At 30.6% G+C, this 142,252-nt stretch overlaps 17 protein-coding genes, 2 long non-coding RNA genes and 1 pseudogene across 27 annotated transcripts; 8 read left to right on the top strand and 12 right to left on the bottom strand.

Moving 5' to 3' along the window:
- Positions 1-11,944: 11,944 nt before the first annotated feature.
- On the top strand, positions 11,945-18,394 carry LOC107929914 (auxin response factor 19). The gene is made up of 13 exons (XM_016861448.2): positions 11,945-12,640; positions 13,288-13,400; positions 13,479-13,574; positions 13,848-13,904; positions 14,007-14,162; positions 14,269-14,353; positions 14,433-14,523; positions 14,610-14,774; positions 14,901-15,096; positions 15,200-15,338; positions 15,434-17,286; positions 17,511-17,701; positions 17,794-18,394. The coding sequence occupies exons 1-13, from the start codon at positions 12,598-12,600 to the stop codon at positions 17,972-17,974; spliced, it is 3,366 nt and encodes a 1,121-aa protein (XP_016716937.2). The 5' UTR covers positions 11,945-12,597; the 3' UTR covers positions 17,975-18,394.
- Positions 18,395-18,441: 47 nt separating this feature from the next.
- Positions 18,442-20,416, bottom strand: LOC107929915 (20 kDa chaperonin, chloroplastic). Its single transcript, XM_041117124.1, has 6 exons — positions 20,195-20,416; positions 19,902-20,089; positions 19,243-19,422; positions 19,010-19,165; positions 18,838-18,915; positions 18,442-18,748 (listed from the first exon to the last, which is right to left on the bottom strand). The coding sequence occupies exons 2-6, from the start codon at positions 20,085-20,087 to the stop codon at positions 18,575-18,577; spliced, it is 774 nt and encodes a 257-aa protein (XP_040973058.1). The 5' UTR covers positions 20,088-20,089; positions 20,195-20,416; the 3' UTR covers positions 18,442-18,574.
- A 4,071-nt stretch (positions 20,417-24,487) lies between these two features.
- On the bottom strand, positions 24,488-25,540 carry LOC107929878 (ethylene-responsive transcription factor ERF017). Its single transcript, XM_016861412.2, has one exon. The coding sequence runs from the start codon at positions 25,374-25,376 to the stop codon at positions 24,678-24,680; it is 699 nt and encodes a 232-aa protein (XP_016716901.1). The 5' UTR covers positions 25,377-25,540; the 3' UTR covers positions 24,488-24,677.
- A 4,426-nt stretch (positions 25,541-29,966) lies between these two features.
- Positions 29,967-31,416, bottom strand: LOC121231958 (uncharacterized). Its single transcript, XR_005930189.1, has 3 exons — positions 31,065-31,416; positions 30,865-30,972; positions 29,967-30,740 (listed from the first exon to the last, which is right to left on the bottom strand). It is a non-coding gene; the product is annotated as an uncharacterized lncRNA (long non-coding RNA).
- An 838-nt stretch (positions 31,417-32,254) lies between these two features.
- On the bottom strand, positions 32,255-33,805 carry LOC121231957 (uncharacterized). 2 transcript variants are annotated; one of them, XR_005930187.1, is made up of 4 exons: positions 33,665-33,805; positions 33,159-33,246; positions 32,738-32,825; positions 32,255-32,646 (listed from the first exon to the last, which is right to left on the bottom strand). It is a non-coding gene; the product is annotated as an uncharacterized lncRNA (long non-coding RNA). The 2 variants fall into 2 exon arrangements; XR_005930188.1 differs by having other exon boundaries at positions 32,738-32,822.
- A 2,934-nt stretch (positions 33,806-36,739) lies between these two features.
- Positions 36,740-37,875, top strand: LOC107929936 (FCS-Like Zinc finger 13). Its single transcript, XM_016861482.2, has 2 exons — positions 36,740-37,411; positions 37,512-37,875. Exons 1-2 carry the CDS (start codon positions 36,894-36,896, stop codon positions 37,672-37,674), a joined length of 681 nt encoding a protein of 226 aa, XP_016716971.2. The 5' UTR covers positions 36,740-36,893; the 3' UTR covers positions 37,675-37,875.
- Positions 37,876-38,288: 413 nt separating this feature from the next.
- LOC107929935 (oligouridylate-binding protein 1) lies at positions 38,289-41,991 on the bottom strand. Its single transcript, XM_016861481.2, has 12 exons — positions 41,714-41,991; positions 41,303-41,364; positions 41,051-41,153; positions 40,880-40,956; positions 40,721-40,782; positions 40,542-40,629; positions 40,315-40,390; positions 40,198-40,228; positions 40,005-40,109; positions 39,653-39,738; positions 39,195-39,368; positions 38,289-38,747 (listed from the first exon to the last, which is right to left on the bottom strand). Exons 1-12 carry the CDS (start codon positions 41,798-41,800, stop codon positions 38,508-38,510), a joined length of 1,191 nt encoding a protein of 396 aa, XP_016716970.1. The 5' UTR covers positions 41,801-41,991; the 3' UTR covers positions 38,289-38,507.
- A 900-nt stretch (positions 41,992-42,891) lies between these two features.
- LOC107929948 (probable polygalacturonase) lies at positions 42,892-48,845 on the bottom strand. Its single transcript, XM_016861499.2, has 5 exons — positions 48,125-48,845; positions 44,799-44,919; positions 44,033-44,281; positions 43,791-43,944; positions 42,892-43,602 (listed from the first exon to the last, which is right to left on the bottom strand). Exons 1-5 carry the CDS (start codon positions 48,542-48,544, stop codon positions 43,077-43,079), a joined length of 1,470 nt encoding a protein of 489 aa, XP_016716988.1. The 5' UTR covers positions 48,545-48,845; the 3' UTR covers positions 42,892-43,076.
- A 4,514-nt stretch (positions 48,846-53,359) lies between these two features.
- LOC107929879 (photosystem I chlorophyll a/b-binding protein 6, chloroplastic) lies at positions 53,360-55,988 on the top strand. Its single transcript, XM_016861413.2, has 5 exons — positions 53,360-53,549; positions 53,631-53,795; positions 53,884-53,921; positions 55,143-55,657; positions 55,804-55,988. The coding sequence occupies exons 1-5, from the start codon at positions 53,500-53,502 to the stop codon at positions 55,819-55,821; spliced, it is 786 nt and encodes a 261-aa protein (XP_016716902.1). The 5' UTR covers positions 53,360-53,499; the 3' UTR covers positions 55,822-55,988.
- A 1,940-nt stretch (positions 55,989-57,928) lies between these two features.
- Positions 57,929-60,909, top strand: LOC107929902 (pollen receptor-like kinase 3). Its single transcript, XM_041117123.1, has 2 exons — positions 57,929-59,273; positions 60,317-60,909. Exons 1-2 carry the CDS (start codon positions 57,929-57,931, stop codon positions 60,883-60,885), a joined length of 1,914 nt encoding a protein of 637 aa, XP_040973057.1. The 3' UTR covers positions 60,886-60,909.
- Positions 60,910-62,440: 1,531 nt separating this feature from the next.
- LOC107929976 (actin-like) lies at positions 62,441-63,912 on the top strand (annotated as a pseudogene).
- An 86-nt stretch (positions 63,913-63,998) lies between these two features.
- Positions 63,999-66,936, bottom strand: LOC107929975 (sm-like protein LSM1B). The gene is made up of 5 exons (XM_016861534.2): positions 66,524-66,936; positions 65,479-65,547; positions 65,268-65,383; positions 65,098-65,160; positions 63,999-64,523 (listed from the first exon to the last, which is right to left on the bottom strand). Exons 1-5 carry the CDS (start codon positions 66,582-66,584, stop codon positions 64,446-64,448), a joined length of 387 nt encoding a protein of 128 aa, XP_016717023.1. The 5' UTR covers positions 66,585-66,936; the 3' UTR covers positions 63,999-64,445.
- A 2,124-nt stretch (positions 66,937-69,060) lies between these two features.
- LOC107929945 (inter alpha-trypsin inhibitor, heavy chain 4) lies at positions 69,061-74,033 on the bottom strand. Its single transcript, XM_016861495.2, has 13 exons — positions 73,385-74,033; positions 71,967-72,119; positions 71,675-71,887; positions 71,516-71,605; positions 71,312-71,428; positions 70,971-71,240; positions 70,740-70,896; positions 70,582-70,659; positions 70,399-70,499; positions 70,089-70,259; positions 69,912-69,986; positions 69,730-69,837; positions 69,061-69,654 (listed from the first exon to the last, which is right to left on the bottom strand). Exons 1-13 carry the CDS (start codon positions 73,778-73,780, stop codon positions 69,313-69,315), a joined length of 2,271 nt encoding a protein of 756 aa, XP_016716984.2. The 5' UTR covers positions 73,781-74,033; the 3' UTR covers positions 69,061-69,312.
- A 3,931-nt stretch (positions 74,034-77,964) lies between these two features.
- Positions 77,965-83,319, bottom strand: LOC107929940 (protein trichome birefringence-like 16). Of its 5 annotated transcripts, none has more exons than XM_041117121.1 (7): positions 83,247-83,265; positions 81,637-81,794; positions 81,239-81,248; positions 80,997-81,163; positions 80,379-80,528; positions 79,557-79,752; positions 77,965-79,276 (listed from the first exon to the last, which is right to left on the bottom strand). In XM_041117121.1, exons 2-7 carry the CDS (start codon positions 81,791-81,793, stop codon positions 78,448-78,450), a joined length of 1,509 nt encoding a protein of 502 aa, XP_040973055.1. In that variant the 5' UTR covers position 81,794; positions 83,247-83,265; the 3' UTR covers positions 77,965-78,447. The 5 variants fall into 5 exon arrangements, with proteins under 5 accessions (XP_040973055.1, XP_040973054.1, XP_040973056.1 ...); XM_041117120.1 differs by having other exon boundaries at positions 83,115-83,248; XM_041117122.1 differs by lacking the exon at positions 81,239-81,248 and having other exon boundaries at positions 80,997-81,167; positions 83,247-83,319.
- Positions 83,320-86,262: 2,943 nt separating this feature from the next.
- Positions 86,263-93,155, top strand: LOC107929843 (methylthioribose-1-phosphate isomerase). Of its 4 annotated transcripts, XR_005930186.1 has the most exons (11): positions 86,263-86,518; positions 86,609-86,664; positions 86,776-86,934; positions 87,293-87,392; positions 87,888-88,030; positions 88,144-88,249; positions 88,325-88,463; positions 88,545-88,796; positions 88,893-88,994; positions 89,651-89,713; positions 92,848-93,155. XR_005930186.1 is itself a non-coding variant. In XM_016861364.2 (9 exons), exons 3-9 carry the CDS (start codon positions 86,792-86,794, stop codon positions 88,904-88,906), a joined length of 897 nt encoding a protein of 298 aa, XP_016716853.1. In that variant the 5' UTR covers positions 86,263-86,518; positions 86,609-86,664; positions 86,776-86,791; the 3' UTR covers positions 88,907-89,149. The 4 variants fall into 4 exon arrangements, 2 of the variants coding, with proteins under 2 accessions (XP_016716853.1, XP_016716851.1); XM_016861364.2 differs by lacking the exons at positions 89,651-89,713; positions 92,848-93,155 and having other exon boundaries at positions 88,893-89,149; XM_016861362.2 differs by lacking the exons at positions 89,651-89,713; positions 92,848-93,155 and having other exon boundaries at positions 88,545-88,813; positions 88,893-89,149.
- Positions 93,156-97,262: 4,107 nt separating this feature from the next.
- On the top strand, positions 97,263-99,494 carry LOC107929973 (guanine nucleotide-binding protein subunit gamma 3). The gene is made up of 6 exons (XM_041117119.1): positions 97,263-97,323; positions 97,551-97,708; positions 98,355-98,407; positions 98,494-98,538; positions 98,641-98,685; positions 99,106-99,494. The coding sequence occupies exons 2-6, from the start codon at positions 97,571-97,573 to the stop codon at positions 99,464-99,466; spliced, it is 642 nt and encodes a 213-aa protein (XP_040973053.1). The 5' UTR covers positions 97,263-97,323; positions 97,551-97,570; the 3' UTR covers positions 99,467-99,494.
- A 531-nt stretch (positions 99,495-100,025) lies between these two features.
- Positions 100,026-102,258, bottom strand: LOC107929974 (RING-box protein 1a). The gene is made up of 5 exons (XM_016861532.2): positions 101,975-102,258; positions 101,836-101,886; positions 101,677-101,736; positions 100,381-100,452; positions 100,026-100,285 (listed from the first exon to the last, which is right to left on the bottom strand). Exons 1-5 carry the CDS (start codon positions 102,108-102,110, stop codon positions 100,248-100,250), a joined length of 357 nt encoding a protein of 118 aa, XP_016717021.1. The 5' UTR covers positions 102,111-102,258; the 3' UTR covers positions 100,026-100,247.
- A 6,344-nt stretch (positions 102,259-108,602) lies between these two features.
- LOC107929956 (uncharacterized) lies at positions 108,603-110,917 on the top strand. The gene is made up of 2 exons (XM_016861506.2): positions 108,603-109,142; positions 110,193-110,917. Exons 1-2 carry the CDS (start codon positions 108,736-108,738, stop codon positions 110,629-110,631), a joined length of 846 nt encoding a protein of 281 aa, XP_016716995.1. The 5' UTR covers positions 108,603-108,735; the 3' UTR covers positions 110,632-110,917.
- A 464-nt stretch (positions 110,918-111,381) lies between these two features.
- LOC107929957 (auxin-binding protein ABP19a) lies at positions 111,382-112,574 on the bottom strand. Its single transcript, XM_016861508.2, has one exon. It carries the CDS (start codon positions 112,352-112,354, stop codon positions 111,617-111,619), a length of 738 nt encoding a protein of 245 aa, XP_016716997.1. The 5' UTR covers positions 112,355-112,574; the 3' UTR covers positions 111,382-111,616.
- Positions 112,575-116,065: 3,491 nt separating this feature from the next.
- On the bottom strand, positions 116,066-126,124 carry LOC107929933 (protein CTR9 homolog). Its single transcript, XM_016861479.2, has 24 exons — positions 125,823-126,124; positions 125,521-125,587; positions 125,208-125,402; positions 124,832-124,932; positions 124,455-124,508; positions 124,237-124,353; positions 124,053-124,116; positions 123,727-123,941; positions 123,342-123,426; positions 122,926-123,026; positions 122,733-122,825; positions 122,453-122,521; positions 122,252-122,344; positions 121,792-122,058; positions 121,090-121,170; positions 120,840-120,998; positions 120,497-120,592; positions 119,399-119,500; positions 119,212-119,319; positions 118,901-119,125; positions 117,971-118,237; positions 117,796-117,867; positions 117,076-117,396; positions 116,066-116,412 (listed from the first exon to the last, which is right to left on the bottom strand). Exons 1-24 carry the CDS (start codon positions 125,961-125,963, stop codon positions 116,215-116,217), a joined length of 3,291 nt encoding a protein of 1,096 aa, XP_016716968.2. The 5' UTR covers positions 125,964-126,124; the 3' UTR covers positions 116,066-116,214.
- Between the last annotated feature and the right edge of the window lie 16,128 nt (positions 126,125-142,252).

Raw genomic sequence — 142,252 nt, 5'->3', positions numbered from 1 at the left:
AAAGTCAACAATTAAAAACCCGAACGATATCAAATACTCGTTTAAATTACAATTGACGTTGCATCTCACCCGACTAACAAACTATATATATAAATAAATAAACTTGGTTGCGTGAAGTAGCTAGCTAGTAGCAATAATAAATCCAATTTGGATGCAATGGTGAATATACACATACATATATGAACCCCAGCATTAGTGTACTGTCATAGTATTAATTAAAGGGGGGGGGGCAAGAATACAAAAATCATAAAGTAGTGTGTATCCCCACCATTTCTGTAGGACATTATTTTATAAATTGATCAATATATATGTATGTATGTATATATGTAGCACTTTTGGATGCTGAATTTGAGCAGTGTAGGGACCATGACCACGACTCATGTTTAATGGTGGGTGAGGATCCATCCAAGAGATGTATGTACATGTCATGTCATTGTCTTTAGATATACTAACATCTTCATGCATATATATATAAATTACCATTATTCCAATCATAATATATAGGTAACCTTCTTTATTAGTTCATTAAATTAAATCTTTTATTTTCGGAATTTGATATGGCAAATATATTATTATGTGTTTAATATTATGTCAGTTTATTATTTTCATATATTACATACAAGAAAATTCAGTTAGTGGATTAATAATAGTTATTTGTATTAAGACTGAAATTTTAAATTTTGAGAAATATAGATTTCAATAATGATCCAATTGGAGAATATAGATTAAATACAAGACAAGTGATTTGAATTTAACCAAATAGATTTAACTGTTACTATTTGGGCTAGAACTAAAATTGACCTGTTCAAAAAATACAGGGACAAAGTATTGATCAAATTAAATACAGGAACTAAATATATAATTTTAACAAAGTACAAGGATTAATAGCAGAATTTAACCTAATATATATTGTTACAAAACATCATAAATTTTCATTGCCGGGGAATATTAATGTTAATCCCATGATTAGTCTTTTAATGAAAAAGACAAACCCTAAACGAGATTATTAATTGCTTCTTTCTCTCTCTTTTATTAGGGACATATTACCTAAATTCACTCTTGTATATAATTTATTTTATTAAAATTAAAAGTTATATTACGCGTATGTGTGTAAAAATTATTTTTTAAAATATAAGAGCATATTTAAAAATAATATATAATAAATAATTAAATGTATGGTTTGAAATTAATTAATAATAGCATGTATAATATGTACAAAATTAAAATGAAAAAATTAGATTAGATTTTAAGTAAAAATAAATTTAAACATATAAATATATCAAATTAATAATATTAGATGCATTACGAATTATGACGATGTCATCAATCTTGAGCTGGTATTGAGTTAACTTATAACACTAACTTAGTCAATAACTTTTTCAATATATACAATTGACAGAAGTAATAACAAAGTGTGTACAATAAAATTAAAATAATTAAAATATTTTCAAATAAAATTTTAATTGAGTATTAAAATTAAAATTATATCGATACAGATGTCATGGGTTAATCCCACCAATATGCATTTTTTAAAAAACAAAAATACTAAATTACCCTATAATATAATTCATTTTAAAAACGAAAAGGTATTTTCGTAATTTTTCTCATTACAGAAAAATTACTAGTGAATTTCTTTATTAATTAATCTTATTTTGGTATTATATCATTAATTACTTCATGATCACAACATGGACCATCCAAATCATTTTGTTTTCTTAGATCATAGTATGTTATGAAAAATATTGTGAGGAATAATTACCCGGTAGGTGCTTGTACTATTGGATCCAAACTTATTTAGTTATTTTCAAAATAAGAGGAATAATTTAATCAATGTAATATTTGAAGATAGAGAAAAGAAAAAAAGTTAATTATTTTTATTAATAAACTATAAACTAAGTAAGAATTTAGTTCCTAAGAGAATTTAATATTTTCAAATTATTGTGAAAATTATAAAATAATTAAAATTCCAAATTTTTTGAAAAAGAAGTTACAAGTTAAATTTTTTTAAATTTTTTTTCAATATTTGGGAAATATTTATTAATTATTAATTTATATTTTTTTAGAATATTAAATATAATCTTTATCAATCGAGAATGAACATATATTGATATTTTTCACAACCGTGTTTATCTTTAATTATTCGTTTTTAAATAATATACAAATTAACCTATTTCATATAATTTTGAAAGGGACTAAATTGCTCATCGCCTATAATTTTTTAACGAAAATACTTATTTTGACTCCCCTTCTAATACTATAGTGACTAAGTTACTTTATTTATTCCAAATAATAATAATTTTTTATTTACCTCCAAAATATAAAAAGAAAAATTATTCACTTACTATTTAAAAAATTAATGATATAGTATGGAATCTTGGTTTCATAATTTTCCTACCTAATTTTCATGCTTAATGATGATCATCTATGAATATTGTAATAAAAAAATCTTGTACTTTTGTCATCAATGAACCTCATCTGGTGATCAGTTGGAAAATTAATGGCAGACACTTTATCACTTGTGTGTGCATCCACCAATATTTTTCCAAACATTTTTAGTTCTAAGAAACAAAAACATCTCTTGTCCCAAAATAACAATTTCGAATATATCGCATGTTTAATGTTTTTACGCAAGAAATTAACATAGCTTAAAATATGTAATTGGTTCTTGTACTTCGATGAAATTTGAGATTTGGTCCCTATAATACTTAAAAACTTTAAAAATTAAGTCTTCATACTTCTTTTAATTTAAAATTCTCAATCCAATCATTAACTTTATTAATATTTTTTTGGATCAAAATTTATCGGCTTGGCATTTTAATTAAGGTTGTCCTCATATAACATTGTAGATGATTGATAGAAAACATACATGTTAAGTTGATAAATTCTGAGAAAAACAACTACAATTTTCAAATTTAAAAAAGTAAGAGAATTGGATTTTTTTTAACTTTTAAAGTACAAAGACTAAATCTTAAATTCTATAGAAATACAGGGACTGATGGCAGATTTTAACTAAAAGAATATTGTATGACTATGGCATATAGTTATGTCTTGTCTCCTTTACTTGGTCCCCTTAGTGTTGCAATTCTCTTTGAAAAATTACTTCCCGTGCTCAAATTCTCAATTGAAAAAAAAAATTCTTGGGCTAATTTGATTCTTTGTCCCCCTATAAAATCACTTTTTTTATCTGAGTTTATCGAAATATTTTTTTTATTTGAATAATTTCATTATAAGTTTTGATCATATTTATTTTTTTTAACATAATGATACCTATAGCTCCTCCTCAACTCGCAAATAGGAGGATAATGCGCTTTAGCGTACTCAAACCCACGTCCTCCTACATTAACAGTAATGTTCATACCAATCGAATTAAGACTCAATCGATAGTTTCTCAAAATATTTAGATACTGAACATATTAATATTCAACACTAACCTAAATTTTAGGCAACATAAAAAAGATCTAAAGGTGATTAAACATATAATAATTAATGAGGCTTCTAATTTGAATGATAAAAAAAAGGTAATCTCATAAACACCGATGGTGAAAGTTCATAATAGATAGTGTCCGAGAAATGCATGCCATGGTCTCCATTTTAGGGAGCCAACAATGGTGGCTATTGGGGCCTCACTCATTTAAGAGTGCCACACTGTTTTGACACTTTTAGTTAGATTAATAATCCGTTTGATGAACTGTTGGAGTTTTATTTGTTTTAAATTAAATTAAAATAAATAAGTTTTTCATTAAATGATTCAAAATATAAATAAAATATGTTTAATTCGATTATGTTTACGATCAACCTCATTTATGAAACGTTTAAAGTTGATTTAGAGTCGGTTTATTGTTCAATTATTATTAATTAATATTATTATTATTTTTAAATATAATGAATACTAGTTCTATGACACACCCACATCGTGAGTGAAAAAAAAAATTATTTAAAAAATATTTATAAAAATCTTATATTAAAATCAAATGAGACTTTGATTGAAACGGTCGAGTTAAAAATTTAAAATTCATATGTCTCATGTTCAAATCTTATTAAAGTATTATTTTATTGAAAATATAAAGAAAAAAGTACCATTATATTAATATATTTTACTTTGTAAAATCAATGGTATTTTAATAATTTTCGAGTTAACTTAGTGTTCAGTGGATTTGTAACACCAAAACAATCTTATTATGGTAATATTTTACCAGAAAATGTAAAGAAAATAATACCTTTGTATTCTTCGTAAAAGTGAGGGTATTTTAATCATTTTCAAATTGATAACACTAACTCATTTACGAACTTAATATAAGCATAGATAATGATATATATTTATTTTGGAATAATATTTGGTACACTTTGGAACTTTTAAACTCTATAAGCAATGTTAAGGGGTTGATAAGTGTCCTATAAAAGTATAGTAAAAGTTTAAAAAGAATATATATTTAAATAAAAAAAACACATGATATTCGTGAACCAAATACTGACCCATTTGTTCATGAACAACTATTTAAATATTCGTCAACCGGACATAAACCCATATAATTTAAATAAACGAATACAATTTTAAAATTATTAACAATACAAACCAAACATCAACAAACATCCAGTACTTGAAGTTGAGATAAATTACAAACCCTAAACCCTAATGCTAAGTAACTATATAAGCTTTAATGGCGAGCAACAATAGCTAGCTCGATCCTCCATGCAAGTAAGTAAACTTGACAGGTCCAGGACCTGTGGAGGTGCATGGCTAAGAAAGCGAAATAACAGATGATATGTTGACCTCATAACCAACATGTCTGTGTGATAATAGTTACAATTATATGTATTTTTTGGCTTAGATTTGTCAGTTCATGATTCAATATGAGGCTATAATATCTCACTTATATATAGAGAGATATATAGGTGCCGTACATGGAGAGGTGAAGGGGGTGTGCAGTGGGCAACCGGAGAATCCATAGCCACTCATTTAGGGATTCTGATATGTTGAAAAACGGGGGAAAAAATAGAAACCAGACCAGACCAGAACCCCACGGTTTGGTCGGATATTTGGAGCTGGTTGGCCCGACAAAAGCTGCACCCACTTCACATGGCTTTGAGGGGGTTACATGTGTGCCACATTGATTCCATGGTTAATTTCCATGTGCATCATATTACCAACATACATATATATAATTGGTCTTGATCTTTCTAGTTTCTACTTTGTTATTCAATTTAATCAAATAAATATATGGATATATTTTCTCCGTATATTATTTTTTTAAACAATTTTATTATAAATTCTAATATATTTGATCATTTTGACACAATACTTAAAGTTACTCATGGCCCTCTCCAACTTATAAATAGAAGGATAATACGCTTCAGCACATTCGAATCCACATCCTTCTGCATTGGCAACAATGTCTATACCAATCGAGTTAACGCTCAATCGACAAATAAAGTGAATATTAAAACACCGATTTTTCTCTATTTATAAATTTTTTTTTGTTTAAAGTCTTTTGATATTTGATAATTACGTTAAGTCCCAATTAAATTTAAAATTAAATTGAGTTATATTTTTAAACCACATAACTCGAATCTATAATCCTACTTAAAAGAAGATAGAGATATTTCTTGGATGCATATATAGATATACATAAACATAGAAAGCACATTTAGGTTAAAAGCCAAGTTGAATATGATTCTACCCTTTAACTTTAAGCAAGAGCTGCGAAAGGAATCCAAGTGAAGGTGATGTCCCCAATGTTCCCCCAGAATTCAAGTCTTACAAGGATTAATCTACTATCATAGAATTATATGATTATATATATAAGTTGATAAACTAATATTTTTAAACAAATTTGTGGTTGGAGTTAATGATTTTTTTAATATTAAATTTTCATTCATAGAATAAATCAACCTATTCGATATATCTATTATGTTGATTTAAAAATATATAAATTAATATTTATTAAATAATATAATTTTTTATATAAAATAAATAATTAAATTTTTTACTTTACATTAAATTTCAATGATTAAATTATTAAAATGTAAATTATACAAAAATATAAGAAATTAGAAAGTAACTTCAGAAAATTTATGAAACAAAAGAGTCAAACTTGTTGATATCAAAGACTAGGTAATAATGAAAATCATTATGGCAATTTGATGCTTCCAATTAACGAAGTGCCTAAAATATGAACAAATATTATAATATCGCCAATTTTTCATTGTTCGCACTTTACTTGCATGGCAAATTGACACATACTTAGTAATACTGGTAGTGATAAAGATATTGTCTATTCGTACTTATTCTCAAATTTCAACGTTTGAAAGTTTGAAATTTTAATCCTACCTGTTAAATCTATTAAAGGTGTGTCTCGGAATATAATTATTATTAAAATAGTAAGTATATTTTTTTGTAATTACAATTAATTCTATTCGTGTTTCTACTAAGTGTTTGCCTTTCATAATGTGATTACATTATAATTTTTTTATGTTTATATTATAAATTATAATTACATAGCTACGTAATTTTAAATTCTGAAAAAAACATTAATTATCATAAAAATTATTTTAAAAAAATACTTGGGAAAAATGCTTTAAACAAGTTACAAAACATAAAATTGAATCACTATAAGTAATATGTTAGTACAAGAAAATATTCGACAATACAATTGCTAATAAAAACTAACAATAAAAATAAATATCCGATACAATTTTATTTAATTTACTCTAGCACTGCATATTTGTCGAATTATCGATTGATCATTCTATAAATATATGTACTTAATAATAAATACTATGAAATTTAGTTAAAATTTGTATAAATAATTTACAATAAATATTATGTAATTTAGTTAAACATTTAGTAGGTCAAAATGTATGAGATATTATCTCTCATAAAAAAAATTCAAATGAATTGAACTAAATTAGTAAAATAACATGTGCTCGCACAATTATCCCAATTCTCACCCCTTAAAAACTGGGTAATTGAATTTGATTGGGATGCTCAAATTACATTATTGAATTCAAGAAGACTAATGAAGTACAATGACTATCAAAACAAGCCACACATGTATAATTACAAATAATTACACAAAATCCAATTATCCCTAACTAAAATGGCGTGGCTTTTGCGGGTGTTTCACTATTTTGTGGAAATATTCAACTAATATAACATTACACATATGATAATATGTTTGCTTTACGAGATTTTGGAGGTAGAAATTTTAAAAGGTTGTCGTCTAGATCAATATTAAAATTTCAAAATTTGAAATCACATGTCTAAAAATTATTAAACTAAAATACATGAACTAACTCTGTAACTTGTGTATAGTATAAGGACTAATCGAAAAATTTTACCAACAAGTTTAATGTCTAGATTAAATGTAAAAGCACCTCGGTTGTTGCGTTGAAAATTAAACAAGTCCTCCAACAATTAAAGTTAATTATTTATTTTTGTTCCAACCTCATCAATTATTTATTATTATAATTTCGACTACAAACACTTAATTATGCAAAAAACTTAACTTTAATTGATGTATTTATAATGATATAATGATGTCCCTAGAAAGAATCATCAAGGCTGTGACATGTGAAAATCTCCTCTTTTTGCGGGCCCTTCCACTATTTGCAAGAAAAAATTATTATAATATATATCCCACCATTTAAGGATAATCACATTATAGCACATCAACTAATTAAATTGTAACTCGCTTGGTATGATTATTATTATAACAATCAGAAAATTGTAAAGTTGAATGTGCTTGAACATCTATTATGTTTCGATTTATGAGTTTGAGATATTGTTAGTACTAAAAATCGTATAAAAAAATTAAAAACTTTAGTATCTTTATATAAATATATAAAATTAAAAAAAACCAAAAACACTCTTATAACAACATAATTTACTTAGTAAAAAATAAATTTTTAATTATTTTTTAATTAATTTGGTATTCAATTGATTCGTGAGATCAACTCAATCAGGGTTTTAAATGTAGTACAGATATACGATACATCATATATTGTGGATGAACCAAATGACGCTATATATATATTGACCAATCTCATTATAGTTTACGATCATATATGCTATTTTTGACACGATACCGATAACTACTTATAGCCACTCTCCAACCCATAAATAGAAAAATTGTACACTTCAACACACTTTAACCCACGTCCTCTTGCATTGACGATAATATTCATGCCAATCGAGTTAAGACTCAACCAACTATATATAAAATTTTAAATGAATATGCATTTAATTTCATTTTGGATTATATATTATCAGTCTCATTCCGTGACAGTATATAAAATTATGTATCAAATATAATTTTTTTATATAAATGTTTTTAAATTAATTTTATTAGAGAAATATTTTATTTTTCCTCCCCATTATTAGTGGTTTCTCTCTGTTGCTTTTGGGGTTTAAATTTTATAAATTGATGAGTTATTTCAAAGTTAGTTGGTTCTCCAACTTTTTCAACTTTACTCTTCAATTTCTTCCAGTTTTGGTATTTTTTTAAGTGAATAAAAAATTCTCTTTTCTGTAACTTTACTTCTCAATTTTATTGACCAAACTTATCTATTTAGTTAAGCAATATTATTAGTTTAACAATAATCACTTATAATTTGAAATGAAATGTTAGCTATTGTTCATAAATACAAATTCAAGTTTATATATTTTAATAAAATACAACAAATATTTTTCCACTAACAATAATGCGTACATAAAACATGTTAGAGCTATCTAAAGACAAAAAATAAAAGGGTCTGGGCAAAAATATAAATTCGAAAAATAGGTTTGAAAAATAATAAAACCTGTTTAGAAAATGGATCAGGCATTGGGTAAGATTTTCTTGGTATGGGCCCAACTCGACCCAAATTTGCGATAAAAAAATTTGTTTTTTCCCTTGTTTTGCTACTATTTTGTTTTTAATGTTTAAATATTGCGTAACACTTGTTTTATTGTTAATTTTGCTACTATTTTAGAACTATTTGCTTGCTAAGTTGTATTTATCTCACTGTTACTTAAGTATAAAAACTTTTTTAATTTTTTGAGAAATATTTATTTTAATATTTTTAGTGTATTTGGTGTAATATATTTTATTAAATTTTTTATATAAAAAATAAAAATTGAAAATTTAATATAAGCGGGCCAAACTCAAATTTTAGCATTTTATTTGGACCGGGCTTGAGTAAAAAAATAGGCCTATTAATCAAGCCTAAAATTTTGTCATGCCCCGAACCGACCCATCAGCAACTCTAAAACATGCATGCCATATATGTTATAATCAATGGTGAAACCAGAAAATTTGTTTAGGGGGCTAAAATTAAATTATAATTTTTACGATAGCACAAAATACAATTTCACCATTATAATAGTCTATATCTTCATGTTTTTTAAAATTATATTTTTAAGGGGGCAAAGTACAATTTTACCTTTCCTAATTTAAATTTTTTTTAAATTTTAAAGAACCTAAATGAAAATTTCCCTAACCCCTAGTTTCGCCTTGGTTATAATTAATATTGTTTACAAATATATGTATTACATCTTATATAAATACTTTTTAAGTTGATATTTTAATGAAAATATAATTAATATTGTTTAGTTAAATACTTAACATACACATGCATATATGATTAGTGAAAGCATAATAGTAATTAATGTATTATCCATAGGAAGATAAGTTGATTTATTAGATGTATATCATGTGTTAATCAGGCACATGTAACATGAAGGTCAATTTGCAATTTGACCAACATAATTAAATGAAGCTAATATATTAGGAGTAAGTTATAATAGATTGTATAATGATGTTTTGGTTTGGGTATACATTTATGGAAATTATTAATGGAGGAGAGTGTCTTTAAATCTAAAATATTACTCAATTAGTCCCATGATTTCATAAAAATTGCAAATTATTTTTATAAGGGACAAAAGGTGAAGGATGTTCAAATATCGAACTTGAAACTGGTGTGTTAAAAATTTGTTGATTAAGCTTTAACTCGATTGATACTGACATTGTTGTCAATGCAATAGAACATGAGTTAAAGCACGCTCAAACGCATTTCATTTTCCTATTAACAATATACTGTTGTTTAATATACTAATTGTACATAAAATTATTTTCATACATGACACGCACCAAATCTTAAATCCTAATTAATTTATTGTTGTAGTTTTTTCGATAGTTTTCAAAATTGAATTGGTGGATGAATCGATTTAATTATTGGTTCATTGGTTTGATCAATTCAATTAAATAAAACATTATAAATTTATAAATAAAAATACAAAAAATCGATTCAATCAGTCCATATTGATTCGTGGTTCAATAGGCTTTGATGCATTTTCTCTAAATTGGTTCTTAGTTCAATCGGTCTATTCAGTCTTGTTCAAACAACCGTGATTGAAATTTAATAAAATTTAGACATAGAAAAAATTCTTTCAATATTACTTTCTTCATTGTTTTAAGAATTGGATTAAATTAGATGAGGGTATCAATTTGAAGAGAAATAAAAAATTAATTAAATTGAATTGAAAAAAATTGATTGAATCGATTGAATTGAATTTTATAATTTTTTACTTTTCATGAGTTTTATAATAATTTATTCAATTTAAGTCATAAATAAATCGAATTTCAACCATCAATTTAATTCCGAAAACATAAAACATTGATTATTCGAATTTAGTATTTTAACAAAAATCCAACTTTTACCTAATGTTAATTACTCCTTTTTTTTTTTAAATAAAACGACAACGCCTTACGCAGTTTCCAGAATGCCGCACGCGCGCATATCCCAATTCGGTGCCAATTTTAACTTTCCGCCAATTGCATTACACCAATCGTGAAGTCTCACGCGCGCATCTCCCAAAATTTGGTGCCAATTTTAACTTTCCGCTAATTGCATTACCCCACGCGTGAAGTAGCACGCGCAATGGTTAAATCAATTTCAGAAGGTTAAATTTCGATTTTCATCCCTCTATTTTACTCAATTTTAGGATATAGTCTCCATTCTTTAATTTAAATAGTTTGATAATTTATAATGTTATTAGTTAGTACAAATTAATTAACACTATTAATTCGATAAAAAATAATTAAAACCATTAATTATTTCAATTAAAATAATAATATTTATTTTAAAAAAACTATTACACCTAAAAATTTAGCACAACATTTTAATCGAAATAATTACCATATTAATTAATAGGCAGATCTAAGGGGAGGCCGCTTTTGATTCATATGGTAAAATTGTATTTCATTCCTGCTCGGAAAATAATAATTTAATTTATACACATTTTGTAAGGCTGAGAAAAAAATTCAAGAAATCAAAAATTGATCCAAAGGATGGCGTTTAATTTTTTTATTAATAAATTAAAAATACAATTCTCATCTATTTATTTAATTTATAATTAATTTTAATTTTTATATTTAAAATAGTGAAAAATAATTTTAAAATATTATATATATTTAATAAAGATATTGTTGATTATAATTTTATTTACTTAAAACTTAAAATTTTTAAAAAATATTTATGAAAAGGACATTGAAGTTTTACTAAATAATGTCCAAAACCCATTAAATAAAATTATTTTATCGAAATAAAATCTAAAAACTCAAATAAAAAAATTAAAAATAAAAAATTAAAAACCAAATTAAATGATCCCAATTATCACATTCGGTTCAAAAACCAAAAAAATGAACTCTATCAAATTGAACCGAACTTAGCTTTATCTCTTAATACAGAACTTTTTTATTTACTCTCGTAAAAATTTATAATTTTATCTTAACCCTTAATATAAAGTTCCAAACTTCGCATTTCTGATTAATAACAAAGTACACCAAATTTAAACATAATTAAAGGACCGAAATCATAATTTAACCAATTCAAAAAAAGTAAATAAAAAAATCCAATTTCTTTTCTTTCTTGCTTTATTTACCAGGCCTGATCCCCTCACTCCATTATAATGTCGGCTTGTTCCATAAAAATTTAATATTAAAAAAAGAACAGAGAAAAAAAGTAAAGCAAAAAAAAAAAAAAAAAGCTGCTCTCTTTTTGCTCTGCTTTTGTTTTGTTTTTCTTTTGGCTTTGTCTCTCAGATTTCACGGCGACAAGTCTGTTTCATTCTTCTTGATCCCATAAAGTTCCCTTCTTCTTTTTTTCATCGGATTCTAAACCAAAAACGGTGAGTTTTTTCAAGCAAGGTGGAGCAGTTCAGTTACCGGTTTATCAACACTCCGTCCGGTTACTTCCCCTACGGTTCGGTTTCTTTGGAACCCATTGAAGGAAAAATGTTGGGTAAATACCCCCAAAACGAATCAAAAGCTTGTTACCAAAGTTAAATGAAGAGGAAAAATTTAGCTTTGAAATGAACAAAATATTGGGTCTTCACAATTTGGGCCTTCTTAGTTTTGAAAGTGAATGAAAACACCGGCGGCGGCAGCGGGAGCGGCGGATTGTCCTTTCTATAGGGGATGATGCAATACAAGTGATTTTGAAGCTTTTAGGTTTCATTTCATAGCGTTGAAGTGAAGTTTATGGTCAACAAAGTTGATCTCTTTTCACTTATTGGAGCACAGTTTTATTAACAGTTTTAGTTGATTCAAATTTGTAAGCATGAAGGCTCCACCCAATGGATTTTTGGCAAATCCCGCAGAAGGTTTGATTTTTTTCTTTTAATTTTTCTTAATCAAAATTTTTTTATTCTCTTCTCTCCTCTGGGTCAAAAATAGACATCGGGATTTGAGTATTGCAGCATTTTCTTTAATTATCAGTATATATTTAGCTGTTTCATGGATTTGTTTTTGGCCCTTGCATTATCCAGATCCTCTTTAAATTGTTGTTGGTTTTATGAGGTTATTATCTTGTTTATATATATATATTCCATAAAAATGGAAAGAAGCAAGGTAATGAGACTAGAAGTGAAAGTTATTGTAACTGAACTAGGAGTCAACTTTCCTCATTTTAGAGTCAAAGATTTGGGTTTAGGATCATTTATCATTTTTCAAATTGGAGGTGAAACAAGGGATGCAAAAAATGAAGTCTTTAAATTATATAAGAATATTCATGATGACCTTGTTTTATGAATTGTGGCGAAATAGGAAAAGTAGAATCAATAATTCATACAAGGAAATTTGGGGATATCTTGGTTTAGGACAATAAAGTTTAACTCTTTTGCCCTGTCTATCTTTCAAAGTTTTGAAGAGAAATGGATATGGTGAATCTTTTAGTAGTTGATGCCTTTTAATTATTTTTCTGACTTTTTTTGCTTGTGTGGTTTTCGGGTATGTTCTGATAACAACACAGGAGAAAGGAAGAGTATCAATTCGGAATTATGGCATGCTTGTGCTGGACCACTTGTTTCTTTACCACCAGTTGGAAGTTTGGTGGTTTACTTTCCTCAAGGCCATAGTGAACAAGTGAGTCGTTTTCCTTATTCGTTCATATGGAATAATTGTTTCTAAATCCTGTCTTTTATGGATTTTTTTTCTGTTCAGGTTGCAGCATCGATGCAGAAGGAGACTGATTTCGTACCAAGCTACCCTAATCTTCCTTCCAAGTTAATTTGCATGCTCCATAATGTCACATTGCATGTAAGCAAAAAACTAGCCAACCATTATCCCGAGTTCCTAAATGAATTTTGTGTACTTATCTAAATGAATTTGCATGCTCCATAATGTCACGTTGCATGTAAGCAAAAAGCTATCTCATACTGATGGTTTTCTTAACTTGTGTATGTGAGAACAGCTTGGAAAGCATATGCATGAACTTAACATTGTAACAGTCAGAAATGATCTTAAAAATGCAAGCTAAAAGGTTATTTTGAAGCTGCTAATTTATTCAATTTATTTAAAATTTTGAATCAGGCTGACCCAGAAACCGATGAGGTCTATGCTCAGATGACTCTTCAACCTGTAAACAAAGTAGGTCAACTCTTCTGTTTGAGAATTACTATTTTAATATTGCCTCTGTTTTTTTCGTTCATTCCTGAAATTTGGGAAGAATTTTGAAGTAGTTTTCTACAGTATGACAGAGAAGCATTACTAGCATCTGATATGGGCCTCAAGCAAAGCAGACAACCTGCTGAGTTTTTTTGCAAGACGCTTACAGCTAGTGACACTAGCACTCATGGTGGCTTTTCAGTGCCTCGTCGAGCAGCTGAGAAGATCTTCCCTCCTTTGGTGTGTAAAGTTTTTTAATTTTGATTTCTACTTTAAGATTTGAGAGGTATGGTATAAGCATTTTTGTACCTATTTTTACTAAGTCTTAAATGATAATATTTGGTAGGATTTTTCGATGCAACCACCCGCTCAAGAGCTAGTAGCTAGAGATTTACATGAGAATCCATGGACATTTAGACATATCTATCGAGGTATGATTCTCTTCTAGACATTGCTCTTCCGTTTCATGAGCTAGTAGCTAGTACCTCAATGCATAAGGCTTCTTTTCAGGTCAACCAAAGAGGCATCTTCTAACTACTGGTTGGAGTGTCTTTGTTAGCAACAAAAGACTTTTTGCTGGTGATTCCGTTCTTTTCATAAGGTATGGTTCATATACATAGTTAGAGATACACATATATATATATATCTTTTTATGTTGCTTAACTTGAATTCTTTGCTTAAATATAGAGACGAGAAGTCACAGTTTCTCTTAGGTATAAGGCGGGCCAATAGACAGCAGCCAGCTCTCTCTTCATCAGTAATTTCTAGTGATAGCATGCATATAGGGATCCTTGCTGCTGCAGCTCATGCTGCTGCAAATAACAGCCCATTTACCATATTCTACAATCCAAGGTATTGCCATAACATATTTTGATTGTCCTTCAGCTCATTGTTATCGCATAACCATAAATTTCTTCTTTTTCATTTTCAGAAAATAAGATATTGATATGCCTGAATAGATATTATTAATTTTGATAGGGCAAGCCCTTCCGAGTTTGTGGTACCCTTGGCGAAGTATAACAAAGCCATGTATACCCAAGTTTCTCTTGGAATGCGGTTTAGAATGATGTTTGAAACTGAGGAGTGCGGAGTACGTAGATACATGGGTACGATTACTGGTATCAGTGACCTGGATCCTGTACGATGGAAGAATTCACAGTGGCGCAATCTTCAGGTATTCTTTGGACATAACGATAGTATGGATACAATATTGTTGCAAAAGGAGAGAAGACCATGTAATTTTTTTATTTTGGCAATTTGCTTTTATGTCTTGACAGGTAGGATGGGATGAATCTACTGCTGGTGAGCGACCAACCCGAGTTTCAATTTGGGACATCGAGCCTGTTGTAACTCCTTTCTACATATGCCCACCACCGTTTTTCAGGCCTAGATTCCCCAAGCAACCGGGAATGCCAGGTAAACCATATTACCAGATATATCTTCTGATAAACAATGATAAATAACAGGAAAATTGTAGAAGTTAGTTCTAATCTTTGATGATGCTGTTGCAGATAATGATAATGATGTTGAGAATGCTTTTAAGAGAGCTATGCCTTGGCTTGGAGATGACTTTGGCATGAAAGATTCCCCCAATTCAATCTTCCCTGGTTTGAGTTTAGTTCAGTGGATGAACATGCAACAAAATAATCAGTTTGCAGCTGCTCAATCTGGACTCTTTCCTTCAATGGTTTCTTCGAATCCGTTGCACAATAGCCTTGGCACTGATGATCCATCCAAGTTATTGAATTTTCAAGCTCCGGTGTTACCTGCGTCAAATATGCAATTTAACAAAGCAAATCCAAACCAAGTCAACCAGTTGTCTCAGGCACCTATGACCTGGCCCCAGCAACAGCAACTCCAGCAGTTATTGCAGACTCCTCTGAATCAAAATCCACAACAGCAGTTACAGCAACGACAGTCACAGCTGCAGCCACAGTCACATCTTCAACAGCAGCCTCAGCCTCAGCCACCTCTACAGCAGCAGCAGCAGCAACAACAAAGACAACAGGCACAGCCACAACCACAACCACAGCAGCAGCAGCCACCTCTACAGCAACTGCAACAACAACAAAGACAACAGGCACAACCGCAGCTGCTGCAACAACAATTTCTACCAGCTCAAGTAAATAATGGCATCACTGCCTCAAACCAGATGCCAAATCAAAATTTGCATCAGCCAGGTGTTTATTCTCAGATTCAGCAACAGCAGCAACAACAACAAATATTGACAAGCAATGGCCAGTCAACTCAAACCACCCTTCCTGCTAATAAGGCTTCATATCCTTTGACATCGTTAGCTCAAGATACACAGATTCAGCAACAGGTGGAACAGCAACCTAACCTCGTACAGAGCCAACAGCAACAGACACAGTTGCAGCAAAATCTGTCCCAGAGGTCACAACAGCAGCCACAAATTCAACAACTGGCACAGCAGGGCCTCTCAGAGCAACAATTCCAATTATTACAGAAATTGCAGCAACAGCAGCAGTCGTCTCAACAATTACTCTCACCTACTGGATCACTGTCGCAGTCTCCAGTGGTGCAACAACAGCCAATGCATCAACAAAACCAACCAATGCAGCAGGTGCCTCTTTCTCAGAGCCAACAGACACTTGGCAGCAATGGTTTCTCAACATCAATGCTAATGCAACCACAACAGCTAGTGGTGAGCCAATCCCAAAATCAGAACAAGCCACTTATGGCAATGAGAACCCATTCTGGTCTTACTGATGGAGATGCTCCATCATGTTCAACCTCACCTTCTACCAATAATTGTCAGGTTTCACCATCAAGCTTCCTAAGCAGAAGTCAGCAAGTACCATCCATGGTAGTGACAGATCCAGTTGTTGAGCCTGCAAGTACACTGGTTCAGGAGCTTCAGAGCAAGCCTGATATCCGAATCAAACACGAGTTGCTTGCCTCTAAAGGTCCAGATCAATCAAAGTACAAAAGTACTGTGACAGACCAGTTAGAAGCATCCTCTTCTGGAACATCATACTGCCTGGATGCAGGCACCATCCAGCATAATTTCTCTCTCCCCACCTTTTTGGAAGGTGATGTCCAATCACATCCTCGGAACAATCTTCAATTTTCAGCTAATATTGACGGACTGGCACCCGACACCTTGTTATCAAGGGGATATGACTCTCAAAAGGATCTTCAAAACCTGCTTTCTAATTATGGTAGCAATCCAAGAGATATTGACACAGAGTTGTCTACTGCTGCAATAAGTCCCCAGTCATTTGGTGTGCCAAACATACCTTTCAAGAGTGGGTGTTCAAATGATGTTGCCATAAACGATGCAGGAGTTTTAAATGGTGGATTGTGGGCCAACCAAACTCAACGGATGCGAACATATACAAAGGTATGTGACCTCACTAATTATGGTTTTACGCTTTGTTACCTCATTTGTTTTCTTTGTTTTAGACCTTGCAATTTGGAACTATCTAGTTTTTGAAGCTCTGAAGTAGGAACATCACATGTTCAGCATAATCAGATTTTTTATCTTTAAAGAGTTCTGAGCAGTTCAAGCATCAATCTGATGTACTATTAGTTCTAAATGTTTGATGCTGGTTTGAACTTGTGAAGGTGCAAAAGCGTGGCTCTGTGGGAAGATCAATCGATGTGACCCGCTGCAAAGGGTATGATGAACTCAGGCATGATCTAGCCCGCATGTTTGGTATCGAGGGACAGATGGAAGATCCACAAAGTTCTGACTGGAAATTAGTATATGTTGACCATGAAAATGACATATTACTTGTTGGTGATGATCCTTGGGAGTAAGTGAAGAACCCCAACTTGAACCTATATAACTTTATCAGCTTTTTTTTATTTCTCTATTCATCCTTTTGTAATTTCTAATTTTTTGCAGAGAATTTGTAAGTTGTGTTCAGAGCATTAAAATTCTGTCATCCCTTGAAGTACAACAAATGAGCTTGGATGGTGACCTTGGAAATGTGCCAGTTCCCAATCAGGCTTGTAGTGAGATCGACAGTGGAAATGCATGGAGAGGACATTATGATGATACTTCAGCTGCCTCTTTTAACAGATAAAAAAGTCAAAAACAAATTGATTGGACTTTACATAGGCTCATTGGTGGATGCCTTTTCATTAAGAAAGATCAATTTAATGTTCTTCCAAATTCAGAGGTGTTAAAACCACTGCCATAGAATTGGCAGAAGGATGGATCTTGTTCTAACTTTAGCATCCACTTTTTTTTGACTTTGCCCTTTAGTCACTAGTAGTTTTTCAATGAGGTAAGGTGCAAAAGGGAGCTTTGAGGCAAGTTTATCATTTATGTATAATATAACCATATTCTAAAAGCTGATCTGACATTATCGGCAAGATTTGTAGTGTTTGTAGCTATTACTCGGGCAAAGATACAATTAGCATCAATTTTTGTTAATGTTGCGCCAAGGTACAATTTGAAAACTTTTCTCAAAGAGATGAATATATATACCCATTGAAGATCATCATTTTATACTTTGATCATATCAGTACTGGATCAAAAGGGTGAAAATTATCAGGGCAAAAAACAAAGCTAGCACCATTTATATCGAAGATTAAAAGAAAAATACAAAATCCTTGTGCCTCATGGAAAACTCATCCATAAATTTCAGTTGTGAACCTAATAGCATATCTTTATCAGACAACTAAGAAAGCACAGCCATTACATCAGATGCTCTAAGAGCAATATAACTAGTTCCATCATTCCCTTTGAAGTCATTCCCTGCATACTTGGAATATAAAACTGTATTCCCTGGTGCAACAGATAGTGGCTTCCTATTACCTTCCTCATCCAAAGTACCAGGGCCAACAGCTATCACCTGTGTTATTTAATTCAGAGCATTTTTTAAGTATATACACATGCCAGGCACGGACGACAACAAATATAAATATATTAACCGATACTCACCATGCCAATGGAAGGTTTTTCTTTGCTTGACTCAGTCAGCAACAAACCTCCAGTAGTCTTCTCCTCGGCTTCTGCAACCTGCAACAATCGTCATTAAACACAACATTGAGTGCCCTGTTCAACGCAATGTATTATCACAACCGAATTAATGAATTTCAGAAAGGGTAAAAACCTTAATGAAAACCCTGTCATTTAAAGGCTTGAGGTCTTTGATGTCATCTGTTTCAAGAATTCCCACAATGTCATCTTCCTTCAAGATAAGATGATTTGAACCATTGAACTCCAGCTCAGTTCCGGCATACTTGGAATATATAACCTGAGCACCAGTCTATAAAAAAAAAGTACTGTGTAAGTAAACAATTATGCAGCAAATAAAGGGAAGAATGTTGATTCCTTGAAATCCACCTTAACAGAACATTCCAATTTGGTCTTCCCAATTGTCTTCCCCTCGCCGATGGCAACCACTTCACCCCCTTGAGGCTTTGATTGAGCTGTTGTTGGTAGCAAAATTCCACCCTCTGTCTTCTCTTCTGTTTCTTTGATCTTCACCAACACTCTATCACCCAAGGGCTTAATCGAGGTGTACTGATATAAACCGATCAAATCAAATCGTGTAAGCAAGATATATATGCCAACAATTCAAGTTACATCTAATTCTTTAGTTGTGTTCTATGTAGAAAATGCATACAATGCTCCTAATCACTCCAACAATGCATTAACATTTGAGAAAATACCCATCAAACAATGGCCATATTTATAAAGCAAAGTACATCTTAACATGGTCCGAAAACTACTTCTGAAGAAACTAGTTTCAAAAAAGCTTAAAACTTTACCCATTAACAACATTAGAACAGCACTGCTCTCATCAATTATGATCCTAATCCAAAAACTTAACTTGTAGAAACCAAAACCAAAATGATCCAAATTCATAATGACCCAAATGCAAAAGTTTCAAAAATAAAGGAATCCCCCTCCCCCCCCCCCCAAAATTAACCCGATTCAGAATTAATTCACTCCCATCTTACAGGTCTAAATGGTACAAATAAAACTATAAAAAGAACTACCTTGGGAGCAACAACAGTAGCCGCTTTTACAACCAAACCCTTAAAGGACCTTTGAGTCAAAGACCCGGGCTTTAAAGATCCAAAGGAAGAGAATTTCACAATGGACGATGGCCTTAATCCTTCAAATGAAGCCAAATTCCTTACTGATACTGTCATTGATGATGCTGTTAACTGAGATGTAGCCATTCCTGTAATGAAAATTTTCCCAGAAAACAAACAACTTTCAATTCTAGCAACCAATTTTTCTTAAAAAAGGAAAAAGTTATATGCTTTAATAAAAGAAAAGATTATACCTTTGAGTGGGAAAAAAATGATGTTTTGGGGTAAGATATTGAAAGTGATAAGAGTTGGCTTGAAACCAGATGAAGTATAAGATAAAAACCCTAGATTGTTCTAGTAATGGGTTTTATGCGTTGAATAGAGACTTCTAGAATATTGGCGTTTACAGGAACATTGTTGTTGGCTTCCTAGAATATCATCGAGTGCACTCCTAATATTTTTTTACTAATTAATTTGAATTTGAATTCAATTTAATTTATTAATAAAAGGTTAAATATTTGAATTTATCAATGCTTTTACCCGAAAATTATTGGAATCTAAAAGAATGGTAACTTGTATAAAAATTATAAATATTAAAAAATAATTTAAATCCGAATAATTTGAATAAATAATATAAGACAACTTAAATTCGAGTCACAAAGTTGATTTTATCAAAGTAGTTAACACTGTATTGATGAATATATCATTTTTATGTCTTAATATTAATATCGATCATTTTCAGATTTATTGTTGTTTTTAATTTTTTTAACATATATAATCTAATTTTTAGTTTCTTGATGTATTTATATATTATATACATGCAAATATAAGTTTTAAAATTACTAATTATGGTAAACTATATACAAAGTCGTTAAATTATTAGAAAGTTTATGTTTTGCTCATTTTAGTTCAAAAGTTATAAAATATCACTGAACTATTCGAAAGTTTTCATTTAAGGCACTAGTGGTATGTTAAAATCACTGTTGTATGCCTGTATGGCCTCCTATATTCACGTCGTCTGCACTAATCGAAAACTCTCATTTTAATTGTTTTTTATAGTTCAATTTTTTTTTCATGAAACAACTTTAAATGTCAGGAATCTGCGAACCAAAATTTAAACAACTTTCTTCTCCAATCTTCGACACTTATTGTCAGATCAACTTTGATTTAAGGTATGTTCTTCTACTAGGCAATGAATACTAATCCACCATTCCGATTATCGAATTGTAGCTTGGAGCTCGTTATTGGATTTTTTTTAAAACCTTAACAATCCAATACCTTAAATAAAAACTTTCAAATAGTTTAATGACTTAAATAAAAACTTTCGAATAATTCAGTGATCATTTTATAACTGTTTGAAGTTGAATAACAAAAACGTAAAGTTACTAATAATTTAATGATAGTTTACCCAAAAATGAAAATCCTCTGCAGGTTTCAATTTTGAATATCATGTGAGAAAAAATGAGCAAAATTTTCGAAATGTACTTAACTAAATAATGTGACATTGTTTTAAAATAAAATATGATATGTTCGCTGGATTCATTGCAACTTAAACTAGTCAAGCTATTGCTTTTAATCTATAAATAAGATAAAGAATAAATAAATTAAGTTAAATGTACCCGTTTGAGTTTTTTAAATTACAATGAATCAAATAAAAATATCAAGTACCACGTAAGGATGAAGTCATAAAATTACTTTAAGGAATCATAGATGAATCATAAAATATTGGCAGATTAAAGTACAATTTTACCATGATACTAACATGTAGTTTCATAAAAAAAAATAAATGACTAAATAATAAATTTACCATTTTTAAGAAAACACCCTTTGTCTTCTTCTTTGGTGCCACGCATTTTTAAATTAATGTCACGTTATTAAATTAAATTTATCTCATAAAATTTTTATATATTTTTAAAATGCTAAAATTTATTTGAAATTTGCTTCCAATCAAAGTAATAAATCAAGTGTCCAAAGTTGAAGCCATAGTGGAAAAAAGGAAGTTTACATTAAAAATCAATGATTTTATAAATATACTTTCAAAGCTCGAAGAAAACAAGAACAAACTTGTTAGGCAGCAAAATTTTACAACTAGGAGCTTCCTCCATGCTAAGTGTTAGCAAAGGAATATACGTTGAATGAAAATACATATTAAGGATTGTTACAACACTAAAATTATACAAAGTGCTGGGGTAATAAAACGAGGGTGGTCAACATATGAGGTGTGGAAAGTCGTAAAAGTTAGAGTAGTTTACACTATAAAAAGAGTGGAGAAGTGTTCAATTGTGGCTTAAGAGAACTTTAGGGTGGAGTTTTGATGGAGTGAAGACTATGTATCCTCCCTTCTCCTTTTATCGTAATATTGAGGATGTATTAATAGAGAGATGAATGTTGGGCATGGGTATTAACCATTGAGTTTTCTATTCAATGTGTATTTTAATATGGTGGTGGATGTCAATCCAAGATATTATTGGAGTTAACTTGAAAGGATTGGATAAGGTACTTATTGGATGTGATAGATGGATATATGATACTAAAAATCTTATGGTACATGTATGTGTGTGAAAATCATGTATTTAGAACACAAATGTGTGTTTAAAAATAAGAAGTAAATGGCAGTTCATACGAAGGAGTAGCTATGTGTCCTGAGATTACTGACATGAAAGTTTAATTTGATACTTCTAGCAATGATGGTAGGGGTGTTCAATCGGTTAATCGACCTGAACTGCCATTAAATGAATTAACTGACCTTTTTAAACCCTTAACCGTTAATCGAATCGAAAATTTTTCAAAAAAAATTAACCAAACTTAACTTTTTCAATTAATTCGGTCGGTTAACTGAATTAACCGACCGATTAATTTATATTTCTAAAAATTAACCGAACCGACCGAATACTTATATATTATAATATTATTTATTAAATTTGGTTAAATTGGTTAACCGACTGATTTCAAACCAAATTAACCGTTAACCAAACTTTCAAAAAATTATTAACCGACTCCCGACCAAATTAATTCGGTTAACGAACCGATTAATCAAATTTGGTCGGTTAACCAAATTAATTCGATTTAGGATGACTAGTAATCAATGATCTTGTATTCCCAAGTAGACCTTATATATTTTTAGTGAAGCGTGAAGTCTTCACAATTCGTTGAACTAAGGTTCGTAGGTTAGTTCAAGGTCTATCGATTGGTAAGTCAAGTATGCATGGTCAGCTGGGATATTAGTTTCGATGGAAGACACATGTCCGACTCTGGTGAGGTCCACCATTTAGAGTATAACATTGCCTCCAAAGTGAGAGAAAATTATAAAAATATATATATACAATAAATATTGAAAAGTATGATATGAAACTAATTAATAATAACACATGCAATATGTACGATATCAAAATAAAAAAATTAAATTGTGAATAAAATAAAATTTAAACACAAAAAATATATTAAATTTAAAATACTAAATAAATACAATCATTTCTAATTACTTTATCATCAATTTTAAATTAATATCGTATTCATTTATGACACTAACTCAATCAACATTATTCGTACGCAAATATATAAAATTTTAGAGCACATATACAAGTACTAAACTTTCAAATAAAAATTATATATTGTTTAGTTGAACAAATAAATTTTTTATTGATTTATAAAAATATATCTTTTGTGTACTATGTTAGCCCAATGAGTGCCACATGGTGCTTGGGCGAAGCCATGGAGGCAAGTTCTCCTAGCATAGCCATGAAAAGATTGCGTGTATCATATCTTCACAGTGGACAAATGTTCTTCCAAAGGGAACTAACGCGAGGGTATATAAAGTAAAAAAAAAAAATTAATGATACACTTATAATCACTTTATGGTAATCCAAATGTTTTTTTTTAATTTAGTCATTTTAAATAAAATAATTATACGAATTAGTTATTATCATTAAATTTTTTATTTTAAATGTAAATCGTTAAGGACACTTATCATGATGTTAATATCTTTCTCAATTATACATAATTTTTATTAGTATAAAAAAAATTTAGTTTCCAATATTTACATATTTTATTAATTTAATTTTAATTCTAAAAAAATTAGTAAATTTAGTCTAAACATTTACACATTTACAAAAATAGGGCGAGTTAAATTTGTTAAACCATGACGAAATTAATAGAATGTGTAAATTATGAGAGTTTTATTCGTTATTATACCAATCAAATTTATATAAAATTGACGAAAAATATTAATATTGTAATTAATTATCTTTAATTACTTTTGAAATTAACAGGGATCAAATTGCTTTGATTTTTTTTAGATGAACCAATTTGCTCATTATTAAAATTAAGAGAAACTAAAGAGATATTCTTACCTATATAGTTATAGATATATATTCATCATCACTTAGATCGAATTTGGTTCGAATCTATCTCTATACAAAAATTAATCCTTAATTTTTATCTAAATCCATCAATATTTATAAATTATTAATCTAAATTCATTTCAATCTCGTTCATATTACCATTTTATAATAATAACTAATAACATTGTTTTGTTTAATGATCTTAACTTTCCATAAAATAATTAAATATATTTAATGTTGACACTAAAAAAATCAATTATTACAAAAATTACCGAAAAAATCTACAATGCTTTACATTCTTCTCTACAAATTAATTAATACTTGATTTTTTTTTGTTTTCTTTAATAAAAAAAGAATGAGCCGTGAAAAAAATTTGACCCATCCAAATATCCGGATACTAAAAATCCCCGGATTTAAGTTGACCCGTTTTAAAAATTCCAAAGAAATGATCCCGAATCAAAATCCCATCAAAATTTTCTTCTTCACCACCAATGTTAAGCATCGGTGATCCCAAAAAATCACTTGAAAAATCATCAAATCCAGGGAAAATCCCATAATCCGAAACACCATTACCCGAACCCATTGTCAATAGATCCATAACCGACCCGTCGAATTGTACCGTCGCGTACGAAACTGACGGCGACGGTGATTCCATTTGGAACGCAGAATCAGTTTGCTCCGAATGGATCGTCGAAGGCTCCAAGTTTGCGAACCTCGCGTCCGAAACTGACGGCGACGGTGACTCCATTTGGAACGCAGAATCAGTTTGCTCCGAATGGATAGTCGAAGGCTCCGAGTTCGCGAACCTCGCTGCGGCGGCTTGGATTTCATGGGGAGATAAAGACGTACCGCCGGCTATCTCGGGTGGGTTATCAGGGAAATTGAATTTAGCAGAACGGCCGCGTAAGCAAAAAAGAGCGGCGTCGAATGCACGCGCCGCTTTCTCGGCGGTGTCGTAAGAACCTAACCAAATCCTTTCTCTACTGTTTGGTAGCCTGATTTCAGATACCCATTTCCCCCATTTTCGCTTACGTACACCTGTGAACCTTGAATCCCTCCTTTCAATCGCAGATTTCTCGCTAAGGTGTTTCACCATTGTTGTTTGCTAAGCTTTTGTTTTTCTGGGTTTTTTAAAGTAATAATGATTTTAAGGTTTTTTATTTTGATTCACTATGAAAATGAATCGATAAATTGGATTTTTTTTTTTTTTGAGGTTTTAAGTTTGGATGATAATGGAATTTGCTGCTCTGCTTTTATATTACTATGAAACGACGAGTGGGAGTGATCTTCAGTCAAAGAAATACAGGCGTGTTGAGTTGGAGCTTCTAGAAACTGTACCCTTAAGCCAGAAGGGATAATCTATATTTAATCCTTGAATTTGGTAAGTTTTTCAATTTAATCCTAATCCACCTTAGATTTCGTTGAATTGACATGTCATTCTCCCATAATGTCACATTTATCACCTGTTTCTTTTTCTAAAAATTCAAAATCTATTAAAATATAAAATTTTATATCTTAATAAAAAAATTCAAGTGATGATGTCATCACCCTTTAAAAACATTAAAAAGAGGGATGAGGATAAAGGGCCCTCAAAAATTGTAGATTTAACATTATAAAATTAAACTTTAACCCCTAATTTATGGACTATGAATAAAAGAAGAAATTCATGGACTAAATTAAAAAAAATTAAATTTAAAGATTAAATATTATTCTACCGTTTAGTTAAATGATAAAGAACTAAGTTTGGGTTTCGAATTTTATAAATTAAAAATATTTTGACATCGGTTTTAAAAGTCAAATTCGATTTATTCTTAATATAATTATCGAATATCATAGGGTCTTAAAAGAAAATATTAGACACGTGGCCTATGTTTAAAGACCTTGCTTTATTACATTCTTTTTACGCGGGGAGGGTTCGAGTGGAATATTCCACCACGTGGGCCTTTTATATTACTCGTGCTTTAATTCTCTCACCAACTCCTATTTTGTTTTAATTTATTATTATTATTATTATTATTACGTTTATTAATTTTGTATTTTAACAATACCGAAAACATTTTGCTGCCTCGCATCACATCACATTTCTATAGTAATATCATCCTCATTTAGGAAAATAAAAAAAATGAATTAAAATATAAACTAATAAAGAAAAAAAAACTAAAATTGATTTAAGTCTATATATATTATGGTTACCGGAACAATCGTGTTTTATAATAATTAATTCTAGTTATAATTATTTGGATATATTATTTATAATTACAATTATAACCGTAATTTAAAAAAAATTACATATATTAATAGAAAAATATATTATGTTTAATATACAATTGCATTAGAAAATAATACAATTTATAGTTTAATAATGTTAAAAATATTTTTATAAGTAATTATTTTTTCATTATTTCCAACTGAAATTTATTAAATATAAAATTTAAACATAAAGATTAATTAATTAATGATAAAATTATCATGTATGGATATTTGATAGTGAGCAAGTTTTGACCTAAAAGAATAACAGGTCAATTATTGGACTATAATTTTTAAATTTAAAAAGTAAAACATTTTAAATTAAAATTTAAACCTTTTAAATTACATTGACTAAATTTAAAGTTTTGTCCAAATATAATAGCTGGTGGCGATTTTTGATCAAATATATATATTTATAAAAATTCTAAAGTGATGAATCTTTTTTCATTAATAGCATAAAAAAATCATTGAAAAAAATTATTTGAAAAAAAATAAGATAATTTAGAATATTTTTTGGATTTATTCGAATTTAAATTTAGATATATTTCGATTTTTAATTTATTAATTATATTATTTTTTATTTGCATTGATATACTTATAAACTTGGGAAAACAAAAAAATTATAAAAGGTTAAAAGAATATTTGTACAATTAAATTAAAACAAATTATTATTAATGAAAAATAAAATAAAATCAGATTTAGTCAAACTTAAAGTCATGATTGTCAAAATTCTATGAATATGGATGGAACTTGGAAGAGTTAATTGGATAGTCCGACCCGTTTTCATTTCCAATTTTTCTGTCTAATCGCCCACCTACGACTACCTTCTTCATCTCACGCGCATGTATATAGATAGCGTGATGCATGATTTACATATAATCCTCGTTTCTGCGAATTTATTGGACTAAAAGTCGATTAAAGTATTTATTCGAAGAAAAGTTTAAGATTAATTGAGTTAAGAGTTTGTATGGATTAAAAATCAGTTGAATAGTGTTTAAATATTTTTTTATTAATTTTTTTTAATAATTTAATTAATCGAATTATTTGTATCAATCAAATAAGTTAGATCAACGAATTGATAGTCTAACCGGTTCGATTAGTGATCCAATTCTGAATAGCTTGTATATAAGAGAAGCTGATTGTTTTATCAGTTAAATCCCCTTTTCCCATTAGTCATATTTGGATCTATGTGATCATATCTCGTGTAAATAAAATAACGAATAATTTATATTAAAATCATTCTAAAAACTTACATTTTTAAGTATCAATAAAAAAATATCACTTCATTAATTTTTTAAGACAAAAATATTATTATACGGTTGTCTATATATAATATTCTCTTAAAATTAATTAAATTATTAAAAAATTAAAATTTTGAAAAACAAAATACAAAAACATAGAATTTTTTTTCTAGCATTTATTGAAAAGAAGAATCAGAAGCAACAAAATTTGGATTTTTGGTTTCGACGTTCTCTCTTTCGTGATGCTTTTCCTTCCATTTTTTCCACCATCATAATTTCTAATGAAATATTGACTAAAATTTAATAATAAAATCTTGTATTATTCATCACAAAAACTACGTGCATATGATTGGATTTGGACCCGATTTTTATCTTTTTCGTAAAATTCTTGCCATTGTTGTTCAACCCAATTTTCTGATGGGTAATAATTTGCCAACCTTGCATCCATATGTGTAGCTTCCATGGTAGATGGTATTTAAAGACCATGGGTATTGAATGTTAATAATAAATATTTCGTTGAAATTAACGATGGTGAAAGAAATGGAAGGAAAGACATCACCAAACAGAAAATTCAAAGAGTGGAAAGTCGAAATCAGAGATAAAGTGAGAAAATTATATTAGAAGTCGAAATTAAATTATAATTTTTATAATAGTATATCATTTTATCATTTTAATAGCCTATATTTTTATTATTTTTAAAAGATTTAATTAAAATTTTATCATTTTTAGAAGGAGTAAAATGTAATTTTACCTTTACTAATTTAAACTTTTAAAAAATTTAAAGAGTCTAAATGAAAAATTTCCATTATAGGGGGTCGGTTCCCTTGCTAGCCTCCCTAGCTTCGCCCTTGGCAAAAACCTATTTGAATGATGCTGCTTGTAATACTTTTTGCGAGGCAGATTTAAATATTTTTTCTTTCTTTTTAAAATTTTAATTATTCATTTTTAAATAATTATGTTAAAATTAAATAAAATTAGAGAATACATTATTAAATATGTACAAGTGCATAATAATATTTGTATGTCTTTTAAAAATTGATGATAATGTGACACTATTTTATTGGCTCCTAAAAATAGAAGTTTTTAGAATTATTCTAATAAAAGTTATTATCAATAAAATAAGAGTATATTTTCTTTATCAACATTATTAAGAGGGATAGCCATAAATACTAAACATAGACCGTAAAACAGACATGAATGATACCAAAAAAATAAAGAGTCTTAGGGTTTAGATCAATTTTTTTGATTTGGTTAATTTTTTTAATTGATTATTTTTATACTTTAATCAATGGTTAATATACTTAGTCACGTGAACTTGGTCACTTGTAATTAATTGATACCTAAACTTTTTTTGACCTAATTGGTACGTGAATTTAGAATTCATCACATGCTTTAGTACCTATATTGTAATTTTATTAGCATAGCATCCTCAAAATTTCGATTTCAGTAGTATTACTACCTACTCAAGTGTCAAAACTAAGTGAATAATCATCGGGTGTGATGTAGTGGTTTCTCACCTCATCTATTATTCATGAGGTTAGTAGTTCAATCTTCACCCATGAGAGTAGAGTATAGTTTATGACTAATTGTATATCTTTTTAAAAAATATCCTCAATTAGAAAATTAATCACTATTATCGGTGAATAAATCGGTGAATAAGTGGCAAGAAAGCTGAGTTTCAATAAGCTGAGTTTAAAGCTCCGTGGGTTGAACTTTGTTTGGGTTGTGCTCTACTTTGTTATTGGGCTATAGCTTTTTCTTATACGCTGGCATAACAAACCTTATGTAATTAGATTTAGGGTAAATTGCACCCAAGATCATTAAACTATTAGTAAGCATACAATTTAGTTATTCAACTTTAAAAAGTTACAAAATGGTCACTAAACTATTCGAAAGTTTTCATTTAAGTCATTGAACTATTTAAAAGTTTTTAAAGTCACTAGGCTATTTAGTTTTTAAAGTCATTGAATTAGCAAGTTTCAAGCGATGATTCAACGATCGATACCATGATTCAATACCCATTAACGACGGTTGGAGTTGGAGTCGATACCAATTGAGCTAAAGACTCAATCAATAAATTTATATTCAATTTAAAATCAGAGTAATAATGTCTTGTGAGCAAACATTTATGCAACTTCATTTTAAATTTTTTTACTTAATTTATATAAAATTGAGATAAACTAGAGTAAATACATCCTTCTTTTAACTACTATGTCTCTTGAAATGAAGCATTTTTCACTTACTATCAAATAAATAATCCTAACCTAAAACTAATTAAAATTAAATAAAATTAAAATTCAACAACATAAAGCTTCCACAGCTAGCCTTCTTTGAGTACAAGGAGGCTTTCCGAATCTATCTTTCGAAATTTCGAAAGAGCACGATTCTTTATTAACACATTTATTTTTAATTATCGAGATCACATCTTCATTCGATTTGCATTCACTTTTGTCAAAAGATTCACACTCTCCTTGCGGAGTACCAAAACTTACAAACTCGATCCTCGAAATCGGTCGATCTTTACACGACAATTCAACCGTATGTCCTTCGTAAGCATTTACACAAGCCTTTCCAATTTCAATTGTCTAGAATTGGACTTTCGAAAGATTCTCACCGAATTCTTCAAACAAAACGATTGTGTTTTCACCATCTTTGAGAAACGAACGAGGTATATGATACCTAATAAAAAAATAACATCAATATAAACGGATACATCAAAATTAAGGTATCGAAACTTATATAATAAAAAATATTATTTATTATCATCTTTGAGTCTGTTCACCACACTGACACTTGTCACCATTTTATTGGCCACGATAATCACAAGTACCAGGCTTACACATGTCTTCATCAGCTATAGCGCTAGGCCAAAACCATCCCATATTATGACCATTGACCCAAGCAATACCCTTTCCTAAACCAATTAAATCCACCACAATTGGATTATTTCCCAATGGGGCTTTGAAGGTTGTCTGAAAAAAAAGTATAGGGATTATTTTAAAACTATAATTTAGTAAAATGATTAAATTATAAATTTTATAAAGCATAGGGACTAAAATTAAATTAAACCGTTTATAAGATACAGAAAAAAATTACCTAATCCAACAGTGACACTGAGAAATGGTATCAAATTCTTTCCAATGGATAATTTAATGTTTTTCTCAAATATATAAGGAACACAGCCTGTTGTTGGCCATTGAGAACCTATATTTTTAAAAAAATATAATAAATTTATATTTTATTAAGTGAATTCCATATATTAAATAAATAAAAATATATTTATTTATTTATCTTACCAATGTATGCTCCACTGAGAAATACATGAGAAACTTGACCGCTATTGTTAAATCTGAAGCTAACAGGTACTTTCACCATGTGATCATCTTTTCCAAGCTCAAAACTAGCAAAATTAAATAAATAAATAGTTTAAAATGGTTAATTTATGGTTTTGATCCTTGTACTGTTTGACTTTTTTTTTTTTAAAAATACCTTGTCAATAACCACAAATAATCACAGGCATCATTTGCCATCTTTTTAATCAACAATTTTATTAATTGAAAAAAATTTAAAGAAATAGTTTTAAAATGGTTAAATTATGGGTTTGGTGCTTGAACTAGTTCGATTAAAATCTTGGTGTAAAGGACCGAAGCAATAATTTGTTGACTTTTCTAAAAGAATCTTAAACTTTTTTTTTACCTTGTCATTAACCACAAATAATCAATGGCATCATTTGCCATATCTTTTTTTTTTCAACAATTTTATTGATTAAAAAAATAATGTAAAGAAATAGTGTAGAAATGGTTAAGGACTGAAACCATAATTTGACCTTTTAAAATGTATTAAAGAAAGTTTTACCTTACCATTAACCAAAAATAATCACTGGCATCATTTGCCATATCATTTTGATCAACAATTTTATTAATTGAAAAATCTCCTTTGCCTTGAACAACAGTTGATTCAATGGATTCAGGCCTCCATTCCCATTTCATACAAGTTGGTTCATCCTCAGCTTTATTGGGTTTTTTCACATACACTGAAGTTTGAGCAGAAACCTAAAAAAATAATTTTAAACAACCCCATAATTTTTAAGTTAATTTGTATTAAAATAAATTAATTTTTTAAAAAATTGAAATATATATATACACCTTTGCAGTGTTATATGCTTCATTTTTGCAATGAGGAAGGATACTAACAGACTATGCTGGAAGGAAATAATCAATTCCTCCAAATTTTGACTGTGAAATCTGATCCATTATTTGGATTACTCAAAATACAACTTGAATTCTCCTTTCTCCTTTGTTACATAAGCAGTACCCTAATATATATATATATATTTTAAGATCTTAATAAGAAATTTAAAAGCTTTGGAGGGTCTTATTAAAATTTTTAAAATTTTGAAAGGCTATTAGAATTTTTAAAAATTTCAATGGAGCTAATTAAATATTTTTAAAAAAAATTAAAGGGCATAATAAAAAATCTCCAAATTTTAAGGTCTTGATAAGAATTTACAAAAATTTTAGGATTTAATTAACATTTTTAAAAATATCGAAAGCATTAATGAAATTTTTAAAAATTTCCAGGGAGCTAATTGAATTTTTTTTTTAATTTTAAAGGGTATAATAAAAATTTCCAAAAAATTGGCTGAGACCAAAGTCTTTTTTTTAGCTTTAAGAAGGTTCTGCTGCCCAAACAAAACCATCAAATTATCAACACCATACTCTAACAAAAATAATAATAATGTGTTCAAAGAATGTAATTACCAAAACACCATTGCCAAGATTTGTATTCACTATTTCACCATGAGTAAATGTGAATTCCATGGAATGTAAAACATCATGAAGCTTCTTCAAATGTCCTCATTTTGTTGATTTAAGTTTCCTAACAAAATTGAAACCCCAAAATTAATTTCAAAAAACATATTTATATATAAAAAATTTTGAAATAAAAATTAAAAAAAAAATGCAATTACCATATTGATCAAGAGTTGCATTATAATCATACGAAGTAGTGATATATGGACCAACTTCATCTCTACCAAAATTGGTACCACCATGCTACTAATAAAAAAAAAATCACTAAAAGTTGTAAAAAGTAAATAAATTAAAAATTTGGGTAAATTTATAAATTTAATAAAAAAATGTACTAACCATATAATAATTTTATAATGTACCACCTCTTTGGTAAAAATGTATAACAGAATAAGCAAGATCTTCTGCAGTTTTATGCAGGTTTACACCATGCCAATTCTTAAACCTTAAAAATTTTTAATATATATTATAAATAAATAAAGACTAAAAAAACGAAAAAAAAAAGTAAAATAAGCTCTCAAACTAAAAAAAAAAACCAATTTTTAGCTCAATTGAGCGTAAAGAAAGACTTAAAAAACTTACCATCCAGCTCAATTTTCAGTCCAAAATTTTGAATTCCTGTTGTATTTAATCCACCTTCTTTGGCCTTCCTAATAAGATCAGGTCACATCTAATATAATACAAAAAAAATCATAATAAAAATAAAATAATTAATATTATATTAATTATCATAAATAAGGGATTGTATTCGATTTTTTTGGTTAATTTTTTTTATTAAACCAACTTAACAGATAATAATATACAAAAATTGACCTGACCTAGTTAAAGCTCAAGAATCGACATACTAAATCAATTTTGGATCAATTGGTTCAGTTAATTAATCGACCTTGAAAAAAATAAAATTAAGTTGATTTTTTCGGTTGGGTTGGTTTGAAAAAAAATCGACAACCAACTAAAACAATTTTCCAAACCGAACCTATAATTAAAAAATCACCCAAATCAAAACTGACTAAATTGAATCGGTTTAATCAATTTTCTCGATTTTAACCGAAAATTACATCACCCAATATCATATTTAATATATATACCTGGATAATGAATTGATCCAGAAATTATAAGCATATGATTTCCATCAATAATTAGTGGTTTTGAATCATAAGTGACATTGATAGCTGTAGAAAGAAATATTAAAGAATTTAAAATAATAAAAATGAGAGAATTGAAGAAAAATAAATTTTTTATCCCTTTGAAGAATAATAAAAAACCATGAATATGAAGATTATGAAGTAAAGTGTTGAATTTATAGTGCCAAAAATATTATATCTATAGAGATTTTTTAGTTATGAAAGATTATAGAAAATCAAAATTTGGAGATTGCAATTTCCTTTATTATTATTATTATTATTATTATTATTATATATAACACTTTTAACTAGGTCTAATAATGGTTTTAGTCCCTTTCATACGTTAAAATTTGGAAATTTAATATTTCTATTTTTATAACGTTATTAGTAGGTCCAAATTTATAATACAGTTAGTTGCTGCAATTAAAGTGTTGATGTGCAAATTTTCTTTTATTGTTATTTGATCACATAGTTAAGGGTACTTGGAAATTCAAGTATCCATATTCAACCAATAATATATATTATTAAATCAAAATAAAAAAAATTATGTTACTTTAATTAAAATCAAAATAAAACTTATTAAAATTTTCATCATTCTTCAATAATGGACTTATCACAATCAAATTATTGCCAAATAAAAACCCATTGAAATTTTAAACCAAACTTAATAAGTTGATATAATTAGTCAATTATCTTTCTAGATAATGTATATTTATTTTTCATTGTTGTATTGTAATTATTTATTTATTATTATCTCCTTTTCATTCAAGATATCTTTGAGATTTGGTTGTTTTAGTTTAATGTAATTTTAGAAAAGACTTTTTCTTAAACTTACATCTACAAATGATAATATCAAATAAAAATTATTATTATCCATACTCGATGTTTAATATAAAAAAAATTGAGATTTTTTTCCGTATATAATGAAATTTAAATCAAAATAAATTTTAAAAAAATTTATATAGAGACTTAAATTTAAAATATCAAAGATTCATGATATAATTCTTTCAATTTTTTTCTAAGTCACAAACACGCACCAAACTTAATAACTTAACTTGAACTAATTGATTTAACTCGATTAAAATTAATTAGTTCATACATAATTTTATATGAGGGATACTCGAACTTGAACACTTAAAAGCTCAAAATCTTTATTTGGAGTGAAGTTAAAATTATGATATATATTTTGATTAGAGTTAACATCCAATTTCATTTCAAGAGAAGACTTTTAAACTTAATTAGTATTGGTAGCATCGTAACCTTGAGAATCACTATTGGTTCTTTTATCAAAATAATTATTTATTATAATAATTATTATAAAATTAATTAAGAATTAAGAAATATCACCCAAAAAAAAAAATGTGTGTTCACTTTCAAGCTGTGAAATAGTGGGCCCCACATCCCAATATTTTTAATTTTTTCATAATAATAATCTATAAAAAAATTTAATTTAAAACTTAATAATTGAATATATATATATAGGTGTCAACATCCTTGACCCTCTATAATTTAATTTTCCCTAGACCAAATGACTCGGAACTCGGGAGTCATTGTCACTGGACTCAGGGTGGACTCGTCAGACGAGTTAACTCACTTCACGTGGAGTTATTGAGGAGGAACCCATAACAGGTCGACACGTGCTACGAGACACGCTCGTTTGGGACCCGCCTTTCCCTTTCTTTTAATCATGGTCTTGGTTTTTAGTTGTACTTTAATGACATCAGTACCCCTACTTAATATTCTTAATTACATTACTACCCTCATTGTTAATATAGTTTACCCGAAAATATAATATTCTTGGAGTATATGGTTTTCGGTCCAAACAATTATGATAATAGGGGTAATTCAGTAATTTAACAGGGAAACAAGCACTTTTTTAGTGGGTCCCAGCTAATAACCCTTTCACTGCCAAAAAAACAGTGGGCCCTAAAATTCAATGGGCTCAATGAAGGGAAAAAAGAACTTGGTGGTATTCAGCAATTATTGCAAGGCACCATCTCCCGTAGATTTACACCACGTACCCAAACAACAACGGTCATGATGGACAAGGAATCTTTAGTGTGTTGTAAGTGGTTTGGCCCCAAGTGTGGGGTCCATCACCCTTCAGATCAGGTCTCAATCATTACACTAAAGACACATAATTTTGGGCCCACTTTAAAATGACCTTTTTAGATAAAAATCATTTTTTGGTAATTTTTTATTTCGGGAAAAAAGATTTTTTATATAAAAGAATATGATATAAACATTTTAAATTATGTAGGTGCCATATAATATTTTATTATTTAATAATTTTTATATTGTTGAGTTTGTCACACTTGACTTGTGATATTAAACTTAATTAAAATATTATTGAAGTATTATTGCTATAATATTTTACATATTGTGTAATTAGACTACTAAAATGTTAATACCTCTATTAACATCAATTAATCATACCCTTAAGCATACATTATTTTGTAAATAACATGATTAAAATATATTACTGAGTTTTTATATTTTGATAAATTTTAATATTTAGTTTAATTAAGTCATATTTTTTTATCTAAAAAATCCAATCCAATAATTAAAATAATAAGTATTTTTTATTAAAATTATCAAATTGACAAATTAATTAGGCTACCATCATATAAAGTTGCATATGAATGGCGAAAATTAAACATGTTAGACAAATTTTAATAAAAATTATTGAGCTAAAACTTTTTAAATTAAAATAAGTACGAGTTTTATATTTTAAGAACTAAATATTAAATTCTATAAAAATACAAATGCTAAAAATTGCAACAATTAAAAAATTAAAAATAGATAATATAACCGGTTTATTGGATTGAGTGATAACAAGCTTAATATCTTTAAAGTTAGATTTTAATCTTGTGAATAAAATGACAATAATATTGAAAGAGCTTTGCTCCCCGTTAAGAGGTTTAACTCGACTCGATTACAAATTTAATCAAAACACAATGTAATTATCGTTGCAGTTTATATAAAATAAATAAAAATTATTATTTTTATAATAAGCCAAAATAGCAATTATAAGCATATAGGTCCAAACTAAACCGTGGGCTGTTTGCAAAAACCATATAGATCTCTCTCTCTCTATTATTTATAAAACCCGACTCAAATCATATCTCCACCTCCTTTAACAAAAGTATTGATTTCCATCTCCCAAATTTCAGTTTCTTTCTTCTGATTTTCCATGTTAGGGAAGCGAGGTCGACCCATGATCGGAAACTTATCTGAATTACTAGTTCCAACACATAAATCCGGGTTATCGGATCCTTCAAGGAGCCCCAAAAGTCCACTAGACTTATTCAAGACCCCATCATCATCATCAAGAAGAGGGTCGATGAAGAGATGCTATGATGTTTTTGGTGATGGAGTAGGGCTTGGAATCATTGCTTCAATGGAGAAATCCACTGTTGATCATCATCCTTCTTGTAAGCTACAACACACCATTTGTAGATTCAAAGGAAGATTTCAAGAAAATTCAGAAGAGGATTACACTTTTGTTACAAGACATGGAGAATCATCTACAAAAGTTTATTTTAATGGAGGTGACGAAGAAGAAGAACAGAGACTTGTTGGAAAAATTAAGGAAATTACATCTTTAAAACCCAGATTTGTGCAAGATTTCAACTACCCAACATCAGATTTCCTCAGTTCTTGTCATCTTTGTAAGAAAAAATTGCATGGCAAAGACATTTACATGTATAGGTAAATTTTTTAAATATATATATATATAAACAGGGTGTTCTTTTCTTAATTTTCATTTTTTTTATCTTCTTACTTAAATTTTTAATTTATTTTTTTGCAGGGGGGAAAAGGCTTTTTGTAGTGCAGAGTGTAGATCAAGTCAAATAATGATGGATGAGAGGAAAGAACAATGTAAATCAAAAGCTTCAAAATCTGGGAAAAATCAAAGCTTGGGTTATGATAAAACAGAGCAAATTTTCTCAACTGGGATTCTTGCAATTTAGTCCTTTTTTCCTTTTTTGCTCTGTAAATAAATATTTATAGAAAAATACTATACAATTTTATGAGGGTTAATAATTGAATTTTCCCCCAATCTTAAAAAAAAAAAAAAGGAGGAAATTTTGGTCGGATTGGAAGAGTTAGGGCATATATGCTGTAATGAGAAGTATGAAATTTGATAAGAAATGAATTTGCTCTTTTTTGTACTTTTTTTTATACTTTTTTTTCCTTTTAGGCAAAAGATTATATGATTTGTTAGAAAGTTCGTGAATAGTTTGAATTTTTTTATTTATTATTAAAATAAATTATTAAATAAATTAAATATGAATCTAAATTGTGGTCAATTGATGAGGTGTCTGATATAAATTATGGTTATACTAAAATAAATAAATTAAGCAGTGATCTTTTAAAACAAATGTATGAAATTATAAATTAATATAATAATAAAATTATATTTCGATACTCAAAATTTAATGATTAATTTTTGATCCTTCGAAGCAATTTTCTTTAAGGCAAATAAATAAATAAATAAATAAATTTTATTTATATACATAATATAATAAGTGCAAAAGAATTAATATATCAATTAAATTCTTTAAAAAAGCAACAGATCAACGGCTGTCATATCCAAGGGTCTCAAATATCATCTCAAAAACCAAAACAAAACTATTCATAAAATACAAGCAGAAAACCATAAAACTACAAAAATCTGTCTTAAGCCAAAGCAAAAGAAAACCAAAAATGGAAACATAAACTAGCAATGGCAATAGAAGAACCCTACATTCAATTCTCCAAACACTTATTCTTCCCCATGAAGAAAATATCCCATCATTTTTACTTACTGGTAATACATAAGCTGCTGCTGGGATGTCGCAACGTTTTGGTATCCGCCATTGTACATCGCCTGACTAGCTTCACCACTACTCATTCCCATGGCTGCCTGTGCCTTAACGGCATACTGACCTTGTGGATGCATCATGTTCATTACTTGAGCACCACCAGCCATATGTGCAGCTGTTGGTGGAGGAAGAGGACCAGAGCTTGTTCCCAGTGCGGTTGGTTTGCTACCCCATGAGCACTGCCAACATTAAAAACATTCACGTCATGCCATTGCCACCATAACATAATATTTGCAAATTGCAACATGGGCTAAAAGTGGTAAAAGTACCATAGAGGCCTCTGTACTAAGAGTCAAATTGCAAATAAGTCCTTGTACGTTAGATCAAAGAGCAAATTAATTAAAATTTTTATTCATTCCTACTGTTAAAAACTGATCCCTGTACATAAATATGAGATACTATCTAGTTATTCCATCAATTATGCTAGTTTTTAACAATACAAATTGATAAAAATTTTGACAAAAAGGACCACTTTGTTCTTTTATTTAACATGCAATGACTAATTTGCCCTTTTGTTAGTAGAGGGGACAAAATGCAACCATTCTCCTGATACAAGGGCCTCCATAGTACTTTTACTGCTAAAAGTCGAAACATTAGATGAGTTGGCATTTCTCAACTATAAATACCTTGATTGGTTTACTGCAAAGAATTCGAGCATTTCCCATCTGAATGGCAAGAGCAGCTTCATCGTGTGAACTGTACCTCACAAAACCAAAACCTTTGTCTCGTTGGACACGGACATCTTCAATAGTTCCTGCTCCGAGAGCATGGAAATGACTGTGGAGATCAGCTGATGTAACCTGAAAATTGTTTTATCTATCAGAACCACCACCAAAGCTGGCAAGAAACTGATGTGCAAGGGAAATTCGATATTGCTAGTAAAATATAATTAGGAAGTCGCATTTCATCTTACGGTTTGCATGTCATAACAGAAAGAGCTACAGTTTACAGAAACTTTGTCTTCATTAAGTTAGGCAGGGGCAAATTGACCATGGCACATGAACCTTTAATTGATTAGTACGGCTAGTAGCATTAACCTTGTTATCTTACAAGTTTCGATTAAGGGAGGAACCAAAATACTTGCCTCTGGAGCGAGGTTGCCCACATAAACAGTGGTATACATAGGATTGTTCTCCGGAGAATCGTCATTAGATTTTTCTTGACCTTCTTCTGCAAGAATATAATACCATGATCGAGAGCTAAACCAGAATTGAAAAGTAGTAAATACCCTTCTCGAAGTAATCATAAAACATGTACACTCAAAAACGAGAAGAAGCATGCTAGGTTTATATATCAACTATCCATACTGGCAATGATGACTCCAACAAAGACAGTAAACCCAAAAAGATCGATACCAAAGTAAATTTTCTTTGAATTGTAGTAGTAATGTGTTCAAGATTCCGGGAAAAAAAACTGAAGTTAGAGGGTAATCTTACCAGAAGGTCCATTTGAGTCCACAATACTTTTGGCATTGTCATCATTGGAAGTAGCACCTTTTGCAGCCCAGTTACATCGGATCTGTCTACTTCCGAGCCACTTCCCTGTAATTAGCCCAAAATAAAATTACCAGAAACTTAATATTTATCAGAATGCAAACAACCGTATCTATAAAAGCAATGATTTGATTACCATTTAAGTCATTTATTGCACTTTGGGCATCCTGAAAAGGAAAAGAAGAAAGATAACTGATCATTTATGGACAATGAAAGAGACGAGACAGAAAGATGACCAAAGTGACCCGAGTACCTGCTGGTTCCTAAAAGAAACAAAACCAAAACCTCTTGAGCGCCCGGTTTTTTGATCCCACATGACCCTTGCATCCCTGCAACCACAAAAAAAGAAACATAAACATTCGTCCTTCATTCAACTGGTTCGAGGATGATTACCCCAAAAGCATCATTAAACACATATTGCCAGCAATTTAAGGTCGATAAATACAATCTTAGGGTAAAAAGAGGAGTACTAGTACTCACGAACAACTGGAATACACAGAAAAGCAAGCAAATAATGTAGCATCTGTAACTTCGGGGCTGAGATCACCGACAAAAATGTTGTGATGAGCTGAATGCCGAAATAGAAATAGCATTAGCTGTTGATGAAATACGCAAGTATATAATATAAATAAGTAGAATTCAAAGAAACATTTATTAACTCGACGTGTCCTCCCTCTGACTGCTAGCATATGCCCAATTAACTTTAATAGGTTGCCCAAATCTGCAAAATATACTATGCATTAATATATATATACATATATAGGACAAGAGAAAAATGTTGGTGCAACAAGGGTTTCTAACTTCATATCATTACTTACAGATGCCTTCCGTTAAGAGTCACAATAGCAAGTGCAGCTGATCTGCGATCAAAGTAGTGCACGAAACCATAGGATGACTGCTTTAAAAGAAAACATAAACCCACCATTACGCACAAAACTAAGAACCCGAATGCAGAAACCGGGGCAAATCGGTGGCATCAAAAGGATTACCTTATCCTTTTTAATAAGTTTGCAACCTTCAATAGGACCAGTACTCAAGAAAACTTCTTGTAGAAGCGGTTCCGATACCTGTGGATGAATATTTCCGACGTACCTGCAATTCAAAATCCGATAAGGCAAACGTAACAATGCCGTTGTTATTTACTACATACACAATGCAAAAAAGCTTTGACTAAACGGTACTATAATAAATATAACTAAAAAAGGGAGGGACTAAAAGTGAAAACGTTATGCAACACTCACACACTGCGGCAAGTAGCTGAATCAAAGTTAGGAGGAAGATTTCCACTCAAGATAGGCTCTATCTGCAAAAATTAAAAAAAATAAAAATAAAATAAAAATTTCCTAAATTGGAATGGGCACTCCTCACATTAGATCATATTTTTACAAAATTTAAGACCTAAAGAAGACAATGCTATTGATACAAAAAAAAAATCTATTTTTTAATCCAAAAATACAAATTTTTTTATACTGACTAAAGTATATCAATCAAAATTTCTAGTTTGTTCTGCTAATTTCAACAAAAAAAATATATTTCCCTTTTGAGAAAATTAAACATACGAAGAAACCCAGTTCGATTAAGGAATAAACAATCTTCATAATAGAAATTTAAAAAAAATCAAATATAAAGATTAAGCAAAAGAAAAAAAGAACCTGAGGACCAGCGAAGAGACTAGGATGATGGTATAAAGCTTGTTGCATCATAGCTTGCTGTTGGGGATTTAGCCCTTGTTGCTGCATCTTTTTTTTTCTTGCCGGAAAAAGAAGGGGGTCTAGGGTTCGGGGACTCGACGATAATGAAGACGAAAAATTGGGATTTTTTTTTTTAAAAGGAAAGAAAGAAGAAAAAAAATAAGAAACAGGAAAAGAAGGGCAGGATTGTGAGTTAAAAAAGATGAACCGAAAAAAAAAATATTAGAGAAAACAAAACTGAAGCGAAAAAATCCATTTATTTATAATATTATTATGATTACCCTTTGTTTTTGGCTTTTGGTTTAATTTCTCTTCGTGTCTAAAGTATTTGCATGTTTAAAATTTAGTCCTTTTATAATGATATTATCAAATGAACTTCAATTATTAAATTAAAATAGTAGAGGGACTCTCAATTTATAGATTTAAAAATAGAGAAATTCAATTTAAAATGTACAAAGAGTATAGGGATTGAAATCACAATTAGACAATTTCTTTTCTTATGTATATCTATATTAGTTTGATTGAGTTTTGAAAATTTTAAAAAATATATATATTTTAAAAAAATTCATTATAAGAGTATTTATCTCTTGTAATAATTTTATAATTGGGTCATGTAATCTTGTAAATTCCTTTTAGATCATTTCAGTCATTTTACGATTTCATCATTTAGGCGAATCGGGGCTGGTCTTGACCCCCAAAGTTTTTAAAAATTTTAGTTATTTCTTTAATTTTTTTGAAAATTTTAATTAGATCCTCCAAAATTTTGAGAAGTACTATTAAAAAATTTCAATTAGACTCTTCAATTTTTTGTATATTTTCATAAAACCTCAAAAATATTTAAAAATTTTAATTAGACCTAAAATTTTTAAAAGTACTTACTAAAACCCTCTAAGTTCTTAAAATTTTTAATTAGATCCTCAAAACTTAATGCGAAAATTCAGACACTACATTCAAGTTTATCAGACATATTTTCAAGTCGAACCATCTTGGTTTAGGTCATTTCTAACTTGCCATAGCAATAAACCCAGTGGTCCATTCTGCTTTCATTCATTTTGCTCCGAAAATTCCGAGTTCGGACCCCGGTTTGGTCACAAAAATGCAGGGTAAACAACATACCATGAATATGAATTTCAGCAAGATGATGAAAAATGTATAAAACTACTTTAAAATCTTCCCCTCTCCATGAATCAAACAAGTAATAGCGAGCCGAGAAAGGGAACAAAGAAAAATAAACAAGCCCCATTTCTCCAAGACATACAGTTCTAAGCCTTTGAGATTTTGATCCTACAAAAGAATGGCTAACTGCTGGTGAAACGATGTCTTCTCATATGTCATAATCTATATCGGTTATGTTCTGGGCCGTGGAGCGTTTCACAAGTTGTCCTTCTTCATTATATCTATCAAGGTTTTCACATGGAGCTGGGAAGATAGTACCGATTACGCGGCCTTGAATGAAGGCACACTGGAATATGTGTTTCTTCTTGTACGTTAACCCCACGGACATATCCCTAAACGTCACGTTTCTGATAGGAATATCTTCACTACCATGTATACGAACGGGAACACGGACTCCTTGACCATGTATCCCCGTGAAGCTTATGTCTTTAACTATTGGGAGTGCTTTTGGGTCGAAATCATCATCAGGGTGCTCGTTATAATCTGTCTTGATAACAATTCCGACTCGGACATTATCAAATGTTATGTTTCGGTATGTTATATGTCTAACATATCCACCTCTTCCAGTGGCAGTCTTGATTCGAACTGCACGTCGGGAACTCCAGACAAGGAGGTTTTCGATGGTGACATCAGATACCCCACCGGACATCTCACTGCCGATTGAAATGCCAGCACTGTCGTATAGTTCAACCAAGACAGAATTCAGTTTGTAAGATTATAACAGACACAGTACGTAACAGCACGGGAAGGAAACATGAACTGGAAGATCTAGATTAATATGTAATGCATGCATGAATTTGTCAAGCTGACACTGTCACATGGTTCATGAAATACAAGGTTCATAAAGTTCGAGAAACTTCACCTGACCATAGAGCGTACGATGAGGTTTCGAATAAGAATGTTTCTCGAAGGTCGAGCATAAGCTATGCCATACTGATCCCATCCACTCTTTATAGCAATTGCATCATCTCCGACACTTATGTAACAATCCTCAATTACTACATCCTCACACGAATCTGTTCATAGCATGGAAAAGAATTGTGTTGGAATTTAGCTACTGTAAGTTCTCATTAGGAAAATTGAACCCGTTTTGTTCCTACTTACCAGGATCGATTCCATCAGTATTTGGGGCTTCACGTACAGGAGCCAGGATGGTAACGTTCCTGACTGTTACATTCTTGCAGTCATATGGATGAAAAGTCCAAAATGGAGAATCACGTAGCGTTATATTAGCGATTACGATGTCACTAGACCACATAATTTGCATGAGTGGACCTCTTGTGTGGTTGAGTAGCTTTTGCCGAAACTTTTTCCACCATGATTGACCCTGCCCATTTATGGTACCATTATCCCCTGTTGAATTGTCGAAACAAGTATAACATAAGACTCGGTCAGCAATGAATAAACGTAGCAGAAGAAAGTTCTCGATGTTCGATTATCAGAATCATGCATACACAAGAAACTCACACGATTTCTAAGAGCTTAAGAGTCAAAAGGTTAAGCAAATCAAATCTACATCACACGTACTATTAGACCGGACTTTGGTAAGAGATACAAAAAAAAAAAAAAGGTTTATTTACCACTCGGATTAAGGTTCTTAACAGACCAATAAATCTTACTTTAATAGAATGATTCCGGTAACATAGATTCTACCATAAGTTCAGTGTAATTCTTTTACCAAATACCACACCAAGTAGTAAGTTCGAAATTATAGAATGCTGTGTTCAACAAGGTCATATATACCGATTGAGAAGGCTCTATTTTACAAGCCTCATCCACACTTTAACACAAATGACTTGAGGAGAAAACATTAGAGGAATGACTTCAAAACAGAAACTAGAGCTCACACGTATTGGGCGAAGAAACTAACCAGTTATAACGACATCTTTGAGGTTTTGACCATGGATTAAACTTCCATACCGAGGTCCATGATGCTCTCTTCCATACCCATATGAAGGCAACGGAGGCATTAATGGCCATTGCTTCTCATCCTGTATAACATACATAAATGAAAACACATCCAAAATTAGCAATAGATATTGTAATTCTCATACGACAGCCACGAGATGAAGCCACCGGTTTCCAGAGTCTTAATCAAAATGGTCAGATAAATAACTTCAAACAATGACAAATTACCAAATGACTAAAACATAAACTAACATCATAATCATCATACTAGCACAATGTGGAAGTTTAGGAATTGGTAAAATGATTATGAATTCCCTTGATTATATGATCATCATACATGCTTATACTAATTTATAAGACCCCTCCATCACCATTCACAGCCTATAACAACTAAAAATGTGATATGCGCCTTGGCGTAGGATCTAGTCACAGGTCTAGACGGGAAAGAATTCTTGCTTCGACCTATGGTTACTCAAAAGGCAGATTCGTCCTTGACTGAACCCCCTTTCAAAATAAGGTTTCTTTTGATAGAATAATTGCTTACCTCTTTATTTCATATTGGCAGCCTTTTATAGACTGTTAATAACAAAGGAAAGAGTCCTAATTGACATAAAATAGAATTCCTAACTTAGAGTTTATGAAGGAAACAAAAACCTAATATAGTAAAACTAAAACCTTAGTAAAACCTGATATAATAAATAAATAAAACTAAATACTCCTATTGCAATTAAAGCGTCCATATCATTACTCCCCTTCTCGGAATTGAGCTTGTCCTCAAGCTCAAATTCAGAATAAACTTCAGAACTTATCCAAAATCATTTATCTCATCATCATCTTGCTTGCCTTCAACATCTGGTACTTCTATCCAAAATAACCTTTTACATTTGTGTCCCATGGAATAAGACTCGTCACAATTATAACACAGCCCTTTAGCCCTTCTTTCCGCCATTTCTATCCATGTCAATCTCTTAATAAATGGTGCAGAAGAACCTATTTTGCCGTTGTTCCCTGTTGGTTCTATTGTTTGTCCCCCTCCCTTTGCAATGTTCGTAGTTGTTGGAATGATTGAATTGCTGTCAGTGTTTTGGGAAGTTGGCCAATTCAGGATGGCTCGAGATGACTGTTTGGAAGAGACATTTTGGTTACGTTCCAATGTTCGAGCCATATTCATTGCAACTCCAAGGTTTCCCGGTTGTTGCATCTCAATATCAATTCTAAGTTCCTCTACCAATCCAGCAGTAAAAAGGTTTACTTGTTGTCGAGGTTTAAGATCAGTAGTCCTAGCAAGTAGTGATTGAAATTGGCGTTGATATTCTTCTACCGTCCCAGTTTGTCTCAAGTTTGCAAGTTCCCTTAAGGGTTATTACTCATAGGTGACCCTAACCTGACATGACAACACTCTCTGAAGCGTTCCCAATCTAGATTTGCCTCCTCTTCTTCGAATTGATCAAACCATAATTGTGCCTCTCCTAAAAGATGGAATGAAGCTAGGCCGACTTTGTCTTCTTCGTTGGTCCGTTGATTGCCAAAAAAATTTTCGCATCTTTTTAACCATCCTAAAGGATCTCCAACCCCATCATAAGTGGAAAATTCCATCTTAGAGTATCGTGGCACCATGGCCCCACCGTGTTGCGAATCTGAATTTCTTTTCTTGCCTCCACTGCTGCCTTGTTCTTCATTATTTTTTTCTGAATCCCCTTTCATTGTCTTTTGGACCGAAAGAGATAACATCGCCACCTGCTCCTCTAATGCTTGTTGCCTTGTAGCCATTTGTTCCATGAATGCCTCCAGCTTGGCTGTCAAAGTTTTTTCGTCACCCATGACAGTTGGCTCCGATACCAAGTTGGTATGCGCCTTGGCGTAGGATCTAGTCACAGGTCTAGACGGGAAAGAATTCTTGCTTCAACCTATGGTTACTCAAAAGGCAGATTCGTCCTTGACTGAACCCCCTCTCAAAATAACATTTCTTTTGATAGAATAATTGCTTACCTCTTTATTTCATATTGGCAGCCTTTTATAGAATGTTAATAACAAAGGAAAGAGTCCTAATTGACATAAAATAGAATTCCTAAGTTAGAATTTATGAAGGAAACAAAAACCTAATATAGTAAAACTAAAACTCTTAGTAAAACCTGATATAATAAATAAACAAAACTAAATACTCCTATTGCAATTAAAGCGTCCATATCAAAATGTCAAATCATTAGCTTGAAAATTCAATCATTGGCTTGTTTTAGTGAGATTCACATTCGAGTGGTAGCATTCTCTCACATAAATGACATCATGGGGTCAAGTCTAACCGCATGTAAACTCTTTAGTTTCACATGGTTTCAGCTGTTACTACAAGAAATTCAACTCTGTCAACCTGATAGGATTCTTGGTAGAGTTAGGACACAGAACCTTGACCAGGGACACGGTTCACCTGTTAGTATAAAACACTCAACTCTGTCAACCTAATATGAGTCTCGGTAAAGTAGGGAAACAAAAACTTGACAGGAGACATGGTTTCGCTTGTTACTACAAGAAACTCAACTCTATCAACCTAATAAGAGTCTCGGTAGAGTTAGGAGATAAAACTTCGACCAGGAACATGGTTTCACCTGTTACTACATCACAATTCTGTCAACCTACAATAGTCTCAGTAGAGTCAGGAGACAAAACCTCAACCTAGGACATGGTTTCACCTGTTACTACAAGACACTCAACTCTGTCAACCTAATTGGAGTCTTGATAGAGTCGGGAGACAAAAGCTCAAAAGGGACACAGTTTCACTTGTTACCGCAAAACACTCAACTTTGTCCACCTAACAGGAGTCTCTGTAGAGCCGGTGGACAAAACCTCGACCGGGGATATAGTTTCACCTGTTACTACATGACACACAACTCTGTCATCCTATCAGGAGTCTCGGTAGAGTCGGAAGACAACCTAGACAGCGACATGGTTTCACCTGTTACTACAAGACACTCGACTCTATCAACCTGACAGTATTCTCGGCAGAATCGGGAGACAAAAGCTCCACCGAGGATATAGATTCAACTGCTACTACAAGACACTCAACTCTAGCATCCTGACAGGATTCTCGACAGAGGCGGGAGACAAAACCTCGACCGAAGACATAGATTCACCTGTTACTACAAGACGCTCAACTGTGTCACCCTATCGGAGTCTAGGCAGAGTCGAAACAAAACCCCGACCACAGACAATACTAGATTTGTAACCCTCAATTATACTTATCAGTTAATGAATTCAACAAAAAGATCGATTCAAAGGGTGAATAAAAACACCAACCTGGATTCCAAGAATCTCAGCATCCTCAGCCAAGAACAGAGTCATATGACTAGTGAGATTAAAGGGCGCCGTAAGCCACTTCCCAGGCGGCACATTGAGTTGCCCACCACCGCCTCTCTTCCCAAGCTTTGAGATCGCCAATATAGCCCTTTCAAACGCCGCCGTATTCAACGTCTTACCATCCCCAACACCGCCGAAATCAGTCAAATTAAACGCAAAAGGCCGCATCTTTGGCATAGGCCGACTCAACCCGGTTTTTACCGAAACCGAAATCCCCGCCCCAATAATTTTCCGCTGCCATATAAAAACCGAACCAAAAGCAACGATCCATAAGAGAATAAAGAGAGTTCGATATGAAGAAAGAAACGCCGCAACCAATCTCTTAAACTGAAACCGCCCCACCGGCAACGTCTCCACCATTTTCGGGGTTTTTTATGGGCTCAAGAAGCGGGTTTGGATTTGGAACATGGAAAAGAAGGATATTTTTGTATGATTTGAGCTTAAAACGCAAATGGGTGTATGTTTTTTGAGTGAAATGTTAATAATTATCATTCTTGCTGGTGAATTTCGTTGTTGAATTTCGTTAATAATATATTAAATTACTATGGGAAATAGAAAAGATAAGAGGGGGACCTATGAAAAGGCCTTTGTACCCCAAAGGAAAAGGCATCTATGTAAGGATTTGTTTCACTTTGCCATTAACATGTTCGCTTAAAAGATTAAATTTTTCTTTATGGATTGAAAAAGGGGTGAAAAAAATGGTGAATTACTGCATAAAATGTTGGTTTTTTGTTTTGGGATTGTTCAACCAATTGAAGCACTGAAATTTGAGGTCTTTTTAAGGCAATCAGAAGCAAATGTAAATAATTGTATTTAGTTGGTGAATAGTTTATAGTTAAAGATTTATAATTTGTCCAGTTAATGAAGGGAATTTAAAAAAAAATTAAATCGGGTGAATTTTTTTAAAATATATTTAAAAAAATTCAAACCATAAAAAATTGGTCAATTACTTTTTTGAAATAGTAAAATCGAGTTTTTATAAACTGTGGTGTTAAGCACAAGTTTCACTAAATCTGCTATTTTTATAAAAAATTATTCTGGGTTTGAATTTAATTTTATAAAAAATATATAAAAAGTTATAATAGTATTTTTATTTTGCAAAATATTAAATTTTTATTTAATTTTCAACTGAATTTTTGTTAAATTGAAAAAAACCCAAAAACATAAATCTTGAGCCAAAAAACAAAAACAATATTTAACCGTTTAAATTAGAGAATTCAATCATTTATAAGATTTTAAAAAAATAAACTAATAATAATTTGAAAAGTGAAATATTAAAAATAAAAAATTGTTATATATAGGGAAAAAAACCAATAATGAAAACGAATTAAAACATAAAAAAAACCATTTTTTTGTTAAAAAAAAAAAAATTTAAAATATAAATTTAAAAAATTTTATTTAATAATAATTATTATTTTTATTTTTATCGAAGCTTAGTGTAACATTATTTTCAAAAAATATTTTTTGACCAAGAAAACTCAAAAACACCTTTTTAGGGAAAAGTTAAAATTTCCTACTTTGCTTTTGGCTAAAAGGTGTTTTTGTTCTAAAATCATTTTTGAAAAGCTCAAAAATATTAAATCGAAAAGTTTCGTAAAGGAAATTTTAAAGTTCTGATAGTTAATTGAACAAAAAGGACTAAATTGTATCAAATGTAAAATTGTGAAAAATGATTAAATAGCTTAAATGATAAAAGAAAGAGGGTTTAAAATGCAAATAGACCCAAGGTCTCTTTGGGCTGGACGGCAAGTGCATGAAATCAGCAAGAAAATAAGGAGAATTAAGGGCAAAATTGCAAAATTGCAAAATTTACTTAATAAAGCTAGGACTAAAGCGGAATTATCTAGATTTCTCTTTATTTTTCTGCATTCTCATCAGCAAAAACACCATGGAAGAGTTCCCTTAAGCTGGTTTTTCATATTTTTACTTCAAGTAAGTTCAATTATTGATTATTTTTTTAAAATTTTTGTGTTTTTGTGACTTTTACAACTAGGTCCACTTGTTGAATTCATTAGTTTTTTATTATATAAAAGAAATTGAAAGTTGCTATGAATATATGCTGAATTATATGATGATTTGGCATGGAATTAGAGATTTAAATTGTTTATATGCTGATTTTATTGAAAGAATTGAATAGAAAGTGAATGTTTGGGACCTAATTGTAAAAGAGTTTGAATTTAGAGTTTTATATGGAAATTCTGAATTTCAATAGTTATGAAATAACTTATAATGTCTAGGAAAAGTATTAATTGAGAAAATTATCTTAATTGAGGGGTTAATTGAGTAAGGACTGAATTGTATGAATTGTGAAATTTGGGGCAAAATAGAAATCAACATTTTGCACTAAAACTGTTTTGGACAGCAGCAGTAGTCTAACTTTAAAAATCACCAAAAATTGTAGAAATGGAATTAGGGGATGAATAAAATATGAAATTAAAGCTCATTGAGTCTAGTTTCTTATAGAAGAAATGATGTAAGCAATGGAATTGTAAATCATGAGATATGATAAATTTTGTGAGACAAGTTCAAAATGATTTTGGGTTCCCCTGCTCTGGCTTTTTAAAATCATCAAAAATTGGATAAAAATAATTAGGGGCTTAAATTTATATGTTTAGAATCTTGAATTAGTTTATTTTCAAGAGAAACAAACGGGAACATCATTCGAATCCTGTACGAGGAGATAATTAATTTTTAGTGAAGAAGGGTCAGAACTGTCAGACAGTAGAACAGGGGAGACTTCAATGAATAAACTGTATTAATTGGCCTAACCAAAAATTATGAATTTTTTATGGTAAGAAGATATGTGAGTCTAGTTTCAGGGAAAATTAGCGGATCTTAATTTGTAGTTCCGTAGCTTCAGATATAAATAATTTAGTGACCATGACACGGGTGGATAGCTTGAATATTCACATAAGTAATTAGTGAAAATTATGGATAAGGTTACTTACAAGTGTGTTATTTATACCAAGGATGTGGATAGAGAGGAGGAGGAGGAAAAATATATGAATGACTCGTGTATAAATTGATCACATGCCCGATTATAATCGATAAGTGTTGGATTAGAAATGATATAATTTTTATTTGGAATATTTATTATGAAATTATGATTATCGTTATAATACAAAAATTGAACTTGTGAGTTTATATGGCTAAATTTTAGTGATTATTTGTTAATTTTATGAATTTCATGATGTGTTATTTTATATGTATTGGTGATAAAATCGTGAATAATGTAAAAGCATGAAAATTGAATAAATGATCAAATTGAGCATTTCAGTTCAGTGACAAGATGAATTGAAGGAAAAGACCATGGTTGGACCATGGCAACAAGTGATAAGTGATAGCTTCGGCTACACTTATCTAATCAGAGACAAGTGAAAGTGATAAGTGATAGCTTCGGCTACAATTATCTGATCAAGGACAAATGACAAGTGAAAAGTGGTAGCTTCGGCTACCTGATCAGTGAAAAGTGGTAGCTCTGGCTACCTGATCAGTGAATAGTGGTAGCTTCTGCTACAAGTGACAAGTGATTTCCGTATAAGACCATATCTGGGATATGGCAGCGGTGTGATATATGCTACTGTATAAGACCATATCTGGGATATGGCATCAGTGAGATATGTGATTTGTGTAAGACCATAGTTGGGCTATGGCATCGATATGTGATATGTGATTACGTGTAAGACCATAGCTGGGCTATGGCATCGATATATGAATATATGTAAGACCATAGCTGGGCTATGGCATTATTATGTGAAGATGTGTAAGACCATAGCTGAACTATGGCATCGAGAAAACGAAGTATTCAAATCTGTAAGACGTTCACTAATTTGACAAATTCTGGTAAATGTTATATGGAATTATGTGATACAAGGAAGTACGAGTTGATAAGATATAAGTATAGAACTTGGTTGATAAATGAATTCATTTGTGATTATATAATTGTTCATATTGAATGTACTGTCCATATGTATTGATAATTCAAATGTTTTAATGAATAAAGTTCTGACATGGAATAAATTGAACACGAGACAAATAATTATGAAATTGAACTCAAAAGAATTCATGAAAATGACGGTTATTGATATATGGAGACATGAGACATTTATATATGAATATGGAAAATGTTTGATAAATGTGTTTATTCATAATTATGGAATTATATACCTCATGTGTACTATTTGCTTAAAGATGATATTTCAAATACTTTGGTTATTTAAGCTTAAATATGAAATAGTATGAAATCAAGATAAGTTGTTATGAAAATATATTTAGATTACAGAGATATGGCTGATATATGTTGTATGATTACATAACGTGAAATTGTGTATATATATGAGAAATTTAATAAGAATTGAGCCCATACACGTTTCTTGTTATTTATATGAAGTGTACGACTGATAAGGGTGATGAAGTTATAAACAGAGAGTTACACGGGTTGAAAACACGGGCGTGTGACTCTCCAGAGTGTGAAAATTTTCTAAGTGTTGCAAAAGTTTCATATGTTTACGGTTTAGTCCCAAACCACCCTGAATGTATGTTTTGGGCCCCGTAGGCCCATATAAGGGACGTTAAACATATGTATGAAAGTTTTTAATTTAGAAGAAATTTTATGGCTGATTTTTACATGATTGATCATATTAAGTTCGGTGATGCCTCGTACCCTATTCTAGGCTCGGAATACGGGTAGGGGGTGTTACAGAACTATTCAAAAGCTTTTATTCAAGTTACTGGGATGCTAAGTTTTTTTTTTAAAGTTCTGCCACGAGCTCCAAATGACAATTCAACAATTGGTATGGTGGATTAGTACTCACTGATGAATAAAAGAACATACCTTAGATTCAATTTGATCTAATGGTCAATGTTGGAGATCAAAGAAAAAAATTGTTTTAATTTTGGTTTGTAAATTCGCGGCGTCCAAATTTGTTTCATAAAAAAAAATTATATAAGTGAAGGGGCAAGAGAGCTTTCGATTTGTGCAAGCAGTGTGAATAGAGAAAGCCAGATAGCATCAATTTTAACAATTTAGTGACTTAAATGAAAACTTTTGAATAGTTTAGTGACCAAAATGAAATATTACTAATAATTTAGGGAGGAATGCTATAATTTACCCTCAACCAAAACAAAGTCACACAAACTTCCTATCTTTTTACATGTGTAAATCTATCATTGGCTGTCGTGTTTCCCTTTTGTTCCACCTCTGACAATCTATCATCAGTGTTTTTTTCCCCATATTTTCCTAACCAGATAAAGTAGCTGACTACTCATCTCTGTAATAAACGCTTTTGCCAAAAAAAAAAAAACCTCCATTGAATATGGCTTTATCCATGGCTTCCACTTCATTTTCAAGCTTCTCAATAATCAGGTAAACTCGAATCTTAATCCTTTTCAAGGTGTTAATGAATACCGACTTATTTTTCTAATAATTAACTGCGTTTTTAAATAGGATTCATCCCAAAAAATTATTTTCGAGAAAAGTTACGACATTGTTACGAGGGGAAACTCGTACGAAAGCAACGAAAGGTGGAGTCTCGAGTGTTTGTGAACCACTGCCTCCTGATAGACCTTTGTGGTTCCCTGGTAGCACACCTCCTGAATGGCTTGATGGCAGGTCATAATTATAATTTTTTTTTTGTTTCATCTCATTGTTCATATAGTAATTTCAATTCTAAATTATGATTTTTTTTTCATTGTTGTAGCCTTCCTGGAGATTTTGGTTTCGATCCACTTGGATTAGGTAAGCATTTTACTTTGTTGATTTGAGTACGGCATATCTGAACTTCCGGTTTTCTTGATTTATAATTGGGAAGTTTATTTGAATCAAATCGGGTTGGTCAGTTAGATTGATTGAACTGGAAATTGAGTAGTGTATTGGTCAAGAGAAAGGTATTGACTCGGTTAATTTCGGAAACGAAACAAATCGGTTGAACAGGGCAAAAAAAGGTAGTTGAATCGAATTTTTAATATTTTTTAATGATTTATTTAATCAAACTCGCTCTACTGGTTGGATTAGTTAGATTGATGAATTAGTGGCCTAACACCATTAATCCTATTCTAAAAACCTTGATAATTAGTTAAAAGTCTAAACATCCTATCGAGAGAAGTTTAAGGGTGTTTAAACGGTCAATTTAATTATTATCTGAATTGAATTACCATTATTTGAATTAATCAAAATTCTAAAAATGTTTAATTATCAATCAAACCGAAGTATACACAACCCTTAGATAGAAATTCTAAAACTCTTAATTATTAAGTGAACCAAAATAGTTCGATTTAATCGGTTAATTCGATTTTAACCGATGCATGCACACCCCTAAAAAAAGTTAGAAATTTCGTTTTGCAAAGGGTCAAATTAAAATTATAAAAAAAAGTTTAGAGGTTAAAGTTATAATTTCTATGTCAGAATTATTTAAATTGAATTATTAACTCTTAAGAAAGGGTTAAAATAAATTGAAATTGAATTATTAATTATGGGAGAGAATACTAAAATTAATTCTAAGTCACTCCACCTTGAATCAATCCTATGGTATGTATATCAACGTTTTTAAAATTAAAATGATGATTCAACTGTTAAAATTAGAGACGACGCGTGATATTTGAATTAGACTCGATAAAAATTAATTATAATATCGATTCAAAGAATAATATCAAATAAATTAAACTAAACTTTTTTATATTATAGTATTTTAATAATTTTTTTTGAATTTTTAGTTATATTTATTTAAATAAGTCGGACTGGTTAAATTGATAAACTAGTGATTTGGTTCTAAAAATATTGGGGCAACACTAGGGCCTAAAATGGGGATTTTTCCCTTTAAGCCTTTCAAATTTTAAATTTTAAATAAATATAATGTAAAAATCCACATTCAACCCAAGAATAATAAATTTATGATTTTCAAAGTGCTGAATATAATCTCATGGTGAAAACTGCTTTATCTCTAACAAAAATGATTACCAGGTTCCGATCCAGAAACCCTAAAATGGTTCGCACAAGCCGAACTAATGCACGCAAGGTGGGCAATGCTGGCCGTGGCCGGAATCCTCATACCCGAACTACTCGAATCCTTGGGCTTCATCGACAACTTCTCATGGTATGACGCCGGCTCTAAACAATACTTCGCCGACCCCACGACCTTGTTCGTGGTTCAAACGGCATTGATGGGATGGGTCGAAGGCCGAAGGTGGGCTGACATAATTAAGCCTGGGAGTGTCGACATTGAACCCAACCTTCCCAACAAGAAGAAACCCACTCCCGACGTTGGGTACCCTGGTGGGTTATGGTTTGATCCTTTGATGTGGGGAAGAGGGTCACCGGAACCGGTGATGGTGTTGAGAACTAAAGAGATAAAAAATGGCCGCCTTGCTATGTTGGCGTTTGTTGGATTTTGCTTCCAAGCTATATATACCGGCGAAGGTCCGATTGAGAACTTGATGGCTCATATTGCTGACCCTGGTCACTGCAACGTTTTCTCGGTATTGCTCTTCTACATAACCTATTCAATTGAGTTAAACTCTAATGCAGTATATATATATATATATGTACAAATTTAATTTGCATTCATTCAAATCAGTTGAGCGGTGTAGGAACGATATATGACATTGCATGTTTGTGTTTGCAGGCTTTTACAACACATTGATGTTCAAGTGGCATTGCAGGGACTCGATCCAAAACTTCGGTAAATATTGTTCGGTCAAAATGTAGTGTGGTCCTTGTATTATATTTAATTTGTCTATTTAATTTTTGTATTAACTTATGATTTTATCTTTTTTAAATGGACTAAATAGAAATATTTTCATTATAGAAGTCAATGAGTAATTTTACAATATATAAACTTTTAATTTCATCAAGGGACTAAAAAGTAATTTTATTAAGAATTACAACTAAAGATGCAACTGACATTGAAAAGTAAAGTTAAGTAAAAATTGGTTATATAATTCAAAAGGCCTTACTCAAAGAGTAATCCTGTACGAGTCAACAGTATAACATGTGAATTAAACTCAACTCACTCAACATATTGTAACATTGCTCCTATACTTTCATCCAAATTTACTCCCACTAAATCTTCTTCCCTCGAAAGCGTAGTCACAAGCTGATTAAAAACAATTTATTTGCGATTACTATGTACCTGTAACATGTTTCTCTAATGAACAAATCAATGCTCTCTATAACTCGTACATTAAAAAAACTAATCAATACTTGATAAGGCATAAAATAAAAAGAAACTCTCTTCCGATATCTCCTTAATTAAAGTAAGTAGATTATAATAGAGCTTTGTAAAAGTACAGTTATTCAATTGAAATTCATCATTAATCACACTTAAATCAAAACATGGGAATAAATTAGATAAATAACACCACGTCCACTTATAAAATGAGTCATGAATATATAGGTGATAAATTTTAATGAAAAAATAATAATAATAATAATTGAATTAAAAAATTTTAATGTAAAAGAAAATAAAGATTTACTTTACAAAATCGAAACTTAAGTAAATTTTATTCACGTGCAAATTAACTGTACCGCAGTTAAATTATCTGTGGCTAATTTTTTTTTTATTCACCTTGTTTTATTTTCGTAGTTACGAAGCTTCGAAATAGAGATGTTGTTTGTGACAATCCCATCCGAAATAGAAGTTAATTTCATGGTTTAATTTTGACCATAGTGTGTATACTTTTCAAACTTTTAAAATTAATCCTTTTAATTTAATTTAAAAAAAATCAGTCATCTAGTTGTTTTGTACAAGAATAATAATATAATTGATAATACTATTAATAATTTTTTTTGCAAAATTTAAATATGTGACATCTTAATATTAATTTTTTATTAAAAAATTAAAATATAATTGATAACATAGACTCGATTTTAACAAAAAATAATTAATAATACTACCAATTGGATTTTAATTTTTTAAAAGTAGATTTCAAGTACAAGGTACAATCACAATTACAGAAGCAATCATAAATAATACATGTCTAATCAGCTAGAAAGAAAACCAACTCAATACAAATCACAATAGATTGAAAATCGAAATATATTCGAAGTTAGACCATAATGAATTTGTATAGTACCTACATGTAGTAAAACTTAAACCTAAATTAATTAAGGGTTTAGAGAAAAAAACCCACGCATAGTAATTGAATATAATGTAACTCAGAATTTGAACACTCGAAGTCCGAAAGTAATAGTATCAATGCTTCATTGACATACAATTTTAAATAATATAAATTTCACTTAAACCTAAATGGCAGTTGGACATAATAAAATTCTCGAACTTGGACGCTAAACGCGAATAGCTTTTATTTTAGCATCACTACCAAGGCCTCGTGGGTATTGGATTTTAATTTTTAGATTAAAATCCTGAAAATTTTTTAGAAGGACTAAATTTCAAAAATCCAAAAAGTACAAGGATTATGGGAAGAATTAGACCTAATTTCAGTAGCAGTGTATACGCCGTCACTTCCATTAATAGCTAAAAGCAGGCCACTGTTTCACCTATCATCGACCACTCTCGTCGTTGAAAACCGCCATGGAAATTCCCCTATTGTTAGAATCAAACCCAACTTACGAAACTGCATCATTTCAATCCTTCCACTCAATGCCATACCAAACTGTTACTATCCCCAAATTAAGCTGATGAGTACCAAACTACCCAAACAAAAATCACTTGCAGAAAACCACACCACCAGGAGACAGCTCTCTTCAATCACAGAGGCCAAGCACAGCCATTCCCCACCAATTCAGTAATGGCCACCACCGTCCCCGTTTTTGCTTTGTTACTATCTCTTCTCATTATCCCAACCCTCCCAACCCTTTGTTCTTCACAATCCGATGCTGATTCCCTTTCGAAGTTCAAGAAATCATTGAAAAATGGCGATTCCAAGTTGAAAAATTGGGTTCCAGGTTCATCACCTTGTAGGAAAAAATGGATTGGTGTTATGTGTGATGGGGAAACCATAATTGGTCTTCATTTAACAAATTTGGGTCTTTCTGGTTCGGTTGATGTTGAATCTTTGCTTAAAGTTCGTAGTTTAAGGACCATTAGTTTGGTGAAGAACATGTTTGAAGGATCGATTCCAAAGTTGAATAAACTCGGTGCTTTAAGAGCTATTTATTTATCGAACAATCAATTCACCGGTGAGATACCAAATGACTATTTTGAATCAATGGGATCGTTGAAAAAAGTATGGTTGAATCAAAACAAATTCAGTGGTAAAATCCCAGATTCGTTGATGCAATTACGGAATCTCATGGAATTACATTTAGAAGGGAATCGATTTTCCGGGAAAATCCCGTCGTTAAAATACCCAAATGTGATGAAATCACTTGATTTAAAAGGTAATAAACTCGATGGTAAAATCCCAGAAAGTTTTTCGAAATTTAATGCTTCTGTATTTGAAGGTAACAATGAACTTTGTGGGAAACCCTTAGAGAAACATTGTGATACAGCTGATTCAAGAAAAGTTCAACAAGAAAATGAAAAACAAGAAGAACCAGATTCACCACCACCATCATCATCACAATCAAATGCCACGGTGGTTATCTCCGCTGTGACACTGGTGGTGGTGGTGTTTTTCGTGGTGGTCGCCATTATTTCAACGAATCGTGTAGATGAGTTAACGAACCACCATAGTTCTAGTAGGGAACCATTAAGGCAAGGTAACAACGTACCTGAGTCAACTCGGCAAAAGCCATTGGAATCGAGTCGAAAGAGTGGTCCTGAAGGGAAAATCAAACGTGGGTCGTCACAAAAAGGGAATAAAAATGGGATGGCTGATTTGGTAGTGGTGAATGAAGAAAAGGGTAGTTTTGGGTTACAAGATTTGATGAAAGCGGCGGCGGAAGTCTTGGGGAGCGGTGGATTGGGGTCGGCTTATAAGGCGGTGATGGGGAATGGATTGGCGGTGGTGGTGAAAAGGATGAGGGAGATGAATAGGTTAGGGAAAGATGCATTTGAAACTGAAATGCAAAGATTTGGGGCTCTTAAACATCCTAATGTGTTGACGCCATTAGCTTACCATTTTAGAAGAGAAGAGAAGCTTATTGTTTCACAGTACATGCCTTCTGGTAGCTTGTTATACGCCTTGCATGGTATGTGAATATCATCTTCATCTTTGATTATTTTTCATTTTCATAATTGCATCATACGTCCCCAAACTATAGCTTGGATTCTAATTTGGTCCCCAAAACTATCAATATCATGTTAATCAGGTCTTTCAACATAGCTATTAGCTTGGGTGTTAAATACTAACTTAGACCTAATTCGAAGAATATTTGAAACATATAGGTTGAATTTTAAATATGTGTGTTTGTATCATATGGATAGCTTGGATAAGACATATTAAAAAACAGTTAATATCATTAAAATTTATGAAGATTATCTTTTTTTTTTTAAGACTTCAACTTCAAGCTGTCTATATAATAAATACAGGTGTTTAAAATTCGATTCACATGCCTAAGATTCAAACTGGCATTTAATGCAAGGGGAAGAATTGAAAACTTTTTGTTAAGGTAGTTTAGATAAAATTATTAATTTTGGGGAGTCAAAGAGAAAAAAAATTGTATTGAAAGTGTTCAATTTTGGATTATTAATTTTTTAAAGGGTCAAAATACAATTTTGACCATGAGAATCTAAGATCTTGTGCACCCAGCAGTGTAGATAGGAGGAGGATGTGGCATTGGCTATATTTTAGTATTTTTAAAAAATTAATAAATTTATAAGTTAATATAACGGTAAAATTCAATTTAGCTCCCTTAAATTCATTATTCATTTCTAGTGCCTAAATAAATTTTCTAGCTTTACTCTAGATTCACCCTTGCTTTAATGCATAAGTTAACATAATAATAAAATTACACTTTGACCTCCTCAAATTTATTATTCATTTCTAACCACCTAAAATAATTTTCTAACTTCATTCTTAGATCCGTCCCTACTTTAATGTCTAAGTTGATAGCTAAGCTCATATAAGAACCTGATTGATACAATACTAATATTTTAAGGACTCAATCAGAATGTTTTAAAATTTAAGATTAAATTCAAAATCCGATCAAATTTTAAGGACATCCTATACAATTAACTCTTTTATATTTATACCAAAATTCAAAAACTAATGCGTTGTTTTTATTATTTGGAGGTGATCGAGGGGTGTTTCATGCAAAATTAAACTGGTCCAATCGTTTGAAAATCATAAAGGGAATAGCTCAAGGACTTGGTTACATTCACACACAATTAAAAATCTACGAGGTCCCCCATGGTAACCTTAAAGCCAGTAATGTACTTTTAACCGAAACCTACGAACCCATGCTAAGTGATTATGGTTTCTACTCTTTGATTGATTCCGACAAAGTCACCCAAGGGTTATTTGCTTATAAGTCCCCCGAGTATATTCAATCCCAAAAAATTTCCCCCAAATCCGACATCTATTGTCTCGGCATCGTCCTCCTCGAAATCGTCACGGGCAAGTTTCCTTCACAATACCTAAACACTGGTAACGGCGGGATCGATATTGTGCAATGGGCACAATCATCGATATCTGAGGACCATGTTGAAGAACTGGTCGATCCTGAAATATTGTCAACTTCTTCGGATTCGATTAATCAAGTGGTGAGTATCATTCGAATTGGAGTTGCTTGTGTTGAAAGTAATCCCGATCAACGGTTAACCATGAGCGAAGTTATTTGTAAGATACTAGAAGTTAATTGAATCTTCGTTTGGTGTACATAAAAAAAAAAAGAAGGATTGTTGAGATTTCCGACAACAATGGATGTCAGAGATTAATCCAAGGAATTAGATATGTTAGAGTTTTTAATACGATATTCTTATTTAGTTCTATCCATGAACTCAAATTAATATATATACTATTAATAATATTTAACAATGTAAATACTTTCGATCTTTTCTCTTCAATGCTCAAATTTGTAATTTTTTTAAATATTTTTCGATGTTGTCTCTACATATTTTATATCATTCATTTTCTGTTGTTAGTATTAGTTAAGTTGACGAATTTTATTTTTATCGACTAAAGGACTTGAGATAACGATAGAAAAATTTGTTGAAATCAAATAATAAAAACAAATTAAAAATGTTCTCATAAACTAATAGGCTTAATTTACGATTTGGCTCTTGAAGTATACTCATTTTCCTATTTTGATATCTAAACTTTTTTTGGCTTAATTTGGTACCTAAAGTACAGTCTCCTCTCAATTTGATACTTAAAGTATGCCTTCATTATATTTTCTAATTCATTTTAAACAGAGGCTAAAAAAAATTGGTGACCAATCACATAGCGACACGTTGTGTAAAAAAATAAGTTTTTCTTTTATCAAATGTATATAAACATTAAAAAATATAAAAATATATATTAAAAATAAGTTTTTTTTAACGTCTGTTAAAGATGGACTAAAAGATATAATAGAGACATAATTTAGACATCGAATTCGAAAGCGAGTGTAATTTAACTTTAGGTATCAAATTGAGCTAAAAAAATTTAGGTACCAAAATGGAAAAATTAGTATACTTTAAGAGCCAAATCACTAATTAAGCCAAAATAAAATAAACCTTTCTTTAAAGGGGAACCATTCTTACCCAGTTGATAAACAGAGGGAATATAGGATTGAATTGTGGTTTTAACCCTTCTACCATGCTAAAATTTGATATTTGATCCTTATTCTTTAATTTGAAATAATTTAACCCTTTTGCTTTTATAATATTATTAATAAGTCAAAATCGATAATACTATTAGCTGCAAACAGCCTATTAAGTATTAAACAGACATGTAAATTTATCATTGGCTTAAACATAGTAATCGGATTTTATGTCATCACTTTAATGTAGATAGACCAAATTACGCCAAATAAAGTAAAAAAAGAAACCCCAAATATAAACATAATAGGAGGACTAAAACTGTAATTAGATCAGGAATATAGATGTCCTTTTAAATTAACATCCCAACAAGCTAGGACATTCTCTAAAAGCAACCCAAAGTTTTGGGCATTCTAAATTTCATTTCAAAGCTAAAGACAACAACAGTTGCGTATTAAATAATCTTTCCTTCCATTTCATTTTTTCAACAAAGTTCAAAGTTTCCTAAATATCTGCTAATTTTCTCGACAATTCAATTAAGTCCCAATTTTTTGGGGGCATGGATTTCATTGAAAATCGGCCAATATTTTGTGATAATGGAACAGGTTACGTCAAGGTTAGTGTCTCTCACCAACACTGTCTTTCATGATTACGCACTTTTTGATGATTTTTTTTGGGGGCTAGTTTTGGTGGTGATGATGCTCCATGCATGGTTTTTCCAAGCATTGTAGGTCATCTGCGAAACAGACATGTCATGTTCGTGATTGAACAGAACTATGTGTACTTAGGACACGAAGCGCAAGCGAGGCGAGGGATGCTCGGATTGAGTTACCCAATCGAGCATGGGATAGCGAGAGATTGGGAAGCAATGGAGAGATTTTGGGAGCATGCATTTGATAATGAGCTTAGAGTTAACATCCATGAACATCCAGTTCTCTTAACAGAGGCTCCATTGAATCCTAGAAACAATAGAGAAAAAATGGTGGAAATCATGTTCAAAGCATTCGATATCCTGGCAACATATATAACTATTCAAGCGGTCTTATCGCTCTACACCAGCAGCTGAACCACCGGTTCGAATCTTAAAACACTTGAACCTTATAAACGACAACTAATGAATGGTATCGTGATTGATGCAAGAGTTGTGATGGACTCAGGTGAAGCAGTCACCCATGTAGTCCCTATCTATGAAGGTTATGCACTCCATCAGCTCGACCTAGCAGAAAAGGACCTAACTGCCTACCTTACCAAGATCTTGGCCCAAGAAGGTTACATTTTCACAACATTGGCAGAACAAGAAATTGTTCGGGACATAAAACAACAGCTTTCATACGTGGCAATGGACATCAAGAAGGAACCTGATGTATCAAGGGAAACTTTGGAGCTCGATAGGCAATACGAGTTGCCAGTTGGGCAAAGTCCTAACTATCGGAGCTAGCAGGTTTACATGCCCCAAAATCCTATTAGACCAGGAATGGAATCAGGCGGTCTCCATGAGATTTTGGTGAGGTCGATAAGGGGTGACATGGATCTTAGAAGAGAGCTGTTTGGGAATGTGGTGCTTAGAGGTGGCACCACTTCGATGCCAGTCTTGGCTAATAGGTTAGCTCATCAGCTACCCAAGGGTGAGAGTCAAGGTGATTGCATCACCAGATAGGAAGTATAGTGTTTGGATTGGTGGCTCCATTTTGGCTTCTCTAAGCACCTTTGAACAGGTAGTGTAGATCTACCATGACCTGAACCCTGAACTGACCCAAAGTCGAAATTGACCTGCCAATTCATGACTCGTGCTCAAAACAACCAAGGCGAAATTGACACATAACTGAAATGATATGAACATAAAACTAGACCAACTGAACCTAAACCCAGAATTGACCCGATCCAAATTGACTTGGCCTAAAATCAAGCCTCGGGTATTTTGATGAGTACTTATCTAATAAGAGATTAATTTCCTAGCAGCTGTGGATTACAAAGGAAGAGTACATGGAATCCTGCTCATCTATTGTTCACATGAAATGCTTTTGAGCAACAACTAATACCTAGCATATACACAAATAAGTTCACACATTAACCGAAATTCTATAGTTCTAATGTATCCTCAGTACTCATCACAATGTAAAGGAAATAACAAATGTACATATTTTCATAGAAATTGCTTTGAGAAAATAGGTTCTAAGGTTTACCTACTTTTATGGCGTAAATTTGCTAATAATCAGCAAAACTAAAAAGGACAATGAAACATAACTAAACACATTAAAAATTATAATCGAAAAGTTATCGTGCCATAACAAAATACGGCACCAAAGCGAACAACAACAGCAATTTCGAACAATTTTCTACTTGAATGAAATGTAATAAGAGCAAAGACAATTTCGGGTATAAATAGAAAACTTAATAAAAACACTAAAACTTGTATTGCACATATAGTAAATTATCATACTTGCCTCTTCAGAGACCAAAAAAATAATTAACTTTCCTCTCCCCCAAGCTTTTAGCTGATCAGATGTTGAGAACGGTTGAGAACCCCTTTTCACCCCTCTTCTAGCTTCTTCCTCGACCAACAACAGAGATAATGTAAGAATCTTTCATGCTATCCCACCCTCGTTTCGAATGTTGGGTCATAATCGCACTAATATTTGCGAACATAGCATGAAAAATCTCTAACAAAATGGCAGGATCTATTAGTCGAAATCGAGAAACTCCATTCGTTTTCTCATGGAGCCCTTCAGATCTGTTGCTTCCCTTTCGGCTTTCTGTGCCTGGAAAAGGGTAAACAGACAAGCTTTAAGTATTGTGTAAGTAAATATTAACGAAACCAATTAAGCTTAGTTAATGCTATGGGGAGCTATCTGTATCTTGCTCGAATTCTTTTATTAATCATCTCGGAATAGCAAATTAGTACAGCTTTCTTTGCCAGTTATAAATAAAAACTTAAAATATGCCATAAGTCCCTATATTCTTCAAAAATTTAGAATATAATCCTTATACTTCTATTTCTAGGAATTTAGTCCCTCTACTTTTCAGATTTCAAATTTCAAGTACAATTGTTAACACTGTTAAATTTGTTGATGTGACATTTTGAAATTAAAAAAAAAATCTCACTTAGTTGGCATGTAACTATGAATTTTGAAATATGAAAAATAAATGGACTAAATTCCAAATTTATGAAGAGTATAGGGACGAAGGCATATTTTAACCTAAATGAAAAAGTTTGCATATATTGTAAGTGGAAATATCCATATAGCTTCTCATAAGATAGGTTCCGTCATATAGATATGGAAACACACGCACGAAAACATGAAAAAGAAACCAGAATTATAAGAAGATCCCTACCCTTTTAATCTCGGCAGCCGACACAGCGGTCATATGAGATGGAAGCTCTTCCTTTTCCAAGTCCTATATGGTGAGTACCATTTCATAAACACAAAAAAACAACGTAAGACAAACCGATTCCACATTTAAATAAAAGCATGAAAAAAAAGGATTGCATTTAAACAGCATACCAGCTCTCCTATTAAGACAACATTCTCCCCACGGATTACATATAGACCCAAGGGGATATCACAGTACAAATTGCCAACAATAACTCGCTCACAAGCGCCTTCTAGAACAACATTAGCTGTGAAACCGGAAAGATATAGCATCAATGATCATAATTCAACACAGTAGATGCAAATAAAGCAGTAAACAAGGAATAAAATCAGGATGAGTTACCAAATTGATCAAACGAACGTAGTAATCCCAAAAGCTTCCGGCCATCTCTAAGCAAGACAAGGAGTTTCTCTGCAAAATATATAAAAGCCCTTATGAATGTTCTACGATATTTATTTTCAACTGCTAGCACACATAGGACTAGATGCATGATGGCCTATGCCAGTAAACTCCATGTCGGGGGGCCTCGGGCCTCCCTTGGTTAAATGGTACAATTGCAACTTTAGTTCCTCCCGAACATTAATAATTCAATTTTATTCTCTTTTAGCCTCTTTGTTAAATAGATAAATTGCATTTTCGGCCTCTCTCAAACATTAAAAGTTCAATTTGACATTTTAATACAAAAACTTTAGCTTTGCCCCACTTCCCAAATTTTTTATCTTTACTTTTATCTCACTCCGGTTTCGCTCCTACACCACGTGTAAGAGGTTATCATGATTAGGTTACACAAATGTATTCAAAACAAATGTCAAATTGTCACATGGCATTGTGAGATTTCAGCCAAAGGACCATGATGGTAACTTTCATTCAATGTTTCGATCGATCAAAACAATGCCGAAAGCTTGTAAATTTATACCCAAAGTAAACCTCTGATCATCTTCAAAGTCTTTCTAACAAAACCAATCCATAAGCCTAGGAAAAAAAAAAGAAAAAAGAAAAAGAAGAAGAAGCCTCTTTTACCTAAACAAACCCATTTCATCTAATTTTGCCCTACCTTCCAATCTAAAAAGAAATAAATTTTACATGCAATACAATATCAATTGCTCCCAATTCTTAAAAAAAAAATCCTAAATTCCCCAAAAAATAGAACAATCCAAGAACATAACTTCACAAAGAAAAAGAACCCCCAATACTGTAAAAAAGTACACAAACATGAATCAACTGAATCAAACAGTTTCATTCAACAAATCGAACACCAAATCAAAGCCAAACCCCCCCGCAAAAAAAAAGAACAAGATAATTTAAAGATAACAAACATAAAAAAAACATTTCTAATTGCATTTTCTTATTTACTACATATAAATCAGAGAAAAAAAAGAGAGATTACTGTCTAGATAAGTAGCAAGGGAAGTGGAGAGAAAGATATCATCAGGGCCAGCCCAAGACATTGAAAATCAATCTTCTTTGATACTTTTTTAAATCCCCGATTCTAAACAAATGGCATTGGATTTGGCCTCCACAATCGACACCCACCCAGTCACCAAAGTTTAAAGCTTTAAACCACTCTTCACCCACCCAAAAAAAAATGGAAACAAAATCAATTCGTTTTTTCCCCCCAATTTATCTTCCTAATTAAGAATAGACCCAAAATAGATCATCACCTAAAGCAGTAAAACCCTAGATTTATTGACTAAATTATACGAAGCGTTTATGATGATGAAAAAAAGAGAGAAAAGAGAGTTATGTTTGTTTAGGTTTAAAGCATAAAGCTTTGGTGGATCAATCATTCACATTCTTTTTTCTTTTTTTTTTTAATATAATAACATTTTTTATTAATTAATTTTTATGAATTATTTTAATTGGGACAGAGTAAAAACAAAGTTAAAAACTCAGCTCAACGGCCCTTTTGACTTTGGGAAACCTAAATAAAACAATTGATTAATGATTATTTAATTTTGGGTTAATCCCGTTTTGGGGCTCGAACTTAGCAACTCTTTTCACATCAAAGTCTAAACTTTTTTTTATTCAAGTGAATTCTTGAAAACCCTAAAATTCAATCCTAATGTGAAAACAATTGTCAAGTTTAAGGCCTAACTTAAATAAAAAAAAATTCAAGCTTCGATGTGAGAAAAGTTGCCAAGTTCAAACCTTAATATGAGAATAGTTATAAAGTTTAGGACTTAACTTGAACTAAAAAAAGTTCAAACTTCAATGTGAGAAAAATTACCAAGTTTTGGTCTTAAATAGTAATTTAACCCTTTATTTTTATTTAAGTCAAAATATGATCCAAATCATTAAACTTTTTGTAAACTTTTATTTTCAAAAATTTAGTACCTCTTACTTTTTTTTTAATTTAAATCATTCAATTTAAGCCTTTTAATATTTGACTAAATAGAAAAATTATATTTTTACCCCCTCCAAAGATTAATTCTTTTTTCACATAATTTTTTTAACTTTGACTCTCCAAAATTTATAATTTTATTTCGACCTTCCTTAAACAAAATTTTTAGTTTTTTTCCCTGTACCCTAACTGTGTCACTTAGTACGAGTAAAAAAGATCTATTTCATCACTTTAACAACAATGCCTAATGGTGTTATTAATTTGGACCGATTAACAACATGAAAGGATTAAATCTTAAATTTTTACGTACTAGAGGGATTAAAAATAAAATTAGACCAAATAATGAAATTGGGTTTTATTAATTATGATAATTTATTGCTTCAATTATTGGCTTAGGACTATTTGGAGTAATTTAATTATTGGTTTTTCTATGATAATTGAAGCTGTTTTTGGAATCATTGGGGCTTAGACCGGACTTGAAGTTCATTTGGGTTGTGAACCAGGGCCAGTCCGGTCCAATCTTGGGCCACCTTATTTTTCTGGTACATAACTTTAGCCCAAACAATCACAGAATCTATCAATGGACGGCTAAAAAAAGGTTTAATTCTTTTCTAGTCTCTCTACTATGATGAAATTTAGAATTTAATCTCCTCTACTTTAACTCGACATAATTTGGTCTCTCTACATTTTATGATGCTAGCAGTATGTCCCAATTGATAGCACCGTTGTTTTTGTTAAAATGACGATGCAAGAGTTTTTTTTATTATCTTTATTCGGTCACACGGTCGGTTAAGGCTATATAAAAATTCAATCAATTATATTAAACTAATAATAAATTTACATGTTAACTGAACAATTAGTTGGTTTGGTTAGAAAACTGACTTGATCAACATTATTTTCTATTTCTATATTTTTAGGAAAAATGTCATGTTCGAGTAACAAAAAATCTAAGTACCAAATTAGGAAAAAATGTGGAATTTAAGTACCAAATGTTATATTAAACATTTTTTTGTATTTTTATAATATCAAAAAAATATAATTTCATTTTTTTAGATGAAAAACGAATTATTTTAAATTGTTTTAATTTTCTTTTGGGATAAATTTTAAAACTATACATGTATTTTGTCTAATGTGTAATTTTATACAAGATCTTTGATTTTATGCAATTTTATACATTAAATTTTGATTTGATTCAGTACTTACAAATTATTAATACAATTATTGATATAGACGTTCATATATTGTACGTACATATGATTATATTTATTCAATATAAAAATAAATTAATGTATTTATTTCTTTATATATGTATAATTGAATCAAACATAAAGTTTCATGTATACATTTGAACCAAAATCAAAATTCTATATATATATAATTACACCAAATCAAATTTTATATATAAGTTTGATATTTATCTCGATTTTTCGTTTTGTACACATATCACATTTTTACTTTCTTTATGGTTTTAATTGTAAGTTGTTTTACACTAAAAAAGAGTGTCCTATTTAAAATTTCTTTTACCTTATTTTTTTCTTATCATATTTTATTTTTTTTATTGCTTTAAGTGAAAAAATATATAATAAAAGGAAAATTCAGAATATATTAAATACTTATTTTTTTTGATGAATTACAAGAGGAGGAAAAAAACTTTAACAATAATACGACTAGCATGACTCAAACCCATATCACATTTGGAGTGGTGAACACCTTTACTATCGTACTATCACATAAGTTCGTATAGGTACAACAAAATAAATATAAATATATTTGTATACACTATAAACACCAATATACAACAACAACAAATTTATAACACGGCAGGGACTTGCATTTTATTGCCCATTTTGTCCACAACACAATGTGCAACATTCAATGCAACCAATGAATGCCAATGCAGTGAAAATCTGTGTTAATACAATGGCACATTGATCATTCATCTTTGAACAACATTGTATGCAGCACATGCAACAGCATCGATTACACATCCGACCACAACAATTCGATGTTGCCTTCAAGAAAATCTCGGCTGCGTCAGGTAATTTCGGTTCTTCGAATCCTGGACGGATGTTTTCAGCGGTTGCAGTTAGGTCACCGAAGCCAACTGAAAGGCTTTGAAGCAGTGTCTTTCGAGGCGCTAAAGGATCTTCGATTTTGTGGGGATCAGTTTTCTTTACCTGTATCAAAAACCCCAACTTTCGTGAGTCGAGGTTGACAATGATAACGGAATTGCGTACGAGGGAAAGGCATACCTTTTGAGCTCCGGAAGATTCTATGGCCTTGTCTATTTTATTTTTCTCGAGCAGGACCATTCGGGTATACTCGGAGATATTGCAAGTCACTTTGCTCAATTGTGCAACCTGACATTAACAAAAACCGATAACATCAGCAATGGTTTTACTGCTACGATCTATGATTCCACCGAAAAACAAACCTTTTGCTCGAGCTGTTTATTTTCCGAGAGCCATGCCTGAGCCGTGAGTAGATCGATCTCCTGTCTTGCTAATACCTGTAGAAACGAGGGAAATTACGAACTTTTAAGAGATAACATCTCTCTGGCCCCCTTCTTGGAGGGGAAAAAGAAAAAATAGCTGAGTAGTAGGTGCCTTACTCTGTCGAGAGGTATGTCTTTAGCCCTTACTATCTTCAAGTCCATGACAACGCTACTCAAATCTCCTAAGATACCTTTAGCTTTAAGGGTGTCGGGAAAACTGCCTTCGTACCTCCCGCATATTGTCAACGGACTTTCAAATGAAAGATCGGGAATGCATGAAGAGTACACCTATCGATAAAAAGGAATCCGAAGAACATACAAGGTAAGCACGGATGGGATATATGTAAGAACACTCAAAATATGCATCACAGTAAGGTGTTTGTTGTGATATAGACAAATGAAATCGATAAGAACTTTACAAAGATACCTCAATTTGTTCATGATCATTGAATGCATCAACGGTTATATCAGCAAGAACAGTAGAGAAAGCATTGCTAAATAATTTTTGTATCCGATTTTCGATTAAATCTGACAAAAGATGAGGGAACAAGATAGTAAGTAATGATATAGGACTTGTAAGGATGGATATGAAGTAAAAGCACATACAGACCTAGATCACAAACGGCATCGAATTCTCCCCGGCCGATCATGGCAAGCATGCGGAGGAAATAATGATTACAAAATGAACCTGCGATATTTCCGCAAAAGAAGGTAATTAAAACTTATCCGTTTTCAGCATATAGGAGCTCCAAATACCGAAAAGATTACCTATCCCAAAAGTATGTATGCGTGGACAGAGTGATCCACTGTTTTTCAAACGCTTTTTCATCTGGTCACTTATGTTTCTCTCATCTTCAACAGCCCCATCAGTAATAAGAAAAATCATCGGAATTGAACCGCTCGTGTTTGATAGCATCTCATATGCCTGGCAGATAAGCAAAAAGTTAATAACACGGAATAGATCGTTGGAAAATAATACGAGAAGTTTCAGACACACACATGTTCTAGTGGAATTGATATAAATGTACTGCCCTCAACAGTTGATTTCGTGCTAAGCCATGTCGTGGCCCTTTCGATTGCTTCCTTGGAAGCCAACTCCATGGATGTTGAAAATAGAGAAGTCTCACTACTGAATGTTATAATGTTGAATGAATCTTCAGGACTGAGTTTAGACATGGCAGAAGATATTGCATTCTTAGTAGCCTCAAGTGGTCTCCCTTGCATGCTGTTAGTTATATCAATGACAAATACGACCTCCTTTTTGAACACCTATCATTAAATTCAATAAAATGAGGATAGATACCAAAAAAGGAAGCAAACTGAATTGAATAGATACCAACCTCCGTACTCTTTTGACTTCCCGGTAAAAGATACACACAGAACATATCCCTTTGGTCATGATCATATAAAGGTGGAGACTGTAAAAGGACACCTCCGAACATGTTACTCGAAGAGACCTATAAAAACATGCGAACATTATGCAAATAAGTATCTCAATCATGGAGAAATGATAACTTGACAGCTACGTTAAGTTCTACTCTTACACTATATGTGAAACTAAAGTCCGTTTTAGACCAAGTCAGAACTTCAGATTCATACAAAAACGAAAACTTCTCAGCATGCCGTTTTGTTTCCTGCAAAATATGGGGATTTAGAACAAACAATATCATTAATCAATAATGAATCTTAATCAAAATATGCACCTTCAAAGGATGGCTAGTAGCCTTGCACAAGATGCCAGTTACGATACCGGAGTTCACATTCAACTGTATCTTTTCTTTCTTCGATATTTTCCTTACAGCCGGAGTAACATATTCAGGAAAACTAAAGGGCACGATTAAAGTAAACTGACCGCCGTTATACAATAATTTTTGAGACCAACGAAGCTTAATCGAGATATTAGTGCCCCCATCAACCTGGAAATGTAAAACAAAAACATTCAGCTTAAACTACATCGATTTGAATCATTATAACTTCGAAAAAACCCGATTATACCTGCGGTATCGTTAACATGAATATATGCGGCTTCATAAAACCACCATCTTGCGGTCTCGCTTTCTTTTCGATACACTTACTTTCTTCTAGTCCTACTAGTTCAGTAGAATAGGATTTCTTAGGAAGATCAACCTCAACACCTAGAATTGAACCCTGTTAGAGCCAAATGATATATATATTATTGCTTTGAAACCATTAAATAGGCACAATTTCAACTAGTTAAACACATAATCAAGTTAAAACAAAAAAAATAAACAAATTGGTTTTTTTTTTCTCTTATGCAAAAAGCACATCCCTTTTGGTACCATCAAGACCATATCTTTTTCTTCAAAATGGCTGCAAAGAACCTATTTTAGAGGGTATTTTTTAGGTTTTCTAATCTTCACATGTTGGTTTATAATCCATAGAAATTAATCTTTACAGGGTTCGTGACTAACACTCCAAAATGGAGGCTTCTTATCCATAGAAACTAATCCTTTCAGAGTTCATGACCACCCCTCCTGAATGATTTCTTATCTATAAAAACGAATACTTTAAAGGTTCGTGGCTACTCCTCCTAAATGGATGTTTCTCATCATAAAAACTAGTCATCTCAAGGTGTGTGGCTACCCTTTAGAAGCTTCTCATCCATAGAAACTAATCCTTTGCGGGTTCATGACCACTCCTCCAAAATGATTTCTCATCTACAAAACTAAGGACTAGTTTAGGAATGTTTTTCAAAAGTGCTTTTAGGAAGAAAAAAAAACTTTTGAGGAAAAGTTAAAATTTTCAGCTTTCTGGAAAAAAAAGTGCTTTTCGGCCAATTTTTTCGCCGGAGAGTAGCACATATTCTCTCAAAATGCAGCTTATTTAGAAATATTTTTTTCTCAAAATTGCTTCTTCTTCTTTTTTCCCAATAAGACTTTGTGAGAAGCATTCCTAAACTAACTCTAATTCTTTCAGAGATCGTGACTACCCCTCCTAAATGGAATTCACAGAAACTAATTCTTTACGGGTTCGTGACAATCTCTATTAAATACTAAACATTTCCGGGATCGTGATTACCCCTATTAAAAATGGAGGTTTCTCATCTATAAGATCTAATCCTTTCAGGATTTGTAGCTACGCCTCCCCTCTAGGTTTCTCGATGATGTAGATTGGTGATAGTGAATCCTATAGTTCAGACATGTTGGACCGCAATGAGCTCGATACTTTAAGCAAAATCCGGTTACAACACCAAATTTGACTTGGATCGACTCGAAATATAGTCCCACCAAAAAAATTCAGAATCAAATAGAAAAGGTAACTTATTGAGCTGAAAAAGGGAACTTGAAGCTAAGATCAAGACAAAAAAATAGTGAAAAAACAACCCCTTTTTATGAAAAAAATATCAAAAATTCCCAATTTTCCATTAATGAACAAACAATTTGAAGACAAACCTGGTTTCCCATAGGGACAGCAATACGACAATCACAAGAATGACTACCCATAACACAATGGACCCTCCATTTCCCAGAAATTTGAACAAAAGCAGTATCCCCATAACAATTAACTTCAAGATCAACCCCACTCATCTGTAATGGAATCAAAGCCGGTGGATCACACCTGCCGTACACGTGAGGCTGATAACTAGGGAAATCCGGGTTATCAACAAACCTCGGGTCGGATATAACCGCGTAAACCATCGGCGCAGATGGTAAGTAATAATCGGCTAAACCTTGAACAGGTGGAGACGGCGGTTTCGGCGCCGTCATAACTGCTTTGTCTTTACCTAAATATATCCGTTTCGCTAGCTTTAAACCATCTTCCACTGCCTTTGCAAAATCTTCCGCCATTGACAAGACCAAAATAAAAACACAAATCCCACCTTTTTGCAGAAAAAAAAAATATCGGATTTTTTGCAGAATAACCCAAAAAAGAGAAGAAATTGAATTTAGAGGCAATGGGTTTACTTCAAAGATCGGATTTTTTTGCTTTTTGGGAGCAATTGATGTTTAGTATCTGATTCGTTTGCGTGTATTGTTCTTCGAATAATAAAGATAAAAGTGGACTTTGTTGACAACGGTGAATGATCGTTTACTTCACATGATTATGATATTATCATACATTGCGCGTTAGAAACGAAGGAGATGGTATACGTGGCGAAATTTGATTGGATGGGAAGTGGGGAAATGATTGTGTGCGGGGTGATGTTTTTGGGTTCGTTTCTTGGTGTGATTGGCTAAGCGACGGATTTTACTAGGTATAATTTTGCTTCTAGTCCTTGTAATCTTATGGTATTTTTAATTTAGTCCTTAAACTTTTAATTTTGGATTTAATAATAGTTTAATGGTGTATCATTAGCTTTGAACTATTTTGAAAAAAATTAATTGAGTGCCTGTAAATATTTCGCACGAGTCATTGAACTTATAAAATTGACTAATTAACTCTTTGATTTACGTTGATCATTAGTTTTTAACTAAATATGTATATTTTTAAAATAAAAAATTCACTCACACAATTAATATTACATGCTTCGAAGATTAAAAATAAAAATAAAAATATCAAATCTGAGGTTGAGATTTTTTTTTTTGAATATGGTGTTTAAGGTAAACATCGTCTCAAATCAACAAAGTGAAAGTCGATTTTTTTCTTTTACTTACATGATGACTTCCCATACATTTTTAAATTAATTAGATGAGAAAAATTTTCATTTTAATTTAAAAATATCGTATATCTTGATTTAATAAAAAAATTTGACGATGTTATTAATTAGACTTCAATATCAAAAAACAAAATTCGAAAGTAAGATTAAATTTCAAATATGTAAAAATTACAGGGACTGGGGACAAAATTAAACCATTTTATGATACTGACGCGAAGCAGAGGATAGTAAAGTCTACGTAGACTCCAACTCTAACGGTTAGTTTAGTTCCTTACTTTTTTATTATATTTACTACCAACGTCTCTCTGTAGGCCGGTCCAGTTGCTTTGCCGGCTCATTCATACCACCTGTATTTATACCCTTTTTACAACGGATAAGTCGGCAGATTTTTTGGGTGAAAAGATATTTTCGGTCCCTCTCAATTTTGATATTAAGCAAATTAATCCTTCTCAAAAAATCAGGACAATTTAATCTATGCCAATTTTGAAAATGAATAAATCAAGACAATTAATCATAGCATTAATATTTTCTATCAATTTTACATAATTTAAGTTGTATAATAATAAATTTAGCTCTCAAAATATACACATTGAGATCTTATTTTGTTATTATATTAATCAAAATACGGTATAATTGATAAAAAATATTAATTACCATAATTAATTTATTTTTAATTACTCACTCTTGAAATTAACAATGATTAACTATTTTAATTTTTTTGAGAAAAAACTAATTTACTCAATATTAAAATTAAGAGGACTAAAGAAGTGCTTTTACCAATTTGGCATGCAAGACAGTTTTGTGAGAGGAATCTTACGCCATCCTCACATGCAATAATAATATAATTGATATACACTACATTAATTATTGATTGTCTATCTGTCTCTTTCTCCACAGTCAACCGAAATGCATACATAACCAACTTGAACTTGATATCAAATGAATCACTGAAAACCAATATCTTTATTTTTACTTGAAATTATTGTTGCATATGAAATTAAGGAAACAAATCTATACTCTCAAAAACGACCATTAAATTTATTGGTGTTGGAGTCCCACCGAATTTTCGTTAAATAATTTTTTTTTAAAACTCAAAAAAAATAAAAAAATTTTGTTGACAGCTTAATGATCACGTCATTCTCTATGGCACCACCAAATAAAAAATATTTTGAGTTAAAAAAATCTGACATAATAAAAGTAGTGACGCCAATCTATTTGGCTCCACTACTATTCTACTATTGGTCACGCCAAATAGATTGACACCTCTTCAAAATTTATTTTTTGGCCCACGAATTATATGAAAATATTGATATCGGAGATAATATTTATGCAAATGACAACAAATAAATTGACAGCATTCTAAAAATAATTTTTTTAATTCTAGTATTCAATGACCAGCTAACATGGGAAGTGGGCGATGCCAGTCTCTTTAGTTTCACCCATTTTCACTATTCATTTTAAGTTATTTACATACATAATAAAAAAAAGTAGATTTTTTTATAATTAATAAAAAATTTCAAGTCATTTTTATAGGAAAAAGCCATTAAATTACCTTTCTAAAATTACCAAACCAACCACAAAGTGAATCCACAAAGAGATTTCTTGAGATAAGATACCAAAGGTTAATTTTGGTAAAAATAGATAATAGTTGAGTTGATGTTCAATCAAAGTCTACTTAACCTTATCCACTACTTTTAGGGTAATAATTGATGAAGTTGGAACCCCAAAGGCATGGACCATATTAAAAGATTTGAGGATTTGAAGATAAAATCCACTACTTGCCCACTAATTTTCTTTTCTAATCCCATTTAATATGCTCAAATTTAATAGAGATTGAATTTAATCTAAGAAAAATATTAAATTAGTGCCCCACTAAACATGTATGAAGTTGTCAATTGAGTCATTGATATGCAAGTTTTCATTGATATTAAAATTTGGGTTCAAAATTTGAATAATTTTTTCGATTGAATCTGAGCTTGTTGCTATTATAACTAGTGGTGAAACGTGATACTAAATTTTGGAGGTTTTGATTAAAATTTTCAAAAAAGAATTTGTCTAATTAATATTTAAATTTTTTTGAGGAAATTAATAAAATTTTTGGAATTCTAAAGGGTTTAATTAAAAGTTTCAAAATATTTGTAGGGCTTAATTAAAAATTTCAAAAAAATTGCGATCTTAAGTAAAAATTTCAAAATTTTTGAAGGGCTTAATGAAGATTTTTCATATTTTTATGAGCTCTAGGCCCCCTTTGACTCCTCTTTCGCTCTTCTCCTATTTGTAACAATCTAGAGATTGTGAGTTTGAATGAATGGAGTGGATGATGAAATCGATCAAATCATTAGTTTTTGATCGATTGGTTTGACTGATTTAATTAAAAATTTTAATAAAAATTATAAAAAAAATATTTCAAAATAAAGAAAATTAGTTCAACAATTGTTTCGACTAACTTTGACCGGTTCACAAGTGAACCAATCTAACTCTTTTGGAACCAATATCACAGTCAATTCTCGGCTCAACCAACCGACTCAATTTAAACAATATTGGTTTGAATGTACTTAAAAGCACAAAATCTTCCGCTTAAAAAATTTATATCAATCTACAAAAATATTAGAACTATCCAATTTTTCATCGTTCTTAACTAGGGGTAATTCAGAATTTTTTTTAAAGAGGCCGAAATTGAATTATAAATTTTTAAATATTTAAAATATAATTTTATCATATATTAATTTATAATTTTTTTTGAAATGATTTAATAGAATTGTTTTCAGTTTTGAGAGACCTAGGTATGATTTAACTATATATGAATTTACAATTTAAACATTTTAAGAGATTTGTATAATAATATTTTTTTCATTTTTGAGGACGAAATCCATACTTGCAACAAGATAATTTTATTAAAATTTAATAATCATATTATTAATATATTAATTGCAACAAGAAGAAAAAGATATGAAAATATGTAAATTTCCTTTTCAAAAAATATAAAATTTCTTCCGACATCACGTTGATGTAACCGGATGTGTCCTCTTTGTCAAAGATGGGTTTCAAGTTGCACAACTTACGGGGAAAAGTAGAGCAACAGTGGAACACAATTAAATATGCAATTAATTAGATTAATTTGGAATTGTGTTTTACTTCTTCTATTAAAAAATAATAAATTAATTTTTATACATTAAATTAAAAATTAAATTAAATTTTATTTTTATACATTAAATTAAAAATTAAATTAAATTTTATTTATTTATTTTTACTATTAAAAATTAATATGATTAACAAGAAATTAAATAACGACACGTAACATATAACCATACTGATACATTTGAGTTTAAATTTATTTATTGAAAATATAGCATAATCTAATTTAACCAACAACAATAACACCAAATTATATCAAATTAAATTATATAACAATCCTTAAATTGAATATAATACAAAGACAACATAATTCGACCTAGAAAAACAATGTTTGGAATTTCATATATTCTCCAAATTCCAATATTCTCACATCTATTGTGTTTTCCAGAATTTTCCCCTTGTAAGAAATTTTTTTCCTTCATCGGTAGCTGCAAATTGTACTCATTTTCGGGCCGACTTTCTTCTTCAGCAACTTCCTCCAGCAATGTTCACAGAGTGTAAAAATGTAAGACGTAATGCCACACTAAGCTAAATGATCTATAGAAACTGCCATCTACTTCTAAGTATACTAACCACCGAATTTATGTGGGTTCTATAACACAAAGAATGAGCCGAAGATCCAACATCGAGATGCCGTTAAAACGATGCCGTTGAAAGTATAATACAATTGTCTCGCAGAGCACACTACAAGAATTCTTCGTTCGGCAACAAAACAATTCGGGACTAAATTAGTGCAAAGAGGATCTCGTTCCATGTGTCGGGTACACCGGGCAAACACCAATGTAAGCAGTCTTGGACACCGGGTGATGCCGTAAGACTGAACCGAGATATGTGACCCTCGTCTCTTACCTGAGACAATGCTGTTATGTCGAGAAGTGCAATCCTTGTACCCCTCACAGCATTGGCAGCACTTTGATCAGTAGACTCTTCTTGTAATACTTCTTTACCGATGGACATTGGAATAGTGTTGTTACAGCTCCCTCCGCTGTTCCAGTCCCCATTTACGAAGTGCCTAGGGGAGATGCTCCGATAAAAGGCTTTTAGATGAGGATGTTTCGGGAGTTGAGAGTTTAGCCATTTAAGAGTGCTGTGGATCGTGAAGTTCTTGGCACTTCCCATATCGGCTATCCTCCTGTTGGTGTTGGGTTCGCCCCCGACATACATGATCCACTTGTTAGCCTTAAGTTTCCCTCGATTCCAGTGATGCCCCGAGTTTAGAACCAAGACATCAATTCTGTCGAGAAAGTCACGTAAAAATGCAGGAGGTCGATCAAGATGCATTGCGTATTCTGTTTGTGGGTTCAGGATATTGAGAGGTTCCAAATCACAGAGGGTTGAAGACCAATAGTAAAGGACAGTAGTGTTAGTGCTAGGAAACCGATAAGCCCAACCGTTAGGACGTTTACCACCAGGTGGTATGACAAGTCCATAATCCTTGCCGACATCGAGGACATCTGGGCTATTCTTACCGGCTGTGATCATGCACATTAGAGACTGAAACTGCTGCCTACCTAATGAATCTCCAACAAAAGCTAGAGTTTTGTCTTTCATCCTGTAATGATGTTGAATAGATATCGGTTATATTCAAATACGGAATAGAGCCCACTGACCACTTGTAAACAAGTAATAGACCAAAAACTTCAGGAAAGAGAAGAGAGTGCATCTATGAAGGTGAAAGCTAAATGCTAACTTTATGAAACCCAAGCTTTAGAACTTCAGAACAGATGAATTGTCTTCTGACGAAGTTTGAGCCGGAATACTGACTGAAGAGTCATAACCATGCAACAATAAAATAAAAAGGGAAAAAAATCCAAATCCAAAGATATTATTACCTTTTTAAGAACTTCGACCCTTCAAATTCTTCCATTTCACAGTCTTTTGGTTGCCATCTTAGCTTCTCAAAGGCAAAATCTTGACGCTGCATCATACGACAAGCCCACATTGGTGCTAGCCACTGCTTACAACCATGCCCGGAATACAAAGGTCGCCTATCATCTATAACCCATTTCCCTTTTCTGTAATCACAGGCTAGAAGATGAAATGCGGTAATTATTTACTGATCAGTAATATCATCACAACAACAGATTCAAAATCTAAAGATTCAAACGAAGAGAGACAAGCAAGAGAGACTACTGGCAACATAATCAAAGGTAACTTGCACCTCACCGACTACACTACTAGGAATATGACTAGTGCGGTAATTATTTACTAATCAGTAATATCATCACAACAACAGATTCAAAATCTAAAGATTCAAACGGAGAGAGACAAGCAAGAGAGACTACTGACAACATAATCAAAGGTAACTTGCACCTCACCGACTACACGACTAGGAATATGACTATATGATGAAGTGCACAATACAAATTGTTGCAAGGAATGGTTGATATTATCAAAGCATGTAATAGAATGCAAGACCTATATGTGAGGTTTGGAAGAGGTGGCAGAAACAAAAGGAATAACTCTTTTTTGAGATATCCATCATTGCTTACAAGATATCGATCAACAAAGATTGATCAGACGTGGTCTTCTCAAATCATGTTGATAAATGCATTCCGGAAGCATAATGTATATAACAACAAAACACTATAAGCAGAGTTTCTTCTCTGCAATTTCCAAATGTAAACTCATATCATGTATAGGAAATATTTTACCTTGATGTTCCATACTTTTTTCTTCTTGTTCTGAAGTGTTTCCTCTTAAAATTACATTGTTTGTTTCTGCTATCAGTTTTGAGTCTGATCCACTTTCAATAACATTAGTTTCTTCTCTTTTGGGACTGTGTTTGTGTTTTGCTGCTGCTTCTGCACCACCATAACAAATTATAAGGGGAACCCCCAAAATACCATGACTAATAAAGTATAAAATGAAGAAACTGGCTGCAGCTCATTTTAAAACAAGGAAAAGTGTGCTGGAGAGCACAAAACCATTTCTGAAAACATTAGACCGCAAGAAAATAGAATAGGAAATCTCGCTCCAATCATTAATGAATTCACAACCAGAAAGATATGAAGCAGGAAATCATTAGAACATCTATAACAATGAAAATGTCTCATCTAACCATACAAATGCTCGTCATAATAAGAGAGCTCTATTAAAATATGTACCATTGACATTGGTAATTATAAGCCTCAAACATCAATTTGTGTCGATGAAAGTATTGGAATACCAACCAAAAACAAGATTTAGCATAACAAGTTATTCTAAAAGATTAGCCACGGAAACATTCGAAAACTGTCTTTATTCTTGAGACAGATAGAAAAGCAGATCACCTTTCTTCTGAATGGTAACTTCTTCAAAGTCTGAAGAACTTTTGGCAGTATTGGTAGAACGTGTCTTATCCACATGTTGTCCCTCTTTGTTATTTACTGTTTCACTCCGTGTCAATGTAGAAATATCTTCTTTCACATGTGTTTTGGGATCTACTGGTACAGTTTTAATATCTGCACCAGATATTATGAGAGGAAGGAAACCTATTGTGAGTAACAGTACTTCTATCCAGAAAATTCTTTTATCCCTATATTCTAGAAGGTGCAAAAATCAAAAGAAAATAAAATTTCATCAACTTGGCATTAATGTATGCTGTTAAAAATATTGTCTTACAATGCAGAATGCCAAACCATGTTGCAATCCCTGTGCTGAAAGTTACTAAGCTTTGACAAAGCACTTTTTATTACAAAAAAAATTGACTCCTTTGACATTAAAAAATATACATATATCATATATGGCATCAACCAGGAATATTAACAGAATGCAGAATGACAAATAACTTCATATTGGGCTTAGTTGGGCAAGCCTGTGAAGCAAGGGAGGACTGAAAATTAGTTGGAAAAGATGCTTGGGTTATCCTGATTAACAAAGTGATAAACTAATAAATAGCACAGTGGCGAAATAAGGTAGGTTCAAACTAACCTGGAGAGAGCTGCAACTGATTTTTTGATGGCAGGGTTGAAGTAAGTGTTGGACTTCTGTCCCATGTCAAAATAAAAATAGTCGTACAAACAAGAATAATGAGAGCCAGAGAGAGTTCTTTAGCCCTCCACCTCATTTTGTAAGGGGTTCCCTTCATCCTATAAAGACATGAAAGTAAGACATGTCGAAATGTCACTAACAGCAGAAAGCAATTCCTATGAGGAGAAAGCAATGATGGCTGTCACCTCAAGGAAAAACAAAAAAAGAAACAAAATTGCAGGTCGATCTACAGAAGTGTAAGATATGAGTACAAAGAATTAAGGCTGAAAGCAAAAAATAAAAATGTGCTTCATACTTCCAGAATAACTACCAACCATCCAATCGTAAAAGAAGCTATTACAGAAACTCTCTAGTGTATCTTATACTAATTCTATTGCTGCAAACATAATGCAGGCAGGATCCATGGAATGAGTCATAACAATTCACAGAAAGGGTAAGCCGAAATAAGTTTCTGAGCATAAATAATTGACTTCAAAGCACCGGAAACATTCTAAACCGTTCTTAGGGGATAGCAGCATTATCTAAAGGATTAAATACAAACATTTCTAAGGCAAACAATCGAACTTACAAGAAACAAATATTTGTTTAAGCACCATAATTGGAACAATCTCCAGGGTTTTTATCTTTTAGTTTTAGCAATAATTGACAATTAAATTATCATAACCTAATTATCCACCGAATTCCTTATTTCCAAATAAAAAGTTTTAAAAATCAAAAACAATTTATCTCATAAAAACTCAAAGCGAAATTGACAATCTTCAAGCACATTGGATCAAATCAATGACAATGAAATTTAAAGAACACATTTATCGAAGTCACAATCATAATCTAAATTAAAACATGAGAAAAGAAAAATTAAACTTAAAAGAAACAGATATTTCAACTCCATTTGTGCAGAAACTCAACATAGCTAAGCTAAAAAAAGCTTTGATTCTATAGAACGAATAGAAGCCAACAGATCCCATATAGAAGCCAACAGATCCCATTCTAACTCACAACCGACATTACTAAACACAACCAGAGTTTTTATTACTTGGTTTATAATTTAAACCTAATTATCCAGTCAATTTCCTTATTTTCTAGTCATAATTTTAAAATCTAAAAACAATCTATTTCGTAAAAAACTCAAAACCGAAATTGACAATCAACATGCATATTAGATCAAATCAATGACGATGAAAATAACAATTTAAAAAAAATAAATAAAAGCAAACAACAATTGTTGAAGTCACGATCATCAGCTAAATCAAAACACGAGAAAACGAAATTAAACTCGCAAAAAAAAAAACTGCAATACACGATTTATTGCCACTCGATTCAGATCCAAACACAAAATCAAACGGCTCTCATCTATTGAATTCACAAAAAAAAAGAAGAAGAAGCTTAGATTAAACACGACTTGAGGAGAGAAAAAGTACCTGAGGCGCATCAAAAAGCCAAAAATCTGATTTTTTTTCTTTTTTATTGATTTTTAATTGAAGAATGAAGGAGGGAGAATAAGAATAAGGGAAAGAGAAAACAAAATAAAATAAAATAAAAAATTAAATTACCGTGTCGCTGATCGAGGGAATATATGGACGTGTCGGTATAACAGCGTTGACGGTAAAGGAAAACGGTGGCCTGTAATTACCGAATTTTGTGGAATTTTAGATTTTTTAATTTTATTTTTTTAATTATCTGTAAGAAACTGTGAGGTCACGGAAAAGTCCCAAAAGTAAGAATTTTTAACCACCAAGTTGAATTTTTTTAAAAGAAATAAATTATTAAGGGTATGAATGTTATAGGAGTTTATATATATATATATATATCTTTTAATTTATATTATTTGATATATGATTTATTCAATGGGTAAATTATAACAAAAGTGACTATATAGGTCTGGTTTTGATTTTTTTTATTATGTTATATTTTAATTTAATATAATTTGCTTTCTCTATTTTTATAGGGTAAATTTTTAAGAGGTCCCTGTATTATAAAGATTTGATCAAATCAATCCATCTATTATTAAATGAATCAATTTAGTCCTTATACTATTAAAAAGAATCGAATAAGTTCAGATTTGGTTTGAAGTTTATTTTTTTTAATTGCAATTCAATTTGGCTTTATTTGGTTTTTTTAATAGTAAATGGATTAAATTGATCTATTTAATAATAGAGGGATTAATTAGATTAAGTTCCTATAATATAGAGACCTCTTAAATGCATTCACAATTTTTATAATTTTGTAGGTATTTTAACCCAATGAGTAGTTAACGGGTTAATTATTTAGATTAATTAATGACATTACAAAAATACTAAAGTATCTAGTATTATATTTAAATACTAAAATACCCTTCTATTATTACGAAAGTGTTTTCGACTTTTTATATTTTCATATAAAATCAATAAAAACTCACACATGGTAAGATTTAAATTCGAGATACAAATAATTTAAAATTTTTAATTTTATAATTTCAACCAAAGCTTCATTTCATTTTTATATAAACTTTTGAATAAATATGTTTATTACGTGTTTTTTAACCCGCATCGAGATATTAGCTTAATGATAAGAGAGAGGTTTAAGAACTTTGAGATTTCATGTTCAAATCTCACCCTTCTTTTTATGAGTTTTACAGATTTATTCTAATTGCTATTGAAAAATAATGGATAAATTACTTTAAATTATTTAAAAATTTAAGTATAATGATTACTATGTGTATATATATATGTATATGTTTAATTGACAGATCACGAGCAATTTATTTTTTATTCGTTTATTAAGTTAAATAAATAAACATAAATAAGATTTTGAGGCTTATTTATTAAATAAACCGAACGCAAACAAAGCTAGTTCAGTTCATATATGTTCACGAATAAGTTTATTTATACTTGTTTAAAGTGTGTTTATTGTTCTATTAGTATATATTAATATAATTATTTTAATCTATATTTTTTATCTATAATATAATTATTAATTTTTATATTTAATTAGTTTATATTTAAAAATAATATATATACATTTGTTTATTATCCATAAATATTATTTGTGAACATGTTTAATATATATTCATGAACATATTTATTTAACGGTTGTGAACATATTCGTTGTTTACTAACATTAAACAAACGAATATAAACATATATAATTTTAAATAAACAAATATAAATAAAAATTTTAAAATTCTTAACAACACAATGAAGTTTAAAAGTAAATAAACAAATATTCGGTGATTCATTTATCGCCCTACATGTACACAAGCACCTATTGACAAATTTGATTAATTTTTATTTTTATTTTTGGCAAGACATTCCGTCTCTCTTTCTCTCGCAATTTTTTCTCGTCACTTTGTCTCCTACCACCATAGTTTCCTCAGTCATCATGCTTGACCTGTTAGTGATTTTCAAGAATGTCATCTTCGATAGAAAAGAACTATATAGAATATGCATCCAAAAATGGAATAATGCCCATAAAATGGTCGAATTATTTAAATCAATTTCAGTATGACAATTGGATAATTTTTGAAGTGATTATTGGTTAAGTCGGGCTTAAAATATAATGTTAATATATTTTATATTTGTTCAAGTTCAATTCGAAATATGGCCTAAATTTTTATCCAAACTTGTTCATAATTAGACCCACTCATATTATTTTTTAAAAAATATTTATTTTATCTTAATATTTAATAATTTTATATAATTTTATTTATATTAAATTTTTATATAGTTATATTAACATTATTTTAATATTTATATTAGAGTAGTATTATATATTTAGTATAGGTTTATTTTTTTAATGTGTTTTAAATTACATATTATATAAAAAAACATAATATAAAGTAGTATAAACTTTAAAACGGGTCGATCAGGGCTCAGGCCTTTAATATTCAAGTCCAAGTTCGACTCATATTTTAAACGGACCTAATTTTTTTGCTCAACTTTCTTTATGGTTTCGTCAATCATCATATTTATCGGTTAGTCAAATTCAAAAAAATTCTTTTTGTGAGAATTTATTTAAATTATTAAATAATTATTATGTTATAAACCACTACCGGGATGGAGAGAGAAACCATCTTAAATAAAAGATTAATTGTGGATATCAATATTCTATTGGTTTAGGAGGTGATTTAAAAAGTTTATTAAATATTAATAATTTCATTGGTTTTTAGAATTATTGAATTAATTAGGTCATTAGTTTTTTGTGCGACCAATTCGATTGATTTAATCGTAAGTGTAATTTTAATTATTAAAAATTTTAAAAATATAAAATCCAATTTTATCTCTAGTTGAACCGATTTTTTTATCTTACTTAGTTAATTCAGAGTGATTTATAATCCAAACCGATGTTGAACCTAATTGATATCCGATTCCAACTATGATGATGATCACTAGATATAGGAAAATTCGAAACAATAACCAAACCATAGAAGCATTTTAGTAAAGATTTATCGGCGTTGTATTTTTCGAGACTTCCATTCTTACTTAACTTCACAATTTAAAGAAAAAATGACCTTATTGTGAAAAAAAATCTAATGGAGGGACCCAAAATCCAATTATACAAGATTCATAGTGGCGGCTCGTGCCTTGTCTCACTCTCGCGGCGCAGCCACAACGAAAAAGAACGTTCAATAGCAGCAAAAAAAGCTCGAAAAGGCAAAGCCCCTCTTATAAATCATTCCATATTCCCCCCCCCCCGCCGGCGATTTCCTTAAAATATTATTTATTTACTTTATCAAAAAGAACCCAAATCAATGGCGCCCGATTCCAAGTCGAGCAACGATCTTTTAATTCACAATTCTCTCCGGTCTATCTCCTACAAACGTGGATCCCTTCAGCTACTCGACCAGGTCTAGATTTTTTTTCTTTCTTTTTTCCCATTCATTTTCTGTATAAAACTGATGATCTTTGAACTTGGAATCTATCTTTTTTCTGAACAGAGAAAACTCCCTTTGGAAACAGTGTACTTAGATATTCAAGATGCTACAGATTGATGGTAATGAGTAGTTTCTTCCAATCGGTCTTTTGCTTTGTTTCTTTTTGAATTGGATTTGAAATAATGTAAACGAATTTGGGTGTTTTTACTTTTATTTGATGGGTTTTTAAGGAATGCAATCCGGGATATGGTGGTTCGTGGGGTGCCTGCTATCGCCATTGCAGCAGCTTTTTCGCTTGCTGTAGAAGTGGCCAACTTTAAGGACTTTAATGGGACATCTGAGGAAGCTGCTTCTTTCATTGAATTGAAATTGGAATATCTTGTCTCAAGGTTTTCTTTATTTCATTGAACTGAAATTCGGGTTTTTAAGATTGAGTCATTACAGTTTCAATTCATTTTGGCTTTTAGTTACTTCGAGCTCGAGTCATTTTGAGTTGCTTGTTTGCATCATTTTGAATTTGGGTTGTTTCGGATTCATTTTGTTGATTAACTGGATTTAGTTTGTTTCGAGTCTGGGTTTGAGGCTTGGGTTTTTAGGATCGAATCATTACGGTTTCAGTTCATTTTGGGTTTCAGTTACTTTGAGCTCGGATATTTTGAGTTGCTTGTTCGCATCATTTTGAATTCAGGCTGTTTCGGGTTCGGGTTAGAATTCACAGGTCTACTTGTATTGTATCTCCTTTTTCAGTCGACCAACAGCTGTGAATCTTTCTGATGCTGCTAAAAAGCTTATAGAAATTACATCAAATGTTGCTTCTACTAGTACAATGCCTGAGAGTGTTTTCCAGGTGGGGGTATTCATTGTTATGCTTTTGAGCAATTCAAGCTATTTGCTATCCACTTGTATGAATTTAGTTCCTTAGAGTTTCTTTTGAGATACATGAGATATGAGGCTCATAAATCCCTTTTGGGTCTATAAAAGTATCATGGACGCCCTGTGGTACAAGTTGGATTGCATTTTACCTCTTCTATTCAAAAATGGGCAAAACAGTATCCATACATTAGATCAAAGAGTAAATTGGTCTTTCTATTAAAAAATTATCCATTTCTATTATTAAGAATTGGTCAGAATAACCAGATAGTTACACATGTAACTACTTGATTATTGTGACAGTAGGAATGGATGGAACTTTTAACAAAATGATCAGTATGCTCTTTGATGTAACATATAGAGACTAATTTGCTCATTTTTTGAGTAGAGGGGGCAAAATGCAATCTGACTTCTAGTAGAAGGGCCTCCATGGTACTTTTACCCTTTCAGGTATTATTTTCAATATTTACAGGCTTATATAGAGGCTGCTGAAATAATGCTTGATGATGATGTTGCTTCAAATAAAGCAATTGGGTCTTATGGGTCAAGATTTCTCTGGGACCAACAGAAAATTGTGCCGAGATTTTCCGTTTTGACGCACTGCAACACCGGAAGGTTTGATTGTCTTTTCTCCTGTTGTTGTTTCTCTTGTAATGTTGGCAAAAAGGCATTAGATTTCATACAAGAGCCGAATTGGCATATGATCGTGTTTTACTCTTTCTTTACAGTCTTGCAACGGCTGGATACGGTACTGCCCTCGGTGTCATCCGTGCACTTCATGCTGAGGGAGTTCTGGAAAGAGCATATTGTACGGAAACCCGACCCTTCAATCAGGTAACCCTTTCGTTGAAGTTATTTGCATGATGAAATGGTTCATCATGTCTGATGTTCATTTGATTTTGATGACAGGGATCCCGACTTACGGCTTTCGAGCTGGTACATGACAAAATACCCGCTACTCTGATAGCAGATTCTGCTGCTGCTGCATTAATGAAAGAAAGTCGTGTGAGTGCTGTTATTGTTGGAGCAGATCGTGTAGCAGCAAATGGTATTCTACAGATATTAACAATGCATTTCCCTTTAATATCTTGACGAAGTAAATTAACCGATTTCATTTGTTGAATTACAGGTGATACTGCTTACAAAATTGGAACCTATAGCCTTGCCTTATGTGCAATGCATCATCACATCCCGTTTTATGTTGCTGCACCGCTTACTTCCATTGACTTATATCTTTCCTCCGGAGAAGAAATTGTCATCGAGGAAAGATCCGCAAAGGAGTTATTGCATTCACAGGGAGGACTTGGTGAGCAAGTTGCTGCATCAGGGATCTTGGTTTGGAACCCTGCTTTTGATGTAACCCCTGCCTATCTAATAACTGGTATCATAACAGAAAAGGTCTCACATCGCACCTGGAATTTCGATTCTTTTACTCAGTTGTGTTAGTCTCTGATGAATAAAACTACTATATGAACAGGGTGTCATTACTAAGAACAATGATGCTTTCAACATTAAAGATTTTGTGGAGAAGGCAGCCGGCAAGTCTACTGCGTGAAGTCGAAAAAACTCCGCTCGATTTGTAAGTTAAAACCGCGACCTGACCATCATTCTATGTTATAAGGACTTGTTGGAATCAGTCTTCTTTTTTGATTGCCTCATTGTTGTACTACTGCCTTTCCCATGGTTGTAAATGCATAACATGAATGAGTAAGGTGTTGGCTTGGGTTACTGACATTTTGGTTCGTTCGGGTTCGGCTAATTATACGTAATTGGATAATGTTCTTACATCATACTTTTTATGGTATGGAGGTCTCTATATTAGGAGTCAAATTTCATTTTGCACATTTTACTTAAAAAATGGGCAAATTAGTCTTTATACGTTAGATCAAAAAGTAAACTGATTTTTTCTATTAAAATTTTCATTCATTTCTACTATTAAAATATGATATGGTTGACGAAATAACCAGACAATGACATGTGACATATATCTTATGCTGACGTACAAGAATCAATTTTTAACAATAAAAATGGAGGAAAATTTTAATAGAATGATCAGTTTGCTACTTAATCTAATGTATATGGACTAATTTATTTATTTTTTGAATAGAAATGATAAATTACAATCCGACTCTTCGTACAAAAGCCTCTATAATACTTTCACATACTTTGTATTAGTTAGGCAAGTTTCGTAAAATTTGCTACAATGTGTTTCAATTTTGTTTTGGAGATGTGCAGGAAGGAACTCCATTCACTCAGAAGTCAATGCAAATCATCAAATCATTTAGTTTCAGCCATGAGGTTAGGCCTAATTATCGTAACTCACTGAAATACCATATGGCATGATTAGATCTTTTCTACTTTTATAATCTTAGTAGGTCCAGATTCATAGCACCATTAGTTGACTGGTGACCTTGTCTCTATGGTTAAATAACAGTGAAAAAGAATGCCATGTCATGTAAATTAACTCGAGTTCGAACTTTATTCAACTTTATTTAACCTAGAAAGTCAAATATTTCAAAAACAATCCAATATGAACTCAAAAAAACTACAACAAGTAAAAAAAAAAAAAACCCAATATTAAGTATGAAATGTTAAACCATGAAACTTAAAAAAAAAATGAATGGCAAACCCAAATATTCCGATTTTTGATCTATTATGATCTTATAATAAAACATGGGCAAAAAGGGCATGACCCAAGAAAGAAGCAGAACAAGCCCGTGGGGTTTATAGAACAATATTAGAAAATATCTTTTAAAAAAATTAAAAAATATTAAAGTTGATGTAATTTTTATATATTTAGAATTTTTTCATTATACTTTTATTTTTATTTCTAGGAATTTAGTTTTTTTATTTTTCAAATTTTAAAACTCAGTTTCAACCATTAAATTATGTTATTAAATTCAAGTTCAGTACAATGTTATTAAATTATGTTATTAAATTCAAGTTCAGTACAATGTTATTATTTTAGTTCAATTGCTACTAATGGAGTATTTTATTTTATTTCAAAATGTTACACCAATAAATTTAATAAAAAGAAACAAAAATGTTATCTGAATTTTGAAAATAAAAATATAGGAACTAAAATTTAAATTAGTGAAGAGTGCAGGGACTTACAAAATATTTTAACCAAAAACAAAACACAGCTTTGTGTTTGAGGTGCACGTGTGGTAATAGTGAAGATGTAAGCATGGGTGCATCAAAAAATAGGAAAGGGCACAATGATTTGTTGTTTTAGTTTCATAAACCATCTCTGTCACTTCACAAATCAACCATACCTTTGAATGCTTTCATTTCTGACAATCTTTTGCCTTTTTATGGTTTTTTTCCTAAATGAGTGAAAAACTCATTAAAGCTCTATAACATTAAAATACTTTTTGTTGCATTAACTTTTTAATTTTTTATAAATATTAAATATCACATTAAAAATATAAATATATATAATGGATTAAGTGGAATGATTATTATTTTGTACATCGTTAGTAAAAAAATAATAAACTCCATAAGCTAATTCAGAAAAATGTCGTTTATATTTAGAGTGTAATAAAAAATAAAATAATTAAAAATAACACTTAATAACATCTTAAATTCGTTTATAATTTTTTTTTCCTTATATGAAGAAAATAGTTGTCCATAGCATAAATATTTACATTTGTAATGTTCAAGGAATTGTAAGTTAGGCGTTTAAAGCGTAGAGAACCAATTAAGGAAAACACTAGGGTCACATCTATTTGGTTGGATTTGTTTTTTTCGATTTTTTTTTGAACCGATATTGAATCGGTGGATATAAGAAATCAGTTATTATTGAACCGTACTAAATCAGTTTGGGTTCGGGGTTCGGGTTTCTATATTTTTGGGCTTTGAGATTTTAGACTTTATTTAGATAAAATTGTATTTGTTTTATGTTTATTAAATTTTTAATTATACATAAGATCTCTATTAATTTATTTATCTAAAAAGTAATTTGTAAAATCTATAATTATAAATGTTTGTTAAAAATCTAATTAAACCTTGATTTAATCACTTCCAATTTTAACTGAACCTAATCAAATGTTAAATTATTTATATTTTGTAACTCCTAATGTGTAATAATAGCAAAAAGGTACCCAACTTAAAAATGTTAATAACGATAACCAAAATTTTAGAAGTTTTAACAATAATAATAAATAAGTAATGAATTTGTGAGAGACTGTCACTAAGATTAGATTCAGATTTTTTTTTATTTACTTATAAAATATGTAAAAGTATAATAAATGCTATATTTAGAATTAAAATACGTAAAAGTATAATAAATGCTATATTTAGAATTTATAAGCAATGAGTTTTGTTTTGAGATTTAAATGGGTTTATATATTGGGCTTATATGTTCAAAAAATATTAAATTTTTTAAATTTTTTTTTAAACTTTTCAATGTCCAATAAAATAAACTAAAACCGAACTAAATTGATACAATTCATTGACATCATTTAACAGAACTGAATTATTAATTTGGCTCGATTTTTGATTCGGTCAATTTTTTTCTCAATCCTAAAAATATTATGCCCTAAACACAAAATGCTATGAATAAAAAAGGAAAAGCTAGGATATAATTGGTCCCCCAACCACAAGTTTTTAGGATTTGGTGGAAAGTTTTAATTGTTTAAATTTAATTATAAAAGTATATAAAATATCAATTGAAATATAATTTTTAATATTTTATTATTCTTTAAAAAGTAAAAATGGCCTTTGGGCAGGCTTGACTTAAAAACAGGTTTAGACTTGAATTTTTTTGGAACTGAGTCTTGGCACGACCTAACCCATAACACCTTTACTTTGCATAAAAGCATAAAGTTTAAAAGTTATTGTAAAATGATTCAATAATTAATTGAGCCTTCAATTGAAAATAACATTTAATGGAGCCCCTAATCAAATATAAGCAATTAATTAAGCCTTCAAATAACTAACTTCTAGATAAGCCCCTGAATGTTAACGTGGCAAGTGACTTGGTAGATGACATGGCTAAGACTCAGTAAGATGATAATAAGCGTTTAAGTGCGCCAGATCTCATGTCCTCTTGATTGTTGTAACAACAACGATGACAACTAAATTAAGATTCAATCAGCAACATCATAATTATATTTTTAAAGGTTAATACAACATTAGACTTCAAAATATAATTTAAATTGTAAGTTGATCCTATCTTCAAAATATTCTATTTTAGTAATCGAAGTTTCATCATACTATTGTTCAAGTTCTTACGTCAACTTAATTATACTCCACATTATATTCGAGATAACATTCTTAAACTAATGATTAGAATGATGAAAAGACTAGATTGATATGATACTGCTACTTTGAAAACTCAATTCAATTAAAACATAATAAAAATAGAGATAAATTTAGAATTTGAATCATAATCCGAGGTGTATGGTGCGATTAATCCCTTTTTGTTTTAGACAAAAAATGGTGTCACTCTCTCGTTCCTAGGCAAATGTCACGTGCGATCGGAGGTACTGAACTCTGCATCCCCACTCACAAGTGTCCCTCATCGCCCCAAAATAATACATATATCCAATTTATACACCCCAAAACAACACTCCCTTCTTTTTGTGTTAAAAACACTGTTTCTTCTTTGTTTATATACATGATTGCGTATGAATATATACATACATACAAATGGTTGTAATAGAGCTGTTAGTATTTGTACTTTGTAAAAATTATGTATCTTCTAATCTGTTAATTTTAGTCCTTATATTTTTAAAAATTTTAACATTTAGCCTTAATCTAAATAGTATTAAATAAATATGTTTGGTTAAATTCAACTAGTAGTCCTGTACTATTGGTACAATTATAGATTTGGTCCATATTCTCCGATTAGATCATTTTGAATACCTATACTTTTCAGATTTGGAAATTTTAGTCTTGATGTGAATAACACTCGTTAATTTATTAATTAGATTTTTAGTGAGTAATAAATAAAAATAACAAGCTAACATTGTATTACACGTATGATAATATGCATGGCACACCATGTTTTGAAAATAGTAAAACTTAATGAATTTAACAGCTATCTTTTGATGAAGATTAAAATTTTAAAATTTAAAAAATATATGAACTAAAAAGATTAAATTAAAATATAATGATTAAATCTAGAACTTTCACAAAATACAAGGACTAATAATAGAATTTCACCTTTCTTTTAACTCTATAAAAGATGTTGAAAAATAACCACTTTTTTTTTTAAATAACTTTTTGTACATTACTAACACGTGGAACTCTCTTTTTGTATATTTAAAATCCAACCCCTTTTTAATTCCAAAAAACTTACACTCTCTCTATTTTTTATTTAATAATTAAATTCCAATTAATAACATCATAAAAGAAATTTCATTAAATTAGATCATGTGACATTTTTTAAAATTAAAAAAAATTTGCTCGTATGGTCTGGAAAAAAGTATTAACTTCCGCTCTAACAAGAATACGGTAATCTATTGAATTTTATTGATAGACCTCAAGGATATATATATATTTTATACAGTAATAGTTGCGTAGAAATCAAATTGCTAAAAAAATATTTAAAAATAATATCCTAACACGCTCTTTAAAAAGTGTTGAAGAACAATATAACTCTCCGAGATTAAATTTTCACGGCAATGTAATATTAACAACGAGAGTAGGTTTTTTTATTTTAAATACATCACATAATTCGATTTAATATAATTTATTTCACTGTGTTATCAATTGAAACTTCAATTATTAAATTAAAAGACTCACTACGGGGTTTAAAGTAGATAAACAAAATTTCAAACACACAAAAAATACAAGGACTGAAAGAAAAATTAAACCAATGAAAACCTAGATTATAAAAAGAAGAAAAAAGAACCCTACATACCTATCTCTTCTGGAAAAAAATGAAACTTTAACTTAAATAGGATTCGTACACACAGTTGCAGGCTTTTTTCATTACCGCCATTCCATAATTACTTTTTATCATTATTATTACAAGTCTAAAATATATCATAAGCCCTTGTATTTTTCACATATTTTTAATTTAGTCCCTATACTTTTATTTTCAAAAATTTAATCTTTCTACTTGTCGGATTTTAAAATCCAGGTCCAGTTGTTGACATTTTTATAATTATTTTATTAAATTTAAATTCATTAGAACGCCATTTTTTTGTTATATAACTACTAAATGAGTATTTTTTCATTTTAAAATGTTACACTAATAAATTTAATAAAAAAATCAACAATGTTAACAATTAGACCTGAATTTTGAAATCTAACAAGCAGAAATACTAAATTATTGGAAATAAAAGTACATGGACTAATTTGTAAATTTGTGAATAATACAAAGACTTAAGGTTAAATGTTGGGTTAAATTCTACAATTAGTTACTGTATTTTGCAAAAGTTGTGGATTTAGACCTTGTACTTTACTTTGATCAATTTTAGTCCTTCTATTTTAGAAAATTTGAAATTTTAGTCTTAACCCAAACACTAATTGTTAAATTTGTTTGGTTAAATTGAATTATTGGTCCTATACTATGTGTATAATTGTAGATTTAGTCCATATTTTTCAATTGGATCATTCTAAGTCTCTATACTTTTTCAAATTTTGAAATTTCAGTCTTGACGCAAATGATAGCCATTAATCCATTAATTGGATTTTTAGTGAGTAATATATGAAAATAATAAACTGACATGACATTATACATATGATAATATGTCTACTGCATTAGATTTTAAAAATAATAAAACTTAATAAGTTTAACAGTTATCATTTGGGAAGGACTAAAATTTCAAAATTTAAAGAGTGCAAAGACTAAGAATACCAAATTAAAGCAAAAGGACTAAATCCATAAGTTTTATAAACTACAAGGACTAATAACAAATCTAACCTTAATACAAATGCATCAAAAGTTATATCAATTTGTGTCCAAAAAGAATCACTTCTTTGTTTTTTCTCTCTCTCCACGCCCTCTTTGTGAACTTCCATGTTGTAAGAATGGCTCCCTTTTTAATCTCATTATTATTAAAGCAAAAAAAATTATAAAAAATTATATAAAAAATAAATGAACTTTTAATTAAAATAATAAAACTAAGATATTAAAGAACTTGACGTCATAACTTCAAATTGTTTCATTTGTAATTTAAATTATTTTTTTATAAATTTTTGTATTTTAAATATTTTTATAATAATATTTAATATTTTTAAATATGAAACAATAAAAAATCATAATTACAGTCTGTTTGGCGAAGTCAAAAATTCTTTTAAGAGTATATTTTTACGATATAAAAAGTAAAATTTTACCATTTTAATAGAATATATTTTTATAATTTTTAAAAGATTAAATTAAATTTTTTTCTATTTTTAGGTTGAAATGTAATTTTAGTATATATTAATTTAAATTTTTTAAAATTATAAAATGACCAAATATAAAATTTTTCATTTCAAGAAAAACCGATGCCCTGCCAACCTTCCTTGACTACACTTCTAAATCTTAACTTAAATAGAACAGTAATTAAAATTCTTATCAAATACTCGTTTAACTGTTATTCCTATCCCTACCCTTAATATTGTGCATACATTATTATATTATCTTTGTTTGTCTTTCCTTTAAAATCCCACCATTTAATACTCTCTTTCTTTCTGCAACTTGTCAACTACAGCAATGGCTTTACCTTTAACTTTAATCCACCACCATTTACTGTTTTACTTTCATTTTCCTTTGGTGTAATTCTCATTATAGTCCCTCTTAAAATTTAATCATTTAACTTTAATTTAACATAATTTAATTCTTTACGTTTACTATTTGAATTGATAGCACAATTAGCTCTTGCTATTAAAGTTATAATGAATAATATATTTTCACAATTATTTGTAAGGCTGAAGCTAAAAATTTGGTATTGGAGAATCAAAATAAAATTTTAAAATTTGTGGAGACCAAAGGTAAAATATTTATTTTAAAAGATTTTAAATATTGAATACTTAATAATTGCGAGGGACTAAAATTGGTATTATTTTATTTAACAAATAGGGGCTACGGGGTTTGTCAGTCCCTAGAACCATAGGATTCCAGCAAATAATAAATTTATATCACATTATCAAATCAGGAAAAAATAAACAAATTACACGTGTAGTTATTTAATTATTAATAAATTTTATTTAATTATTTACTTATGAAAAGTGAAAAAATAGTCATCAACTATTCAATTTTTTTCTTCCGATTGTTAAATTACTAATGGAAAAATGACTTAACAACTTATAAAATTGACATAATAATAACTTTAACCTTCAATATTTATGTGAAATTAGACTTGATTCCAAAAATAAGTGTAATTTGATCTTTTTTTGCAGTTTTATTTTTATATGTGATATTAAATGTTTGTTTTAAAAGAATGAGAAAAATATGAAAATTATATCTTGATTTTTGAGTGTTTCACTTTTGGTATATTCCCGATCAAATTTAGTTGATAGGTTTAATTTTTTTTAGCTTTTTAAGTGAAATGTTAAAAAGAAAAGACTAAATTACACAATTTGTAAACATTGAGGGTTAATTTTTTTAGAATAAAGATTAAATTGACACAAAGTTATAAGTGTTGAGGATTAAAATTTCTATTATGTTAATTTTAAAAGTTGTCACGATATCTTTTCATCAACCATTTAACGGTTGGTGACCAAACAAGAAAAAATCGAATAATTGAGTGATTATTTTGTAACTATTCATAGTTATGTGACCAAAAAAAAACTTACCAATAGTTGGGTGACTAAAATTTCAGTTTTCCCCAAAAAATTCAAATTTCGAGAAATTACAATAGAAAGATTAAATATCAGTTTTAATATAATAGAGGGACTAAAACAAAAATTAGATTCTTTAATCTTTTCTTCTGCAACTTCGCAAACTACAGCAAAATCTTTAACTTTTAACTGTAACCCACCGCCATTTACTTTCGTTACTTTTCCTTTCGCTGAGTCTTTTTCATTTCTGGGTCGTAATTATCCTTGTCAGAATACCTTAATTACTGCCTCTGCCACTCTCAAAATGCCATTTTTTTTCTGGGTTTTCAACTTTTCGTATTAGTCTTCACGCCTAATATCATTTGCACCTCTTTGTTTGTTTCTCATTATTAGTTATTAACCTTTTTTCTTTTGAAAGGGGTGGCCGGAAAATCATCAATGGCGGCCGGGTCCGGTGGTTCTTTGTCTCTGCCACCACCATGTCCGAAATCGCCGCCGGAGTATCCGGATTTGTATCGGAAGCGAAGGGAAACAGCGAAGGTTCAAATGCTTGAAAGGGAAATTAGCTTTCTTGAGGTGTGTGTGTGTGTGTGTTTTTTTTTAAATGTTTGGGTTTGCTTTATATATATATTTGTGTATGCATAAATTGCTTAATGTTATGTGTTCTTTTTAATGGATTATGATAACAAAAATTGGAACTTGAAAATATTGTAACTTTGATAGTGCAAATTTGTAAGATTTTCAGGTTCACTGTTTTATAATCTTGTCTTCAATGTCATGTTTGATTCAAAATCTTACAACTTTGGAACTGTTACTGATAACCCGATGGTAGAGCTTTAGGCATGATGGGGTTCGAACCCCATGACCTCTAGCATACCATAGGCGAAGTGTTTCAACGCCTATTGTTTCGTCTATTCAAGCATCCGACCCCTAGTATAAGCACTTTTACGATACTTTTATCCACTGAAAGACGGTTATTGTTTAACACCGGCTCATCAAATATGACAATTTGTTGTTCATATATTTAGGTTACTCTTTGAAATATACCTATTTGAAATTCTGTTACGGATAGAACATAATCCGATGAGCGACTTCCGTTGCAGATGTATGCCGTGTAGTTCGACTTGTAGAAAGTGTTCACCGTTTTTAAGTTAATCATTCTCGTATGAAATCTTTTGATTGCATACTAAAATGTTTGTTTTACGTCCTTGTTTTCGAGCAGGTCGAGTTAAAATCGGTCGGAGGTCTCCAACATGCTTCGAGATGCTGCAAAGAGTATGCATAATTTTTCGTAATTTCCTCGAAATAGTTCATCCTTTCATTTGAATATTTTGGTTTATGTATTGCTAATTCCATAACAGGGTTACGGACTTTGTGACAACAAATTCAGATCCTCTTATACCTACGTAAGAACACAACTCGCCGTTATTTTGCTCGAATTTTTTGTTTAATGTTTAGAAGAGGATGTAACAAGCTTTATACTTTTGCTTGTTGTCCCTTCAAAGCAGAAATCGAAAGAACCGGAAATCATGTCGCCTTTGGAAGTGGCTTTGGTATCGATTCCTTATTCCTTTGTTGGTTATAGTACCATAGAAATCCCTGTACTAAGAATCAAATTGTATTTTATCCCTTTACTCAGAAAATGAACAAATTAGTCTCTATATATTATCGTTTTTACTATTATAAGCTGATCTATGTACATCAATATGAGGTACACATGGCATTCTATGTATCATTATCCGGTTATTCCGTCAATCACACTAGTTTTTAACTATACAAATAGATGAAAATTTTGACAGAAAAAATTAATTTGCTCTTTTATTTGAGACTAAATTGCCCATTTTTTTAGTATAGAGGACAAAATGCAATCTTGACACCTAGTAAAAGTTCTTTCATGGTACTTTATTATTCCTTGTTTTATGTTTATTGTTTAGAGTTTAGGGTTTTATGTCACAACTTAAATTCTTTTGCAGCGGAATACCCTGTTTTAACTTGTCGATGATTTGCTGTTGCTGTTATTCCGAGTGCTCTTGCCATTTGACATGCCGGCCGTGCTATAACTGTAATGATATGTGCGACTGTAGTTTATGTAAGTGTAGCTCATGCAACTGCAATTCATGTTTAAGCTGTTGCACGAATCCGCGACGGCGCTGTTGCTCTTGTCCTAAATCACAATGCTGCGGGAACATCTCGTGCGGCAAAACCTGTTGCATTTTTCGGTTTCCTTCGTGCAAGGACCGATGTTACAGATGGAAATGTTGTCCTATATGTCCAAAGGTACGTCTTTGTTGTTGTACAAAAAACTGTTGTAACCCATGCTGTTTTTTGTTTTAATAAAACTAAATGCAATTTTCGGGTTTAATTTTTTATCCTCTTAATCACAATTAAGTCACGAAGTGGTCCAGTATTTACTTTTGCTTTTGATAATTACATATAGACCTCTTTATTAATTAGACAAATTGGCGGGGTCTTGGATCATTTCAGGTCGGTGTTATTTTGCATTCTCAAGTTGAAAAATTTTAGTCCTAATTAAATAATAAGTGTTAAATTCATTAAATTCAAAATTTAATAGAACAAACATATTGTTACATCTGTAATACCATATTAATTTATTATTTTCACTAATACAAAACTAATAGTAAAATTTAATTGCTGCTGTTCGATCAAAATTAAAATTTTAAAATTTTAAAAATACTAGGACTAAATTACAAGTACATAAGATACAATATCTAATAGCATAATTTGACCTTTTGTATTTTGTCATTCAAATGACGCTAGAGTTGAATCATTTCTGAGTTTAAACAATTTCTAATTTTATCATTTTCGGATTTCGGATTCGGAGCTTGGTTCAGGTAAGAATTAACATACTTAGTTGCATGCATTTAGGTAATGATGATTCAAGCTTTGAATAATTCACATAAAATTTTAGCAGATTACACTCAGTGCATAGCAAATTCCAAATACCTAATTCATAAATCCAAATGTTTTCCAAAAAAAAAAAAGTTTAAAGCAGCTGCAGTAGAATCAACAGAAACCTGAAGAAAATATGTAGATCTTCTTGCACACCGTACTTGGAAAGGCAAGTGGATTCAACTGATAAAACAGTCCAAAAGATTTAGTGACCATACTTTTGGAACTCCCACTCACTATTATCTGCAAAATCGAAGCAACAACAATATCATTGTTATGCAGTTAACAAAAATGTGAATGGAGCGAAAATAAGACACCGGGAGGCAAAAAAAGTGTACCCAATGGACACACTTGACGAGTCTTCAACCATCGACTGATACAGTGAAAGTGAAATGCATGGTTGCAGACCCCTACAAACAAAAAATAATAACAATATTCAATCAAACATGAGTTCCGGTGTTCGTTTATATGCAATATATCAATGCTGTTAAAACAAGGCTGTACTGTTCTTCATGTTTTCTTTAAAACATCATATGAATCTTGCAAAGAATTTGACAAACAAGTGAAATTGCAATGTGACAAGTAATTTTTTTTGGTAATTTAATTAGTTTAGTCATGGAAATTTATATGCATTTGAAGCAAATAAAGTGTAGGGATAGACTGCTTAGGTGAATAAACCACCAAAGGAAGAGCAACCAATTCTTGACCTAAACTTGAAAACTTGTCCCAATTAATCTGATCCGAGCCAGAGTCAACCTAAACCCGAAAATGACCCAAACAAGAAATGAACTTGGAATGACCAAAACCTGAAATGAGCTGAGCCCAAAATGACATAAACTCGAGAACACAAGACCCAAACCTAACTAGCGAACCCAAATAACCCGAACCCAAAACTGATTGAAAGTTTTAAAACTCAGATGACCCGATCCGAAACCAATAAGACCAGTCCAACTGACAGGTCTACAACCAATACAGTTCATACCACTTGGTCCATACCAAAAGAAAATATTCGTATAGCTTTTGGATACAAAATAATCTGAGATTTTGCTTAAATGCGTACAAGCACCAAATACAATCAGCAAAGCAACAGAACCTCCAAAATAACGCATACAATGCCCCTAAGAGTTAACAACAGGCAAAGCATCACGAAGCAAAACCGGATGTCTTCTTATTAACTTAATTGATTCATCATATGCTATTCTAATAAAACATAAAAAGTGTAATTTCTTCAACATTTACTACATGAAATCACCGTAGTTTATTCAAGTTTTATTACTAAATTAGTTTTCTTCTACACCAAGACAAGAACACTCCACTACTTAAAAAAATCAGCAACTAAATGTTCAAAATTGAGTTCTAAAATCACAAACCTTGTGTTCGGTATAAAATATATTCCGATGAAACACCGGTAGCACTAACCCTCAAGTAAATAGTGCAAAAATAGTCCAGAATAAACACTTGCTAAATGATCCCTGAATCAAACGCTAGATATGCAAATATATATATACATATATATGATAAAATTACATAATCCCCAACAATGGAACATGTCCAAAATCCCAATATATTATAATGCGATGTAATTAAGCCAAACAATGACTTTGGGGATTTGAAATAGAGAGAAAAAGAAATACCCCAAGCAACAGTGCATTCCTCACTGGTGGCGCTGGCTTGGTTTGCTTGGCATTCGATACCTAAAAGACCAAATTATCGTAATTTAATCGAATTTATCAAATCCCAAAAAAAAATAAAAAATCGAACGAGAAAAAAAAATCAAAGATAGAAAGACTCACAGAGATCCATGATGTGATTCCTGCAAATTGCACAATTATCCACAACAATATCTGTTCATCCATCAACAAAATAAACATTAAAAACATTAATTATTAGAAAAAAAAAAGTAAACTAGGTTAGGATTTAGGGATTGGTTACCCCAAGCCCAAAGGGCAACGGCGCTCCACTTTTTGATCTCGAAACGCTTGGGTTTCTTAGTGGAAGAGGAAGCGGCGGAGCTGTTGGAAGACTCGCCGACGGGTACCATGGGGACATCGGAGTCTAGTGTAGCCATGGCGAGGTTGAAAAACCGTGAAGGAGAGGGTGTTGCTTTTTTTGGTGCTTTAGTTTTTGGGGGAAATGGTAGAGAAGAAACCACGCGCCATTTAGCACGAGCGTGTTTTTAAGTATAAATTGAAAAAAATTATGACGACATCCTGTCTGCATTAATGCTTTGGTTTAGTCTATTGATTTCAAATAAGTTACTAAAAAAATATTATAAATTATAAATTTCGGTTTAATCAAATTTCATTTCAATTCAAGGCTAAAAAAAGTATTATATGTTAAATTTTTTAATTTCTCAAATAGGTTTTTTTTTAAGATTTAAAGAAATAGACTAATTTTTGTAAAGAGAATGAAAAAACGCGCCCAACTGGGCACACTTTCTACACAATTGGCGATGGATGAGCTTTTTCCTGATATGTTAGGGAAAATATGCTCACCTAGACGCGTTTTCTTTAGAATTTTTAGAAAATGCTTCCAATTGACGTGCATTCTTGACATGTCAGCAAAAGTTTGTCAAGCTAGGTACGTTTTTACAATCTCTCTTCAAAATCGATTTATTTCTCTAAATTTTAAAAAAACGACCTATTTAACCAATTAAAAAAAAAAGACATATATTCCTTATTTAGCTTCGATTCAATCAATATATACCAATTTGTAAGTTTCATCTCTTTTTAAATCGATATTGAGCCAATTTCCAATTCTACTAATTGATCTAATTCTGCAGCTTTAATTTTTTTAAGCATATAAGAGAAAGTGAATCAATAATTTTTGGATATTTAAAAAGAATTAAGGTATATTTTAATCCTTAAATTTAATAATTTATCTTCGGACTTGATATAAACTTGGAAATTGTTAAATAAGTTAGCAAATTTTATTGGTACATTGCTAATTTTGTAGTCTATAAAATTGTGCTATGTGTCTTAAAAAATTACAAACTATCTGAATTTTATTTAATTTTGGATTAAAGTAACATTTAGTTTGTGAATTTATTTACATTTTTCACCTTGTGTTTGAGTTTCGATGGGTTAGTATTAAAATTTAGCATTTTTTTTCAATTTAGTTCTTGAATTTGAATTCTATTAAGGTATGATGACATATTACTCTAAAATTATGTCATATCATCACTTGAAACTTTAAATAAAATCTAAATTTTTAGATTAAATTAAAAATTTATTAAATTTCAAGAATAATTTCAAAAAAAAATAAAAAATCAAACATCATATTGGTAAAAGTTACCAAATTCAAGGTTGATTTTTTTTATTTTTTCTTTTTAATAATTATTGGAAAAAAATAACTTTTTATTAAATAAAATCACAATGAAAATAACAAAATTATAACCAATCAATAAAAAGAAAAACCTAGATATTCAACCGTGGTTAATAGGCTAATAGCCATGTTTAGAAAAAAGTTTTATTTTGGGATTTATATTTTAATTAAAGAATAAAAAGAAAGGGTTAATATAATTTTTTATCTTTTAGTATTTAGATTGCTTTCTTATTTATTTATTTTGAAATTTGTCAATTAGGTTTATTTTAGGAGAAATTATTTTGTAGACTCTTCCCACCATATTATTTATAGTCCATTTCCAATTACTTAATGACATTTTAACAAAATTTTTCATGTCATTGATACATAATTTTGATAATTTTTTTATCCCGAACTCGAACCCTAAACCCAGTTCAAAGTTCGAGATTCGAGATTTGAATTCAGGGTAAAAATTATTAAAATGTCATTAAATAATTAGAAAAAGGCCATAGATAATGTGATAGGAAGGGTTCATAAAATAATTTTTTCTATTTTATTCTCTAAACTTAAAAAATCATAAAATTTAATATTGTACTCGCTTAAAAATTTAATTCTAGCAAGCTTCTCCTTCAGCTCCACCCTAGAAACATTGGGCCTCCCAGGATGCAAAACATCAATGATGAATTGTTTCCTGGAAAGGAGCCTGTTCGTCATGAACTTCCTTCTCCGCCATGGCTAAGCAAAAATCTTCCTCCTGGGCCCTGGTTCCTTTCTTGGTTTCGACGCAGCAGCAGCGGCACACCTTTCTCCACTTCTAATCACCAGAAACTAGCAAAAATGAAAACTCACTCGGTTCCATAGCTTATGGGGTTAAGCTTAACAACAAGAGATGCCACTAATGATATGAGTCCGAATGGCAATGGCCTTCACCACAAAAAAATAGCCACTAGGCTAAGGCGGCGATGATGGAAGAAACTAACGAAGATAATGTGAATCAGATTCTAGATGAAGAAGATGGGCTGCTGAGGATAAAATATGAAAGGAATGATTTCAAGATGGGCTGACATGCAAAAACGTTGCTTCTGTGGCATAATTTTGATTAATTTTAGTTTATATATTTTTCAAATTAAACAATATTAATAAAATCTGTTTGGTTAAATTCTGTTATTAGTCTTGTATTATACATTAAGTTGTAGAGTTAGTTCACTCTCCAATTGGATCAGTTTTAATTACTATATTTCTCGGATGTCAAAATTTCAATCCTATTACAAACGACAATAGTAAAATCTATTAATTATACTTTTGTGAGTAATATATAGAAATAACAAGCTGATATAGCATTACACGTGTGATAATATGTTTGTCACATCAAATCTTGAAAATAGTAGAAGTCCTTAATAAATTTAATAGCTACCATTTAGCTATAACGATAATTCCAAAGTTCTAAATTACCGTGATAGAAAATAACTACATTAAATTATAATGACTAAATCTACAATTTATGCATACTACAAGTGCTAATAGCATAATTTAATTTTTGATAAACAACAACATTTCATTGCAAGTATTTGGTTAATTAGACGAGGGATATCTAGACATAAAAGTTAATTTTTTATTAAAATATTAATCGGATGCAATTATAAGGCACATTGTACTCTTAAGGGGAGATGTAAGTTTGATCATTGGAGACAACATTGTTGAGAGAGACAATCCCAAACATGAACCATAAAATGAACATAAAAATATTACATATTTAAAACACTTGGATTAAGTCCATTTTCAATTTACATTTTAGCTCTCATAAAATTATACAAAATAATTTTGCTCTCTAGAAAAATTTTCTAACTACGCTCCTGGATATCACTTAGCATACTTAAAATAAGTAGATCAAATTTTAAATATATTTCATGTCAAATTCGAGCTAACATTTTTAAGTTAGGAAAAGAGGTTGCAAATGACGATATTCAAATCTCTTAAACATGTTGAATGTCGTCTTTTTAAAGTCATAATTGTTTGAATCAATTGGACTAAATCTTGGATTCAATTATTTTTTTTTATCATTATAATATCAGAAAACAAATTACAAAATTTAAACCCGTATCATCTAGATTTCAAATAAAAACTTTAACATCTGCTCTAAATAAATCTTATCCCGAGAACCGTTTACCTACTTTATTCCATATTTTTTTATTGCTTCATAGAAGATGTTAATGTTATGATAAGAAAAAAAAAATATTGAATGTTGAATTTTAGTGGTAGAGAAAATGTCAAACCTTGAATTACCAAAAAAACTTTCAACACCCATAATAAAAATAATTAATAAACAGGACACATTATGAATTTTATTTTATTATAAACTATTTTTTAAATAATTTTATTATAAGTTTTGATTATTTTTATTTTTTCAACATAATATTTAAAATTAACCATAAATACGAAGATGCGTTTCAGCATACTCGAATCTACGTCATCCTATATTGATAACAATACTTATGCCAATAAATTTAAGACTCAATCAACATATATAAAGTAAAATTTTATCCTCATTATATTAAATAATATTATTAAATGCATTAGAGTTAAAAAATTTCTTTATGTTTTTTTAAATTTAATTTAAATTTTAATATAATTTAAAAATAGTTGATAATGTGAAAATTTAATTTGTTCTATAAAACAATTTATAACAGTTTCTTAAGTAAAATTAAAAATTTTATTATCAAATAAAGATTTTAATTTTAAATTCACAAATACAGTGATTTCAAGCCGATAAAAGTTACTGCGATAAAAAGATTATCTTGAGGATAAAATCGTAATTCGCTAATGATATCTAAAGTTGAACTAATTTTTTGTTTTCATCATAAAATATAATAATTATAATATTTTTATTAAATAAAAATACTAAATATTAAATGTTATTATTTGATAGACTATAATGTATTTTTTTATTCCACGAATAATATTAAAAAATTGTTACATGTCTTTTTTTTAATATTTTATTATAATATTTAATTGTAAGCAACATATGAAATAATTTTTTTAATATAACACACGAAATATTTAAAAACTATAAATTTAATGGTGAGGAACTTTTAAAATGAGAATCAAAATAATATTAGTCATTAAATCAAAATAAATAATTTTAAGTCTTAGATTTTATATTTATATTACCTTATTATAATAATACCAACAACACCCAAAAAAATTAGAATGGAAAGTGAGGGTGGTATTAAGATTAATCAAATTAGGGATTAGATACTTGTTTTTCTTGATTGAAACGGTCTGACTAATTTTTTCAATCAAGAAAAACAATTACCTAATATCCAATTTGGATAATCTTAACAACCCTACTTACGATCCTAATTTTTTCATCTTAAAGACTTCAACTACACGGAATAAAAAGAGAAAAAAATTGGGTGTTGTTAGTTTTTTTAATAAATTAATATAAATATAAAATCCAATGTTTAGAACCATTCATTTTAATGTAATGGTTAAGATAAATTTAATTCTTATGATTGTCATTATAAAAATTTTCATTATAAATTTTTTTAATAATCTTATTATAGGTTTTGATCATATATGTTTTTTTTATACAATATCTAAAACTATCCATATTCTCTCCCAACTCATAAATAGAAGGATAATGCACTTCAACATCCTCGAATCTACATCCTCCTGTATTAGTAAAAATATCAATACCAATTTAATTATTATTACTTAAAATTTGCAAAATAAATAGATGCAATTATTGATTTTTTCTTCAAAATATTAAAATTTATTGGATTTTATCAAATTTTAAGAAGGAAAAAAATCAATCATAGCCGTCCACGTTAGAGAAAAAAGTCTGACCAAAACCTAGGACAACAAAGTTTGGTCACTTGCCCCTAGTTTTCTTTATTCCAACAAGCCAGAAAGACCTTTATCCAGATCATCCTCTTTATTCTTTTATTTCATTTTTGTTTTGGTCTAATATTATTTTAATCCCTGCACTATTTTCACATTTATAATTTCTTCTTTTAGGCCTAATTTTTTGTTTTAATCCTTTTACAGTGCTAAAATTTGAAAAAATTTACACCATTTGACTCTTCTACTATTATAATATTGTTATTAAAGTTAAGATATGCTAGTAGTCTTTGTACATGTATAGAATTTAAGATTTAATCCATGTACTTTAAAAGTTAAAATTTCAACCCTTCTACTTTTTCAATTTAAAAATCCTATTCCAATCATTATCATTATCCGTAGTTTCTATCAATTATATGCCACAACATATGAAAATAGCCTAATCAAAATTCTAAATTGATAATTTTTGACAGAAAATACTTATGATTTTAATGGTTGGATTGATATTTTTAAATAAAAAAATAGGAAAAAAGAAATGAAATGAATTTTTTTATTACTATCTAGTTACAAAGTCAAGCCACGTGAAAATCTAATTAATCAATAATAAATTTACATATAAATTGTATACTTAAAAAGCTATTTTGAAAAAAAAAATTCTGGTCCGCACTTTGATTTACAATGATTAATAGTATTATCAATTTGGACCTACTAATAACATTATTAAAGTAGAGGAGTAAATTAGGTCAAAATTTGTTATTAGTTCCTATACTATGCATAAGTTGCGAATTTGGTACTTATACTCTTATTTCATCATTTTTAGTTGTACTTTTTTGAATTTTGAAATTTCAGTCCTAAACCAAATAGTAACTGTCATATTCATTAAGTCAAAATTTGCAATTTACAAAATTTTAAGTGACAAATATATTATTATATGTGTAATGCCATGTTAGCTTGTTGTTTTCATATTACTTACAAAAAATGCCAAGCCATTGTAGTTAATGTATTCATCTGCTACCATTTGAGTTAGAAATTAGAATTTCAAAATTCAAAAAGTATAGGGATTAAAAACGATCAAATTAGAGAGTAAAGACTAAATACATAACTTATGCATAGTAAGAGTCTAATAGCAAAATTTGACATAACAAATTTAATTGCTATCATTTGGGTTAGACTAACATTTCAAAATCCAAAAAATTATATAATGATTAAAATTGACCAAATTAAAGTATATAGACTAAATCTGCAACGTACGCACAATACAATGACTAGTAACAAAGTTTGACCATTGAATCATAGTAAATTAAAGCAGAGGATTAAATCGTAAATTGTAGTATAATATATGGACTAAGATAAAAATTAGACCATTTCCCCGAAGTTTCCAACAAAAGGAATTTTCCATCAAGATAATGCTTCCCCATCTTCATATTAGAGTCGGTTGAGTATTAAATTATTCAAAATTTTGGTAAAAAATTCTCTTCGGGGTTTTTTTTTTCAATATTTATTTTATTTTCTCTCTCTGTTATCAACAATGGGTGAAATATGGCTTCTCCATGTGCACTTTACCAGATATTAATAAGTACCCGATTGCTTTTTACACTCCCCTTAGCTTAGCTTTCTTTGTGATCTTTTCATTTTTTTCTCCAAAAACGATGTCGCTTTTCTTCGAAAGGAACGGTGATGGTAATTCAATCAGACGGTCAGGGTTTATCCACGATATGCAGTGTATTCAAGATTCGCCGGAGGTAAAAAACGATGATCAGAGAGAGTCGGTGCTGGCGGAAGATGGGGAAGAAGAGGATGATTTGGGGTATTGTAGTTCGTCGTCGATCGGAGGGAACAGTGATGTTTCTGGTGAATCATCATCGGACGGTGAAGATTCAAGGGAGACTGAAGTTCAAAGCAAGCTTAAAGGACCCTTGGATACCATGGATGCTCTACAAGAGGTTTTACCTACGAGGTAAAATATTGATAAAAGAAACCATTCAAAATTTTTTTAACTTTTCCCCTCTCTTGCTTTTGATCTCATCTGGGTTTTTAAAAATTATGATGATATGCTGATCCATACTTATTTTCATTTGCCTCAAGTGATGATCTAAAATATCTGCACTTCAAGTCAATAAACTCTTTAGTCTAATGGCAAAGTTGAGCTACTGGTTAGGGTTTAAGTTCATCTTATGTGATTCTTGTCCAAATTTATAACAAACCCTTACAATTTGTGTTTTTTTATATAATTTTCCCCCTTCTTGCTTTTGATCCAATCTGGGTTTTTTAAGTTATGAGGATATGCTGATCTATGCTTATTGATTTGCTTCAAGTGATTATCTGCTTTCAAGTTTGACTTCCATGATACAAGAGAGGCCTTGTTTTAAGAGTAATACAAGTCAGATCGTATTTTGCCTTTTTTACTCAAAAAAATAACTAAATTAATCTTTGAACATTAATTCAAAAGGTAAACTTGTCCTTTAGTTAAAAATTTCATCCATTTCCCCTGTCAACTGGCGTGGTTAACGAAATAACCAAACAATTTCACATGGTTACTTACAATGTACAGGAATCAGTTTTTAGTCGTAGAAATGTATAGAACTTTTAATGGAATAACCTGTTTGATTTTTTATTTAACATATAGGGACTAATTTGCTATTTTTTAATAGGTTCAAAATGCAATCCCACTTCCCTTGTCTAGACTATGTTTTGAGTTTTTGGTTCAAGTTTTATAGGCCATATTTATTTTGGTCTAGGTGGTCTAGGTCCGGATTTATGTGTATTATTTATACTTGTAACTTAAAAACCTTAAATTACTTCTTGAATTTGAATATTTTATTAATTTAATGCCATCAATTACCATAAACTGAACTCCATTCACTCCCATTTTTTGCTATAAAGCATTGCTTGAATAACATAAAGTGTGTTGTTCTTAAAAGGGTGGTTGTGATTTTTACACATGTTTTGAGGGTTTTTCAATTTCTTATTATTTTGGGGTGTGTGTGTGTGTTTTTGCTTATTTCAGAAAAGGTATATCCAAGTTTTATAATGGCAAATCAAAGTCCTTCACTAGTCTTGCTGATGCTGTCACTGCTTCCTCTGTTAAAGAATTTGCAAAACCGGACAATCCTTATAATAGAAAACGCAAGAACTTATTAACTCGTGGTTCAAAGCGATTAGGCAACTCATATGGAAGTGCAATGGCTTTCGGAACTACTATGAGTAGCTCAGACTTGAACTTGATGTCATCATCACCGTCTAGTTGTCTTCCACCTCTACATCCACAGTATAAAAAATCAACTATGATTAGTTCATCATCGATAGCTGCTCAACCGAATTTGAACCCTCCGTGCCGGTCTTTCTCCTTGTCTGATCTACAATTTGTTGTTGCCGCTGCCGCTGCAACTCCTAACATGGCTGGTTTGGCTGTTCGTAGTTGCAACAAGGACAACAAAATGCATTGAGTTCAATGGGAAGTTGCCAAAATGTTTACCGTGATTGGTACGGGAGACTGTCACTTTTATCCCTTCATGCATTTGATTCATCTAATCCCTCTGTACTTGTAGTGTTAGGTATTCAATGGCCATGCATTCGATATGTGTAATTCCTGTTTGTGCTGTTCTCATCTCTTGTTAGATTTGAGATAATGATGAGAATGCTTTATTGTATAATACAAAACGTTGGCCTTTACATGTTACTGAAAAACTTTTGCGTTTTCCTTCCCCTATTTATTCACCATTCCTTGTGTTATTTTTTTTGCTGTATAGAAAGTGTGATGGTTTATAGTACTATGAATAATGGTCCAGAGTGGCTTGGTGATTGATTCATAAGGGCCACTTGAACTAAGGTTCCTGGGTAATCAGTCACCCTTTATAGAGTTCCTGTTGTCAATCAGACCGGTCAGATCACTGCTTCAACTAGTTCACCATTGAACAGATGATTCGACAATAGCTAAATAAAAGTGTTTTGACAGCAAAAGTATCATGGAGCTCCTTGTACTAAGAGCTGTATTGTATTTTAACCTCTCTACTCAAAAAATGGATAAATCAGTCCCTATACATTAGATTAAAGAGTAAGTCCTCTGTTAAAAAATTGATCTATTTTTATTGTTTAAAACTGGTCCCTGCATTTCAGCATAAAGTACATGTGGCACATCACGTGTCAGTATTTGGTCTGTAAGCCATGCTAGTTTTTAACTGTAAAAATGAATGAAATTTTTAATAGAATGGACTAATTTATCTATTTTTTGAGTAGGGGGCGATTGACACCTCATACAAGTGCTTCCATGGTATTACCGTGTTTTGACATATGAAATATAAACAGTTTCTCTATGCAACAGTTTTCAGGTTTAGCAACTTTTTTTTTCCCTTAGAGATTTGATTGTCAGATATATTAGCTTAGCAAAAGACAAGGGAACTTGAAGAAGGAATACAAAGAAGCACATGGACCTTAACCAGTTCCACCAAGAACACCCTTGAGTTTCTTAACCTGAGCATCATCTAGGAAGATAGTCTCCTCTATAATGTTGGAGGGCAAATCATTTCCAAACAAGGCGAAGTCTAGGATTTGAACACCAGGGCTTGGACTACTGAAAGATACATATGCCAATGCTGGTGTTGTACCTGCATTGATTTGAAAGTGCAATAAACCTTGGGGGAAAACCATGATATCCCCAGTTTTAAGAGTTTTGAAGTAAACTTTGTTGGCTGATGATACGAATCCGGCAGCAATTATGCCTTGAATAACAACAATGATTTCTGAACTGCCGGGGTGTGTATGCATAGGCACTACTCCGCCAACTGCCAAATCCAGACGAGCTATGGAAATGCCGAGTCCGTTAACACCAGGAAACTGAGCAGTGAATGCTGGTGTTACAGCAGCTTTTATGAGGTTTGAAGTATTGCCTGCGTGTAGTCCAGAGAAAACGAAATCATCTACGGTGACTAGTTCAAGCTTCTTGCAAGAGTAACCTGCAAGCCCTTGAGGAGTCTTTAGGTCTGCAACACAAAAGTCTAATGCATTGCAGGATGATGATGATAATAAGAAAGACAACATGAAAAAGATTGGGAGAATCATCTTTGCTACTATCTTTTGAGGCTTGAATGGTATGCGTTTCCCTTTTATATAGATGAGGAAAGTGTGGATACTTTGATGCATATTGCAGTTGGTATTTGGAGATATTCTCATGCACACTACTCTCGTGGTGATGATGATGAGACTTATTCTATATGCATTTGAATTACAGGTCACTATTTCATCATAGAACAACAAGAATACTCTTTTAGTTAGGAAAAGAATGAAACAGTTGCAATGAGCAACATTGGCATTGGTTCTCTCATCTAGATGGTTGAAGAGACTCAATGGACTTCATCTGCTCTATTTTTTTATGCAATCACATATTTTGCAAACAATAACCCGAGTTTTTTCGATATATTAGATGATAACATATAAATGCAGCCTGTTATGAAGTCTTAATTAGGATATGCAAAGGAAAAGATCATTATGGAGAGATTTCAGAAGGTGGTCCTTTGTGCCAATGGTATGTTGGAAGGGAGGAAAGTTATGGCAATAGAAGACATTTTTTTGGGTAGAATATCAAGGAGGTCTTTGTATTAGGAGTAGGATTGTATTTTGACCTTATACTAAAAAAATGAATAGATTAATCTCTTACATTACATTAGATTAAAGAGAAAATTAATATTTTTGTTAAAAATTTATTTTTACTGTCAAAAATTGATATTTGTTTGCTAGTATGAGATATACATGACACGTTTTTCAATCATGATAATTTTTAATATAGAGAATTATGCTCTTTAATATAATATATAGAGATTAATTTATCTATTTTTTACTAAAGGAGATAATATAATTAGATTTTTATTGATGAACTACTTCTATAATACTAATATTGTTGAGAGCTAAATTGAGTCTATCTAAGCAAAGTGGGTTTGCTTTTTTGCATCAACAAAAGCTAACAAGAATCTTCTGGCTGAGATAAATAATATCTTTTTATCTATAAGTGAAACTAAAGAAGGTCCATAATGCATGAATGTGAAATATGAAATTTTCAATTGTCCCTTCCTATAAAGGTGGCAGTAGAGATACAGTTTTGACAGGCTGAAATGTCAGAGGCAGGCCAGTAGCCATCCTTTTTTAACTAGAAATTAGGGCCAGCTACTCACATGGGAGTATTTTGTGGCCTTTGCTCAATGAAAACAAGCTATATTTGTGGTATGATTTTTAACCAAATAATAGGAGGTATACAATGAATGGGTGTCACAGTTGGAACCATTTAAGATGGTAGATGAAGTTTTCAATATGAAAACAGCACATATGTGATCTAAGGGAACCAACTTTTTGAAGTTCTTCTTCCCTCCTAACTAAAAAGTTAGAAGCAAAGAGAAAAACCTTAGTGTCTTGCATCTACTGTTGGTCCAATGAGTATTTATGTATATTAATATAAAAGGTAACTGTTGGTGTTGCCCGAGGATTGAATTTAAGATTAATGTGAACTAAAAACTTGAATATAAATTCTTTGTGGCTTTAATAGCTGTTCAATCAATGGAAATGAGCTTTCATTTTAGTTTTCAAACGTACTTGTGGGGTGAAGTTATGATTTTTGATCTCTCCATTATGTTTAAAATCATGATTTATTCTTTAATTTAACATAATTTATTCTTTTTACCTTTAGAATAACATTAGTTAATTTAAATAATTAATTATCTTCTAAGATTTTTTTTAAAACAATATACCTTTCAAACTATTATGATGCTATAGATTTTTTGTTAAACTAGGTAACTTTCAAGATTAAGAGGAGAGTGGTAGTTCACATAGCACTGTAGTGTAGAGAATCGCTTGTGGTGGCGTTTAGGTAGAGTTTTTGCACACGACTTTTTAATGATGAAGGGAGGGATATGTATATATATATTTGCAATCAAGTTTCGTCACCTCTTGCTCTCAAGTCTTGACACATGTTTGTATATGTTTTGTTTTCGCAATTTCTCTTGTTCTTTTGGGGACTTAATAGCTTTTTTCTAGTTAAGCGGCAATGAGAATGATATCTTGCAATCAAGTGATGATCAGACTTGTGTGCATTTAATGAAGCTTCTAAGACAATTCAGGTGGAGGTCTTAACACCTGTTTTTGTAAGGTAGACTAGAGGTGTTTAATGTCTCGAGCACATTATGTGGTTACAAGGACTATAATTCACAAGGTATTGATTGTAAATTAATTTATTAACTATTTAAATTAATTAACGATATTACAATCAAAACTAAAGTATGGTGAAGGGTAATGCTTCGCTTTGGGAAGTGATGTGGCCAAGAAATTAGTCCAATATCATTTCTTTGAAGAATGGCCGCCAACACAGAGATTTATGCCTTGGTTTGTGCAACACGTTGTGGGTTTCTACACTTTGTTTAGCCATCTTTTCAGTAATATATTTGATTTTCTTATGGCTTCTTTTTGGGTCTATTGAAAATTTTGATGAAATTGATTTGTGTGTTTTTAACGGAGGAGGATATATCTAAATTGTTTATTGCAGAAATTTTATAGCTCATAAGTGTAAGATTGGATTTGATGATTGCTAACGTGGGGTGATGTTTTTACTTTTAATATTTTCAATGAAAAATTAAAAATTAGTTCGAATAATTTATGAAATATAAGTTAAAAAAACTGTTAGTATCAAAATTAAATTAATTTTTTATTAATTTTACTTTTTATGATATAAAAAATACATATTTTATATTTAAAATAGTAAATATAAAAACATTTTTTAAAAACCATATTTAATTTTAAAATATTTTTCTTTTGAAAAATATTAATGAAAAAGACTGAAATTCTGCCAAGTAATTTTTAAAATAACCTACAGTTCGTTTTATCAAAGTCTAAAAATTCAAAATAAAAAAACTAATATGAAAAACAAAAGTGAAATCAAATTATGATAAATAATTTGAAAATTTCAAAAAAATCTAATCAATCGTTACTTATAATGTAATGGTTGTTGAGGTAGGGACCCTATATTTTCCCTGGTTTGGCAAATCAAAGCTGTAAGTGGTCCAGTGAATCCAATGATGATATAATCTTTCATTCTTACTCTAAGTTTATGCCTTTCGTTGTGGAGCTAAATAGTGCTTTTCAAATGATTTTTTTATAGGTTAACCCATCTTCCATAGAAATGATTAATTTTTTTGTTATTAGTATTTTTTGAAGAAATAAATGATTGATTAATTGTTAAATGTATTTCATTTCTATAAGCGAAGATTAATTCTTGATCACATGATTAGCAACCACCACGTAATAAAACTCATCATTGTTTCTGCTTTACTTTTCTCTCTTCATTGTTTTGTTTTTTTAGATTATACTGTAGGTTTTTCAAAGAACAGTATCATTCATCATCACTATGCATAATGCAAATCTAACTAGAAAAGTAACACCCAAAGGCGTCTCCCTCTATGAAATAAACCGTCTATGAAAATCCATTATCCAATTTGCAGATAACAATTTCGGATTCCAAGCTGCTTATTTTTTTAATTTTAATAACTTACCAAGTTCAAATAATTAGTAGAATTGGATAATAGTACTCAAAATATAATCCAATTCTAAAATAAAGAATTTGCAAAAATTGCAAATTATCAATGTGCCATGTTTCCTAATTTCATTGGTCCAAACAGAAAAGTTGTAGTTAAAACTTTCTAACACTAATTACTACAATTCTCGTGATTATACACACGACTCAATTATTTCAACTTCTGTAATGCTCTTATAATAATTACACAAAACATTAATCACTTTTTTTTTTCCATTGCCCGAATTGTCACCGTATTTGACATTCAGAAACAAGTGCAAGGCTTTGATTAGAAGAATTGTGTTAAAAATTGCACTAACTGCAACAGATGATTAAACATCAATTAGATGTTCTAACATTGAGATTGAATCTTTTTTAAATTAAAACAACACTAGGGATACAGATGCAATGATCTATAAACAATATCTCATATCCACAAATACAATTAAAATGAACTTCCAATCCATGTTTTTGCTTGATATCAATCATCATCGTCGTCAAGCGCATCGCCTCCGTTTGGTTTACGGTTATCTTCTCTAATTTCTCCATCGCTCTCTTGTAGCTCAGCTGAATTCCCTCTAACAGGACTGGACTCTGGTCTCCTTTGTACCGGTTCATCATCATCAGATTCTGACCATGCCCTTCTCCGTCTTCCTGCAGCTGATGAAGGCGCAGCAGCCTTCACAAAGAAAAGTAAACGGTTACAACTCAGGCAACAAAGAATGAAAAAGAACCACAGTATCGTCCATATCTATATATACAAAATATGTGCACTCTTCCTTTGCATGTTAATAGTTTGGCTGAAATAATAACATACTAACTGGAAACAAGCCAACAAAGTCTTGTCAATTGGGTAGGTCGGTTAGTTGAACTTTAATTGAGTCAATCTAAATTGGGCCAAGTTTGGACTTTAAAACTTTCGGATCATTTCAGGCTTAGATAAGTTTTGGGTTTGAGTCATTTCAGGTTATTTCTGAGTTTAGGTCATTGTTTTTACAGGTCGGGTCATTTCAGAGTGTTTGTTTAGGGTTATTTCTGGTTTAAGTTGGAAGGGTTTAGATTGTTGACTTTTTATATTGGGTTGAGTTTTTGGGTTCGTGTTAGAATTGATGAGCCTACGCTAACACAATAGGCATGCTAGAAGAATCATCTCTTCAAAATTTCATTTAACAACCTAAGGAAGCTAACGCAATTCATCTAAAAACTACAGCAATGTGGAAGAATATTTTAAATTCTAATCTAATAATTCAATTAAATGAAGGCACAAGCATTGAAAAAATGGGATTAGATTCTAAAATATGACGTTAGATGCCAAAAGCGAAAAAAGTGAAAAAAAGGTTACCGTCTCATCCTCCATATCAGAATCTTCTAATCCGGCTGCAGCAAGAAGATCCTGAGCATTTTCACCATTGTCGTCATCTTGATCATTCATTCGAGTTGTGGATTCTCCATAGTTCCTGTTGGCATCTTCATTCTCCATTTCTTCCCGATCATCCATCATGTCAGGTTCCTCATCATCTCTCTCATAACGTGATTTGTTTTTATCCTTCTTTCTCCTCTTTCCACCTTTTCTTCTCCTCTTCTCACTATGGCCACCCTCTTCATCATCAATTTCAGACCTGTCCCTTCGCCTCGACCCAGGGTTGCTACTCTTCCATTGCTCCTGAAGATGGTAGCAGACAAACAAATCAAGCAAAGCTCTTTGAAATCAAATAGCTCTCTTCTTCATATCAAGGCAGGCAAAATATGTTGTAAGATTTCCACACATAACACGCACGACTCAAGTTTTAGTGTCTCCATAGCAAAAAAAAAAAAAAAAAGAAACTCCTCAGGCAAGAACTTGAAACAAAATATATGTTGTGAACAACTTTTTATTGCAAAAAACTGATCAATCAGTAAAAGCAAAACAAGGAGAGAAGGAATAAGTTATGAAATCTGATAAACTTGTTTTTAGTTTTACCTTATACTAACTTCAGGAGGAAATAAAATCATATTGCTAAATCAAATATATGCAATAGTTCAAAATCTAAAACTAATTGATAGACCGTAGATAAAATCTTGCCTGTACACGCTTAAAATGTTCCTCTGCCTGCTGGAGCCTTTTCTGCTCATCTTCCTGTTTTCTTCTCTCCAACTGTTTTGCAGCAAAAAGTATTAAGCAAACATAAGCAGAAAAATATTCAAATCATGATAATCATAGATGTACAAAAGGATAAATCAAGTTTACACATGCTGACCAGATATTTCCTTTGCTCTTCGGCCTTACGACGGGCTTCCTCGGCCAATGCAAGCTGACGAGCTGCTTCTTGTTTCTGCCTGTTCTGCTGCTCTTCACGTTCAGCGGCTTCCCGGTGAACTTTTGCAGCTTCAAGCAAGTGTTTGCAATATTCAACATGGGTGTTAATCTTCTTCTCATCAAACCCATGAAGGTGAAGGTTTGATGCAGCAGATAATTGACTAAAAATGCGAACGGCATTCTCTAGCTCTGCAACTGTTGAACGAACCTGTAATATTGTGAAAAGAGAATATGATTAGACGGTGTATTGATCTCTTTTTGTCCACTGCAGCCAGTTGTAAACAACAATATGATTCCAATAGATCTCAATTAATGAATGATGATATGGATCACAAACTAGCCTCATTTCAACTACACTAGGACAAGTGAAAAAAATTGCACTACACAATTTAGAACCATTTGATCTGCATTTTATAAAACACCCAAATTCCCAGTAGTATAAATAATGCAGATCGTAGGCAGAATCAAATTGAAAATATCTTACTGTCTTTTATCAACATATGCTTTAACTTCTACAAAGAATATCTGTGTATATACTTTCTTACAAGGTTTTCGTCAGTCACAACACTCCAAGCTCATCTCTCCACCATAGGAACACCTGGTTTTTTTACCTAAAGGATGCATTTCCACATGATTGGAACTTGTAGTGTTAATGGGAGAGGACCCCTTTGAACTACCTATTAGCCATTTATATTACCATTCCTTACTACTAATGCTAAATAATGATACGCACACACAACTGTTGTTTAAAGATACAAGGCAGTATAACAGTATCTCTCATGATCTGCACAGCCATTTCATAAAGAAACTTCCCCAAGGGATGAGTATTGGCGAAAGAAAAAAGAAATTGATATGATTTTGATGAAACAACCTCATCCGCAGTCCTCTTTTCCTTCTGTAGTGTTGATGTTGAGAATTTCTGCATTGCTACTCCAGCATCAAACCGTAATGTGTAGTTTGAAGGAGCCAAGTGGATGGCTCTCAATAAAGTTTTCTTGCATTCTTGCCATTGTTCAGCTTCATAATGCGTCCTAGCTAAGTATAGAAGAATTTGGGAGTCCGTATTATAATAGAACTTCCGCAGGCAATTTTGATACTGCAAGATAGCAAGAATTATCACTTGGTGCAAAAGATCAATGTATAAAAAAAAGAGGGGGACAGCATTTTAAACCGGTAACTCACCATTTTTACAGCCAAAGCAAAATTTCCTTGAGCGAAGAAAATATGAGCCAAGTTTATCCATACATCTGGCATTTGGACAAAAACGCTCCCACTTGCACCTTCTTGGACCTAGAATAGCTGTAGCTATATTACAAAATTCTTAATTTATGTTACATGCATAATGACGAGACAAATTACAAGCCCAGACCTGTGTAAAAATATCTTTTGAAACATCAAACTGGCCTTTTTCTGCCAATACTACTGCAGCACCATTAGCAGCATATAAATTATCTGTATGCTGAACAAGGACCTGTACAGCATGTGGATACATCAGTTGCAGCCAAATTTATTCATAGCATGTTGTCAAAATAAAAACCATTAGCAAAAAAAAAAAAGGAATTTAAAGATGAATCCAGGTCAGCACAAGGATATCAGAAGTTTAGATCCACTGGCAAAATGATTTTTTAATTTAAAGAAGAAAACCGGAATTTCAGAGGAACTATCATTCAGAAGAAATTACAATCCTCATCAATTCTACATCTTATAGTAGACTTGTACGTATTCTTTTTGTTCCTGTGTAAGAGATGTTTCTAAAGTTGTATAATGAGAGACATCTCCCAGAAAGAAGAAGAAGAAAAAAGGAACGGATTGAAATTATATGTAAATGGAGAGGTCTCTCCAATATGGTAATTGAATGTTTGAGCTTTCAACTTAGGGTTAACCTGTAGTCAGAAAGGTCACAAACTTCTCTTACATGAGATAGTTTAATAGTGCACAATTGTTACTACCTTATCCATTAATACTCTGCTGCCTTAAAAGTCAAACTGAACAAAGCAAATTGTAACCAGTAAAATTACATTCCAAACAAAAAATATTCACCACTATATTAATTAACAAATCTATTCTGGTCCTATAATTGGAATATATGCATACATGAAACAAAATTTCTTCAGAAATTTGAAGATATCAAGAATCGTTACTATTGAGATATTTTACACTGCACAATTTTTACTATCTTATCCATTAATACTGTTCAGGTAATTATCAATACTTATCTGCTACCTTAAAAGTCAAACTGAACAAAGCAAGTTGTCACTGGTAAAATTACATTCTAAACAAACAATATTCCATTATATTAATTGACAAATCTATTCTGGTCCTATAATTGGAAATTTGGAATATGTGCATACATACAACAAAATTCTTCAGAAAATTGAAGATTTCAGAATCTTTAGTAGAATCATATATTAAAAGAAAGTACATCAAAGTGGCAACTAACAGAGAAAAGATGGTAAAAAACACGTACTCTTGTATATAGTTCCTTGGCTTTTTCCAAATGGGTAGCTTCCAACTTGGGATTTCTTTTCTCATTGCGAATTGCTGCAAAGTAGTTCCAGTTCCCCTATAAAATATCAAATAAGCATATCAGATTTAGATATTGTTTTGAAAACATCTGACCGTGAAAAGAGAACACACAAAAAAATGCCTTCTCATAATGATAATGAGATGCAAACTAATCAATTTAAACCTTGGAAAAGCATTGCCTGTAGTTAGTTATTAATGGAATACATAACTGTTGAGAACTGGGTAAAATGATGGCAAGTTAACAGAAGAGGAATTCAGTAATTCAGAAGTGAATGCTTACACACCAGAGAAAGAATAGCATAAGAATCCTTCCCATCAGTTGCATCACTAGCAGAACGCAATGTTTCCTTTGCTTTTACCCAGTCATCATTCTTAAGCTCCAAATCACCAAGCATGGATAATGCATTGGGGCATTTGTCATTCACCTTCAGTGCCTCATTAACCTACACTTATAAAAGTTGGAATTATTATCAAACAAACATGTATATAATAAGAAAAGAAAATCGAAGCTGAGATTTTCCAGTTAATAACAACCAGTTCAATGCTTAATTGAAGATTATTTCGAGCTTTTGCAATGGCAGCAAGCCTCAAATAAGCATCAATGTAGTCTGGATACTGTCAAGAAGCAAAGGAACAAGCTTGTTAAAAAAATAGAGAGTGCATGAAAACCAATAAAGCAAAGGAAAAACAAGGAAAAGATGATATGTGATCATATTTATCAGTTTATAACAAAAAAAATGGCATTTGTTCAACCACAAGGGAATTTAAATAATCAAGAATGCGAAAAATCTATAGAAGTCTTGGAGATATCCTGAAGAAGAAGGATAATCAGGGTTATTTTCTTAATGGGAGATATTTTGAGTCTGCAAACATACGTATAGCTTTAGATCATGCCAGAAGCAATGGGTAATTTGAACCGTGTTAAAGTTTCTAACCTAAAACCAATTGGTAATATCAGGTTGAGGGCCCACTTTAATATTAGGCCATAGGAAACTCAGTACTTAATAGATGTGGGACTATACCACCTAACAAACTGCAACAAATCAGCTGTCTTTAAGCCAACTATCAAACATAACCAAAAATGAGATTTCCCTCTAATTCAAACGGTCCCTTATAATTAACTACAACTAGTCAAATAAATGCTTTTGCCCAATAACCTTTTCCAACTGCAACTTAACCCCTATCGTGGACAGGAGTTTGAGTAGAAAAGACAAGTGGCGCATTTGCAGATGATACCTTGAATAATATCAAGCGATATAATATGTTTGCAATTCCTGTGTTATGCAGCTGCTCATGTAATCTGGCAAGGTTAAATACAGCTGTTACTTTATTCCAGGGTAGTTCCACAGCAAGACCGTCTTCCTCAAGTCGATGGAATACTTGCATATCCTTGTAATCCAAGACTGATGCACTGGCTTCAATAACATAGGGTTTTGGCTTATTTCCAGTTAAAGCAAGCCACACACCATCTCCCAGAGCCTTGTTGAAACTTTCCAGAGCAAGCTGTAAAATACAAAACATCAATTGCCATAAGTAAAGAAAGGGAAGGCAAGTTGAAGATTGTGAAAATGTTACTTGCTGTGTAGCAGTATGTTAATTTGCAAGACAATAGATAAAAGTTTAATGGCAATATCAGCAAATATGTACAGAGTAAAACTGAATAATATCAGTTGAGCCATAAGAAATCTGCACAGACCTCAAGTTCTTCCCTCTCAAAATGTAGAACGCCAATGTTGTTGAGCACTTCTACTGGCACAGCTTGACCTCCCTTTTCCAGAAGATTGCGTGCCTTAACAAATATTTTGAGTTTTTTAAAGAAAATAAATATTAGAAAGATATGATAGCAATAGCAGAGAACATAAAGAATCAGGTCAATTCAAAAGGAGAAAGCCCCTACTGTCTTGAAGGAATCAAGAGCAGCTCCTGTGTCGGATGAAATTAACAACTCCGCTAGATCAAGAAATGCCTGTGTGTAAGTTACAGTTAGAAACTCTTTAGTACAATGGCAAGAAAAAAGGATGCCAAATGGCAAATGCCAATGTCCACCAGCTTAACTCTGAACATTTAGGTTAATCTTTCAAGAAAGTTTCAAATTGAAGTAATTATACACAATAGTAGACAACAAAGTCTGAAACATAGTCCATTGACATAAAACTTTCTTAAAGCATATAAAGTACCTGTGCATCACGGGGATCAATTTTTGTGGCCTTTCTCATAAATTCTTGGGCCTTATCAACCTGACCAAGCTGAACATATATGTGCCCAAGTGCCTACAGGAAACAATATAATTCAATAAAATACAAAAGCAAAAAACCTCAAACCGAAAAACTCAAAAACAAGAAAAAAAACAACAATCCCATTTTTACTCACCTTTAATGTCTCACAATTGTCAGGGTAAACCTCTAAAACTTTTTCGAAGTTCGAAAGTGCAGTCCTAAAATCTCCTGATTTAAGTTTCACTTGCCCCAAACCTGTTGCAACAAAATCAAATTAATGGCAAATGACATTTCAGGAATAACTTTGATATAATCATCATGCTTGGAAATTTGATATCAATCATTTTCATCAAATCGTCCTATCTCATTCATTATTAAATGTTTGAAATTACACTACCCATCTGATTGATTTTGTCATTTCCACACTTAAAAATTGTCACATTAGAAATGACACAGGTAAATTCAAGCCTGAGATAAACGAGTTCAAACTAAAACTAAACAATCCGGCAACATAATGCACAAAATTAGTAGAGTGTTTCAACTCAAAAGTATATTAAATGGGTATCTTACCATAGTAAGGAAACACAAATTCTTGGGGCTTATTGATTTCCTTGATGGATGCCATGTAATAGTACCCAGCTTTTTCAAAGTCCCCCTACACTAAGAAGAAAAAATATTCCTCTCATCAGTAAAGAATCAAAATAATCACAGTTTGCGGAGGATGCCTAATTCAGTAGCTTTAGATTGTTTTATTATTAAATAAGCCCATCTATTTCCTTCTAGGACAAAATCAGATCAAAAGGGGAAAAGAGGATAAGCTAATGCATTTTCGGTTTTGCTATCAACAAAGAACAAGCCAGGATATCCTCACATTTCCACATCTTTCATCTCAAAGTAGTAGTAATAATATTAAGGGTTGATTAAAAACAGAGAAATAAAGGAATAGTATTTGGACCTTGCTATGATAAGAGCGTGCTAGATTATAGAAAGAATGTGATTTTGTTGGTCCATGATTCGTGACAGCAAGAGCAGTTTCAGTCAGTTGCTCAACTAAAAAGTGTTGTCCAGTGAAGAAAAAGTGATTTGCCAGATAATTTAGTGCCATTGCACAATAGGGATATATCTCAAAAGCTCTCCGCATTTTGTCCATGCCTTTCTGGATCCCAGCAGCTGTAAAGACATATTAAAGCATCATCACTACACCAAAATCAGGAAACAGAACAAAAACCAAACCACAGAGAACATTGAACATAAGCAGAATAATCGTATCTCCCAGCCTACCATCATTTGCTTGCAAATCCATGATTGCCAAAGCAACCAGAGCTTCAACATTTTCCGAGTCTAACTGCAAATATTAATTTTTGGAGACAGAGAAATCACCATGCCATATATTATTGCAATTTGAAACATAAACAGCTGCAACACATTCATAAAGAAAAGAAATGTAATTGATTGAACCAATTACCTCTAAAACCCGCTGAAATGCCTGTCTAGCCTTTTGAAATTGACCCAATTTATATCGACAGAGACCAATCCCAAGTCTGACAGCCCCAGGACAATTAGGATACACTTGCAAGGCCCTCTTATAAAAGCAATGTGCTATGTGAGTTAACAAACTTGTCATGATTTTAAATCCTCAAGTTAAAAAAGCATGAACTGCTGAATAAGATTAATGTAACAGACCTTATATAACTCCAATGAATCAGCATAACGACCACGATTGAACTCAACACATGCCTGAAGATATCAGAACGAGTTACTTACAGGAAAAAAAAATGCAAAATATTAATTCATGCCCTAAACTGGATTACCAGGCCATTCCAGCCAGAGCTTTACTTCTTTACAGAAAAGAATGAGCTTCCATAAAATTTATCATGCACAATTTCTCAATTGTATCAATTGTATGATGTACCAGAACTATGGTAACTTGCACAACAATATCATAGAAATTAACAGCTTATATCATTATCCCTTCCTTTAGTAAAACCTTCAATACAATCAATAAATCTAACACTACTATAATATCACAATAGATAGAAAGAAAGAATAATTAAGTACACCTGACCAAGAAGAGCAGGAACATTATCTCGATCTCCTTCCAATACAATCTTAAACGCAGAAAATGCCTGTTCTACTTCACCTTTTGCCAAGAGAAGCTGACCTGTAAGTAATAGACATTGATTGAATTCAAAGGCATATCAACAATATGGAACAGTTTCTGACCTCACAGGAAAAGCCAAAAATGATAGTAATACAACAGGTTATCAGCAAGAGAATCATATGTTCATCACAAACTATGCTAGATACCAAGCATAACCTAGTATTAATAGGAAAAGTAGAAAAAATATTCTTCGACTTAAAACCCAGTTCAAGGATAATGACACTAATCAGTATCTGCACATATACAACAGCATAACAGAGTCCAAAAATGTTCACCTTTGCCAACCCAGGTCGAAGGCTCATGCATATCAATTCTCGATGCTTTATTGTAATATTGTGTAGCCAAAATAAAATGTTCTTCTTTTTCTCTCTGTCTTGTCTCAATTTTTCCAAGGTAGCTGTAATAAGCCCCTAAAGCATTTAGGATAGCAATCCTCTCGTATCTAACATCAGCATAATATTCATCAATTTCTACAAAAAAGGAGAAAATTTCAATCAGAACATGCAGATAAACAATTAATCAGTAACCACAAATTCAATAAAATCAGTAGTAAGCAAAAAACAGTATGAATAACAAAACGCAGAATACCAGGACTGGATCCTTCTTCCAGAATTTGTCGAAATTGTTCAACTTTCCCTTGTTTAAAGTACTCCCTCTACAGAATCAAGACCAGAAAATAACAAATATAAAGTATATTCTAAAAAATAAAAATTCAGAGACAAGTTAAACTAATTTCAACTCAATTTTTGCAATGAAGAAGATCGCATTTGCGGGGAGATACTATAAAAAAAAACGAAAATCCTAAAACATCAACGTAACATAACGGAGACAATTCCACAAGCTATAATACGAAAGATTTATCAAAATTAAAATAAGAAAAAAGAGCGAACCGCGATTATGAGCCAAAGATCGAGAGGAGCTTGCTCGGCTTTAAGGATATCAAGAATATCAGAAGCATCTCGGGGAAGTTGATCCAGAGCCACCCGTACTTCTTCCTCTGAGTTTTGAACCGGTATATACACGCACGCCATTGATTGCTAGATCGAGACTAAAAATTTCTCGAACAAAAAATTTAAGCGTTAATTCGAGATAAACCCTAGCTATATACCTCTACCTATTTTGAATTTTTATTTTTTTGGATGTGTTTCTAATTACAGCTAATAAGGAATACCTGAGCCGCGACGGGATCTTCAGTTTATTTACATATATGTGGGTTAATATATTATTTGTTACCTGAATTTGGCTTTAATATTCAATTTGATACATATTTTTTTTAATTTGGTACTTGAGTTTTTCCTTCTTCTGATCAAGTATTTATATTTTTTTACTGAGTATAAATGTCAAATATTCATTGGTCCGAATAAGTTTATATTTTAATCACTCAATTTTAAAAAATTACAAAATAATTATTGAACTATTCGAAAGTTTTTATTTAAGTCATTTGGTTGTTAAGTTCTTTTTTTAATAAAATTTGACCGGTGAGCTCCAAGAAATTCAACGATTTGTACAACAGATTAATACCCATCAATGAGTTTAAGAATATATCTTACATCTAAGCCGATTTGACAGTTAGTGTTAATGGTCGTAGAAGAAAATTGTTTGAATTTTTAATTAACAAATTCGTGATATTCAAAATTATTTCGTAAAAAAAAAGAACCATAGAAGAAAAGGAGAATGAAAGTTTTTGATTGGTGTAGAAGGTGCGAATAGAGATGACCGCAAAACAATGATTTTAACAACTTAATAACTTAAATGAAAACTTTTAGATAACTCAATAATCATTTTGTAACTTTCAGAAGTTAAAACCACTAAATATAAATATACTAATGACATTAAATGCAATTTACCCTAAATTTTATTATTCAAACATCGAAATTAAATAATTGTGCCCAATTTGTAACTCATAAATTAAAAACCAATTAATCCAAAATTAATCAATCTTCAAAGGCAAGAAATTTAAAAAGTTAATATCTTAATCTAAATTAATAGTAGACTTGTTCAAAAGTTGGGATATTCAAGCATGAGGGCTAGCTCAAAAAATAAGAAAATTTGAATAAAATAAAAGCCTAAAAAATAAGTTTAGGTAAAAAAATTTAGGCCCATTTTCTATTGAGTTTGGCATCAGACAAAATTTTTAACTCGAGACCGACCCGGCTCGGTTTGATATATATCATTTATATTTTAATTATGATAATTGCATTTATAAATTATACATAAATAAAACCCAAACATACTCAAAGTCTTCAATCTTAATTTCTACAGCCCATGCCTAAGCTCACATCTCAGCCATTAAACCTAATTTCTAATCTCAAAAAGGAAAACCTCCTTGCTACAGTTGAATTTTTAGTCAAGTCAGTAACTCACTAACTCAGTATGTATTTTTTACTTTAATTTTTTTTCTATCAATTGCTGGGTTCACTTGATGGGTAAATTTTGAGAATTTAATTTGGGTTAATTTATTTGGGCTTAAGAGAAAATTTAATTTGGTTTTAACATTTAGGTAAAAATTGATCCATTTGATCGATTTAGTCACTTAACTTTTACACATCTTTAGCAGTAGATTTTATAAGACCGTTAAAAGAAGGCAAGAGACTAAATAGAAAATTTTAAATTTGGCCCGAAAACCTAAATTCAAATAAATTTAATCATTAAAAAGTTACTTAAACAACTTGAAATTCTAAACTTGAAATAGTTCAATGTAATAATATTTTAAATTAAAATGTCTTGGACTCAAAGTGAAATGAAATTAAAATGACATAAACATAAAATAATTAAAACCTAAAATAATATTAACATCAAATAATCATCAAAACATTGAAAAAGATAAGCAATCAATCGATTCGATTCAAAAAACTTGAAAATTAAAAAATTTGATTTTCATTTTTATTGAAATCAAAACTAAACCTGCATTTTGATAAAACCGACCAAATTGACTCAACATTTTTTCAATCGGATCGGTTTTCAAAATTTTGTATGTTTTCACTGTGTTTGTTTTTTTTTCTATCAATTGCTGGGTTCATTTGCTTGGTAAATTTGGAGAATTTAATTTGGGTTTAATTTTTCTTTTATTTTTTTGGGTAATTTTATTAGGGGTTTATTATTGGACTTAATGTAAATTTATTTGGGTTTAATATTGGGTTTGTGTTTAGGTTGGGTAATGGGTTTATATATTTAAAAAATATAAATATATTTAATAAATCGATATATAATTCAGAGTCGGTTAATTTGATTTTGAATTTTTAAAATCAAAATTAACTTGAACTAAAATAATTAGCTTTTCAAACTAACCCTAAATTGGATTTGAAACAATCGAAATCAACCTACTGGTTTAGTCGGTCTAATTTGATTTTTGAACACCCCTAAATTATTGAGTCTCAAACCTAAACAAATTAAATCTAAAACTCGTTGAAACCAAAATAACTCAAGCTCAAAGTGTCTCAAACTTGAAATTGATAAAAAATTAAAACCCAAATTAACTTTAATATAAGGGATAGTTTAGCTATGCTATTAAGCAATGTTATTAAAATTAGATCGGACTGGTTAGTTAAATTAGAACCTGTGGTTCAACCAGTTCGACCAATAATACATAAATAGAATAGAACAAACCTATGTGAACCAGTAGAAATTCGAAAACTAGGATAAAAAACACGAAATTTCATTGGTTATGAATTTTTTGAAATTTTATTTGAGGCTTAATGTTGACTTTGACCCTTGAACTATGTCTTCTTCCCTACTTTAGTACCTTTTTTTTTTTTTGCCCCATTGCTACTTAAAAAAATTTCCGTTAAAAGAAATTAGCTTACGAAGTTAAAAAATAGGCAGGTGATTACTCCTGCTTTAATTTATTTATTAATATTACGTAGATTATATTAATTAAACATTATTTAATAATTTTATTATAGGTTCTGATGATATATGTTTTTTTAACATAATGCCTAAAACTATTCATAACTCCTTCCCAACCCACAAATAAGAGGATAATGCGCTTTAGTGTACTCAAACCCACGTTATCTTGTGTTGACAACTAGGCGCATGCCAATCAAGCTAAAATTTAATTTCACAATTTCAAAAAAATATTTTTTGAAAAAGATAAAATTTTATAAAATTCTAAAACATAGAAATATAAATTCTAAAAGGTCAAAATAATATATAAAAACTTGAAAATATATTTAAAATTTAGAAAATAAAAAAACCCTAAAAAATTTCCAAAATATGTTTTCTATAAATTTTGTAATAAATTTTAAAAATAAAAAATTCTAAATAGTCAAAATAAAAAATTCAAAAAATTTGACAAAGTTTAACTAAAAAATTATAAACCTTTAGAAATTGAAAATTAAAATAGTTTTAACTTGGAAATTCAGAAATTGAAAAACAAAAGTTAAAATATTTAAAAATTTAAAAGTTCGTAATAAATTTTAAAAATGCAAAAAAAATCTAATTTCTACCAAAAAAATTTAAAATATTAAAAATTCAAAGAAATTTTAGTCAATGGCCAGTCAATATAAGTCAACATCGAATAACGAGGGTTTATGTTGATCAATGATCAGTTAATACCGATCAATGGTTGTTTGAAGTTAAGGGTATATTTTTAGATATTTAATAATTTATTTTTTGAAATTATATATGTATTTAAATAAAATATGAACGTTGTGTTGCTTTCTAATTGGACGGAGATGCAATGTGCCACATTTTGATATGCGCCATATTGAATTAGATAATGAAATAATAGTTTAAGTTTCGAAACGTATAAATTGAGGCCAAAATCAAACATTTATTCAATAATTGTAGAGTTAACGAATTAATCGATTTAATTGGGAAGTGACATCACACTAATTCTTACAACATTGTTTTTACGTTGAAAAATAATTTTTGAAAAACTTGGTCCGGGAAAAATGCTTTAAAGAGTGTCATAAAATTACATGGTTTAGAATTTCAAATGTTTAAGGATTTTTATAAAAATAATTTTAAACATGATTTTAGAAATTAAAAAATAAATTAATTTAAATGACATTTATATTTGCTAATATTATAATACATAAATTTAAATTTAAATGATATTTAATATTATAATATATAAATATAAAATTTAAATATTTTTAAAATTTTAGTATAAATAAATTATTTGTAAAAATTAAATTTAAATATATAAATTATATTTTAAACATTAATTTCATATAATTGACTATAAAAAAATTTAATGTAAACACATGAGAAATAATTAAGATTGAGATATATAAATAGTGTATCAATTTATTTACATTTAAAGCTAATAATAGAAGTGTAACAGCCTAATTTTCAGTGGTGTCGAAACAGTGATTCGAGATCACTAAATCCAACAAATGAGTAGGAAATATTATTAATTTAGTTAGTATAAGTTAAATGTAAAGTTAGGAAAAATTTTGAAATAGTGAAATATACTAAATATATATATATTAAAATAACTAAAATTGAAAACGAGGTATCGAGACCTCGGGAATTTTAAATCGAGCCATAAATATTTTTATAAATATTTATGGAGTGTTAAAAAGTTAGTATTAAAGTTTCGTCAAGAAAATTTAAAGTACTGATAGCTAATTGAACAAAAAGGATTAAATTGTATCAAATGCAAAATTGTGGGAAATGATTAAATAGCTTAAATGATAAAAGAAAGAGGATTTAAAAGGAAAATAGACCCAAGGTCTATTTGGGCTGGACGGCAAGAGCATGAAATCACCAAGAAAATAAGGGGAATTAAGGGCAAAATTGGAAAATTGCAAAATTTACTTAATAAAGCTATGACTAAAGTGAAATTATCTAGATTTCTCTTTATTTTTCTGCATTCTCATCAGCAAAAACACCATGGAAGAGTTCCCTTAAGCTGGTTTTTCAAATTTTTACTACAAGTAAGTTCAATTCTTGATTATTTCTTGAAATTTTTGTGTTTTTGTGACTTTTACAACTAGGTCCATTTGTTGAATTCATTAGTTCTTGATTCTATGAAAGAAATTGAAAGTTTCTATGAATATGTGCTGGAAGTATATGATGATTTGACATAGAATTAGAGCTTTAAATTGTTTATATGCTGATTTTATTGAAAGAATTGAATAGAAAGTGAATGTTTGGGACCTAAATTGTAAAAGAGTTTGAGGTTAGAGTTTTATGTGGAAATTCTGAACTTCAATAGTTATGAAATAACTTATAATATCTAGGAAAAGTATTAATTGATAAAATTAGTTTAATTGATGGGTTAATTAAGTAAGGACTGAATTGTATGAACTGTGAAATTTGGGGCAAAATGAAAATCAACATTTTGCACTAAAACAGTTTTGGACAGCAGCAATAGTCTAACTTTGAAAAATCTACAAAAATTGTAGAAATCTAATTAGAGGATGAATAAAATATGAAATTAAAGCTTATTGAGTCTAGTTTCTTATAGAAGAAACTGTGTAAGCAATGGAATTGTAAATCATGAGATATAATAAGTTTTGTGAGACAATGTCAGAATGATTTCGGGTTCCCCTGTTCTGAACTTGAAAAATCATCAAAAATTGGAGAAAAATAATTAAGGGATTAAATTTATATGTTTAAAATCCTTAAAGAGTCTATTTTCAATAGAAATAAGCGGGAACATCATCCGAATCTCGTACGATGAGATAATTAATTCTTAGTGAAGAAGGGTCGGAACTGTCAGAAGCAGAACAGGGGCAACTTTAAAGAATAAACTGTACTTATTGGCTAAACCAAAAACTCTGAAAATTTTATGGTAATAAGATAAGTTTCATGGAAAATTTGTGGATCTTAATTTCGAGTTCTGTAGCTTAAGATATAAATAATTTAGTGACTATGACACAAATAGACAGTTTTGAATATACATAAGTAAATAGTGAAATTATTGATAATGTTACTTGTTGCATGTTTTATAAATTAAGGATGTGGAATGGAGAGGAGGAGGAGGAGAATATGTATGAATATTCAGCTAGCATGGCTAATTTGTATGTTTTAGACTCATGGACTAAATTGAATAAAAGTAAAATTTTATGGGTAATTTTGTAAAAAAAAGTTAGAAATGACCAATTTGCATGAAATGGATCATTTTATTATTTAAATTACAAAATTGAATGAAATTATTAATTTAGCTTAAGATCAGGGAAAAACATGTTTTAAGGATTAAATTGAAAAGTGTTGAAATTATGGAAAATTCTGACATTTTATAGAATTCATAGGTTGTTATCAATTTGTGTGAGAATAACGGCTGGAAATAAGGATTAAATTGCAATAATTTTATTTTATTTTAACCTAAGGATGAAATCGTCATTAATTAAAAGTTTAGGGGTAAAATGATAATTTTGTTTAGAGCATTAGTTGAATGTATTATAACATGAAATAAATAAAAACGACGATCAAATTTCTTTATAAAGATCCGGATGACTTGAATACGAGACTTGAACGTGGAAAAGAGTACGAGGCATTACCGAGAAGCACGAAACACTTATAGATAATTTAAATACATTTTCATAACAACTTGTCTCGATTTCATACTATTTCGTATTTAAGCTTTATTCACTAAAGTCTTTGAAATATCATCTTTATGCAAATAACACACATGAGGTACATAATTCCGTAGTTATAAATGAACACATTTATCAAACATATTCCATGTTTTTATATATATATCATAGTCTCAAATTTACATGTATCGATTACCATCACTTCCTCGTATTTCAGACAAATACGTGTAACAATTCATAAATATGCAATTCACTAACTCTCCCTGCCAATCACGATTTAAATTGCCAAATCACTTATTGAGCCCAATTTCAATGTACACTAAAATCTATCATATAAATTTGGATGTACGTATTCATCAATAAATTCCATGTACAGATATCATCATCTCTTATTTCCGCATACATTTACTTTCCACATTCATGAATTCAAATAGCATATACAAGACATACCAATGTATTTCAGGTACGTTTTCATGATATTTCATTTCGAACTCAGATTATTTCATACTAGAAGTTTTCTCATTAACTCATTTGGAATACCAATTCATATAGATAATACACTCAAGGCATAGAAATATATAATCACAAATGAACTCATTCATCAATCGGGTTTTATGCTCATGTCTCATCAACTCGTATTTCCTTATGTCACATAATTCCATGTAATACTTACCAAACTTTTTCAATATAGTGAACATCTTACGGAATTGGTCTGCACCGGTATGCATTGAATTTCACTGACAATTACTGATGCCATAGCATAGCTATGGTTTTTTCACTAGAATGCCATAGCTCAGCTATGGTCTTACATTTTATACACATATCACACCGATGTCTTATCCCAGATATGGTCTTACACAGAAATCACTTGTCACTTGTAGCCGAAGCTATCACTATTCACTGATCAGGTAGCCGGAGCTACCATTTTTCACTAATCAAGTAGCCGATGATCAGGTAGCCGAAGCTACCACTTTTCATTGATCAGGTAGCCGAAGCTACCACTTTTTACTTGCCATTTGTCCTTGAACAGATAAGTGTAGCTGAAGCTGTCACTTATCACTTTCATTTGTCCTTGATCAGATAAGTGTAGCCGAAGCTATCACTTATCACTTTCATTTATCCTTGATCAAATAAGTGTAGCCGAAGCTATCACAAAGCTATCACTTATCACTTTCATTTGTCCTTAATCAGATAAGTGTAGCCGAAGCTATCACTTATCACTTTCACTTGTCATTGATCAGATAAGTGTAGCCGAAGCTATCACTTATCACTTGTTGCCATGGTCCAACCATGGTCTTTTCCTTCAATTCATCTTGTCACTGAATTGTAATACTCAATTTGATCATTTATTCAATTTTCATGTTTTTATATTATTCGCGATTTTATCATCAATACATATAAAATAACACATAATGAAATTCATAAAATTAACAAATGGTCACTAAAATTTAGTTATACAAACTCACAAGTACGATTTTTGTATTATAACGATATTCATAATTTCATAATAAATATTCCAAATAAAACATTATATCATTTCTAATTCAACATTTATCGATTATAATCGGGCATGTGATCAAGTCATTCATATATATATATTTACTTTTCCTCCTCCTCCTCTCCATCCACATCCTTAGTATAAATAACACACTTGTAAGTAACATCATCCATAATTTTCACTATTTACTTATGTGAATATTCAGTAAATCATTTTTATCTTGAGCTACAGAACTCAAAATTAAGATCCATAAATTTTCCCAGAAACTAGACTCATATGTTTTCTTGCCATAAAAATTTCATAATTTTTGGTTGGGCCAATTAATACAGTTTATTCATTGAAGTCTCCCCTGTTCTGCTGTCTGACAGTTCCGACCCTTCTTCACTAAAAATTAATTATCTTCTCGTACAGAATTCGAATGATGTCCTCGTTTGTTTCTATTTAAAATAGACTCATTCAGGATTCTAAACATATAAATTTAAGCCCCTAATTGTTTTTAGCCAATTTTTGATGATTTTTCAAATTCAGAACAGGGGAATCCGAAATCATTCTGACCTTGTCTCACAAAATTTATCATATCTCATGATTTACAATTCCATTGCTTACATAATTTCTTCTATAAGAAACTAGACTCAATAAGCTTTAATTTCATATTTTATTCATCCTCTAATTCCATTTCTAAAATTTTTGGTGATTTTTAAAAGTTAGACTACTGCTACTGTCCAAAACAGTTTTAGTGCAAAGTGTTGATTTCCATTTTTCCCCAAATTTCACAATTCATACAATTCAGTCCTTACTCAATTAACCCCTCAATTAAGATAATTTTCTCAATTAATACTTTTCCTAGACATTAGAAGTTATTTCATAACTATTGAAATTCAGAATTTCCACATGAAACTTTAACTTCAAACTCTTTTACAATTAGGTCCTAAACATTCACTTTCTATTCAATTCTTTCAATAAAATCAGCATATAAACAATTTAAAGCTCTAATTCCATGCCAAATCATCATATAGTTCCAGCACATATTCATAGCAACTTTCAATTTCTTTCATAGAATTAAAAACTAATGAATTCAACAAGTGGACCTAGTTGTAAAAGTCACAAAAACACAAAAATTTCAAGAAATAATCAAGAATTGAACTTACTTGAAGTAAAAATATGAAAAACCAGCTTGAAGGAACTCTTCCATGGTGTTTTTGCTGATGAGAATGCAGAAAAATAAAGAGAAATCTAGATAATTCCACTTTAGTCCTAGCTTTATTAAGTAAATTTTGCAATTTTCCAATTTTGCCCTTAATTCTCCTTATTTTCTTGCTGATTTCATGCCTTGCCGTCCAGCCCAAAGAGACCTTGGGTCTATTTGCCTTTTAAACCCTCTTTCTTTTATCATTTAAGCTATTTAATCATTTCTCACAATTTTGCATTTGATACAATTTAGTCCTTTTTGTTCAATTAACTATCAGAACTTTAAAATTTTATGACGAAACTTTAATACTAACTTATTAACGCTCCATAAATATTTATAAAAATATTTATGGCTCGACTTAAAATTCCCGAGGTCTTAATACCTCGTTTTTCGATTCTAATTATTTTAATATTTATTTTTAGTACGCTATTCACTATTTTAAATTTTTTTTCCTAACTTCACATTTAACTTATACTCACTAAATTAATAATATTTCCTACTCATTTTTCGGATTTAGTGATCTCAAATCACTGTTCTGACACCACTGAAAATTAGACATTCCGTAAAATTTAGTACTAAAAAAATTAAATCAACAATATTATAAATTAAATTAAAATTATCTTTATGATAATTTCATATAATTTTATTGTCTAACATAAATTTATGTAAAAGTTTCAAAATTTATTTATCCCTTTAAAATTTTACTTAAGATTTTAAATTTATTTAAAATTGTGAAAAACATAATTATTATTTATATGTGAATTAAATAAGTTATCCAAGTTAATTTTAGATTTTAAATGAAGTCGCCGCTTTATGGATTGATCTCGGACCCTTAACGAAGGTATTGTTCTTGGAGCTAAATAGCTAGGGTTATACCCTTCTTTGATGGACATAAATACTCCAATTAATCAAAGTCTGTGAACCATCAGGGCTCTCCTTAAAATAAGGAGGCAAAACTCGAGGCTAAAATCAAATATAAACACTTCGAGAATAATATATTCGTTGAAGGTCCGAAATCGGCCTCCGTCAATGCTTTCTTTGAGCCCCAAACCCGTTCCATTTATATTCTTGGTAAATTATTGCAACTGTGATTAACGATTTGTATTCTTCTTGTATGGTAGATATTTATTGAAGGAAGAGAATTAATGACCAAGGCATAAAAATTCTACGGGCAAATTTGGCCTTAACGGAATCACTAACCTTAACTTTCGTTCCCATTGCTATAATATTGCAGTATTAACACGCCCCTCTCATGGAAAATCGCTGGAGGGATCGGCGCTGCTGTTGGGGACCCAGCCATCGTGGCGATGATTCCTATGCAAGTTGACTCTTTTATGGATAGAAAAAAGTTGGTTAAAATATGTCATAAGTCCCTGAACTCTTTATAGATTTAGAATTTAGTCTTTATATTTTTATTTTCAGGTATTTAGTCTCCTCATTTTCAGATTTCAAAATACAAGTCTAATTGTTAACACTATTAACTTTTTTTTGGTTAAATTTGTCGGTGTGATATTTTAAAATAAAATAAGCGTTCACTTAGTAGCCCTGTAATTAAAAAAATAACATTGTAATGAACTTAAATTTAACAAAAAATTTAACAGTGTTAATAATTGAACCTAAATTTTAAATTCTGAAGAGTAAAGAAAATAAAAATACAGGTACTAAATTTCAAATTTATTAAAAATATAGAGATGTACAACATATTTTAACCAAAAATAAAGGCTTAATGATAAATTTGGCCACTAACGATTACCTGTTTTGTCAAAATGACCCTAATTGTATTTTGGAGCCTTTTTTGGCCATCAACCTTTATTTGTTTTTTCAAATTGTTTTTTTAACAGATTTGATGAAAATGCCGTTAAAAAAGTTAACAGGATGATGTAGAATTTCATATGTGAAATATTTTTAATGAGATGTAATCTATACCGAAAAATATTAAATGTGTGCATTCATTTTGAAACACTTTCTTAGATAAATATGTTTATTTTCTTTAAATTAAGAGTTATTTTTTAAATTTCATGAATTATTTATTTATTTTATTATTTTCCACATATAATTATTTTCTTAGATTACCTAAATATTCTACATATAAAATTCCACATCATCCCATTAATTTTTTTAATGGTACTTTCATCAAATCTGTTTAAAAAAAACAATTGGAAAAAAAGAATAAAGGTTAATGGCCAAAAAAGAATTAAAAATACAATTAGAGTCATTTTGACAAAACATGTAAACGTTAATGGCTAAATTTATCATTAAGCCAAAAATAACTTTATCCCGATTTGACCCAACATCATGTTTATCTATTTTTGTGCCGTAAAAAAGTGATTATTTAAAAAATTTCCTTTAATTAAACTTCAATATTGAATACGAATACAAAAATAAGAAAAATCCAATAGCATAATCATAGATGTAATTCAGTACATGCCTCCTGCAAAAAGGAATAATTTAAGTACAAATCCCTATTGCTTTCTTTGGAGAAAGGAATTAAATGAAATTAGTACAATCATTATTTTTCTTTGTAATTTTAAAGGAAATTTAGTGCACTTCTCTTTTTTACTATAAATTGCCAAAGGATGCATGCATGTGAAGGACCAGTTGGATAGAATAAATTTATTACTAATTGTCATTTTCATCTTTGATTATTTATAATTAGATGATTGTTGATTAGATTCGATCACAGTTGGGATTGGATTGTAATTTAAATCTTTTGTATTTTTTTTTCCCTTCTAGATTTAGTTTGGTTTGTCCCAACTTATTGACTCGAATTTATTGTTTATTCATTTGGATTAAAAGGTAAAATATTAAATTTAGTCCTCGATATTTATATTTTTAATCAATTAAATTTAGTCATTAGTATTTTAAAGAGAGTCAATTTTTAATGAAAATTCTGTTTAAAACATTAGTTTTTTTTTTTAAGATGTTGGCATGGTAACTCACATATACTTCATGCTGACATAACATTATTATTTTTATATGTCATATCAACAAATAATTTAAAAATTATAAAAATATCCAAAAATTAACATAAATACACGTGACGTTGTCATATTTAAAATTTTAATATTTTAGTCAATATTTTCGTTAAAAGAAAATACCAATTCGACTCTTTTTGAAAGGTTGATGATCAAAAAAAATTTTCTCACTGATAAATATTTCTTCATCAAAAAAATCCTAAAAACTTTTTTTTTCTTCAAGTTATTTGTTTCTCCAACCCCCGAGCTGGCTATTGCCCGCCTTTTTCTCCCTCTCACCAACCATTTATTTTTTTCTTCTTCTCATTCACTTTACGTGTCTTCACTCTTTTCAATTTGTAGATCTATTTTGTGGGTATCTTTGTTGTCTTCACAAGTTGTGATGGACAAATGACAGTACCTATCATTCGCAAAAACTCCATCGGCAGCCAGTAGTTTTTTCTAGAAAAGTAGGTAGTTTTTCGTCAGCTTTTTAATATGTTTCTGTTTTGAGAGTATTTCAGAAAAATAAGTTTTAAATTTTGGACCTGTGTTGTATTAAATTTTATATATATTTTGTTTGTTTTTCAATTGTTTAATAAGTCTTTAGTTTTAGAAGTTATTGTCTGCTATTGTAGCACGTTTTTAAGTATTGCTTATGCATGTAATCATGATTTTGTTGTCGTCCCCTCTAGTTTGGCGAATGCTCGATTCTTTTGTTGGTTTTTGCTCGTCACTTTCAACCATCCAAGGCTAATTTTTTTTATCTATTAAGTGCTTGCAATCGCTCAAAAAATATAATACTTGAATTGTGATAAAACCAATTGCAACGCGTCAAAATATCGTATTAAATACTAAATTTAACAATGTTCCGAATTATAATTTTTTTTATTTAAAATTTAAATTCAAATGATTAACTCAAACCCTTCAATAATTCCATTTAATATTGAATAACCTTCAAATACCCTTATTTATGGCTAATTAGTTGTTAATTTTCTCTAAGAAAATTAATTATTTATTCTACCTATGGTTTAAAAAAAATTATGACAACCCCAATAAGACAAATGACCAATTGAAAAGTACCCATTAAAGGGAAACATCATAATTATTGAGTATTAATTTAATTAATATTAATGTCATTGTATATTTTTTAAAAATATATATGAAAAATTTTATACGTATCATATCTTCCTGTATATTAAAAGAATAATAATGTCACTAACATAATGTTCCGTTTGTTTCACTGAAAATGGTTTTTGAAAAATTATTTTCAGAAAATGACTTATTTTCCTAGAAAAATTAATATTTTTTGTTATTTGAATGAATTTATGTAAAATATTTTATGTTATTTGACAGATTTCCTAAAAACATTTCATAAAAGTTGTTTTGAATGAAACAAACATACATTTGAGACTTTATTATCTTGTTATTATTTAATTGAGTTTATTTCATAGAGCTTATTTATATTTTAATTAATCATGTTTTAGTGTACATTAAGGAAAATAAATTTATCTATAATTTTATGTTTTAATTAAGATGAAAGTAGTAAATATTTTTTTTTGAATATTGTTTGGATGAATAAGTTGAAAATTGATTTAATTTAATAAAAATTGAAGTAATGATCAATTTGTAAAATTTGTAAATTTTCGAATTCTAAGGGTTTGAGTAGTGAAATCTGAAACATTGAGTAGTAACTAAATTATATGATTATAAAATATGAAAATTTAGAAAGTTGAGCATAAAATAGTAAAGTTTGAAACTATAGGGGTTAAATTGTAAAGATTTCAAAACTTGAGTTTTAGGACTAATTTACATTAATTGAGAATTTACAATTTTGAAAAATAGAATATGAAAGTTTAATTGTTCAAAAATCAATGACTAATTTTTGGAAATTTTGATAATTTTAGTTGTAAGGACTAAATTATAAAATATGGAAATTTTAGAAAAGGGGCTATTTTGCAATTGTACAAAATGAGGTTTATAATTGAATTGTAGAATAAAAGAAATCTATGCTTGAGGAATTAAATTGTTGACTAGTAAAAATTTGGATTTCTTGGACTAAATTATAAAAAATGTAAAATTAGAATATAAGGGACTGTTTTCTTCGACAGTGAAGAGAGCATCCCTTTTGTTGCTCTGAAAGCTTTCCCTTTTTGTTTCTTCGACAGTGAAGACAGTGAGCATAGCCTTATCAATTTGAAAAATGTCTTTATTAAAAAAATTTGGTAAGGCATTTTCCTTAAAAAAAAAAGCTTTGATTTTACCCTCTTTTTGGATAATGATTTCATTTGATAATTCATTTTCCACCAAACAAACACAGTAAAACAATGAAAATATTTTACGAATAATATTTCACATGCAAACAAGCGGACTCTTAATGCCTAACATCAACATGAAAATTAGACCCTCCATGTCCCATCATTGATGCATTGCTTTATTATTATTGTTATTGTTATTGTGCAAGCCCAATTTAGCCCTACCCTAGCCCATTTTAACCTAAACCCCAAAATTACAAATACTCAAAAGCCCAATCAAAGTAAACCCAAACCCCAAATAGACCAAATCCACACGTAAGCCCAAATTATTTAGACCCACTAGCCAGATTTAGGGTTTTGGAAAAGCTGAAACCCTAAAACACCTTATCCAACCGCCCCAGTCACATCGTCAGTGCAAGTGGCACCTGCCTCCACCGCTGTTCGCCTGCAAAATTAAAAGAAGAAAAGACAGTGTGCATAAAAATATTTGAAATCTTGTAAAAAATGGGCTATATAAGCCACAAAAGAATCGGGTGTAAAGGGTTCTTTTCCCTTTTTTTTTTCGAAATACAAAAGGAAAATAGCATCAAAGATCTTTAAATATTAACTCAAAATCACAGCAGGAAACACGAAAACCGAGTCAAATGTGGATTTATTTTCCTTTTATTGTTTTTCTTTATTTTTGAAATTATTTGTGCATACTAAGCCCTATTCCATTAAGAAACAGTATATACACTTAAAAAAATATAGCAAAAAAAAAAATATATATATATACCTTTTGGCGATTTTCGGCCACCGTACGGCATGGCAGACGATGACTGGTCCGGCCACGGAGACCTGGGGCTGAGAGAGAATTGGAGAGAATTGATTTCTGTTTTTTTTTAAGAAAGGAGAAAACTGATTTTTTTTAAATTTTGGGTTTATATAGTGATGTAATACGGCGCCGTTTTGGGCCTTAACTCACAGCACCAAAACGACTCCATATAGGCGCCGACCTGAGGACCCGACCTGCTCCACAGAAGGATTCGCGTGTTTCTGCTAATTGGGATAATTGTGCGTGCGGTCCTTCCATATTTTTTTCATGTTTTAATCCAATCTTTTCTCGTTTTTAATTTTGCCTTATAATTTTAACTTTGTTTTAATTTGGCCCTCTGACCATTAGAGAGATGGATATTCGAACGGCGTCGTTTTACATATATACATATATACATATATACATTATTATTTACATTATTTCTCATACATATATACATTATTATTTACATTATTACTATTATTATTACTATTATCACTATCTCTTTTATGTTTATTCTTGTTAATAATATTATTATAATCTTATTTTATTACAATTATTCTTATTAATATATTAATATTTTACCATATTATTATTTTATATTTTTATATATTATTATCGTTACTAACATATATCATTATCATTAATATATTGTATTATTTATTATTGTTGTTATTACTATTCCTATTATTCTTATATCTTTTTATTATTCCTTCTATTATGTATTATCAACGTATCATTACTACTATCGTCACTATTATTATTATTATTACCTGTTATTATTTTCATCACTATTATTTATACCTTATTATTATTACTTATTGTTAAATATGACTCCTATTTTCAGTCAAATTTGAAAAATAATCTTTCAGTTAAACTCTGTTTACTTGTTTCAATCAAACACTGATTAGTTTGGATTATTTTATTATTATTTGATCTATGAATTTAGCTTATAAATAGGCTATTTTACAACCTTAGAAAATACACCCATTAGAGATTAAAATTCATAACACATTTAGAGAATTTTGTAACACCCCAAACCCGGCCCAGACGTTATGACCGGATCCGACATGCCACATCGAAACGTTCAAAACATTTTATATTGTTGATCCTGAAAAACTTACTTAGTGTTTTAAAAGATAAT

The sequence above is a fragment of the Gossypium hirsutum genome, chromosome A07 (assembly GCF_007990345.1).
Source record: "Gossypium hirsutum isolate 1008001.06 chromosome A07, Gossypium_hirsutum_v2.1, whole genome shotgun sequence".
NCBI classification, from domain to species: Eukaryota; Viridiplantae; Streptophyta; class Magnoliopsida; order Malvales; family Malvaceae; genus Gossypium; species Gossypium hirsutum.
This window is presented reverse-complemented; position numbering and strand designations above follow the sequence as displayed.

Coding starts and splice junctions, on each gene's coding strand:
- LOC107929914 (XM_016861448.2), top strand. CDS start 12,598: ATGAAGGCTCCACCCAATGGATTTTTGGCAAATCCCGCAGAAG. Junction 14,524..14,609: donor GATTCCGTTCTTTTCATAAG/GTATGGTTCATA, acceptor GCTTAAATATAG/AGACGAGAAGTCACAGTTTC. Junction 14,775..14,900: donor ACCATATTCTACAATCCAAG/GTATTGCCATAA, acceptor TAATTTTGATAG/GGCAAGCCCTTCCGAGTTTG.
- LOC107929915 (XM_041117124.1), bottom strand. CDS start 20,087: ATGGCTACATCTCAGTTAACAGCATCATCAATGACAGTATCAGTAAGG. Junction 19,166..19,242: donor AATTGGAATGTTCTGTTAAG/GTGGATTTCAAG, acceptor TTTTTTTTATAG/ACTGGTGCTCAGGTTATATA. Junction 18,916..19,009: donor ATGACAGGGTTTTCATTAAG/GTTTTTACCCTT, acceptor CGATTGTTGCAG/GTTGCAGAAGCCGAGGAGAA.
- LOC107929878 (XM_016861412.2), bottom strand. CDS start 25,376: ATGGTGAAACACCTTAGCGAGAAATCTGCGATTGAAAGGAGGGATTCA.
- LOC107929936 (XM_016861482.2), top strand. CDS start 36,894: ATGTTAGGGAAGCGAGGTCGACCCATGATCGGAAACTTATCTGAATTA. Junction 37,412..37,511: donor AAAGACATTTACATGTATAG/GTAAATTTTTTA, acceptor ATTTTTTTGCAG/GGGGGAAAAGGCTTTTTGTA.
- LOC107929935 (XM_016861481.2), bottom strand. CDS start 41,800: ATGCAGCAACAAGGGCTAAATCCCCAACAGCAAGCTATGATGCAACAA. Junction 41,365..41,713: donor GTCTCTTCGCTGGTCCTCAG/GTTCTTTTTTTC, acceptor TAATTTTTGCAG/ATAGAGCCTATCTTGAGTGG. Junction 40,110..40,197: donor TGCAATAAATGACTTAAATG/GTAATCAAATCA, acceptor GGCTAATTACAG/GGAAGTGGCTCGGAAGTAGA.
- LOC107929948 (XM_016861499.2), bottom strand. CDS start 48,544: ATGGTGGAGACGTTGCCGGTGGGGCGGTTTCAGTTTAAGAGATTGGTT. Junction 44,282..44,798: donor CAAAGATGTCGTTATAACTG/GTTAGTTTCTTC, acceptor ACAATTCAACAG/GGGATAATGGTACCATAAAT. Junction 43,603..43,790: donor ATCGTACGCTCTATGGTCAG/GTGAAGTTTCTC, acceptor ACTATACGACAG/TGCTGGCATTTCAATCGGCA.
- LOC107929879 (XM_016861413.2), top strand. CDS start 53,500: ATGGCTTTATCCATGGCTTCCACTTCATTTTCAAGCTTCTCAATAATC. Junction 53,550..53,630: donor TCAAGCTTCTCAATAATCAG/GTAAACTCGAAT, acceptor GTTTTTAAATAG/GATTCATCCCAAAAAATTAT. Junction 53,922..55,142: donor TTTCGATCCACTTGGATTAG/GTAAGCATTTTA, acceptor AATGATTACCAG/GTTCCGATCCAGAAACCCTA.
- LOC107929902 (XM_041117123.1), top strand. CDS start 57,929: ATGGCCACCACCGTCCCCGTTTTTGCTTTGTTACTATCTCTTCTCATT. Junction 59,274..60,316: donor CTTGTTATACGCCTTGCATG/GTATGTGAATAT, acceptor TATTATTTGGAG/GTGATCGAGGGGTGTTTCAT.
- LOC107929975 (XM_016861534.2), bottom strand. CDS start 66,584: ATGTCTTGGGCTGGCCCTGATGATATCTTTCTCTCCACTTCCCTTGCT. Junction 65,548..66,523: donor CCTTGCTACTTATCTAGACA/GTAATCTCTCTT, acceptor TATATTTTGCAG/AGAAACTCCTTGTCTTGCTT. Junction 64,524..65,097: donor CGGCTGCCGAGATTAAAAGG/GTAGGGATCTTC, acceptor ACCCTTTTCCAG/GCACAGAAAGCCGAAAGGGA.
- LOC107929945 (XM_016861495.2), bottom strand. CDS start 73,780: ATGGCGGAAGATTTTGCAAAGGCAGTGGAAGATGGTTTAAAGCTAGCG. Junction 70,897..70,970: donor TATCAATTCCACTAGAACAT/GTGTGTGTCTGA, acceptor CTTATCTGCCAG/GCATATGAGATGCTATCAAA. Junction 69,655..69,729: donor AATCTTCCGGAGCTCAAAAG/GTATGCCTTTCC, acceptor TTTTTGATACAG/GTAAAGAAAACTGATCCCCA.
- LOC107929940 (XM_041117120.1), bottom strand. Junction 79,753..80,378: donor AAAAAGTATGGAACATCAAG/GTAAAATATTTC, acceptor TTCATCTTCTAG/CCTGTGATTACAGAAAAGGG. Junction 79,277..79,556: donor GGGTCGAAGTTCTTAAAAAG/GTAATAATATCT, acceptor ACATCATTACAG/GATGAAAGACAAAACTCTAG.
- LOC107929843 (XM_016861362.2), top strand. CDS start 86,792: ATGGTGGTTCGTGGGGTGCCTGCTATCGCCATTGCAGCAGCTTTTTCG. Junction 86,935..87,292: donor TTGGAATATCTTGTCTCAAG/GTTTTCTTTATT, acceptor CTCCTTTTTCAG/TCGACCAACAGCTGTGAATC. Junction 88,250..88,324: donor AAACCCGACCCTTCAATCAG/GTAACCCTTTCG, acceptor TTTTGATGACAG/GGATCCCGACTTACGGCTTT.
- LOC107929973 (XM_041117119.1), top strand. CDS start 97,571: ATGGCGGCCGGGTCCGGTGGTTCTTTGTCTCTGCCACCACCATGTCCG. Junction 98,408..98,493: donor GCTTCGAGATGCTGCAAAGA/GTATGCATAATT, acceptor ATTCCATAACAG/GGTTACGGACTTTGTGACAA. Junction 98,686..99,105: donor CGCCTTTGGAAGTGGCTTTG/GTATCGATTCCT, acceptor ATTCTTTTGCAG/CGGAATACCCTGTTTTAACT.
- LOC107929974 (XM_016861532.2), bottom strand. CDS start 102,110: ATGGCTACACTAGACTCCGATGTCCCCATGGTACCCGTCGGCGAGTCT. Junction 100,453..101,676: donor GGAATGCACTGTTGCTTGGG/GTATTTCTTTTT, acceptor TTTTGTTTGTAG/GGGTCTGCAACCATGCATTT. Junction 100,286..100,380: donor TCGTCAAGTGTGTCCATTGG/GTACACTTTTTT, acceptor TCGATTTTGCAG/ATAATAGTGAGTGGGAGTTC.
- LOC107929956 (XM_016861506.2), top strand. CDS start 108,736: ATGTGCACTTTACCAGATATTAATAAGTACCCGATTGCTTTTTACACT. Junction 109,143..110,192: donor CAAGAGGTTTTACCTACGAG/GTAAAATATTGA, acceptor TGCTTATTTCAG/AAAAGGTATATCCAAGTTTT.
- LOC107929957 (XM_016861508.2), bottom strand. CDS start 112,354: ATGAGAATATCTCCAAATACCAACTGCAATATGCATCAAAGTATCCAC.
- LOC107929933 (XM_016861479.2), bottom strand. CDS start 125,963: ATGGCGTGCGTGTATATACCGGTTCAAAACTCAGAGGAAGAAGTACGG. Junction 124,354..124,454: donor ATTCATTGGAGTTATATAAG/GTCTGTTACATT, acceptor TGCTTTTATAAG/AGGGCCTTGCAAGTGTATCC. Junction 122,345..122,452: donor CTCTTGATTCCTTCAAGACA/GTAGGGGCTTTC, acceptor ATATTTGTTAAG/GCACGCAATCTTCTGGAAAA.